The following is a 117,408-nucleotide window of genomic DNA, read 5'->3' on the forward strand; positions in this document are numbered from 1 at the left end:
CTTGGTTGACTCTCTATTTGAGATTGACAAACTTGCTGAGGAAGAAATTGAGGTACAACATACCCCTTCTCCCCACCTCCAGCCCCTTTAAAAAAACCCCAAAACTTACCTCCCCCTTCATAGTTGTTGTCAAACCTTTGATCAACCCCTACTGTCCCAATTCTTTCAAAAAGGTCTGAAGCACAATTTTACCTTTGAATCGAGGGAAAATGTAATCCTGGAAATAGACTTGGTTATTTTTAGCCCTAACACATAGAACTATTAAAATGCTATAGATTTGATTGTTAGCTTCACAGTGCAGAAGTCTTCCCTTGGACTAATGACATTGTGTATTTCCTAATATTTAAAAAAAAATATTTTTTTGTAAGTTATTTTCTCCCACTGTATATCAAAACCATTGGGGAAAAGTTGCATTCTTTAGTTCCCAGTCACAGAAGCCTTGCTACGTAGCCTTTACAAAAATGTTCCTTTAGATGCATTGGCTGAAGCGCTACTTGGATAGAAAGCATTTGATGCTGCTGGCCACTGGCTGCTCTATGGGAACGGGTATTGTTATCTTGTATTAAAACAGTAGCTCTCTGCACTCAAGCAGATTTATTTTGTTATCGTACTAGCCTTCCAAGTTCATTTCAGTCTGCAAACCCTAGAGTGGAAAGAGACATTTTTAAAGGACTACAAAGTTTTCATACCATTTAAATAGTTTCCAACTGATGTCCTCTCCTAGCTGCATGTTTTCTTTCACTAATCTTAATTCCAGTCCCTGCTGGGTTGCAGCCTTCTGTCCTTGGAAGGAAATAACTTTCAGAAAAATGCAAAGGATCGAGTCCTGAACACAACCCTGCATATATGCTCCACTCTCCTCAAAGTTGGTCACATGAGCCTGGGCCCTTCCAACTTGCACAGAGGCTACCGTGGTCCTCGGGAGCAGAGATACGTATGTTCAGTAAGACCAGCTCTGGCCAGGATGGACAGCTGCACTGTCTGTTCTCAGTTTTAAACAAACTGTATTTAAATTTGTTAAATAAAATTATGGTTTCTAAGAGCCCCGCAACTCCATTATCAGAGACAGTGCACATGTTTGGTGTTTCTTTCATAGCCTGAATCCTCTGGTTACTGGAACAGAAAGCAGGGGCTGAGCGACTTCTTGGAGATTATGAACAGATTTGCAGCTTGAATTTGATCTCTTCCTCTCCCTAAAGAGATGGCAGCTCCTCAGTGACTGCGGAGCTGGTGAGTTAAAAAAACATGTCATATTTTCCTAAATCCTGTGTTTCTGTTTTGAGAGACAAAAAGAAAACAGGACCCACGATCCCAAGATTTCACAGCAGGTTTAACTAGAAAGTACGGAAGTGCTCTCCCATTTGCAACTATGTATGCAGCCTCTTTACTTCTATCCCAACCAAAATCTCATCCCTGCTCATTTTACAAGGGGGAATTTCATCTTTAGGTGCTTCACAGTGAGAGCAGGGGTGGAGGGATGACTGGCAGACTAACTTGTCCTTTTCTCCTCCTGCACCTCCTCCTTGGAAGTTCTGATTCCTGCCTGGCCTGAAACATAATGATGTATTTGATAGAGGACAACACACATTTCACTTTTTAAAACTTTTTTTTCCTTTTTGAGAGAGAGACAACCTCCATAGTAAAACTTAGTGGGAAAAAAGCTCGAATTAAAGTCATTTGACAACCAACTTGGCTTCCAACAAGTGAACAAGTAATGGCCTCTTTGCAGAGTGAGTTGCTAAACTCTGCCTGGAAGCACAACAAAATGGTTTTCCACACCTGGTTACTCACATGTTCACCAACTATTTTCTCCCTATCTAATTATAAAAATGAGGAGGCCAGTAATAACACATTTTTAAAGTCACTGAAGAGCTGAGCTCAGCTTTCAGTTCAGATGGCTTCAGTTCTTTCTCTCTCTCTCTCTCCCTCTCTCTCTCCCCCCTGCCGCCAGCACCTTTTTACTCCCCCACATTCACCAGACGGTCCGTAACATCATGCGCAGCCATCCAAGCTGTGGGTCCTCAGTAGTGCAGGGAGACGAGCTTCCGCATCCATCTATGAAACAGTGGACTCTGGTTCCTTCGGGGCCCATTCTCTCTTCTGAACTTACTGCCAAAGAGCAAATCCTTTACCTGGGTCTAGTGGAAATTAACATGCCCAAGTGCCTGGGCCATCGCGTCCCCAGACATGCAACCAGGAATAGTCAAGATGAACCAAACATGGGAAAGAAGCTCTCATCAGTCCACGTACTGGGTCCTTCCTAAATAAGGTATGTCGACAGATTGTATTATCCGTCCTGCAGTGCGTTCTTCAAAAATGACAATCTGCAGAAGAGAGGGATATATAAAGCTCCTTCATACAAAGGCTGAGTTACTTTAAATATTTTTAGGAGGAAAAGGCATACGATCACAGCAGGGGAAGGAAGCGTCACTTAAAGAGATCAATCAATATGAGTCTGAACAGTAACTGTGATTCTTCTTCAGCACCACATGATGCAGAAAATGAACCAGCATCAAATCAGGTTTGTCTTGATTTTGAACTTGATGCAGTGCTTTGAAGTTTAACTGCCATCCTCGTCATGTCTTAATGGTTGTCAGAGCCACAGTCAGCTTTAGAGCAGCACCTTCCCTAATTTTCACAGATCTTAGGAGATAACAGTCTCCTTCCTCTCTATTGCACTGGTTTTCAGCTAGAGATAGGTAATTAATACACTGTATATGTCTAGCTCGTTGGGACATGACTTAGGGCAGGATCTTTAATAATACAAACAAGCAAAGAGAAATCCCACCAAAGCCTCTCACCTCATTGCTCCCTTTCCATAACCAGGGGCCAGGAAGGTAGAGTGTTTCCTGAGGTCCAATTTTCCAGTAGCGGCCCAGGTTCTGACCATTGACAAACACAACTCCTTTTTCCCAGCCCTAGAATCAAGACAGTACACAGAATTACTGATGCAGCTGTATTGCCTAGTTAGCATCCCCACAGGAAACGAAGTCTACTTTCACACTTGCATTCTCTCAGGCCACTTTCTGCAGGTTTTCTGCTTGCTTTCCCTGTGCAACTCCCTGAAGCCATGAACATTTCGGTAAGCCCTGTTGAACAGGCGTTATCCTTAATGTACTAATTAAAAGGATAAAGCTTTCAAAAATGTGCAATTCATGATTCATACTTGTACAGGGAACTTCATCCTTTTGAACAGACATATCTTTATTTCTTCCCAAGCACAGAGTGTCTCCCCTCACCTGTTTCCCAGGTGACGGAAATACTGTGTTGCTACTGACTAGCATCATTTACAACAAAGCGTAAATGGAAAAGTGAGCAGTACAATAATGATTGGCATGAACCTTGACTCTAAGGGAGTGAAATCGGAGGAGGAAGTTTAGTAATACTTAATATCTCATCTTAAGTTCTATGCAAGAGCAGCGATCTTCCACAGAAGGAAGATGTGAACGCTAACTCTCATGCCATGTCGACAAAGAAGTGACTCTTTCCATATCATATTGAGGAGGCAGGGATAAAACTAGTGCCTCCTCTATTTTTTGTGCCCATTACTCCTCTGCAACTAGAAAAGAAATAGCATTTGTATGTCACTAAAAAAAGACTAACTGTTCATTAGTGGCTTTGCAGGGTCAGTATTGCACATGTTTTCTCATCAGGACCACTACAGACTGAACAGAATTACCTGCCAGCTTGAGAAGACTTCTGTACTCTCAAAATAATTCTCTTTCTCCAAGAAAAAAAACAGGACTTGCCTGTAGCTTCAAGAAAGTGTCCTGTGGCTGATGCTCTATCCAAAGCCTTCCGCGAAAAAAAGCTGGACCAACAAAGTAATCTGGGACTGCACTCCATCCAGCAGTATGTCGTAAGCTGTAAGAGAATGACAAATGTAAGAGAACCAAACACAGCAGGGAAGCACCAGGCAGCACTGAGAGACACAACACTGCTCTCAAGATCATTCCAAACCGCTGCTTACAATGGCGAATGGATGTTGTTACAACAAGGTTGCTATTTCCTTGCATGCCTGAAATGTCAAGCAGTTGCTTTCTAGTGGTAAGGCCTAAAGGTAATATTCTTCATGCTGCAAAGGGATGAAGTGTTTATCTCCTGTAAACATTCAAGGCAAGCACCTAGCTGATCTCTCCCCTTCACTTAAGTGTACTGGTGGTACATGTCTCAGTCTTCATTATCCTATGCTTGCCGCATCACTCATAGGCCAATCTCTGGTACAAGAAAAGGATATAGGGGGCTATCACCATCTTTAATACTTTATAGCAACGTAAAAAACTCTGCTTCATGTTGGCTGCTGAAGTGCCCATCCTCCTTCAGATACGACAGTGCCACAGTGCAAGCTTTAAATGCATGTGGCTTGCACAGGCTGAAGGAAAACCTGCAGAATTGGTAGGATTCAAAACAGACATTCCTGCCCATGTTCCTATCGAGGAAGGATAGGAAAAACATCCTTGCAAGTTTGCAGTAATTAGGGGCAATCTGGCATTATTTCTTACCTGTGGCAACAATTTGGGAGCAGGGGACAAACAGAAGAGAAAATAAGGACTGTAGAAGTCCCACAGAAGCCTTGAGCTTCTGTCAGAACATGTTCCTTCTGACCCTTACGAACTGCATCTCTTGGATTCAGGGAAGTTATTGATCCAGTGCAGCTTGACTGCTACTGAATTATTCAACTAAAAGCCTACGACAATTCCTTTCGCAATACCATGCGCTCCATCCTCCTACGCAGTGACTGTAAGCTGATTGTGTTTCATTGCTACTGGTAAATTGCCAGTAACCGATGGTAGTGTTGACTAATCTTGCTTTTGTTTGGGCATGGCAGTTCACTTGTTTTAATGTTCCTCACTGGAAACATTCTTCTAAAACCCTGCAGTCAAAGGTTATGCAAGTTACCCCATCAATAAGAATCCTTCAAGTAGCCCCCCAGCACCTGTTAAGATTGTCCTTAGAAATTTCAAAATGTAGATTTTTTTTCTTTAAAAGCCATTTCAGTTTAACATGGCCTCTCTCTTCTTCCTACACAAAATGGGAGCTGTGACATCTTGGGGGATGCACACATGTTACCTCCTGGTATTAACAACATAACTGAAAACAGTCTCTCTGGATTGTGGCCAGAGTCCATAGGGCATCTGTTGCCTTAACGTTTGCTAAGGTTTTCTGTATCTACTAACAGAGGCTCCTTGACTTACCCCTGCTAGATTTCTTTTTCAGTCTCTCTTGAATTAAAGCAAAATAACTTGAAAGAGAGGAAGCCATCTGGACTTGTTAATGTACTATTAGTAGCTTCCTAGAATTAATCCGTCCCTTGCGAGTTTCAATTACTAAATATATCAGCCATATTGCTAATTTCAAGAAAGACACAAACTTCTCCAACATGTGGGTGTGTGGGGACCCACCCCTTTGGGTAAGCCATGCTTTTACCTACCCAATCTAAACCTGCTGTACAGGCTGGGAGAAAGTCTTTAAATCCTGCACAGTGGGAATACATTTCACCCCTAAATAATGGTATGGGTAAAGTGGCAGCATTTTCTGCGCTATTTTGGGCAAAGGTATCAGCAAGCAACTTATCAGCGCAAAAATCCACCTACCTACTTTTACCTTGTGTTGCCTTTCTGATACATTTAACTGCTACCTATTAGATTTTGTACTGCTGGTAAACAGTTGGTTTCAAATGAGGAAGAAAAAAATTTTAAATCCCACAAACCTTTTCATGAAGCCCGGTTTCATCTCCAAACTGTAAATCTTGAAGTTCCTCAAGGGGGTTTTATTCAAGAAGACATCACCAATTAAGCCTGCAAGAGCAATGGGGGTAATGAAGAGTTGAAAAACAGCTAAAGCTGATAGATTTTCCTATTTGAATGCGAGGAACAGCAGGAGATGGAAAGCAGCCACATTCTGCAATGGAATTAGAGTCCATATGGTCCCCATTGCTCATCCAGATTGAGTGGGGAACATTACTAGACTTTGGCCTCTCAACTCTCTCCTTTGCTTCAACTCACCAAGCCGTTAAACACCCTCCAAGCAGAAAACATTGTTGGCACATGCAGCAGCTGGGGTCTTGTTATTGTTGTTTTTTAGTTAGCGGTCCATGTATAGATTTTTTTAAAGCAGTAGATCAGTTACTTCTCTAATAGGCACAGCAAAATATAACATGGGCAAGCACTAACGTCCAGTGCTGATCCAGTGCTTTTCATCCAAGGATCTTAAGACACCTTAATAAGTAATTTAGCTTTAGCACTCTCTTGTTAGATAAAGTTATTCTCCATGTAGCAGGCAAAGCCTGGGTCCTAATCCAGCCTCCTAATTACAGGACTGCAGTTGAGACTGCCTAAGCAGCGCAGAGGCTTTATGCACCTCTTCTGCAGTAAAATAAAATTAGTGCAGTCACGTGCCTAACTCCATTAGTCTATTTTGTATAGTTTTTGCATACAGTTCCCCACTAAAATAGAATCCTGGGGTTTTGACCTCTCCCAGCTCCACAATTGTGTGTGATAGACTTGAACATTTTAGTAAATTCTGCTCAACAGGATGCAATTCATTCCTCCTGATATTGTATGAGTTTTTAAATGTTGTGATCCTCCAATATCAAACCCCCAGGGGAAAACACAGATTAAAAAAGCTATTTTCCTTCTCTCCCTGTGAAGTAACATGCTCACAGAGCAAGAGAAAGGGTACCCTAACATCACCTAGCAAATCTAGAGCAGAGTAAGATTCATTGATGGCCTTGGGTTTAGTGGTACCCCTATAAAATAAGAAGCCTTAACGCAAGCCATCAAGCAGCCAGAACTTTTCATCTACGATCACTGCAGACAGGGGGTGATGAACTGTGTTTTTTAACAAGTTCCCTCCGTCATACCATTTCCCACCGACTCCCAGATGGTAGTCTTGGCTAGCACTATGATAGCTGTATTGGGTCTTCAGTTTGGTTCTGTGTAAAGCACACAAGAAAGACAGTTCTACAGTGTTTAAACTCAGAGGACAGTTTGAGAACAAAGAACTCAACTTACCTTTCCTCTGTTCGTTCAATGCCAGGCCATAATTGACGCGACCGCGGTTCTCTACCAAGAGCCTTAGCTGCCTGAATCCCTGTAAAAAAAAAAAAACCACAGAAGGAAGAGCATCAGCTGGACCAGTGCGCAGCATGTGCTGTATCAGCCATAATGCTTGGTTAACAGAGGTCAGTAGAGCTGTTTAAGAGGGGAGGTGGCACCAATACATTTGGCAGTTGCAATTTATCTGTTTAAAGTTCTGGATTATGTGACAGAACAGTGTCCCCATATCTTTCAGCTACTGCAAATAGTTATGCCACTGAGGAACTCCTCAGCCTTTTCATAAAAGTTTTCTTTTTTTTTTCTGCTGAATTTTTAAGTACCATTTTGATATCGCCCACAGAGCCAGAAATGGAGTTTGACATAGTACAGGCTTATGTCATATAGCTCTCCCACAAGTCATAAGAACAACTAGTATATCCACCCACTCACCTACTCCTAGGAGCCATGCACAGCGCTGTTGACATGCATTCAATCAATATACTAGTCTTACTGCCAACTTCTGCCAGGGTAAGGCTACACTCAGAGCTAAAGAGAGACATTCCCCCTCATTTCATTTGAGACTCAAAAGGTGCAAAAGCTCCGAACCCCCCCTTAAAACCTGCTTTGTGCTAAGGAAGATGAAGCCTACACAGACTTAATCTGCACAAACAGGGTACCGGTACTCGATGTCTACAGTTGTGGCTGTGGCAGGAAGGCTGGCAAATTTTGTGCAGCAAGGACTACAATGACTTGAATTTTCTCCATGGAAAAGTGTTCAAAAAACTACTTCTCAATCACAAATAGTAACTTGGCAGTGAAATCACACTCTATTTCACTAGTGAAGTAGTATCTAATTAGGGTATAACAACTGTTCCCTGTGTCAGGCTACCGTGCCAGCTAGTTAAATGGATTAGGTGGGGGGTGCCTTCTTGAGAGCTATGCCTCTTTAGCGGTCTTGGTTCTGTTACCCACATACTATTGCTGTGAGCAATCTCCAAGTAGTTACCTGTCCTTCAGGAAGGGAGAGCTCCACTGTGTTGTAGTCCAGCTCACCAACATACATGGTGTTAACAAACACCTGCAGAACAGAGCACAAGAGAGGAGAGCAACTTCTCATCAATTATTCTATAATCATGTGTTGCATAGGGTACTGAAGTTGTATTTGGGGAGGAAATTGTCTCTACTTGAAACTAGAACTCAGCATCCCTAACTGTGTCACTGATTCAGTCTAGGTGGGGAAAAAAAAATCACAACATTTCTCAGAACATTCAATATTCTGATGTTTAAAGATATTATAAGTTTTAGTAGACTGGAACCTCAAGCTGATTTACAGATGATAAGGGTTGGGGCTTAGCTGAGAACGGAAAAGAGTGAATCACACTTCTAATCTAGAACTTCACATTTTCCTTCACTGTTGACGCATTTCCTGCCTAGCTGCCAACACCAAAGCATTTACATCTGACTGAAGTTAGTCACAGTTGCCCTCTGCTCCTTACCTGTGCTCGGTCACGGACATGATCCCTTGAATGCAGATGTCCACCACCAAATATGACAGTCTCGTACAGCACATATCCATACGACTGCCCACTGCTATCGTTTAGATGCAGATTCTCCATGTTAATAGGAAACTCTGACTTAATGGGCTGCAAAGGAGAAACAAATTTAATGGCAGAAGTGGCCTCTCAGCATCGACAGGCCACACAGAGGCAATTCATTTAAGATAGGTGTTCCACTCTGCCACAGGTTACATTTACCCTGTAAGCCTCCAGAGGTCTGTTCCAACCTGATTTACCTTATGACTATGAAAGCTACAGCAATGAAGACAAGGTACTAGAAAAGGGAGCCAAGGACTTGCAAAACTGGAACTCCAAGAGAACAGAAGCAGCAGTAAAAAAGGTGAGATCAAAGATTTGCCTCCTTTGCATATCCTTGACAAAACATTCCTCAACCTTATCCTCATGGGATAACAAGCCAGTGCACTAATCGCCTTTTCCACCTAAGAGGTGATGCCTTCTAGTACTGAGATGCATTAAAATTGGTAGTACTACCTGTAAAAGAGATGGTAACGCATCCCAGAGAGAGATATATTGATGCAACAGGATTGCACCATATGATGCCTTGCTTTCAATCATGGGAGGGAGAGGAAGAGGCTGGCCTGTGATGCAAAAAGAAAGAGAAAGATGGAACAACTATTTCAGATGCAAAAAGCCAACACAGATTTAAGGCTCCTCCAGACCTCCTTTGGTCCTCCCTCCCATCTTGTGGAAAAAGCACCCAGCCAGGCAACCAACCAGAGTCACAGGGCTCCAGCAGAAGGGCCAGGTTATACAAGTCTCTGATTTAACACTGTAGGTAGAACAGTATTTTGGTTCTTGGATTTATAATTACCAATGATCATGCTGAAGAGTTGTCGGAGCTTGAAAAATTTGGATGTATAGTCTCCAGCCTCTGTCAGCACAGCGTCGTAATCTGAAAAAGAAGCACATATGTTTTAAAAAACATACAGCAGCTCTGGGACAGCCTTCATCTACACTGTCATCAAAGAAGTAAAAGCCCAAGACACAATTTTCTTGGCAGTGTCTATATTATGGAAACCTGTACACTTTTATCTGTGTGAATGTAGCTAGACAACCATAGAGTTGCTTAATTTGGAGAAGAGCCACTCACCGAGGAGCAACATACTTTCAGAGATCTAATTTGCATGTATGCAGAATTTCACACAGGATAAAGTCAAGAATTAACAATTTTAACAAAGGGCTGTTGGGCTGAAAAGAGCTTTACGGTACAATTTGAGTTGGTAAAGTTAAAAAACAGAACTGTATCTTGGATCACCATCTTTCCCTAGAAAGAAGAGCCAGCATGGAGATAACATGAAGCAAAGTCATCATCTGTGACTTCTATTCCCAGTTCAGAATGAGGGGATCCTCCACATCCTGGAATGGGTCTGGAAATAGGAAACACTAATGTAAGCCCCCTTTTAGACAGGCATTTGCTTCTGAGCTATGTTCCAACTCATCTCTCCATGACAGAGTGGTCGTACTGATCATTTCTCAATGCTTCTGTCAACTGTAACTAGCCCAAAGGGTAGTCTGAGCTGCACTCTCCCAATAGGTGCACAGGCAAGGCAGTGAAAGAAAACTCACCATAACTGGTGACATCTGACTTGTATTCATCAGCCTCCAAAGCACCGTTCATGAAGCCAAAGTTGGTGCCTCCGTGAAACATGTAGAGATTGATGGATGCTCCTAATTTGAGGATGCTTGCTACAGTATTCACCATTTCTGTAAAGGAAGGGCAGTGCCAGGAAGGCCACAGACCAAGAAGCTAGGCTAACACTCTTCCAGTAATTCAAAGTAGACACAAACATTCTGGTCCTTGTCAGTCAGTCACGCCTGTGTAATTACAGTGATTTGTATTGTGATTTGTATTTTGCCCTCAGTAAGGGTAGCACGTCTACTGACATATCGGGACATATTAATACATTCAAATATACCTCTCCTATAGGTGAAAAAGGGTAAAGCTCCTGTACTTGAGCAGGAATTTTGCTTTTAAGCAGAAGAGTTGTAAGGACTACTCAATCAGACTCCTAAACTCAACACACTAATGACCCAGTTACAAAGACAACTGCAGGAGGATGAGAGAGTCATTAAAATAGCTCTTTTTTCACTGTACTTTAGATGCCCTGGAGGTTCTGGGGTTGTTGGGTTTTTTTTTAGTACTAGTGTTCCTTCCTAATGAGCTTTTAAATGAGAAAAAACCTGATACTTTTCAGAAGGTGCTATACTTGCAAGAGGCTGAAGTTCACCATATTCCCACAAAAGGTAAAATAATCCTTTCTTAATGAGGAGTGTTTATTCACTAGACAACTAATGCCATTATGATGGAGGTTTCACAAAACTTGTGACATTTTTACAAAATACAAATAAAGTCTTCACAGGATTTAGATTAGCTCAGGAGGTGGAACAGATGATTTAAATCACTGGGCTGCATTTTTAAAATCAACCTAGAGTAGCACGAGGCCTTAGGACACATTGACACTAATATCTTAAGATGTTTGGCTCTCTGCACACCCCATAGAGTCCCTCTTCGAGAAATAAAAAGAGATTATTTTTTTTTTTTAAAAAGAGCTGCTGTTTACTAACACTACTAAAGAAAATCCAAGGCACAGCAATGTGACCCACTCACTGAGAGATTATTCATTTACAAAGACTCACACTAAGCAAAGGTTACAGCAGGAAAGGAAATTTGAAAATGTTGTATGTCATTTTTCCGTGACTGTTTGCCGAGCAATAAACCCCCCTATCTAGAAGAACAGTATATGGTGCTCACCGTCTGCATCAAAGACATAGTGAGGGCCTCCCCAGTTATCAAACCATCCGGTCCAATACTCCATCACCATCTTTGGCTGATCTCTCTGTACCAAAACAAAACCAAAGAGTTCAAATGGAGACAGGGCAGTCTTGCACTCATCCCTGTCTTCTAGAGAAGTGTTGTTCAAATGCAGTTTGGTGACATGGTTTACAAGAGTGTTTGCCTCTCAAGTTGGCATAAAAAAAAGCAGCTAAGGAGCTCTGAACAAGTGAGGAACAAGATGCTGTGGGCCAGCAATGCCCAGAACTGGCAAGCAAAGCAGAGAAGTACTCTGCTAGGCACAAAGCAAAAACCACGGCACACAATCAGGCGATACCAAACAGTTCTGGATGTTGTTGTTTGGTAGAGCTGCAGCACTGTTTAGCTTCTGCTAGAAATACACATTTATAAATGTCTGCTTATCAGCTACGCCACTGCCAGCTGCGAGTTTGCAGGTGCACTGCAGCCCATGCTTGCCAAGGTAGGAACTGCAGACCTTAGCGGCTTAATGCCTTTTTAATGCCGCATATGGTGTTGGCAGGGAAGAATTAGCCTTTGCAGGAATTAGGTCTTCATTAAAAAGGCTCTGCACACAGAGCAATTGCTTCCCATTTGTCACCACTTGCCAGCGCCCTTAGCTCCCGTAGAATTCCACCCGGCCCCATCACACCGGACAGGACAACATGTGCTCAGCCTGGCTGGCACTCACTCCTCATGGTATTTATTTCAAGTCAAGGCAATTTTGCCCTTTATTTGATAGGGGCTTCATCTGATACCACATGAAATGGCCAAGGTAAGTGGCATTAAAGAAACTCGTGTTTCATTAGGAGAAAACAACTGCGGGTGCCTGTAATAATCTAATTGTTCCAGGTTCAGACCAGCTCTTGGAAATACATATAATCAATCCATCCCCAGTAAACTAGTCAAAGAAGGAGTTTTATCACCCTCTGGAATGAGAGATAATAACAAGGAAAAGATAACATAGCTTCATAATCCTTACAAATATGAATGACAGGCTTCCTATCTTGTAATTATTAAGTGTGGCAAAGGAGGAGCTGCTTTTTTTAAGCCATATTGCATTTGTGTATTCAGTTGGTGGGGAAGGTGCCGCCTTCTGTTCATTTGCAGGGTTTGGGGAATTTTGTAAGACCTAAAGAAGGTGAAAGCACATGCAGCAGAGCCTCTTTTGCCTGTACAAGACCAAAAACCAAATTAAAGTGGTAGGATTCAACTTTCAGCATGCCAGCAGCAAGGTTTCCTTTCACAGTCCAGGCAAAAGCCAAGGGAAGAGATCAGAAGAGAATTGATCAAGGCCTGGGGCACATGTCAGTTGTTCACATCTTTCCAGGCTGGCATTTTGAACAAGCAGATCAACAGGGAAAGAAGAGGACAGAGGATGCAAAGGGAGAGAGAACTTGTCACTAAAAACCAAAACCTGTTATTCCCTCACTATTCCCTCATCACATAATCAAGATGGTTTTTGCATCAAGTGTTCATTAGGCAATTCCCTACCCTTGATTCACATCTCTGACAGCACAGGGTGTTAAAGACGCTCAAGCGACACGCTAATTTGAATGCTTTTCTGCAGCGAGCACTGTTAAATGCCAGGTAGGCTGGGCTGCGGAGAAGGCAGGAAGAACCTGGGACTGCGCTGTGTGGAAGGTGTTTTGTGAAGTTACTGCGGAAGCGTATCTGAAATCAAAGTGTTCCTCTGATCGGTTCTGCTGCAGGTCCTAGCAGAAATAGGACTAAATGCCAATGGAGTGGAGCCAATACTCTCTTCTGCACAGCATGCCATTAATACAACTTCACATATCTACACTGAATATGAGGTATTGGAGATGACTGAAACACCCATCACAGTGTACCCTCAAAGAACTGCAGCAGATCAGCAGCCAGCATTTGAAGACTACAGTTTTCAAACATGCTCTTGACAGCATCCACAGCATCAGGGTAAAAGAGTTTGGGAAAAAGACGACTGAACTTCAAGAGCGAGGTCTGACAATTGCAAAGTAGGATGCTACTGGGTATCAACGCTTGAACGTGTGAAGAAATCTAACCCCTAACAGCTAAACACAGGCCACAGGGCACAGCTGAATGGAAAGCCTTTAAGAAGATGCTGGATAACAGCATACTTAAAACCTCCTTCACTTTCCAGAGAAATCATCTTATGATTACTTTGTATTTTCACTGATTCCAGAAGGATTTGGCCTAATGAGAAGGAAGCCCAAACATTTGTTCAAAAAAAGCCCCAAACGAACACACAAAACCAAAACAGACTATTGATGCTTCATTTCTAATGCTGTCCAGGAAAATCTAGATGAAAAAGTTTTTTTGCATCTTACCTGTACTGTGTCGAGATATTTCAGTAGCCCGGGTTCCAGTTTCTGAAAGTTAACAGTGGCCAGTGCTATTGGGAAAAGAAAAAGTTTTTATTAATTTAGACATGTACAAAATGCCTAGGGGACCACCTCCTTAGGCATCAGCCCAGCACAAGCTCAGGGGGAACTGGAACATCTTCTGAACCACCAATACAACCTCCTCGGAAATTTCCCATCAAAGTCTTCACTTAGTATGCAGAATCTAACTGGACCGCAGCACACAGTGGAATACTTGCAGGCCATCTTTTTAGCTCTAACGTTCAGAGATAGTAGAAAGAGAGAGCATCAGAGCAGCTCATGGGGTGTCACAAGCTTTAATTAGAGGCTGTAAAGCACTTGGAGATCCTCAGATAAAAGGCACCACATAAAGGCAAACTTATTATTAGACAGTCATATCTGGATGCCACACTGATCTCCCAGGCTTTAGCTGCAGGAATCGCTACCCAGGCAATATCTTACAGCTTGTCATGTCTGTGGGGGTGGGTGAGAGAAACCACAGCACAAGTGAACCAGATAGAAATTGTAATTGGAAGACTTATCTGTGCTTCTGCCCTGTGCAGCATGTGGGAACCGGCAACGAGTTTGTGTGTGCTGCATGTATAGCAAAAGTCGCTGCATGATCTTCAGGCACTGGAGTGGGAAGACCTGTCTGCAAGAGCTGATGCATTAGAAGACACTAATCTGGTATCAGTGTCCCAGCCCCTGGTACGTGTTTGAACCATTTTCATACTTTTCTAGCCTTCGGTCACACTGATGGTGTTTCTCCCAAGAAACTTTGAAAATGCAGGAGCAATGATATGATTCTGTATTAAAAATTGACTTCTTACAAGAGAGCTGGTATCAAATCCAGCCCCAGTTGTGTCAGACAGTAGCACTTCAAAGAGAATATTTACAGAAGCAAAAGCTCACTTTTCACTATTTATACCTTGATTTTAATAGGCTGACCTATGTAGTGCGCTGAGCTGAAGAATTTGGCACAGGCAAACATGGTGGGAGAATAAAATAAAACGTGGATTTAGCATTGATGTAATACATTAGTTGGCAATCCTGAAGGTGAACATGCCCAGTTCTGCTCTTCATGCAGATTAACAGCACACCATTGAAAATGGTGTAAAGGTGTGGAGAACCACTCCCCAAAGCCTTATTCATCCTTTCCACAGTAGGTGGTTTTCACATACACACAGCTTTCCACCATGGTGCTTCAGTCATGGTCTGGAGGGAATCCGGAGGTTTTATTTTGTCACCCATCAGCTCCCAGAAGGGCTGTACCAGGTCAGATTAGAGCCACCCGCCTTAGGATTCTTGCCACTGACTGTGCCCGTGAAGGGAGAAGGATTGCATGAGCTGCGCAGGTACTCTGAGACTGACCGAGATATTTTCCGTACAGCATGGGACATCCCACTATACCTATGAGCATGAAGGGACCCACAACAACAAAAGCTTTCCTCCTCATCCCCTGAAAATGTGCTGCAACCACTGAATAAGGGCTACGATGCTGTAGTCTCAGGTCCTTCTACAACAGTCTTCTCCACAGAGCACCACACTGACTGCTCCTGGCATTAACGGGAGCCTACAAATGCTCCTTGGAAAGAAAACGGTACACCACTGATGAACAGAATAAACAAAATCACAGAATCACTGCACTGATTTTCAACTCCAGTATGGAGTCTTGTCTCTATTTTCTTATGCATTTCTACAGTGGATTTTGTTCTCCCTCCTTTAGCACTTTCATAACCACCTTGCTGCTATACTGCTTTGAGCCCTAGTTATTCCACGCATCTGATTACTTGACATGTTGACTTTAATGAGCAGATTGTTATGACATCTAAGAGGCAAATTGGTATCAAAGAGCTCTCAGCATGCAACATGCTGGAAAAGATAACTCCAAACAAGGACGAGCTCTGAGGCAGTAAACACTCCCACAGAAGATGGTGAGGGCTAGACAGGCATTTCCACACCAGCCCTTCTGCATGTCAGCTTGCTGGCAGGGAGAGAGTGACTCTATGTGGTCAAGGCTGAAAACTGCTGCACACCAAAAAAATACAATTGAGAAGACCACCATACTGGTGAAGGCCCATAGACTTCAGAGTTACTGAATTCGTCCCTCTCATACTGTCATATAAAAACAAGAGGAGGAAAAAAGAGGAGGGAAAAGTCTTTCCCTTTAATCATCTCCATGCCTGAGATTAGAAAATTAACAGCATTTACGACTGAGTGATGACAGGAGCGCTCAAAGACTGCACCCTGCAAACACTTCATTCAGGGAAGCAATTACTACTCAGGCAGGCAACTGGCAGAAACACAGGACTGATCAGAGGCCAAGTACATAGTAAATCTCAGCTGAACTGGATCTGGAAATCTGAAAATCAGTATCACACTATGCCCCAAACAGTCAGATTTAGGGCACAGTGAAACTCAAACAGCTGTACCTCCATTTCTTCACAGTGAAAAGCAGGAGGGGTGCTAAGCAGCATTTTTAAACACTTAATAGAATAACATTTTTTAAAAGGGAAAGGGAATATGGACATCGTTTTGCATTATGCACATCTGATACCCTCCTTTACCTACCTACCAAAGGCTGCACACCCCAGATGAAGCTCGCTGAGAAGACAGGGCTGCCCTGCGAACCACTGCTAAACTTACAGAATGTTAGATTTCAGAATCAAGGTTTTGATGGACTTTCTTCTTCTCTTTTCAATTGCAAAACAGATATGTTAAGAATAAGTTATTACTATTAGTAATCGCCGAGGTACTTGTTTAATATATATACAAATGAAGCAATAAGAAGTAGTATTTTCAGCCTTTTAATCTGGTGGAAACAACATGAAGAAATCTCTTGACTAACCTCATTGGGAAGTACAGATGCCCAATACTAGACAGAAGGCAGCAAGGTATTTAGTCTGCACACACTTAATGTCCTTGAAAGCAGAGAGGCTGCCTCCCCTTGGAGCAATCCTGCTATGACTGTGTTACACCTTATGTTGAAAAAACCATGCTAAACCTTTCTAGGAAGGGACTGGGTTTATTCTGTGTTTATACCATCCAGCTAAGGGCGTCCCTCCTCTGTGGCTGAAGCTCCTACCACAAACAGAATACAGTTAATGGGTGCAGCTTAGTGAATGAAGCGTACTGCTCTCATTCAGAGGCTACGTTTTATCAGCTGCCCCAGACAAAGAACACAGTCTTACCTTGCTCTCATACAAGCACATACCTCCTTCCACTAAGCCAAATGACAACCCGTTCTTGTTGTCCGAGGTCATTAACAGTTCCACAATCCCTCTGTTTAACAGGGCCTAAATTAAAAAGAGGAAAAGCCATTGTGTTAACAGCCTGAGTTTAGTATTTGTCAGGATATTAAAGCATTAAAGGACATTATCACCTTCTCTGGGGATAGCTTGAAACTGGTAGTGGCTTGGCAAGAAATACTATTCCTGTGACATCTCCCATTCCTCCTGAAGCTTCCCTGCCTACTTTTTCCAGCTTAAAGACAACTGAAAAATCTTATTTTGTTTTAGAAAGCTGGGTTGGTTTCTCACTGATGCATCAAACTTCAGGATTTTATCTTCTTCTTCTGAGATCAGTTTAATAAATAGCTTCGCTGCTTTCCATCAAAAGAGGGCTTCAGGTGGAAGAAGAAAAAGAAAAGCAGCTCACCCTGTCTGACTGTCTAACAATGGAAGCTGAAAGGAAAAAATAGCTGGTTTGCCAGTGAATGCCATCACAGGACTACCTATGTTCTTGAATAGTCAAGTCTGAATGAATTTACTGGTTCTTCAATATCGCACCACTGTATGAAATGGCACTCTAAGGTTTTTAAAATGCATATGCACACACAAGGTTCTTCCCATTAGGATTGCTCTCTTACAGGTCTTTTTTTACAGAACAGTGGCTGATGTTTGCAGGAGAGATTAGGAAATCCTAGTTGCAAATTAACCCCTTTTCACTGTACCTGCATTGGAAGTCACTCCTTCAGCTTCAAGGAGCTTTGAAAACAAGCCTTCAGTCTCTTAATTCTAAATTACTAACTGTAAAATGGTGATAAAGACACATCAGCTCACACAGGAGTTACCTGTGTCACGTGCACCAACTAGTTAATGTCTGCTGTGTGTCTAAAGAAGCCTTTGTGTATTGCACGTGCCTGCACACCCTGTGCACAAAGAGTAGACTTGAGCATTACACACAGTCTACATTAGAGAAGCATTACAACGCAGAGTTTAAAGACAAACCCAATTCAGAGTTAAGACAACCTGGTTAGTTTATCAACCTATCATCACTAAATCGATACCTGAACAGATGCTGGTATCTGACAAAATTCAGCTACTGAGGGAACCGGAATTTCTAACAAATGTTATTGAGGTAATTCTTTGAGCACTGCATTAATGCTAAGTTTCTTCCCCTTGTTTTGAATATAAGTGCAAAATGGAGAAACGGCAGAGAGCTGCCACACATTGAAATGCATTAGAGGATTTCAGGGTGCGGCAGAGAAACCAGGAATAGAAACAGGGTCTGAGGCAGAGACAGGTGTGTGCTCAGCTAATCCCAGCTCACGGCCTGTGTGGGGAGGGAGGTGTCAATACACCCTTTCATGGCCTTCACGTTTTGGAAGGCAAAGGCACTGCACCCAAAAGAGTGAGCTAAGGACAGGGATTTCAGGTTTTGTGTGAGTTGTGGGGGTTTTCTTAATGGGTATATTAATTCCAGGAAGATTGCAACATTGGCATATATGCTAGATGGAGATGTGAATTAATCAACTTGCCACATTCAAAGCTCAAGCGCCAAACCAGAACAAAGACTAGGAGCTCCACCTCACATTAGAACACACTCCAAGCAAAAAAGAAGCCCTGCAAATCCTGCTTTCCCACATTTTCATCTTTAACCACTATAATATACTTCCTCAGATGTAAGTTGCACACAATACCAGAATATGACAAAACAGCACTGCAGAAATACACCCACAGGCCTGGCAAGGAAATCTGTTCTGACAAGTCTGTGAAACATCACAAGCTCTTTCGTCACTGAGATATGGAAAAGCAAGCACGCTGTTCAGACACAACAGAGTCTCTATGCCCCATTCGTTTAGGGCTCTGAAAGCCACTTGCTTATATGCATGCCACTGGTGGGACACAGGGAGGGAAACTATGTAGATATAACAGACAATTTTGACATTAGCAGTTCAGATTGGCCATTAACTCTTTAACTTGTTCATATGTACACTTCATATTTAACCTTCTAAGCAATGTTAAATCACTCCACGAGATGGAGTTAGTGCAGGAGCAGGCACCACTCTAAGCAGATTAGGACTCCTGCCACGTGATTTATTTTGTTGAAGAGCCTCTGTATACCTTGAGCAATAGGACAACCTGAGCCAGAGCTAACCTCAGGGTGCTCAGGGCAAAGCTGGGGCACCCAAAGGGTTTCAGAAGGATCTGATAATCCTGTAGCAGAAGAGCAGGGAACATACGATTTATAGCACACACACACCACTGGATGGGTGACCTCTCTCAGGTGCAGCAACACTTTTAAGCATTCAGTGAGAAGAAATTAAACAACGAACCTTGTAAGACATACTGCAGATCTTGTTAACTGTCTGCCTTGCAATTGTACTGGGGGCAAATGAACAGGTGTTAGATCCACCAGGATAACCTGGCCTCCTCGAGCACTGGGCAGCTCTTCATCATTCATGTCAGGGGCAGCAGCCGCGGCACAGTCTAGTCTCCGTTTGACAACGGTAAGGGAGGCATTAGGCAAATTAACCTGCCTGATGCTGAGCTCCAGATTACACAAGTTTAGGAGTGTCCTGGTGGCTTGTTCACATAAACCTTCCTCCCAGGCAAGTCAACAAAGAGAAACCTTTCTCTAATGTCGTCTAAGAGAAGCAAAACAGGACCAGCAGGAGACAGCTTCTTCAAGGCCAGCTATGTATTACAGATATTGCCCCATTTCCCTATCACCCTCTTCTCTGGAAGACATAAGAACACAGGCTTATCAGTATTGAGAGGGTCATACGCCATCTCTTCCACTCCAGGAAGAAACATCAAGGGAAATACAGCTGGATTATGCACTGACGCTTTCCAGGGTTTCTGAAGCCATGCTCAAAAGTTATTCAGAAGAAAGAAAATACTCTAAGGAAGGTGGTTTATGAGAGAGATTCACCATAGAAACAAGTAAATGTGCCAACATTACCATTTTAACATAGGTCATGTAGTTTGGGTCTTTGGCGTAGGAACCATATTCATTCTCCACTTGCACTGCAATGATGGGACCTCCTTTCTTGTACTGTTGGGAGAAAAAGGGAGAAGTTGTTCATCGTGATTTCTAATCAGAGGGACCGAAATCACAGTGGCACTGGCTTGCAGGAAAGATGCACGAGTCTCAGACGGACTCAAGTCCACCCTCTCATCCTCCCAAAGTCTATGCATAACCAAATGGCTAGATCCGGAGAGCTGACGCAGACAACTGCAGTCCATACTGGTTCCTAAAGCGAAGCTGGTAGATTTGTTGCTTCAACCTGCTGCCATTACACACAGCTCACACTCATCTGTGCAGACAGTCCCCACTTGTGGACAGAGAGGGTAATGGATTGTACTTGCCTGAAGAGGGACAACAATAGGCATTAGATGATCAAAATACGCATCCACAGCTTCTATGAAGCCCTTGTACGTTGTCCTCAGTTGCATCTCTGGGTCTTGCAGCAGCCAGCTGTGAGAAAAGCAGCACACAGAATCTATTAGAGTCTCCCGTCCAGTCACGGCTGCCAGAGGTAACACCACCCACCGACATGAAGTCACATCTTGGGCAGGAATCATTGATCTTTCTGTGTCACTTGGCTAAGCCTGCAGTGCAGCTACGGACAGCATCGTGAGTCAGTGAATGACACCATGTGAGGCTATCTACCACTCACGCTTTTAAATGAGTCCAGACTGCAATTGCCAAGCTGTTCCCCTTCTTTTTGTCCTGTATTTTGGGCCTCAGCTCATTTGATTAACTTTCCCAATAAGATTTCAAGGGCTAAACTTACCACTCTAAAGGTTACTCTGGAATTCCCTGCATCCCCAAGGGCACTCTACAACCAAGTGCTCCCTCATAAAACCCCAATCATCGCTCAAAACAAAGCTTCTGGTAATTGTTCCCATGGTTTCCACTGCTGGTTTACAAGACTTAGTTCGCTGGTTTGGGGTTAACGCAGAAAGGGGCAATTTGTTTAAGAGCAGAACAATGTAGTGCTATAACAATTTAAGCAGAGTGAGCTTGTACCTTCCTTGTCTCTGCAAAAGGAGGCATTAACTAATAGTGCTTCCAGAGGTCTGGAAGACTCAACTCCTGTATGCTATATGCAGCTCAGTGGGCTTACAAAATCATCGCCTCTTTATCTGTTAAATGAGAACAGTACTGTTGCTCTTTATCAGAATCTTCTATCTGTCTGATAAAAAAATACATGGGTGATGTGGCAACAACTGAAAATATATGCACGTCTCATAATCTGATGTAGAGCTAGGTACTGCCTCTGGTCACAAGTAGCCATGCTCTCGTGAGTAAGTCCCTGACACACCTTCGCAGTTCTGCACCTGAACTCTCTGATGCCAAAGGCAGGGCATTCTGAAAAATGAAAAGATTAAAAGAAATAATCCCCAAATTTTGTGTCTCCACTGAGGTTTATGCTCTGTGAAGGTAAGGAAAACAACTGGTATGTAACCTGGCACTGGTTCCACTGGGATCTAGTAACCAGGCAAGTCTCAATGCTGACGTACTCAACTCGGCTCTCAAAGCCTCTTACCAGCAAGCTGTGTGCTTTAGGAGAAAATACAACAGGAGGTTGGAAGAGTTATGGGTCTTTATTACTGCCAGCCATATAATACATATGTTCTAGTAGGACTTTTAAAATGGACCTGAGATGAAGCAAATCCTTACATCAAGCTGCAAATACTACTATTCATATTATACAGTCAAGTTGCAACAGCAATAGAAGATGGGTTTCCCCAATTCTATTTTGTTGCTGTAACCATTATGCCATAACACAGTTGTTATTATTTTAAAGAATAACCACTCAAAAAAAATTCTGGTTCCAGGCTTACTATCTGTACTGCTTAGGAGAGCTCAATAACATAACGAGTATTCACCTGCTTTGGGGACACAGAAAATAAATATTCCCATCTAACAGCCTGCCATTCTAAATCTTTGAAGGAGGCTCAACTCTTTGATCAGGGGCTTTGGGGTTTTTTTTCCACAGTCCCAAACACTTGCCTCAGCTGAGCTATTTACACACTTACCTGGGCAGACCACCAAGGTCCCATTCAGAGCAGATATAAGGCCCAGGACGCAGAATCACCCACAGTCCATTTTTAGCTGCCAGTGAAAGGAAGGCCCTAGAGATCCAGACAGCGTAATTATTGTCTGACTGCAGAATCCCTACTCCATGCACTCCTAATACACCAATCACCATGAAATTTAGGTACCAGAACCAGAAGAGAATTGCTTGATGAAGCAACTATACTGGATTGATACTAAACCTGTAAGTTCCCAGGACTCCAGAAAGCAGGGGAAGGAATGAGAGTCTCCATTGCCTGATCAAGGTACGGGCTTCGCTTCAGAAGCTGGAAATGACATCTTCATCCAGAACCGCCACGCACACCCTCCCCTCAAAACAGGAGTATTTAATAATAGAGCTGTCTGTACCACATACTCTAGATCCAGGTTTCGACTGAAGTCAAACTTCCCTCTTTCTTGTTCATGAAGGTTCCACGGCACATACCTGAAATGCAGAGTTAGGGTGGTGGAGGTGAAGAGCTGAAGAGGGCATTGCATTTGTGAATCACAGAAAAAAACTATGCACTCCCTTTGTTAGTCAGTAACAGATCCAGAGATTACTGCATGTACACAAGTGTCTGTTTACATGTTATTTGTGCCTTTCTTTCATTTTTCTGACAAGTCCTTACTTTATTGCACTCTTTCCCTGTACTCTGCAATAGCTGAGTTTCTCAAGACTGTCAAATGTGGTATCTCTCTAGGTATATCTTTCATTCTCCAAACTAGAGTGATTTCTAAATCACAGCTGTGATGAATGGCCATTTCAGAGCCTGACCCTGCCTCATCGGGTCAGCATTAAGAAGGCACTTTCCCAGTACGTCTGACAGACGTCTGTTCCAGTCGGTATTTGAGGATACTGCAGTGTGTGATGGTTAAAGAAAACCTGAGTCCCCATTACTCTTTTCTGTGTCTTTTCTCGTAATAACAAGTACAGAAAGACATTGTTATGGCCCACTGGAATTAACGACAAAGTCCCACCAACTACTATGGAAGAGGGGAGAGGCCGTGAGGTACACATGACAGAGCCTAGGGAGTGAGGACACTTACGTCGTGAGGGTGTTTAAGCCACATGCTTTCATCTTAAGCATGCGGTCTTCCCAGTATTCCCTGGGGACTCGGAAATAGTGCATTGAACCTCCAAATATGCGGAAAGGCATGCCTTCCAGGAGGAACTGAGAGTTTTCTGTCTGCAAGCCTAGGGTCCTCCCCCATAACCGCAGCGGGATCAGCTCACTCCAGTTAAACCTAGAAGAGGAAGAGAGACATATGAGCATCCAGTCTCTAGTAAAGAAATCTGTGCTCATTGTAAAGAAATCTGTCCCCCTAAGAGAAGCTGCTCATTTCACCCTACCTGGCAGGATGAGCTCTGACCTTCCTACTTCTTAAGTAAACCATGCTCTTTGTCATATAGAGCATATAGATTTTTCATAAGACTATAAAACAGATGGAAGATCTGCCCAAGATGTGTATTTGAATATTCATTTCGCTAGTAGCTTCCATCCTGAATGCCCCAAGCCACTCTGCCATACTCTACAACTGAAATGTAGCACTACGCAGGCAGAGATCATGAAACCACCTTGCTGAAAATACAAGATGGGCACATTTTCACTTGATACTAGCAAACACTTTCATAACTTATGGAATATAAGATCTCCCTGTTTTGCAGTAGGACGACATACGCTGGCTGATTTCCAGATCCTCGCTCCAGCAGCGGCTGCATTTCAGTATTGCTACCCCGAATGTCTTGTGGTCTCTGATACCTTCCAACTCCATGCATGGAAAAAATAAAGAACCTTCACCTGTTCACTGTGAACGGAGAACCTTTTCCTTAATTTAAAGAAATCCCCTGGATTATATTCATCACTCAGGAAAGACTAAGTCAGCTGTCATCACAAACTTACCTCTGCCCGGATCACTGCTTATATTAAGTCCTTAATACGTTATTTGCCAAAAGAACCAGAGCAAAGGAGATACCAGGTTCCACAGCACTTACCAGCCTGAGTACTCATGCTATCACAGCTCCATTCAGGTTGGTTCCTGCATGCAAGAAACTACTTCCTATTGCCTTACATGGCTCCCCAGTTCATTTTGGCTGAACCAAGAAAACATGTTATCAACTAGTCCAGATCCAAAGCGGTTACACTGCCTCCATCAGACCATCCCAGTTCCACAACTCTGAATACACAAGAGTTAGACAATAGCAGCTTGTTCCCCTGAGACATTATCACAGCCAGATGCGAGGGATGAATTCTTGTCTCAAGAAAGCAAGAGTGACCCACACATTTGAGAGAAATGTCACATTCGGAGAAGAAGGAAATACCTAAGCCTCCGGCTGTTTTCTAGACTACGTGTAGAGCGAGTATTAGCAGAGGGTGAGGACTCCTCAGAACTCGTGGCTTACAGGGATTGTTAACCAGGAGTCTGCAGCGATTACCTGTCCTCCGACACAAGACAAGGAGACTACAAAGGAACTAAATCTAAGACTTCCAGGATACTGCACGGGCTGGCTGACAAGCACAGAGGGTACCTGTGTAGCACAGCATTCTCACAGGGCTCTGAAACAACCGGCAGCAGGCATGGGTAATACCTGGAAAAGGAAGTCTAGATTAGACATTCACTGCCTTCAGTCAAGGAGCACTTGCGTGCATTTATTGTCAAACCATTTACAAAAAAATAGTGCTGAGCAAGGAGATAGTAACGTATCCCATTCAGAATGTGGTGCAGTAATAACAGAGCTTTTATGAAGGTAGCACAGCTCAAAGTAGGAGAAATAAGCACGGAATACCTAACTGCCATATTTAAAGGGTGACTGCCTGAATAGGAACAGGATCAAAACTGCTCATCTACACAAGAAACTAGGTACAGCCAGAGAATGATGACGTGAGGCTAGGAAACGGCAGCATTGCTCCCAAGGAATGACACTGAATTTTACCAGCAGGGGAGGTGGTTCTCAATCCACACACAGGATATCCTATGGCTACCTGCCCCTCTATTCTGCTAGAACTACGTCTTGCACAGATTGCAACTTCTGCAAATCAGATCCCAAAACAGCGTCTATATCTACTTCTATTGCTTGGTGGCAAACCTGAAGCGGAAAGCTCAAAGGACTCTGGAGATGCAAAGCTCCAATTTTTAAAGATTAAGTTGGAAAAAACTTAAGTTTCCAATCTGTTTCTGAGCTAGGTAAAGCCCCAAATTACCCCTGCACACAACACTACCGCTAACTGCCACTGGTGCCAGAATGAAGGCTGTACTCAGGAAGCATACATAGCCAGGTAAAAATAAACAAATCACTTAAGCTCATCTTCTTAATCCTGGGCATAACTTAGTTGGCAAGTTTCCATCAAGCTTCCTACCTTAAAACTCACTGGCTCCAGTGTTCTTTCTTACCAAGAAGGACTGGTAGGAAGCTTCCAGGCCCCCAATATTTTCAACATATTATCCTGGATATCCTGAAACCCACATCCCTCACTTGGATCTGTTCAAGTGACTTCTGAAAAAAACGTCTGTGACTCAGCAGAGCTTCATCCTGTTACCCTGAGCGGGATTTCCACAGCTCAAAGCCCACCTGGGCTCTGTGCTTCCTCTTGAGAGCAATGTATAGCTCCCAGTGGATTTTTTCCTCACTTCTATAATGGCAGCACAGGTTGCAAAGAATCTTTTTTTGTCTTTGCTAAGGGTTACTGGCCTACTTTGTCCCTCTGTAGCCGTTTCCTCCCTGCTTCAGGGAAGTCTTTTTTTGCCAAAAAAATAGCATTAGATTACCAAGTTCTCCTAGAACAGCAGCTTTGAAATTGGGTTGGACAAGTTAGTCCTTAACGAAACGATCTGTCTTTGTAAGACGTAAGTTGAAGTGCAAAACACTCCAAGCGGAACAGGAAAGGCAGTTAACTGCTAACCCAGGCAGCTATGCTAAGGCATTCATGCCTGTAAAACAAAAACCCAGCTGAAGTCCTCTCTGCATGAGATAAGAGATTTAGCTTTGGTATTGGTCTACTACATACCCAGAACAGTTGGGAGAAAAAGCTAACGGAAAAGAAAAAGAAAGTCAAAACAGGGGAAAAAGCATGGAGACCATGAGCTTGCTTTGCCAATACTAAAGGACGCGCTTCAGAGGACAAGGGACTTTACAGTTAATCCATAAACCCTACTCAGACCTGCCTCAGAGGGCTTTGCTGTTTATTCCGGGCTTCCTCTGGCCAGGGGAAAGTGAAAGCTTTGAGTTGCCTTCACTCACACCTCGCTGTCTTGCGGCAACTGAGGTCCTATGTCGGTCGAACAAGCCCCAGGTGCACACTGAACATGGCTGGGATAATGATCGCTGCGTTCTGTAGTGCAGTTTATTCTCAGGTGACCTGGGCCACGGAGAAAAACACTGGGTACCAATGGATACGGTGTTTTATAGATACACTCTTATGGGAGACAGACGTCGGTGCTTTTATCAGGTATCGGTTTGCAATAATCCTCTGCTAGGAACGCCTGTGGCACAAACCCAAGACCAGCTGTAAAAGAATTTTGCTTCTAATTATGCAAAGGTTTATCAAAGCTTTTCTATAGCTTTGAGGATCGGGTAACTTCCTATTATGAATTTAAGAGCCCATTATAAAATATCCAGGTTATAAAAAGGATCTGAGCGGTAATAAATAACCACATCTTCCCTCACGGGGACGCAGAGCAGAAAGAACCAGACCCAGAACAGGCTGGAGTGAGAGCGAAACAACGCTCTGGTGCGAGCACGTCGGAGACACCCGTGGCAGCTTCAGAGATGGGTTAGATCTGATGGAGCGATTGATTTGCAAGCGTGCATCATCCGTCAGAGTGGCGATGATGTAAAGCCTTACGAGAGCCAAGGTCGGCAGCATTAGCCTACTGTAGAACCTGATTTATGGCACTGGCAATCGGTCTTTCCTTATCCGTTACTTTTTATGAAAGACAAGAAGTTGTGTATATTACGTGTAACATTTATTTAAAGCTTTAAAATCACTTCTACATGGAGGTAGCATTACTCCCTCCGGTCCTTCCCACGCTCCCGTCCTGCGGGAGGAATACTCTCTGTCGGTGATGGATGGGGAGCAGCGCGCTGTCTTTCTCTATGTATTCTGGTAACACAAGATGTTTTGATTGCATCGAGCCTGGGTCTCCGTAAATTAATTTTCCAGGCAGCGAGAGGGAAGCACAAGGTTAATTACCGTCTTCCCCGGAAAAAGAGCCCCCGATTTCCATTCAAGCCCCGTTGCTCTCAACAGCGAACACAAGTCACGGCGGCAGGCCTGCGCTCAGAAGCGCAGCGGGGCACCGGCAGCCGTGCAAGCCCGCTGCCCGCCCTACCCCTGCCGCTCCGGGGAGCCCGCACGCCGCCCCGCTGTCCCCTTCCCCGCCACCGGGGCGCGACCCCCGCCACCCCCGCGGCGCGCCGGGGGCGTGCCGGCTCTCACCTGCGCAGCAGCAGCCACAGCACGAAGATGAGGAGCGCGACGCTCCCGAGCCGGCGCTGCCGCCGCCCGCCACACGGCCACATGGCGGCCCACCGCCGCCACCGCCGCGGCCCCGGCCCCGGCCCCGGCCCCGGCCCCGGCCCCGGCCCGCCGGCCCCGCCGCCGCGGCCCCCGCCGCCGCCGCCGCGCTCCGCCCCCTGGCCCCTCCGGCGCCACCGATTGGCCGTCGCCCGCCCGCCCGTAAGGTGGGGCGAGGGCGCGCGGCGCTGCGGGCTGGCGGCGCTGGTGCCAGTCATGAGGCGGCGGGGCCGGCCGGGCCTGCTCGGCAGCAGCGGGGCCGGGGGGGGGCGCGGACCCCGCGGACCCCCACACACACACCCCGGCGTCGGAGTGGCCCTGTGCTCGCCCCGGGCCAGCGCCGAGACCCCTTCCTCGCCGCCGGGTGGCCGTTACCGCCGTCTCGCTGAGGTAACGGCCTGGGGCGCGGCAGCAGTCGCCGCCGCCGCCCTGTCCCCTCAGGCCGCCTCCCGCCCTGCCCCTGCCCGCCGCCGCGGGCATCCCGGGGAGGCGGGAGGCGGCTCCGAGCCCCGCGGGCCGGGCCCCCGCCACGGGGGCGGCTCTCCTGCTCGGGGAGAGGGTCTCACCGGCCCCGCCGGGGACCTCGCCGCGGGCAGGCGGCTGTTTCTGTCTGAGGCGTGAGTGCTCATGCTTTAAACTGCCCTCGCCGCCCTGCCAGAGAAATTCCCTTTGCAGAGCGTGCAGGAGACCGAGGGAGGAGACGTAAGGGCCTGCTAGCAATAGCCTCTTGCCGTGTGGCAGAGTCCGAGATCGAAAAACACCTAGGTCTGCCGCTAACGCTCTGTCATCTCCCTTCCCTGCCATGTACTAGGCATGTGCTGAGAAAAAAGAGGAGCTGGTTCATTTGAAAAGGTTAACAGAGACACTGTAACAACAACAAAAAACCCCTCAGAAGCTGAACTTTTTTGCAACCCCCTACTTCAAAAAGCTCCTATGACCTCTGGTTAAATATCTGAACTACCACAGAAGAAAATTATCACAACTTCTGACACTCTCAGTAAAGTTGCCATCGTTGCTTTATTGATTCCAAATCTGAGGGGGAAAAATAGTTTAATTTACCAATTTAAATTACTCCCCCTACATTGTACACAGCAGGGAGTACTGATTTGAGGCAACAGAGTTAAATGTTTCTGTGCAGGACCTTAGATCTTGATCTGTACCTCTGTACTGCAAAGGCTTCTTTGAGATTAAGTACCAGTATGTGGTGGGAACAGGGAGGAGAACAAGCAGTCAGTACATTAGAAAAGGTGTGCTGGGAAAAGAGAGAGAGGAGTGCTTCTAGATAAACAAGAGGCATCCTGCTCCTCAGTTAAAAAGCCACTGCACTCTGCAAGTGGTTAGAGCTGCAGTATTTGTGGCTAATTTGTTCCCAGTGTTGCAATCAGCACCCAGGAGGACAGGTTTTTAAGCAGAGCAACTAGTTCCCTCGAACTAAAGATTTCACTGATAGAGTCCTATGGGATCAGGCTGCACCTCTGCCTGAAGTTCCCATTTCAGTCCTGACCAACAGGTCTAGTGTTTCTGAGAAGGGTGGGTGCCCAGCAGCCCATGATCAAGATTTGGAGACAGAGGCTCGTATTCACAACTATGATTTGTATCTTCAGGCTGCACAATACTAGCCTAGTAACAGCAGCTCTGCCAGGCACAGAGGGCAGCTGTGGCAGCATGTGGGTGGCATCCAGCTGTGATCCCGGTCAATGTAAGGCAGAAAGACTGTTTCCACTGGGGTATCCCCCTCTCCACTCCCGGGGGGGAGAGCTGGTGAACAGGGGAGGGAAAAAGACCAAGCTGTAACAGACGAAGTAATTTAAGGCTGGAGATTAGCTCCTGGCTTCAGCCCTGTAGCAGATTCCTGGCCACAATCATCCGCATAACCTCATTGGTACCTGCAGCAGGACAAGGGTGCAAAAGAAAGACAGTTAAGAGATGGTCCGATTTTTCCCCCAATAAAGGCAAAGAGAATTCTTCCCTGATTTGCAGTCTGCAGCACAGAAAAGCTCTTCCCACCAATTGAGGTGGCATTTAGGAGGTGTTGGGCCAAAATACAACTGCCAAGTGCCAGCACATTGCTTGGGAAAGGCTTCAGAGTGGTAGATGCTGGTGTTTCTTTTTATTTGGGCATTGAGAGGCCCTCACAGGGCTCCAGGCATCGAGCAGAACTGGATATACGCCAACATCCGAGTTCTCTGCTTTGCTATCTAACATATACACAACACACAGACAGAAAGACTGTAGACCCACTCGGAAAGAGTATGTCCCTCATCAGGTACCCTGGTTATAGGTGAAGGGATTTCAAAGGAGGGGAAACAAAATGGTTAGGAGGCCAAACTGAGATGAGAAAAGGCCAGACGCTGTTAGAGACACAATGTCAAAGAGTGAAGATAGACTGGAAACACAGGAAAGGAATTGTTAGGGAGCGTCAGCATGTGTCTGTAGGACTAACAGGATGAAACTGGACAGAGGCACTGCTAACATGACAACTAGGTATCTCCCCCTGCTGTAAGACTCTTAAAATACACAGGAACTGCTCCAATACACCAAGAGCTCTTGGCCAGGGAATTCATACACATAACATCCAGGAACACCTCGTGCTCAGAGCAAAACAGGATTCTGAAACCCAAGAATCAGAGAGTCATGTGGGAAGGTGGGGGCCTCCGGAGGGTCTGTTCTCTCCTGCCTTCACTGCCAAGTCACTGGTAGTAAGAGAGTCTTTTACCTTCCAGGATCTGGTGAACTCTGATGTCTCGCACAAACTGCTGCACAGCATAATCCTTCAGGTAGCCGTAGCCCCCATGCATCTGTAGAGCCTGGTTACAGATCTAAGAAGATAGCATCGCTGGTGAAGTAACTTGCGTGGTGTCGAGGACAAGTCAGTGACAGAAGCTCGGTAAGAACCCAGAAACTTGGGCTCATATTTTTTTTCTGATTGCCTCATCTCATCTCCTAACAAAGTGTGGTGTGATGGCAAGGTGCTCGCAGTCCCCATCAGTGCTGCTCTCAGTGCTATCATGTTACCTAAGTGCTGTTTCACATTAATGGTGCATTTATGTGAACATGATAGCATAGAAATACCCAGGAAACGCTTTATTAACTAAGGCAATTTTTGCTGCATTTCTATGGTGCTACTGATGCAAACACCATCTAGCGGTCAGTCAGGCGAGGAATCTCTCCAGGGCTCTGGTTTCTACTGAAACATGACTCCATGCATCATTATCTGTCAACTTGGGACATAAAACATAACAAATAGCAAAAATGCGGAGTGCTGAGAAAATACGGTAGCTTCTAAATGACACTGGTCTAGGAAGTGTCAAGGTGCAGATTTCCTTTTCCTTTCTTTTCCTCCCTTCTTACTTTCTCTTTTTAGGGACATTTTGTGATAACGTATATTTCAGTGGTCTAAGAAAGACCACTTGCTACCTAGAGGTGATCAGCCTGCAACATGCGTATTATCCTTTGAAAATAAAAATGCTCTACTCCCTGTCCTGTCTCCCTACTTGGTCCCCTAGAAAGTAGTGTAGAAAGCACTAGAGGCCAGGGGGCCTGAACTGTGGAGAGGCTAATACTGCAGCCTCCACAGAGTGCAGAATTCTGTCCCGTAAAACATCCTGGTCCTGAAATGAGGCTTCTGGCTCAATGAATGTGCTTGGGTCTGGGTCCCTACAGTGTCAAACTTCTTTCTGACATCCTGGGCACCAAGAGGGGTCTCCAAGCTTGCAGTTATGATGCCAGCTGAGGTTTGAGTAACTTACCGCAAAGCATTCATCAGTAGCAAAGAGCTTGGCCATGGAGCACAGCACAGCCGCGTCCTCCCGTCCCTCCTGCAGTGCCCGTGCTGCATTGCGAACCATGAGCCGTGCTGCCACCAGGCGCGTCGCCATCTCCGCCAGCCTGAACTGCAGGTACTGCCAGCAGACAGCATGAGAGGAAAAATCAGGTCAGCATCTTTGGAGGGGCCTGGGTCCTGAAGCACATCCCCACTACCTTCAGGCAGGTCTCAGGCCTGACACGCTTTCTTACTCAGGAAAAGCATGTTCCTGACTTCTCCAGGGAATACCCTGTGAAGTGAGTGATGGGACCTCTGGCTGCTTGTTCAGCCAGGATCAGAAAGAGCACAGCTCTGGGAGTGCAGATCTGGTGGAGAGGTTACCTGATTGTTTGCTAGGGGTTCTCCAAACTGTTTGCGGACAGTGAGATGTTCCTGAGCCAGAAGAACTGAGGCATGAGCAGCTCCTAACGAACAAGAAGCTAGTGGGAGAAGCCAAAGACACAGCATGAATATGAAGCTAACGCAGATGGGCAACAAGATGATCCTGCCCTCCTCCCCTGGCTCTCAGCTGTCTTTCTCACCAATGTTTATCCTGCCTCCATTCAGTCCCTTCATGGCAATGCTGAAGCCCTGCCCTTCGGCTCCCAGCCGGTTGCCAACAGGAACAACGCAGTCCTCGAAGATCACAGCCCGAGTTGGCTGGGAATTCCAGCCCACCTGGGAAAAAACAGAGCACGTTCCAGGCTGCCTGAGGAGCAGCACACCTCCAGCTCCCAGCAGAGAACTGCCCAGCCTGCTCTCAACCCCTCGGTCTCATTCCCAAGCTGCCACAGAGCGCCTGTGGGCTACGTGGTTTGGCCTCAGTGTGCTGAGTTGGAAACTGGAATGCATGTATTTGAGAAGAGGCACAGATCCAATGAACCCTGATGTTCCCGAGATGAAAGTCCTTCACTTACCAAATGGACGGGTATTGTGCAAACTTCACCAAAGCTGGACTTGGCTTGGAAAAAACACGCCAGGCTGAGACTCCGTTTCACATCCAAGAAGAGATCCCTAATGCTTTGCACAGACGAGCTCATCTCTGTCCTGCACTTCCCTCAAGCGCACAGGAAGTTAAAACCAAGCCTCTTACCTTCTTCTCTTTCTTGCCAAAGCTGAGCCCCGGTGTCCCCTTCTCCAGCACCAGGCAGGAGATGCCCTTGGGGCCCGGGCCTCCTGTGCGACACATGACCACGTACACATCGGTGTCACCTCCCCCACTGATGAAGGCCTGCAGAAGGGCACAAGAAGAAAGGGGTGGCTTCCGTATGCTAACTCTGAGCCTGCAGCAGCAGCTGGGGTACAAAGACAGAGGGGCAAAGACCCCACGGCCAGGAATTATTTAGGGACCCAACTGTACTAAGCTCTGGTGAATGCTCTGCAGAGCACATCCTACCTTGGGAGGATACACAGAGATGAGGAGACAGTAGGAAATGGAAAGGATGGTGAGACCCAGGCCCCCTTGTGCATGCAGTGCCATCCAGCGGGTTTAGGAGGAGCAAAGAGGTACCTTGGAGCCGTTCAGGACGTAGGTGTCCCCTTTCCTCTGAGCTGAGGTCAGCAGGGAAGCTGCATCACTTCCACTTCCTGTTCGAGAGGTAAGGAAGCAGCCAGTGAAGCGGCAGGTCCAGAGCCTACAAAATCTCCCAGGGATCGTACCCAGCGACACTCGGGTTTGTACCACGAGCATCTTGGCAATCATCATCTGCCCCTTCCCAACCTCCTGGTGATTGCCCATGAAAAGAAACTTTTCACCTCCAGCTCTGTGCAATGTTCATGTCCAGTTAAACTATGTTAGGAGTATGGGAAGGGAGAAGATTTCTTGGTTGAGGATGCTCACCTGGCTCAGTCAGGCAGTAAGAAGCAAATTTTTCCATGCTACAGAGCGATGGGCAGAACCTGCGCCTCTGTTCCTCATTGCCAAAGGTGTCGATCATCCAAACACACATGCTGGAGCAGGAGAGAAGGAGCAGCATTACAGTATGTGAACACAGCCCTCGGAGGAAGGCGGGTCATGCAAGAACATCCCTGGCTGAACAGAAGAACAAAGCTCCAAGGGGTTCAGTCAAAAGCACCGTGGCTTGAAAGCGTATTGCTCCACCTCAAAACAGAAGCCGGGAGGAAGATCATCGCCTTCCATTCACCACAGACTCGCTGCCTTGTGGAACAGCAGGTTCCTATTTAATAGCCTCGGCGTTCCCCTCAGCACTAAGCCCTACTGTCTCTTCAGAAAACTGCACCTGGAAGAAGGAGGCATCATCGCTCCGTCTTTCTGTGCAAAGTGAGCTCGTCACTGAACATGTCTGTACAAGCAGGATAGGGTCCTGGTATCAGCTGGCGCCTCTGGGCTCTGTCACAGTATGACCAAAGCACAAAGGATTTTTCCAGGCAGGTTACTATCTATAGACAGCTTAAGTGGAAGAGCAGTGAACAAAATCCAGAACTTAATCCCATCTTGCATGCCACAAAGCTAAAGTTACTTCTTGGTGGCATCTCAGTTTTTGTAGCCTATTTGTTTACTGCCATCAAGAGATCCTCACAGGGACGTGTCTACTTGGGGTCCCAACTTTAAATAATAAGCAGCACCAAGAGAGCTGTCTCCAGCTGGATTTAGAGCCCACAGAAAAAATGTGTTTTTCAGCCAGGCTGACACCATCCACCGCTCCGCAGACACACTCACTTGTGGATGCTCATATAAGCAGTGGTGCTGGTACATCCTGTTGATAAAGCTTCAAAGATTATGGAGGTATCAAGTCGTGACAATCCAGAGCCACCGACGTCTGGTTTCACATAGATCCCACCAAATCCTAGCTGGGCTGCCTTCCGCATTGTTTCCACAGGGAATATTTCCTATTGGGACAGGCAGAGACATCACAAGTGAATATTCATGCTCAATTCAATCTCAATATTCAATCTCTGCTTTCTGGTACACCTGGGCTACCAAGTCCAGTCCCAAACTCCTGCAGAGTTTAAGTTAATTGGATGGGTTAAAGAAGAGGCGGCTACCCAGACAGATACATACCATCTTCAGGAGTAAATTGAGGTTTTCAAATGACTGAACAGCCTGGCTAGGAAAGCTTCAAGGAATTTCCAATGACTTCCCACCCCAGCTACAGCAGCAGCTTCAAAGAAAAATCTCTACAGATGGCATTACAGCAGAGAGGAGCTATTGCAGGAACCCCTCTGATGAGACCCAAGGATCATAACATCCTAAGGGAGGAAAAAGTGAGCAGTATAACCCTTCTGAGGCTGTCATACCTTTTCATCCCACTCAGCCATGTGAGGAGCCATCTCCTTGGCAGCAAAATCAAGGGCAACTTTTTGGAATTCCTTCTGCTCCTCAGTCAGGCCGGTGGATGCTAAAAAAGCAGGAAGAGATCAGAATACATGTCTGTTGTGGGAAAGCAAGCACTACCACTTCTTCTGTACCCCAAACAATTTCAAAGTGTCCCTTAACTCACACGAACAGTTCAGGGTCTCTGCTGCAGAGACCATTTCTCTCTTCCTCGGGGCCATCATGAACTGTGCGGATACAGGGCAGTGGGCTTTGGGAGGGGGCTTTCTTAGGACAAAACAAACCCAAACTCCCAGCTATCTCTGTCCACTCAACGCTAACTACGTTGCAAGACCGGGACAGGGGCAGCACAGTCCACGGCAGCTGTCACTCCATCTCACTAGGTCTGTGCTGCAGAAATACGAGGACAGTCCTGGGACCTCAAAGAAGTGACACTCGGAAGCAAGCAAAGAATAAAGTAGCCCTTCGGAAACAGCATCTAAAGTTGTACTTAGATCCTGCATTTGGAACCTCCTGCTTCATTTGCACATAGATCCAACATTGTTTTGTTAGTTCCTCTCCTAGAATTCACAGGGATGCTGCTGCTTCAATCCTAAACGTTGTTACATTTAAACATCGAAGCAATTCATCTGGGAAGTGTTCGGGAATCCTGTCGGAGGAGTCCGGCTCAGACACAGCTGTTATCCTGGTAACCAGAGACCATGCTCAGCGATCAGAAGATGACTTCAATCACAGGATAACCCAGACCTACAAATGGGCACGGACAGCCTAGCCTGCCTCCCCAATGAACCTTTCGCAATGTTTTACCGAGTCTTTTTGAGATACTGATTCACAGTCAAGCTTGAAAAACCCTGAAGATCTAGCAAAGGTACAGGGAAGGGGGAAGGAGCTTTTCGTTGCAGGTGGGCACCGTCCCGCTCTGCTGGGCATCGGGTCGGCCGGGGCCCGCGTCGCCCTGCGCGCAGCTGGTGCGGGAGCAGGGACATCTCCCTCCCGGCGGGGACAGGAGGCCCCAGGTCACCGACCTGCTTTCAAGCTTCACCCGAGACCGCCTCCCTCCCTCAGGCAGCGATTGCGGGGGCCGCGGGGTTGAGGGGGGGGGGGGGGAGGATCCCTGCGGCCGGCTCGGCCCCGACTCGTCCCACGGGCAGGCGAGGGCCGGGGCTCCCCCGCCCCGCTCGCCTGGCGCCGCGGAGCCTTACGATCAATGCAGGAGGCGATCCCCCGCCGCCCCGCCGCCGCCGCCGGGCGCCGCGGCAGCAGCAGCAGCAGCAGCCGGGCCGCGACGCGGGGGGCTCGTCGGCAAGCCATGGCGGGGCCGGCCGGGAGCCGTCGGTCCGCGGGCGGCAGCCCGGCTGCCGGTCGGCGGGGCAGGCTGGGAGCTGTAGTCCTGCCCTGGGCGCCTCCCGCTCGCGCGGTGGCTGCGGGGAAGGAGGCAAGCCTACAGGCCATGCCTTATTTTTTGCATAACGGTCACCCACTTCCGACTCCCGTCGGGCGGGGGGCGGCGTGTTTCCTCCTCCTGCGCCGAGGCTCGGGCAAGGCGAGAGCATCCTTCACCCCAGTCCGAGGCCTAGGGGGCTGCTGCGGCCAGAGCCGGTGAGGGGGAGCCTGGGGTGGGTGGGAGGCTGGGAGGGAGGGAGGGGAGAAGCTTGGCATAGAAGGTGGAAAAGTTGATGCCACCCGCTCTGGCAGAAGGAGGCCAGCTCAGAGCCAAATAACTTCTAACGGGCTGCTGGCAGAAGGGGGCAGGGGTTGGACCAGCCAGCTTGCTCCCTTTCACGAAGGGACTTCGCATGCATAATGTCTGTGAGCAACAAGCTGTGCCAGACAGCCCTGGTGCGAGGCTGGACTGAGCACTGGAGGCAAGCTGTTCTCCCTTTTCCAAAAGCGCAGCTCCTCTTGCACGGCAGAGAGGGGCCGCACTTAGGCCAAGCACCTTCGGGACTTTTCTCCAACAGCTGTGCCACTGTGGGGAAAAGCTGCTCATGTCCATCAGAGCACTGCTGTGGAGGGCCTGCCGGCCTGCCTGCCTGCCTGCCTGCCTGCCTCCAACACGCCAAGGGTGTGGTCCTCAACCAGGGCCAGCATTTGCACTGATAGAGGAAATGGCTGAGCTCAAGGAAGGAAATTTATTTACTCTCCAATTACTGTACAGCTTTTATGGTTCTCTGTCTCAGATATCTCTACTTTTTTCAGCTTGCCTGAATAAGCAGTAATTCTTCCTTCTCTCATTCAGCAGGTGCTTCTCAGTGAAGAGAAGATAATTCAAAGAGACCAGAGATGCCTTGGCCAAGCAGAAAGAGAGACAAAGGAGCAGTAGCAGGTCTGTGCTGACATCCTAACTAATTTAGCATCTCTCACTTGAGGTTCCAAGCTATAGTGAAAGTACAGTCATCTTAACTGTCTGTCTTTCAAAGCTGCATGTCTTATAGACAGTATTTCCTCTGTAAAAATGGGCTGAGCATCCATGTGTGACTGAGACAAGTCTGCTAGATATACAATAGGGACAATGAAGTATTCTCAGCACAAGGTGGTTAAGAAATGTAACTCATGCCCATTTATGAAGAGCTTTCAGGTCCTACATGTTAGAGATGGCCAGTCAAAGTATACCCAGTGTAGTGGCAGGAAGCTGATGTGGTACCATCTGCAAAAAAAACCAAGCAAAAAGCAAAAACCTTGCACTTGAGGCAACATTATGGGGTGTTTAAGGAGTGAGATGAAAAAATTACACAGTTAGCCTCATCTGTGCCACTCATCTGCTTAATTGACTCCAGCAAATAACCACCTTCTTACCCTTTAATCACTTCTTATTAACTGTTTTTTGCTGTCTGGGTGCTGGACAAACAGGGATAGAGACCCCCTCTGATCAGGTAGCACAGTGGAGGCTTAATCTAAGGTTTCCAGCTACTGCAGTAATTGAAATAGCTTGCTTTGCTGCTGAATTTTCCTGTTATTCTCTAGACTCACCTAAATCAACTTTGTTGCCTGCAGTTGATTTTTCAGCAATTAATTTAAAAAAATTCAACTACACTTCATGTGGGCAACATGGTCTGTCTTGGCTTCTTTTATGATTGACTATTAAACTACATCTGTGCACACCACACACACACAAAAAAATCCTTATTTCAGATGCAAACTAGAAATACTCAGAAACACTGGTGTGTAATGCTACTACCTTACCTATAGCATCTGGGGTGTACCAAACTTCTGCTGCAGTCAAATACCAGTATGTGAAACCAGCTTGGGTGCCTGAAAATGTTTCAGCACCAGTCCTTATCAGAAACAAAACGTGTTGTATCTGAATGGTTTTTTTATTGTTTCTTTTAAGATAAAAAAGAGCCTGATGCTAAAATTGCCAAAACAGAGGAGGAGACTCCGGATAAGGAGGAAGAAGAGAAGTCCACAAAACCTCCAGCTGGGAGTTCCAAGTCAGGATGGAAGAACTGGAAGAAGACAAAAGAATCTGACTCCAGTGGGGAGGAAAGCAAGTTAACGTATTGTCACTGGCTTCTGAAATCAGAACCAGAGAGCAGGTTGGAGAAGGGAGTGGATGTGAAAGTAAGCACCGACACCCGTCCTTACTCAGCAAAGTACAGAAGCAGTTTCACTACTATCCAGAGCATTAGTGCCCGAATGCTGAGTTATAGGATCAGACAATTCAGATTGTTTGCAATATTAACACTATTGTGTCTTTACTTCTGAAAAACCATTTGTCTTCCTGGAAATGGAAAGACATAATGTTCTCTTCCAGGGTGACAACCTTGGGGTTTGATACTTGTCATAAAAGAGGAAATCAGGTCCTCGGGATGCTTAGCTGTTGATAGCAGGGGCAGCCTCTATTTCAGACTCTGCCTTTACACTGCTGCGGTGTTCCTCCTTTGTGAAGACTTTTCTTTAGGCCCTGTGGGAACCAAAAAAATTGTGTCAAGTTTGTACGATAATTGAAGGAGCTACTAGGAACAAATGTTTAGGCACAGCGTAGACAATGACACAATAAAGATCAGCCTACCTCTTGAACTTAACCTGTATTTTCATTCCATTTGGCAGTTCAGCATTGATGACTTGAAAGCTCAGCCCAATCAGACAACATTTTGGGATGGAGTAAGAAACTACCAGGTGAGGAGCACATGTCAAAGATGGAGTCACTGAAATAGCACTAGAAAAAAGGTGGCTCTCCCCACAGATAACTTGTTCTCTTTGCCTGAAGGATTTCCTTTTGAGGGACTCTGCCTGTTTTTGCAGGTGCATTTTTGTCAGGAGTCAAAACTCCTGCTTAATTGCCTCTAGGTCAAAGGTGGATCCAGGCTGGGTAATATTCTGTCAAATCATCCAGTTTTTCTTTAGCTTAGACCAGCCTTTATTTCCCTTGACACCTTTTAGCAAGTCTGTACTTACCCAAATACTATGCCTTGTCAGCATACAGCTTTCTGTTCCAGGCCTCTCTGCAAAGGAATCCATGTGTGCTTCCCCTATTATATATGCTTCCCCCCTATATATGATCTGCTCTGCTGCTTGTTTGCTGACAGCTAACTTAAGTCTTCTGCTATCTCTGAATGAGGGTGGCTGAGCTGATGAATTCCCGCATACTTTCTAACCAGTAGGATCTTGCTCTTTAGCCTTTTTTTTACTTCATTTCATTGCAGCACAAAACATCTGTACGACAACTGTAGGAAGCCTTATCTGAGTAGCTCTGAAGCACATATACCTCTCTTATTGTTATTTCTTGTTCCTAGCTGCTTATAAGGAAACCCTGAGAGCTTGATACAAAGAGCTCAAAGTCTCTTGTTTACACCTGACAGGCAAGGAATTTCCTGAGAGCCATGAAACTTGGGCAGCAGGCCTTCTTCTACCACAGTAACTGTAAAGAGCCTGGCATTGTTGGCATTGTCAAGGTGAGCGCCTCTTTCTCGTTCTGTGTTTCGGGGGGGAGGGAGGACGAGGGGGAAGTAATAATCGATGGGTTATCAAATACCTCATTATCCCTACTTCTGTCTCACACCAAAGGAGTGCAGAAGTTGTCCAGTCAGAGCAGCGAATGAGCCTAGGGCATCTAGGCTCGACACACGGCTGACTATCACAGCACGGCTGACTCAGGCATCTTTCCCCAGAGAAATGGAAGCAAACTGCTGTTTTCCTGCTGACATTTCAGAGCTCTTCCAGCCAAGTGTTGCTCCACACTCTGATTAAAATCTGATTCACTACAGTCTAGTCAGCTAAGCCTGCAAGGCAGTAGTATAAAACCTAGGGCACAGAAAAGCTTTTTCTTGAAGAGGAGAACTGGTCACAAAGACTACCATCATCTACCCAGTTCTCCTCTGTTGCGTGTGCTCCTTCCACATTGCTCTCTGAAGAGGTGATGATGCTTCTGTGACAGCCATACTGTTCTGCAGTGCTTCGACCCAAGAAATGTAAAGGAAGGAAATATATCTCACCATTAGAATGGAGTTCAGGGAAAGCAAGGCTGATTTTTGCACCAGGATTAATTCCTTATGTCTAGCCACAGTTTGCTCAAGGGCATTTCATACCCTTTGGTGACAATAGTTTTTAACTGATGGGAACTTGTCTCATATTCTTCTCCCCTTCTGCTTCAGATCGTAAAGGAGGCATACCCTGATCACACACAGTTTGATCAGAAGGATCCTCATTATGATTCCTCCAGCAGAAAAGAGAACCCCAAATGGTCCATGGTAATGTAGTAAACTAAATACAGCTGTTTCAAGCTCTGTGTGCAAGCTGAGTGAAGATAGAAGCATCATACTGCATATCTTTGCATCATATTGCATATCTTCTTAAGCTTCTGTCCTGGCCTAGCTACCTTTTTCTCTCTCAAGAGAAAATCCAATCCTGATTGTTTTCTCTGCCTTTTCCCCTATCTCTTCCAGAAGGCTGCCAAAATGTATCTCCCTAAATTTTCAAATCTTACTTGGATGCAGAGCTGACCTCCACGCATGGCAGAATTCTGGGTCAGGAAAGAGAACAAACATCTTTAAGTACCACTCTCAGTCAACAGCAAACAACGCTGTAGTTTTGAGGCACACTAAATTATAGGGAAGTGACTGTTCACAGGCTGGCGACATCCCGCATCTTAATTTTGTGTTGTCTGTGACAACGTGAATGTGTGTTGCTAGCATACAGTGCTAAGATTCCTGTAAACAAATCACCTGCCAGAAGTATCTGAAAGTTCTTTTAGCCTTCAGCAAGAAAAAGCTTCCGTACCATTGTAAAGTAGTACAAATCAGTCATTTGCTTCAGTTTAAAATCTTTATCCCCCCAAAGATCTTATGTCACATTTGGAGGCTATATCTTTCTCCAACCATGCTCCTTTGCTGCCCGTCACTTCCCAGGTGGATGTCCAGTTTGTGCGGATGACAAAACGTTTCATCCCCCTTTCTGAAATCAAGGCTCACCACCTGGCACATAAAGCAGATGGAGGCCCCCTAAAGAACATGATGCTCTTCACAAGACAACGTCTTTCCATCCAACCACTGACACAAGGTAAGAACCTTCCTCTCCGGACTCTTGGTGCCATTCCCTCTGAGAGGCAGCCCTCACTCAGAGAACTTGGAAGTTCCACTTATGGCTTTTTCTTCCTTACCTTTTCAACACAGAGGAATTTGATTTTGTCTTGAGCCTGGAAGAGGAAAAGCCACATTAAGAAACTGACAGCAGCACAGCTTCTGCCCAGCCCGCTGATGCCTCCTCCTAAACCAGCGTAATTCTCAAGTTTACTTGCTCAATCGCAGCAACAAGAACATGCCCGCACATGATTCGCAGCTACACGTCCCTTATTCTGACACACTGTTATTTTTGCTTATTTTTAAATAAAGCCTTTTAGAATCAATTGCAGCTACTCAATTTTTAATAGTGGAAAAATCTGCAATTTATCTCTTGCAGGACGAAACAGGTACATCCTCCTTGAGGATGTTTACTACAAGATCCAGTGCTGTTCCATGCACTGCAGAGGGACACTTTTCTGCAGAAAGGTATCACTAAGCTGCTGTCTAGAACAAGAAAATTTAGATGTATATACACACCCAGCCTGATTGCTGCAAAGCAGGTCACAGTTAACTTCCTGCAGGTACAAAACTTCCCATGTCATTTTAGTACTGACATCAGGGAAACAGAAGAAAATAAGCTCTATATATATATATATAAGAAAATAAAGCTACCTTGCTAATTTTTAAGCTACATGGATCCTCCAGCAGCACAGCTTCTAAGCAGTGACATAGCTTAAAGAAAGACCAAGAATTTATAACGATTAAAGCACAAATTCATCAAGCATGTTTGGAGGGCTGCACAGTATGGCACTAAAGAAAAATGTCTTAATACCGTAAAAAAAAAAACAAAACCAGACCTGGGCCAGGCAATATAAACCATATCAGACAAACTCACGCACAGCATTTGACAGCCAGGGCTGGCTCTTTTTAATTGGAGAGACAAAAAACCCAAGTTTTCAAATACAGCCATTGAAAAGACGACGAATTAAGAAACATGTAAACACAGCAGAGGCTTAATTGCAGGTTGCACTGCTTGGTTTAGTACTTGCACACTCCCCCCTGCCTGATTCTGCCTGGGAGAGAGGGAATGACCCAAGTACTGAACAGAACCATCCAGCTCAGGGGGACACGACTGCTCAAGTAGTGTCTGCCCCTTACCGTGCTAATGAAACGCTCTTCTATAGTACCTTGTCCTGGAGTGACCTTATGCTTCAAGTTCTCTCTAAAGATGCTCAGCCCATCTGCTCCACCCCAGACAAACAGAGGGCCTAGTGGGTAACAGGTTGAATGGTCCATTTAGATTAAGCAAAAATGGGGATCATTTCTAAATTCTGGTTCCACAAGTAGGGACAGAGGGGAGAGGGGCACAAAGTAGGAAAAAAAAAACCCAACCAACCCAACGTATAGGCTCATGCACCTTTTCCAAGTAAACCCTCCAGAAGTGATGAACAGATGTTTAATGGAAATCTCCTTACAGTGCATTGTCTTGTCAGACGATTATCTTACATCCAGTACTGATGCTGTTGGCCAGTAAACAGAACACTCCTGGAATGCAGAGACATCTTCATCCGTGGGGTTTCTTTAATACCACATGGCCTACAATCAAGAGGAATAGGCAAGGCAAAAAAATTCTAGGCGGGATGGGAGTTGAGGGAAAGCTAGAGGGCGGTTAGGGTGCTGCTGTGCTCAGCTTAGCCATGGAAAGATAGTCTGCTATCCCCAGGGGCTCCCAACGGGAGCTTCACTTGTCTCTACAAGATTGTGTATTGCCACAGCACAGGTGGTTCCCCCTACACAGAGGGGGGAGTAGAATGAGTGTCAAAAGTAACATCCAGATTCCTTTGCCATGTGAGACCTGCAGCAGGTTACCACCCCTTGCCCTGGCACAACAAGGTAGTTGTCTAAAGTAAGCTTTTGCTTCAGTCTTAGGAAGACACGGCTCCAGCCCATGGCACAGACTTCTCATGTAAAGAAAAGCAAGCCACGTCTTCACTATTACAGAGCAGAAACATGGTGTGACACATGCGTTCAGCAGAGATGAGATCATTAGTGTCCTCTACAACAGAGCAAGACTGTCCAGCTCTACTAAAAACCACAACCTTAACACGTGGTGAGTAAAAGATAACTTACTTTGGCAAGCAGAAACACACATTTATCACTGAAATACAGTAGCTGTCTTATTACATAAAAAGCTCCCCTTCCCACCCAGGCCCCACTCCCTCCACCAGCACTGTTCCACTAAACAAAGCAGAAGATACTTCCATTTCCCAGCTGCAAGACAACTGTTCTACATTCAGCTGTAGGACAGAGGCAGAGGACGTTCATTCCAGAGTCAAAAGGAAGCTGGACAAAACCCTAGCGAGCCACAAACTCGCAGGGAAATCCAGACAAATCCCACTTGATAGAGCTCATATCCCAGCATTTAGGGCAGGCTTGTCTCTCCATCTGGTAGGAGGTCTAACCACCTGCTTCCTTGAAGGGCATCTAAACAGGATGGATATTCTCCAGACTCAGTCAATCAAGTCTACAAAGCCACATCTAATTTTTAAATGGAGGAGTTACTCCCTTCTGGGAATGTTCTCATGATTAGCTGAAGACTAAAAGCAGCTTATTTTAGAAAAGAAAAAACCCACATTCAGGTTCTCAGTTCATGGCATACCCTCAGACCTCACTGGTGATTTCAGCTCAGGCCTCAGGAATGCGTCTCTGGAATCAGAGAGCTCTACCATCCTCCCAGCTGCTGCTTGGCTTCATCTAGCAGCACACATGGGCCATGAGCTTCTTAAAACAATTGCATCCACTTTCTGCCCTTCCTAATCCTCATCCCGCAGGCACGAGGGAGCAAACAAAACAATACACCCGTGTTTCTATACTGCTGTCTGTCCCTACTACAAAGCCTGCTCTGTCACAAGGACACAGACGTGAGCAGGGAAGCACGTGCAGCATAAGCCCACTCCCAAGAGAGCCCCCATTTATTTCTCATGTTCCAAAACTATTCTCCAGACCTCTCAAGGCCGCTCTGCCCCTGCTCTGCAGCAGCAACTGGGACCTGGATGAGTGCAGCAACCAGAGAGACTGAATCTCAGGGGCACTTGGGCAGCTGCCGGGACAAGACTAGGAAGGCACTGCTCTTGGCCAGGAGCCTTCCTGCTCCCACTTCTTGCCCACCCAGCAGCACTGGGACCTTCACCGCTCTGCCCAACCTGTGGCACCTACTGCATCGCATGCCTCACTCCCTCCTACTAGCCTCAGCTCCCCCTTGATGCAACTCGCAGTCAGGAGCTCCACAGCAAGGACACAACAGCACGCCTGCTGCCCGTGCTCCGCGCAGCTGTGTGGCAGTCCCAGGGCTGAGTCAACTACATTACATAACTGTTTGTGACAAGGAATCCAACGGCAGCATGAAGAGGAAGGGGAGGCAGCGAGGGGATAACACTAAGCAATTTCAAGTAGGCCGCACCTCAGTCTCTGACTGCCTCTTCTACCTTCCAGCTAATCACTGTGTCATTCTCCCTCGTGAAGACTTCAGAAAGGCAAGAAAAATATCCATCCTACACAGCCCCAAAGCAACCTCCACACTGCTGGGAAGCAGCAGCAGATTTGGCCTTCACTTGCTCTCTCCCGCCCCGCTGCCACACTGAAAGGGTCTCGGGGCAAAGAGGAGATCAGGCAGCTCTGCAGCCTCCAGACACACGCCTCAAAGCAGCCGACCCCAGAGGAATGTAGTTGATTGGGAAGCACTGAGGTACCTTCAACTCCGCACCACCAGTGCTCCAGCTTGCCTTGCCCTCCCATCCCCTTCCCACCCTACAAGTCCTTTGAAGAAAGGAATTAAGTCAAAAACGGATATTTATTTTCCATGAAGTCTCTGAAGTGTTTTTTCTTCCTCCTTGCTGCTGTCCCCACTGGCTCCACAGCAGCCTTCCTCTGCGGCTTGGCCTCTCACTGCCGGCCGTTGTTCTCTGCAGGCTGGCTGGGGGTCTTGGCCTCGGTGTGTGAGGATGTCCCCTCAAACCGCTGGGAGGCGATGGCTGCTTGGTGGGACATGCTCTTCCTCACTATGTCTCCTTTCCGCCAAAGCACCACCTCCTGTAGTAACACAGCCAGCAGGGCTTGTCAGGGCTTGTGAGACCTCCTCCCAGCCCCACCCAGACCCAAAGGCCGAACCAAGCTGCCAGGCAAGCAGCTTGCACCCAGTGAGAACTCAGCCCATGCTGGCATGTTCCACCTGCAGCCGTGCACATGAGGCCACTTGCAGTGGCAAGCAGAGGCCTCGCAATGCAGCCTTCCTGAAAATTTGGGTAGAACGCTCCTCCCCAGGGTCTGAGCACACAGAGGCAAGCCATTGGACGCCCAGGGCAGCTCTGTCCTATGACCGTTAGCTACCACGTTGGAATTGATAAGGTGAAGCACAGAAGCTCCACCACAGGGCAACAGAGCGGAAAAGAAGTCCCAGGTAGGCACCCTCTACATGCATCCCCACCGCCATGCACATCTGACCTGCGTGGGCCGTTCCTTCTGGACCGTCGTTGCACACTCTAATTTGTCTAGTCCTTACAGATACTCAGTGAAGAACACGATTGTCCCCCATGGGAATCCCAAATTCCCAGAAGGTCCTTATAACACAGTATCCCAAGCGACAGTCTACAGGTCCAAGAAGAACTAACAGCTCTGTTTCTCACCTGCTGTTTAAAGTAGCGTCTCTCTTCCTCATCGATCAGCACCAGATTGAGGTAATAACGCACCGAGAACTTCTTATTGATGTCCCTCATCGTTGGAGTCAGCTCGTAGCCAGCCAAAAAGAGTCTGATGGGAATGGACTCCCCTACAAAGTGCACAGAAGCATCAGCACAGACAGAATGCACAGATACAAACTAGGAGAGCACCAGCAAAACAAAATCTCACTAGGCGACAAACTTTGTGACCATTTCCACAAGTGGAGTAAGATGAGCTAAAACACCTCAGCTCCCTTCAAAAATCAGCTTGCGTGGTCAATAGCCAGATCCTGCCCTTGCTGACAGCTATTCCATCTCCACTTTAACAGCATAGGACTCATTTGTGACCTGTGTCAAGACAGCACTGCAGGAAAAAATGAGTAAGGTGACATTTTCTCTGGCAGGTGACTCTGCTGGGCAATGGAACTGGAAAACAAGTGGCACAGGAGATTGGCACAGAGCTAGAACACCATCTTTCTGCTCCAATTTGCAGCAATGCCAGCTGGTGGCCCATGCCAACAGTGAATTTACATCTATTCCTGGTTCTGCCACTGCTTCTTCAAAAGAAGTAAGTCATTGCAACTCATTATGCCTCAGTTCCCCCTCATCATACCAGAGAAGGAAGGGGATCATATTTAATCACCTATGTAAACTGCCGTGAGTCCACCAGTAAAATAGGATGCATACTACTACTGAGCACACGGATTCAGCTGAAGATACTGCAGGACTCGTATTCCCACCCCAAAAGACTTCAGAAGAGGAATTCTGAAGGGTTCATCTGCCTTCTCACCTCTCACAGGTGCCCCATCCATGATCTCATATTTAGCTATTGTGTCATTCTCATGATATACGTTGGGTCCAGTCCCTGTTGTTTCTCTCTTGATGATATCTATCTCCATGTGTTTGATCTTGATTCGCACCAGCAGGAAGTAGATCTTTCCGACAATCACATCTTTTAAATGATACCTAGCACATGAGGGAAGAAAGCACCACAATCAAACACTGCACAGCAGACCAGGACTCAGACCGAAGAGCGGGAACTTGCTTGTCAGGCACTTCGCTCTTATCCACGGCCCCAGCTGTAAATTTCAGATAGCATATCCACCACCACCTCCACTAGGCTGCTGTAAACAGCACTTCATCTTTCACCCTCCGGTCTTTTGGAATTCGACAAGAACATTTAGCACGATCAGATAAATTAAAACAGAATTTCAGGCTGGATATCTGCAAGAAAGCCCTGCGACAGCAAAGCCTCCAAACCCAATTTTTTAGGTCAAGTAAAACTAACCCAAATGTTACACTGCAGGGAGATTTGCTAGCATCAGCTGGGAAAGATGCATTAAAAGTAGTTTAAAAGAGTTGCTTCCAACTTCTGTGCCTGAATTAAGGTCCCCCTTCAGCTGTATTGTCTGGTAAAGAGCAGACGTTATACTTTGAAGACACTTGGAAATACTGATCTTGCCGAGGATGCAGGGAAGTGAAGTTACTGCAACAGCCTCACGCTGCACTCCAAGCTCAGTAAGCCACAGCCATTGCTTCCCACTCCTTGGTCCAGAGAGCACATCTACGGGGGAAGGAGAGGAACCCACAGATCCTCAACCAGGATCCGAACTGTCTGCCAGCCTCGCTGGAGCGCATGAACAAAGAATCCCTTTGAGGATCACATGCAAGACAGGTGCCTCGGGCTTCCAAACCAAGCTGTCCCCTGTAGCAGATGGTTCCCCACAGCCACTGGCTGCTCTTGAGACACTTACTTGGACTTGTTATACTCGAACTCAATGTGCAGGCAATCCTCAATCCCCACCTCCATCTTAATAGAGGAGTTGAGCTCTGGGTAGGTGCTCAGAGTGTGCACAACTATGTCCATCTCCTTCACCACATCGTTCAGTCTGCGGCTGACAGTCGCTCGGAGGAAATACCTGCAAGGAGAGTCCCCCTCCTATTAGGGTTGTACAGGTAGCAACAGAGACGAAGCAGGGACGGACGTGGGGCTGAATGGATTGCACGGGGCTATCCAAGCAGTCTTACTGGTACCCTGGCTTCCGGAGCTGCCAATACCCCATGTTGGAAAAGACAGAAGAGAATTTTCAAATGGAAAAGCAGAGTCTTCTAAGACTTCTCTGAGCTTTCATGCATTTGTGAGCCTGAGTTACCTAAGCACCGTTTTTGGGATTTGAGTAACAGCTTGCACATGTTAAAACTACTGCCCTTTTGCAAGAGATTAGATCACACCGGTCTCCACAGACACACCTCTTTCTGCAGATCTCAGAATTTTCCAACCCCCCTTTGAAGCCAGTGACTGGATTTCAAGTCAACTGGAGTGCCTAGATGTGAAATACCGTTTGCAACATATGAGCAAGATACAAGCCAGGCATCTGTTTGCATATAGAGCACAATTAAAGTCAACAAGACTGATTACAAGACAGCGAAAATGTCCCCATTGGAGACTAAAACAAACAATTTCTTTTGGTTTTTGGATTACCAAATAACTTGGAAAGTATTTGGTTGATTCAGAAGGGGCTGACTTCTCTTGTCACTTAAATGGGGCAAAACAAGTTCCATAAAGCCTGATGCATGCTAATAAAAGTAGAGCCCTCAAAGACAGCCTTTTACAACTCAGCCCACCAAAATTCATCTGAAGTTACATGATAAGCTTGCCAGGGTGTCTGGGAAGGGATGCTGCACTCCAGTATCATCACGGTAAATATCAGTACTTGCACACTGCACAGAACCAAGAACTGGGGTCAGCAAGGGGAGGAGACTCACCGTAACTTCACATTCTGCCCCGTGTAGGACTCGTAAGGTTTTTCCACATGTGTGAATTCGAAGTCAAATGTCTGCGATTGAGTGAATTCACCAGGACGGGCCAGGTCTTTCACCAGAGACACGAACTCATGGTGGTTTCCTCGGTCATAGTAGAGTTCTAGGAAGACATAAGTCCAGGTTAAGCAGCGATGCTTAATCCCACATGACACAGTGAGGAAAGGCAGGAGATTTCACAGCTACGAGCAACTCTCTTGTCCAGATCACTACTTCCTTCAGCACTGTTCAGAGAACCTACCAGGGGAGCCTGTGCTGCAATGTGCTGCACTTGTTCACTGCTCTCCATCGGAGCCAGGTGCAGGCCAGAACTTTCCTCCCTGAAACAGAAAGGAAGAGGTCCACACAGCCTCACCTACTACAACGAATCAGGAACTCGGTTTGCCTTACAGTGACATGGGTCACCTATTATCAATATTAATTACGTTCAGACTGTTTGAGAAGAGGAACCAGCAGCTCACGCCACCCCTTCCAATAATTTTCTACACAATATTCCAGGCCAAAGGCATTGCCACTGTAAAGAGACGAAAAAGCACCACTGCTTCTCTGAACAGCAAACGGTGACAGAGCAAAAACGAAGGGCTAGGAGGCTTCCAACTGTTCCTGCTTATCCTTTGACAACAAAGAGTTTGAGTGGTCTTGATTCACACCAGGGAATAAGTAATGGTGGAGATCCTCACCGATTCTGCACAAAGCCAGTGTTTAGTGCGTGACCACCAAGCATGTGGGGAGGCAGTTGAATCAACTGTTCCACCAGCCCCTGGATAACACATTAATGGCCACGTGAACACCGATGAGGGAAGAGCATTCACCTTTGGAAGCACCGTTCAAACCAGCTCAAGTAACCAACATGGTCACATTGCTTCAGTTTTCCCCACAACCTTCGTGCGTCAGCAGGAAACAACTACAGGTGTCCTCATTTAATGAAAGCAATCCTCTCTACGCTTCCACAAAGTTCTCTCCCTTAAGTCAAAGCAACAGAAACTTAAAACTCTGCAATTTGCATTAACAGCTCTGTATTACACATCACCATCAATGAAATCTGCCCTTCCCAACCCTGCGTGTGAGCTGTGTGACTACAAGACACCCACACAGTCCTTCTAAAAGGTAAAGCCTTAGCCAATCTGATACGGTTAGATGAGGAAACAAAACCCTAAGTCATCCAACAACCATATACACACAAGTTCACTGTCAGCACTAAACGGTGCAGAGGAGGCTTCTGAGACGCATTAGTAGCATTCAGGAACTGCAGCAAGGCTCAGTTCTCTGCTCCTTGAGATGCACGATGAGATTTCAGCTTTTAAGTAATGTCTGTTTCTTACACCCCTTTGCTCACCTTATCTCTGTAATGGAAATATTGGCACTGGAACACCCCTCACTTACGCAGAACAGCGAGCGCCATCAAGCCCTTTAGGCTGGGCAGGCAGGTGACATAAATAAACCAACTCTCTCTGCATTGAATACACGTCCATTGAGAGGAAAGTGCTTGTTGATGTGACAGGGAGAAGCCACATGCCACATAAAAAGAGGAATATATCATCTGCCCACACGATGCAGAAGGCAACGATCAAATTTAAAGCAAAGGGAGGCAAGTGTCAGTGTACTAAGTTCTCTGCTACCTCGGAAGGGCACGGATTGGCACTCTGCAGGCTTAAGAAGAGGAAGGATTGATGTTTCCCACACTTCAGAAGACGTTAGCACGTCAAACAGGTATAAGCTGTAATTTCAGGTTTTCAGAGCTATAAGGTTTCCAGATGAAAAAAATAACCTGCCAACGTTTTGGTGGCATGCTCAGGACACAGTAACCGCAGGCGAACCGAAATCTTAAACGGGTTCTGGGCTTACCGGAGACCGCGCAGGACACAGTGTTCACAGTCCGTACTCTGGTACCCGGTCTGGAACAGCCATCTTCCCTGTGACACATCACTCCTTTACATCTCAGTCTCCCTACCTATTAAGTTGTCTCATATAGATACTGACCTCATGGCAGTGAGAAGTCAGAATATAAGGCAAGCTGTTTTGAGATGGAAAGCATTACGGAAGTGCCATCAGTAGTACAAACTTCAGCGCTTTATTAAAGCGGCCTGATGGGCAAAAAGAAAGGACTAACGTGCAGCCACAGCAGCTCCTAACACACCCTGCTTGGGCAATAATGTGAATTCAAAGCAGTTATTCTAAATAGGGATGGCTCAAAAGTCTGCCAAAATGGGGAATGAGAAGCAGGCGAGGCGGCACAGAGGACACACAGCGGAGCAGGAAGCGAAGTTCATGCTTCATTTCCACTGACGATCATAATCAAATAGCAGGAGGTCATAAGCTAGCTCCTGATGAACAGGCTTACTTACACTCCATCGTTGACAGGCTCTCTCTGCTTGTCCTCCCCTTTCTTTCCAAAAGGCAGTGTTATGCACAAGCGAGGGCAGCAAAAATATTAAACAGCAGTATCGGGGCTGGGTGGGAAAACCTCTAGTTCACTTTCCTACACCGCATGATTTGCAATGCAGAGGTTGCAGGCCCACAGCTCGCGCAGTGATTCCGAGGGTTAAACCCGAGTACGGAGGGCCACAGACGCGAGGCATCGCACACGCCGAGCACAGTCGCATCACTGGGAACATCTCAAACTTATTTTGGCTTGTGGGACCCGGGCACATCCATGAAACACAGACATCTCCGCTCCGATCGAAGAGTGGGTGTGGCAGCTACCTCTCCTCTAAGAAAGCAGGAAATATTAAATCTAAATTGGTTACACGCGCAGATAACCGCAAGTTTTGAACAACTTGAAGTCACCCAACTAACCGTGCAGGGATACGTGGCCGCTCACTCAAAGAATAAGAGAATAAAAGATGGAATCGGCCGAGCTGAGCCCGTAGGCCTCAAGAAAGCTGATCTGCCCTAGCAAAACGCGTTGTGGGGTAAGGGCTGGGAAGGTGCAGTTGGCGATTCGAGACGTACGGGCAAAACCCACCCGATTCACCGTCCTCGGCAGAGCCACTGCTTCCGTAACCGGATCAACAGGCACACAAGAAATGCAAACAGACAGCTCGTAGAGCTGCAAATAAAGACAGCCTGGAGAATACCGCCCGAGAGCTGGCGCTGCTAGGATGTCCGAGCTCAGACCTGCATCTGCAGGACGGAAACCGAATTTTACCCTACCTCCGAGCGTGTGCACTTTGGGGCTGAAATCGAGCAGAAGCGAGAAAATAGGACGAGAGAACAATGACCTGGAAAAGGACTGGAGTTCCCTCTCTTCCGCTGGGGCTCGAGCCCAGAGAACAGACCGGGTTGCCCAGCTCGAACGGCGGGTGGAATAATTTCAGGCGGCCGTGGGAATTCTCCGTGCAGCAAAGCGCTGCTCGGGAGCGAGCGTAACCCACTTCGCGCCAGCCAGGATTGCTGTACCGTAGGGCGCAGCGATGTTCCCAGGACTCGCGCTAACGTGCCTGCAAACCAGCAACGCGACCGAGAGGGGAGGCACCCCGGCGGGGATGTCGGGGGACCGGCAGGCCACCCCCGGGGACGAGCCGCCCGGCAGCAGGCCTGCGCCCCCTGCGCCCCTCTCACCGATCTGCCCGATGAACTCCACTTTGATGCCCTGGTGCTCCAGCCGCTTGTTGGGGTTCTTGAGGGTGAGGACCACCCGCCCGGAGACGGTCTCCCCGTCGTAGAAGAGGAAGTATTTCTCCTTCTTGCCTTCCTCCGTCTTGTGCTCCACCCGCCGCCGGCTCTCGGCGTCGCTCAGCACCAGCTCCAGCTCCGCGCTCTGCCCGAACCCGAAGAAGCTCATGGCACCGGCAGGAGGGGGCGGCCGCGGACTCCGCGGACCCGCCGGGAGATCGCGGCCGGCGGCTCCCGGCCTGCCCGCAGGCACCACGGACAGAGCCCTGCGGGGACAAGCGGCGGCGGCGGCGGATCGGCCCCGGCCCCCGCGGAGAGGGGGCTGCCGCGCAAGGCGGGGAGCGGCACGGCGGTGACAGCGGCCCCGCGGCGGGCACTTAGCGCCGGGGCAGGGGCAGGGGCGGGGGGCCGCAATGCGGCAGGGATGCCGGGGCCGGGGCGGCGGCGGCGGGGCCCTGCGGCCCGGCGCCTCCCCGGCTGCCGCTGGAGGGAGCGCGGGGCGGGGGCGCGCGCGGCCCCGCAGCCCCCCCCACCCCCTCCTCCACGCGCGAGCGCTGCCCCTGCCTCGCTGCCCGAGCGCTGGCGCCGTCCCGGACCGGGCCGCGCACCGCGCATGCGCCGCCCGGCCGGAGCCGGGGGCCGGGGCCGCGGCGCGCTCCTACGCCCGCCCGCCTTCGCCGCGCCGCGCAGGCGCCGCCCGCCCCCTGCCCGCCCCGCGTTCCGGTCGGCGACCCGCGCAGGCGCGCTAAGGGAGGCGGCCCGGCTGCTTCCGGGAGGCCGGCGGGCGCCGCGTGGGGATTGGCTGCGGCCCGCGGGAGCGCGCGATTGGCGGGTTCGAAGGGTCCGGTGGCGGCGGGATGGCGGCGGCGGCGGCCGAGCTGTTGCGCGCCCTGGCGGGGTGGCGGTTGCGTGACGTCAGCGCAGGTGCGGGGCGGGGGTCGCGCGACGGTCCGGGGCGGGAGGGGGGGGGCGAGGAGCGCCCGCGGGTGCACCCCGAAGCGTGGGTAGCTCCCCTTCCCTTGGACGCGGGGGTGAGGGCGGTTGGGGCACACGCGCGTCCTCTCCGCTGCCCCCCGCGCAGGCACGGTATACAACGACAGCCGGCGGGGGGGCACTCACCTCCGGCGCTGCCAGCCATTGTCCTTGGGGACCGGATGTTTCTGCTTTAATCGCTTTGTTCCGTGTTTATTTTGAAGTATTATTTGGGGCGAAACGTGTGTGTGTCGTGGTTTAACCCCAGCCGGCAGCTAAGCACCACGCAGCCGCTCGCTCACTGCCCCCCCACCTCTGGGATGGGGGAGAGAATCAGGAAAAAAACCTCGTGAGTTGAGATAAAGATAGTTTAATAGGACAGAAAGGAATGAAAAGCAATGATAATAATAATATGACAACAGTAATACTAAAAGAATTAAACTATACAAAGCAAGCGGTGCACAATGCAATTGCTCACCACTCGTTGACCGATGCCCAGTTAGTTCCCGAGCCGCGATCCCCCCTCGCAGCCAGCTCCCCCAGTTTATATACTGAGCATGATGTCATATGGTATGGAATATCCCTTTGGCCAGTTTGGGTCAGCTCTCCTGGCTGTGTCCCCTCCCAGCTTCTTGTGCCCCTCCAGCCTTCTTGCTGGCAGGGCATGAGAAGCTGAAAAATCCTTGACTTAGTATAAACACTACTTAGCAACAACTAAAAACATCAGTGTGTTATCAACGTTATTTTCCTACTAAATCCAAAACACAGCACTGTACCAGCTACTAGGAAGAAAATTAACTCTGTCCTAGCCGAAACCAGGACAGTGTGTTTGAAGAAACTTCGCACCTGATGCTTCTCAACTTGTTTTTCTCTCAGCCTGGGTGAACACGGTCTGGGATCTGGATTTCACAGAGGCCGAACCTCTGGATCCCAGGATAGCAGAGGAGATCGCGGCAGACGGACTTGACGCTTTCACCTGGCTTCACCAGTCTCTCTCGCCGTTTGCTGCGGAGGACTGTGAGAATAGAGAGGTAAGGCCAACTGCTTAACCGAGGTACCGGTCCTGTGCTTTTCTGTTATTCACGTCTATCCTGCCTTGAAATTTAAAAAATATTCTGAGACTGCCCAAAACAGTTCTTGTCATATGTGCCGGAATGCTTCAGAGGGAAGCTATTCCCAAGTTTAAAAAATATATTTATAAATTAATATAATACAAATTATAGGCAGTATTATATATTATAATTATTAAGACATATTTTTTAAAATACATAATATATATAGGGGGTTGGTTGCAGTGGCAACTGTTAAAATGAGAATAGTAGCTACTTGTAGAGAGCTGTGTTGTTATGGGATTTCTCACTATTACTCGCGTATTTTGCCTCAGAATATCTGGACCTTGTTTGCTGAAAACAACTTCTCTCATAATGCTCTCGTGGCTGTGTTGCACCACTTTGTCCAAGCGGGCCAGCGTAAAAGAGCTAACGCACAGCAGAGGGTTTACGCTCTTCATGCGGCTGGGTTGTACTTCTTACTGCTGGAAATCCCAGGTGAGCGAAGGGATGTGCCTCTTTATTGTTGGATAAAACATCGTTCAGGCAAAATCAGCTTTCTCTCATTTACAAGAATTCCAGGTGGAACAAGTGATGGCTTTTGAACTGTTCGCTTGATCTCCCTGAAATCCTTGGGGATGAAACTCAGCCATGGCGCTGAGTGCTGAACAGCTGTCACGGTCTGATAGCGGCTTGGTCTCCTGTCATGCAGTGGCTCGATGGTCTCAGTCCGGGTCTGCATTGCCACACATCTTCTTAGTAGTTCTGTGACAAGGTCGACAGAGGAGTCTGCACAGTACACAGAGCTGGAACCACACATAGCCCTCTGGTTTGACAACAACAGGCAGTGAAGGCAGAAGCTTATTCCTGTTCCTGCTCTGTAACTAGAGAGGATTTCACTGTGCAGTGCTTTTGGACAGGTTCATTTGTGAAAATAAAAGTATTTGTTTGAATAACCAGCAGTTGGAGTTTTCTAGCAGGTTGATTCACAGCAGTATGCTTCTGTATTCAAGGCTAACGCGTGCTCTAAAGTTTTGCTGATCTTCGTTGTGCAGCACGTTAGCAGCTAGAAGGGGTCAGTCAGCTGCTGATCCTACTGGAGAATGTCATCACTGATGACATGTCATCCTGATGCAGTTTGGCTTTGTTCAAACAATTCTTTTTTCTTCTCCTGAACTCTCTTAGGCTCCCAGGACAATGCCTTTGTCCTGGCCATCTCCTTGGCTGTCAAAGCAAATGGAGAGATGGCCGGATGGTTTGATGCTCTCTCTGTGTTTTGTCTGGAAGATGGCTGATGTTGTCTTTTCTGGGCAGGCAGCATAGCTAACCAGCTGTTCCATCAAGTGATGTTTGATAAATGTCTTCACACCCTGACAAAAAGTTGGCCTCAAGAACCAGATCTGATGAGGAAAAGAAAGAAGATGCACACTCAAAGCTCTCAGACCAATGCAAGAAGAAATAGAAAGAAAGGAAAACCATGCAGGAATGGCAAAGTAAGGTGTTTCTGTAATCTCTTCAGATATAAATCTCTATTAATAAGCCAATTGTTGGCAAGCTATTTCACTTCTAGGTCAGTGTGATACTCTTCCTCTTTTTCACCCCTCTTTTAATTCTTAACCTTCTATTCAGCAGTTCAGCTGTGCTCTTGATCCTCTACCTATTATTAGGAATTTCAGAGGTCTGATGATTCAACATTAGCTGCGGTTTCCTGGCTGCTGACTAATAGAAAAAATACGGCTTATTTGTCTGTGGCATATTGTTAGAAAGCTCAGTAGCAGAGGGAGAAACTAATTTATATCAGCTTCTTCAAGAGACCTTCAAGTTAGTATGTGACCAGCTTGCAAATGGCATTTGCGTTTCCTTGCCAACTTACTGATGGGAAGTTAAGGGCTAAATGCTTTGGTTAGCTGTACTCAGCTGCTCGTTCTAACATTTAGATGATTTTTTTTTTTAATAGAACTGAGGATTATGCATCAGAAATCCTGAGAGACCATCGGTGCCGCAGGGTCATGACAAGCAAGGGAAGAAGGTCATAGGCACAATGGGAATTACTTGAGATGAATCTCCAAGTGTCAGATTAGAATTCAGATAATTGTCTTCAGTTCTGATGGACTTTCTCCTTCAAAACGAGAATAGGCTGTGTTGGAGCTTTCTTTTTTTGTATCCAACTTTCATCTTTCTGTCTGGGTTTTTTTTTTTCCTCCACTGTTAAGTGCGTTAACTAATCTGAAAGAAAAGATTTAGAATTTTGGATGTGAAATCATGTAGGACCTAGCCTGAGAACTCTGTGAAGCACAGAAATGTGCAAAAGAGATCAGCCAGTGCCGTGGGACAGGAGGGTGCTGTTTCTCTTTTCTACCAATATAGGTGGAAGAGATATTGGAAGAGGAGGAGGAGGAGGAAGAGGATTGTGAAAATGTTTACTTTTCAACGGACGATCTTCTTCAAGTTCGCAACTCAATCTTCCTTCTTTTGAAAAACTTCTTAAGACTTCTACCTAAGTTCTCCCTAAAAGAAAAACCTCAATGTGTGCAGAACTGCCTGCAGGTAATAAGATTCAACTCAAGAAACCTTATGTCCCCTAACACAAACTGCTGGTGGATGCAGAGCACTCCATAGCCACGGGAGTGATGGCAGCCCTGCCTTTCGTAAACTCGTCCCCCGATTAGACTGTCCTCAGTGTAAATCCTGGAGCGGGGTGCCTGCTCCATGTCTGTCTCTTGTGCTTAGCGCTTGCTGGCTAGTGCTGGCTAGTGCTGAGCCCCTGGGCTTTGGGCTCTGCTTATGTTCTGCTTCAAGGGAGGTACTGTGGTTTGAAAGTTAGACTCACGTTCTCCATGGTCTGACCCCCAAGCATCCAAGCAGACCTGCACGTCTTGCCCTCATGTGGATTAGCTAAGCTTGGCTTTCTTTCCTTGCAGATCTTTGTTGAAATGACAAGCTTTGAGCCAGCGGTACACGAGTTCGAGTTTTCAGCAGCAATGTGAGCAAATAATTGTTACTTGTTCAAAGCACCATATAAACATTAAAGCACTCAATGCTTGTGTTGTTATTATCCTGTTTATATGAAAATGAACGCAGTGATTTCTTTCGCTAAAGATAATTAGAATGTGTTCCACCTAGCTAACAGTAAACAACATTTAGTGAATATTGAATGTTTTCCAGTCAATGAGCACGTTTAGTTGTAATAGTTGTAGTAAATGTTTCTCTGATGAGAGATGAAGACGTCTCTTTGCCTTCTTTTGCTTAGGAATGTTAATGAAGCCAAGTACGTTCCCGAGCTGGCCTATCATGGGCTGCGATTACTGTGTTCCCCTCTACATGGTACAGAAGATAAGGTAAAATTAAAATCCTCACTGCAGTATTGAAAAGGAGTAGTTGTTTCTTTCCTTCTCTGCACGTCATTCTTGCTTGCACGTATTTTAATTTTTGTGCGTGTGCACGTGTTTGCCGGGTCAGAGGCAAGATGCTTTTTTCCACCTCAGTCCTTATTTCCTGTGACTTGTATGATGATGCATTTCATGTGCGTTGAATTCTGTGCTCTAGTGACTCTTGTGGCAAATGTATCGAAAACAGAGGATAGCTACAGTGGCATTAGATCTCTGTATCTTAAGAGAATTCCAGGTTACTGCGTTTGCCTGGAATTTTCTTGTTTCCTGCTAGGTGGAGCTCCAGCACTGCTTGGTAGCGTGCTGTGGCATCGGGCTGTGCAGCAGTGAAGCATGATGGGGAAGTGTTATGCGCAGATGATGGTAAGCAGGGTTGATTCTCATTCAGAGAATATCCTGTCATCATGGAACATCCAGTTCTACCAGAAACGTGTCTGCAGCTTCACATTTTTTATTTTGTTAAATTGTCAAGCACACCGTGTCTCTTCCCACTTATCTCTGTGCTGCTCCTGTGGATGGGGCTTTTGAACTTCGGGTGTGACTGTCCTGCTGTGTTTGCGAGTCTCTGTAAACCCATTCTGAGCGAGCAAGCCAGGGTATTAGCGGCTGTCTAGTCAGGAAAGCCTGGAGCTTAGTGCATGCTAACCTGACATACACCTGAGCGTCTGCCCAGCTTTAGCAGCCTGAGACCTGTGTGTTTCAGCCTCCTTGGTTTCTCAGTGCAGCACAAGCTTTTCAGAATTGTTGACATTTGTGGTATCAGTAAGACGTAGTAGCTCCCCTTCTCAGAGCTGCCTCCTCTTCCCTGCCTCTACTGTTTGACTGCTCAGTGAATGTCAGGATAATGAGGCATGCTGTGGTCCCAAAAGTGTGGCAGGGAGGAAGCTCCAAAAGTTCAAGGGCACGTGGTGGTAAAAACATGCATTTAGTTGAAGATGTCTTCTGTGCAAAAACCAATGAATTTCCTCAAACTCCAATTTGTGGCAAATTGAAGTCCACTGCTTTGGAGGGGATCTGTTGATGTTTTCAGGAAGCCCTTCTTAGGCCTTCCTGAACTTGTACGAGAACATCACAGCTAGGAAAGATGTTGCGTGTATTAAAGAATGGGTCCTCTTTGAATTAGTCTGCTAGGAGTCCTATCTTGACAGGTACTATTATTTGGATCGAAGTTTGTTTGGTTCAGAACTTTATTTGTTTATAAACCTGGTCAGAATGCTTATCCATGGGCTCCGGTTCCTACTGAAATGAACCTGAAAATAACCTTTTCTTTCCAGATTCTTCGTTGTGTCTTCCAGCGAATCCTCAATGTTATTCTTATGCTGGAAAGTGGTGCGGGTTCCAGACGCGCAGTCCTTGCAATCACATCAGCTGTGATCAGTGCCAGGAATCAGGCTATAAAATTCATCAGGTGAAGTACAGGGCTCTGGCACTACCCTTCCTGGGTATGTCTGCTCTTTCTTCTGGCATGCCTTCGCTTTACTGTTTAGTTGACAAAGGGATGAGACAAACTGGCATTGACTTTGAAGTTGTTTGTGTAAATGAGATTTAATTAAAATGCCTGTAATGGGAATTTACTGAACTTGCTGGTGGAGGGGAAAGAAGGTGCTGTTTGACAGAAAAGTGGCAGTGAGTGGAAGGGGCATATCTTCTGTATTTTGCTTTGTGTCGGTTTTTCAGGTGTTGTGGTTTACTACAAAGTATTGTAAAGGAAATGAAAGATGAATATGGAGCTCATTTCTCCTTAGTTCTTTGCTTTCTCCTGCTTAAAGATACGTTTTGCCTATGTTTATTATTCCGCCTGTGTGGGGATCCATATTGTTGGAAAGTGTAGTTTGTGCAGAGATCCCCAGACAACATATAGTAAGTAGATTGAGAATAAAGAAGCTTCTCCTTGTAGAAAGGTATTGGAAGAAAAGTTTTCTACCTGCAAAGCCAGGTTAATGTAGAAAGTAGGTCTGCTCTCTGACCATATCCTGTTGCGCTAGCGCTCATGATTCCAGAACACGCACTTTTCTTGACTTTTGAAATGCATTCCAAAAGGAATGTCCTTGACTTGATTTTTCGCTCTGTTATAAAACCAGCCTTATTAAAATTTGCTTCTTTTTCTTCTGTGCAGTTCTGTAGTAGATGAGCTGAAAGAAGTTGTTTTTCCTGTTCTTCGAGTATTACTGCAACATATCTGTACCAAGGTATGCTAAGCTTTGTGGCATCTTAAGCTGAAGAACTCATGTGGATGCTTTGCAGTACCTGCTATAGTTAGGAAATCCATTTTCACAATGTTTTGTAAGGAATGAAAAGATTGTAATCATTTGCAAATTTCTTGACAGCCTGATTGCATTTTGTGTTGATCTTTATCAGAGTTTTCAGACATCTTAAAAATAGTGTCACACGCTAGGAAAATACTGAGGGTGAAGGCTTCCCCTGTTATTCACAATTGATTGTACCCTACTTGTGACCTTTCCAAAATTTGCAGTTGCTTTTACCACTGTTTTGGTAGAGGAAAATGAGGATTATGAGAGCTCTTTGCCTAGGTAACTGTCTGAAGACTGCCATGTAGAAATACTGCCTCTGGATTTAATCTAAGCTCCACCTTTGCCTTGGGGGATTTGCTGTGTGACTGTGTGTGAGTGCTGAAGTAGCGACCAAGGAAGCTGTGATTGTTCTCCCAGTCATTGCTGAATGTGACCATATCACCTCATTAAATAAAAAAATACTTATCTTAAGCCCTGAAATGCCATTCTGGCTTGTACAGCAGAGCATCGAAATATCATACCATGCAATTGCCCTTGTTTTTTAGGTCCCCGATAAGGCTGATTATCGCACATATGCTGCACAGGCCTTGGTGAATTTGCTGAATAAACTCCCTTGTATAGAGTTTGCTGACTTCATCGCTTGGCTTTATAAATACTCACGCAACACTAAAGTAAGTACATCTCCTTGATGTGCCAGGCTTCAGATACAGCAGTATTTTGAGGATGAAGGGTTCAATATCAGTACCGAATAGCATTGTTGTTACTGCTGGTACCTAAAAACAGGTAAACGGAGTAGGCAACGCCTGTGCCTTTGCTTACATTAACAGAGCACATTGTGTGCTTTTTTCTTCCGAACAGGTTGCCTACAGAGTGTTTGCTCTTGATGTAGCGTTAGCTTTGTTGGATGTGCCCGAGAGGAACTTGGACAGCTCCTTGCCCCTGGATCATCAGAAGTTTCTAAAGCATAAGTTTTTAGTACAGGTCATGGTGTTTGGCCGGTGTTCTGACAAAGCACCCGTGGTCCGTAGCAAAGCTTTAAGCAGCTTTGCCCACTGTCTCGAAATGAAAGCTGCTGCTACTTTGGAGAGTATACAGGACTTATTACAAAGCTGTAAGTATTATGGATAAATGAGATAGTGAAAATATTTCTTGAATGTTCTGGGGAATAATTACTGGGAGATAGGAGAACTAGTTGTCAGGAACTTAAAAATCTGCACATAGTGTCCTTGTGTATTGTGTCATAATGAGAAGTAATAGATGAGTCTTGTTACTCATGAAGCCTTATATTTGGAAGGGATTTATTCTCGTATTTCAGTTCTAAATAGATTCTTCCATGAGATACCTTTGAAGGACATTTACAGACGACTGAAATTGCTCATTAAAAAAAAAAATAAAAGTTCATTCTTGCCTGACAGTTGATTAAATCTTGAGTTGCCTTTTGCTTCTGCTAAGTTGTTTTGTTCGTGATTGGCATTCTGAACTCCCTCAGGTGCGGTAAAGGCCAGATGGCACAATTCAGAAGTATGCACATAGCATCCTACAGTTAGATTACTTGCCTGAAAAAATTTGGAATGACAGAATATCCAGAATTAAAATACTTCATTTAATTTCTTTTTTTATTTCTTTTTGGCAGCCTCTGACCATACAGTCTTGGAAGCAAACACAAACACTGCGAGTTCGATAGTCACTGCAGAAGGTATAGAGTCATTCTCTTATAGTAAGTCTCAGGCTTTTCTTGGCATGCCATTTTCTAAAAATATACATATCTGTAAAACCTAGGGCATGTATGAGGCTCTCTGTTTAACAGTGAACTATCTTGCTGGGTGAACATATGCCTTTTTTATTCTTAAACTTTTAACTTGTCTTTCAGCTGTGTCCAACCATGCACTGAAGACCTTACCAACTTTCAGAACTATTGAGTTGACAGACAGCAGCGATACTGCTGTGCTTGATGGTACGTCAAAATTATACTAGCCTTTTCAGATAACTTTTCAAAACCGTAATTGAAATTAGACTTTCTGAAGTGTATTCATTGTCCATTTTTCAAAGAAGGTGGAGAGCGCTTTCTGTAGAGCTGTTAAAAAACACTTATGGGTGATGAAGGGGGTGGAAGTGCCAGCCGTAAAGAAATACTATTTCCACTCAAGTCTGAAAAATACATTTAATCTTGAAATACTGATGTTCGTTTGTACTAATGTGGTGGCAACACTTGTTGAAAAGCAGGTAATTTATTCTTTCCAAAAAAGGTGGTAATTGATGTGGGATATAATACTTGTAACTCCATAAATTTAAGGGTAATTAAATCTCTTGCTCCAGTGCACAAAGAACTAATATATTTTTGCTACATAAAACACAGCACCTTTGTCTAGCACTGTTATGTAGGGAAGAATTCACTTCTCTGCAGCATCAGGTATTGGCTGGAGTTGAAAGCAAAGTGTGAGGTTAAGTGGACTGATAGAGAATGGCAAGCAGCTAGTTCTAATTTGTTGATAGCATGAAATCAGCATGTAAGTTGGCTTTTGTGGCCACGATGTTCCTTCTTTGAATCTCTTGCTTTCTTTTCCTCTTCGGTGTAAAAGCTTTTCTTCCTAACCTTTAGGCCTCTGCCAGTGTGTCTGCTCTCAGTTCTTGCTGTTCACCTCTCTTGAACTGCTGACAATTCAATTCGCTGCTTGGTTCACATCCTGCATTTGTGTCTTTGTTACATGTCTCATGCTGCTCTTCACATGGGATCTCTCTCCCTATCTCCATGAGGCAGGCTCCAATCTTCTCCATTGAAAGCTTTCTTTTAAAACATTTCGCTGATAAATTTCGTTAATCTGCTCTCTCAGATAGAAAAGTCCTCCAGGCCACGTAAGGTATTGTGTATTCCCTGTTTAGTTGCAGACTCCTTGTGGCAGAGGATGCCTGGTTTTGTATCTGATACCCAGCTGAGCATACACTTGGCACTTGGCAAAACAAATTAAGAAAAGGATTGGATGAAAAAGGACTGTCTGGAGCTTAAGAGGATAGCTGAAATACAGGGCTCTCCGAGTCAGTCAAGGTGCATTAGCAAAGCTGTCTGGCACATGCTTGTGTTTGGCTTATGCCTGTGCTAATTTTCCACTTCTATGAAGACCAAACCGCTCATATTTTCGAAGCAGAATAAATCTTAGCTGAGGATAGTCAGAACATGCTAAATGCACAAGGGCAAAGATGAGGGTGGGGGTGATCTGCAGGGTGAGGTGTGCACTGCTGAATTACCACTGCCCAACCGTATACAAACATTATGTTCCCTTGATAGTTCTGAGCCATTTAGAACTCGAGTTTTTTGTTTGGTTGGTGGTTTTTTGGTGTGTGTCCCCCCCGTCTTGTCACTGTGTGAGTAAAATCAATGTCAATTGGCAAAGTGTGATTATTTTAGCAGATTTGGTCACCTTCACGAGAGCTGGACTATTTTCATGGCAAAATCTTGCAATAAAAAGGTTCTGTGCTTTTTCTGTCAAGCTGTTCTCAGGAGGAAGATGTGATTGCAGTTAGCTCCCCATTAAGAAAGCACAGATCAAAGTCCCATTGCTTCCTTTGGTAAAAATTTATTTTCAAACTACTTTTGATTAGTTCCCTGTGACTACTCCTATTTCTTAATGGCAACAGAGTGGATCTCCACATGAATCTCTTTAAGTAACAGATCTCCGGATTTGGCATATATTTAGGAAATCTTACTTAATGCTGTAAGAAATCTAACAAACAGCAATAAACAGAAACCTTAAAAGCAATGGTAAAATGCTTGAAGTCAGTATTGCCAGCTTGTCAATAGTCCATTTGAATGATTCAAAAGGTGAGAAATAATCGATTGTGGCTGTGTGTATTCAGTTGTGTGTCATTTAATAAACTATCATCTTGATCATGTATTTTTCCTGAGAACGTGCAGAAATAAGCATGAATGGCTATGGAAAGTAAAATCTGAGGCCTAACTTGATGTTCAGGGAGGGGAGCTGTGTTGTGGTTTCCTTGTAGACTCTTGGATTCTTCTTTGCAGCTGCCATTCTGCAGCCTCAAGGAATTCAGTCAGTTCACAAATGGAGTAATTTCCCCTCTGTAAAACACAGCAGTTCATATATTAACACTTTATACTGTGTGGAGGTCGCAGGCATAACTCACAAAAGGTTGTAGGCATTCTAAGCTCTCGGCATACAAGTCTGTTAACCTACCTTGGGTCTGCGTTGGATCCATTTGTCTGTGGTCTGCCCTCGACACGCTTTTCCCACAGGTGGCAGGGTTACCTGTGCTACAGACTTTTGTTAGAACTGTGCATGGTTCATCTGATGAGCTTTCAAACTGTGAAGGTAGCCTGACATCTTTATGTAGACAAATAAATAGGTCAGAAATTACAGATTTTTTTTTTCTTTTTTTTGCGTGTATCAAATGATTTGGTGTCTCACTTTCTTTTGTGATATGTCCTAAGACATATTTTCAAATGAAAGAACTTGGAAAAAAAAAAAAATTTTTTCCCCCCTCTGGCTTATACCTCATTCTGAATTATTTTGGGTGTTTTTTTGTTGTGCTTTGTTCAGTCCTCCTCTCTTGCCCTCTGAAAGTCTTGGGCAACAAATTGTTGTTCAGTTGAGTTCAGAGCTGTATTCCTCCTTGCTGCTGCACAGCGTTCAGTGTGTTAGTGCTGCTAAATGGTGGTGTGGGTAATTTCTTTTTATCACGGTTTTGGATAGGAAAAGAAGTCATGGCCATGCTGAGACTGAGAGCTGGGGATGAGAAAACCAATGTGAGGAAATCTGCTCTCCAGGTACGGTGTTTTTTGCATGCTTCCCTGTTCTCAGTGATTACCCAGAATGCTGTTAAAGTAAATAATTAGGCCATAGTATTGTAGCGAAGTGTATGTAACTTTGCCCACCTGTAGCTTCCTGCTATTCCTGCGGAGTGCCTACAGGGTAAATAATGCAAGCATGATGATGGAAAATTTTTCTAGTACTCTTGTTGGCATTCTCTTATTCCGTCATTTAGAAAGAGAGGCTCTTTTCAAATGTCAATAGGCATTTCAATTAAGCGACTTCCTTATAAACTGAAGCATATTAGCTGCTTAGTTTCTTTTGACCTTGTAACAAAGAGATTAGGTTATATCCAGCCTCTTTTTGAGGTATGCCTTGCTTTGCCTGTTGCTCAATTTTTTTAATGAAGTCATTAGCTTTTAAAGAGGTATGCTTCAATGAAAATTTCATCGTTTAAAAAAATATGCGTCTGCTGTTGACTGCCTTCCTCTGTTAGTCCTCTTCACCCCAACTCTTCCCCCTCAGTTCACGCACTGATTTGAGCTTCCCAGTTAAGGCTTTACAATTGCTTTGTTTTAATACTTTTTGATTAAAAAAAAAAAAAAGAATAAATCCCGTCTTCCTTATTACCAGGTAAAAGACATAGTTCATACAAGAGACACGTTATTTTCAAGGGGAAATTGTGACGTTCACTCTATCCAAATTAGGTTATAAAATCGGAATGACTGAAAAGGTGCTTTCTGTTTCATTCTACATCTCTGGTTGCGCCCAGTACTCATAAATTGTTAATGTGATGTTTCACTCTCGGTGAGATAAATTAATCTCTAGTTAAACTTGGTAGGGGGTAGATTGTATTTTTGATTTGCTACTCAATGCGCATGGCCTGTATTCCCAACAAAGTTGTGCTGGTATTTGACTTCCAGGTTTTTATGAACATCCTGAAGCACAAAGTGATCCCTTGTACTGCAGAAGATTTGTCCACTCTTCAAGATCGTTGCCGGGACCCTGCTGTTTCTGTGCGGAAGCAGGCCTTGCAGTCTATAACAGATCTCCTTGTGGTGAGAAAAAAATATCATGAATTCTTATGCAGACCTGAGTTTTAACTGTGGGTTAAAAGAAGGAGGAAACAGACAAACCTGGTACACGTCAGTTGTCATTCAGTCAACTTCATTTTATGACTGTGTTTTAATTTTTTTGATTACCTTTTGACTTGGGAGTCATGACTCATTACATACTTGTGATATATGTAGTATGCTTCCAACTGTTGGAAACATTTATTTTCCTGGCTGTTGATTTATGTGTCATGGAGAAAATGTTTACTTTGCTGGCCTTCTCAAGTTAAAAAAAAAATGTGAATCACTTTACAAAGATGTAATGTGTAGATGATAGCACTGCAATATTTTTCTTTCTTTTCTATTTATTCATAAAGGGTTAGTAACTTAGGCTTGGAGTACAAGGTTTATATTAAGCAAAGCTCTTTTTTTTTTTTTTTTTTGGTGTTAAATCATCTGCTGTACAACTTTGTTGCAATACTGTTATAATTATTTATAGGGTTTCAAAACAAAGTATTACTGTACTTCAGCAGAAGCACCAGGTAGCTTGATCATAGATATGATCAAATACCTTGTGGTGTCAAGGAGATACAAGTTCCCTTGTCCCATATGCTGCCACATTGCAGTGCTAGTTGAGCAGTATGCTGGGGTTTATTAAAATTTATTTGCAAAGTTAGTAGCTGAACTGGAGGTTTCTAGGCCTTTGCTGATCTTACCCATGCATATGGGATCCTCTAATGATTTAAGAATGTTTCTAATACAACGTGTGTTTCTCTCAGTCTCAGCACAATAATGTTCTAGTGCAGAAGGCCTGGTTAAACGGAGTGGTGCCTGTTGTGATGGACACTGAAAGTTCTGTCCAAGAAAAGGCCTTGGATTGCCTTGATCAGCTCTTGTTGCAACATATAAAATATTATAATAAATTCAGGAGTGAAGATGGAAAGCAGGCTCTAGCGTGGGATCTCCTTACCCTCTTGACTTCAGAAAGCCAGGAGCTGAAGTAAGTGCATTTTTCCCTTCATTGCGGGCTCTGATGGCTTTTCCGTAATAGCCCTTTGTCTGACGCGTTGGATGTTTTTATTGCCTTTACTATGTTAGCATTCAGGGACAAAATCCAGAAAGTTTTTTTACTTTTAATCCTGTTAGAGTACGCAATTTTTCATTTACAGAAGGAAATTGCTTATTAACTGGAGGACTAAGATAAGAGTAAGAGTTTATACTCTCAGTGCTCTCATTCACTGTGTGGCCACAGACCATTAGGTATCATAGTTTACATATTGTTTAAATGCACGTGCCATCTGTTGTGCAAGGACGAGTAACTAAATTTATTGGGGTTTTTTTTTTTTAAGCTATTTGAATTCCCTGCCTGAAACATTCAGTATAAGTGCATATTACTGCTAGAGATGGAAACTATCATGTTGTGAGGTGCTTGTCTTGCTCTGCCAGTTCCTGGGACAGAAGAGCTGTCGAGCATGGACAAGCTGGCAGTTGGTGAGAAGAGTGCAGTTTTCCTTTGTGTCAAGTATTTTCACTTGCTGCTCTTGTTACCTGTGCTCTCTCCCTGAACTCGAGTGTTCATATAGAGGGGTGTTGCATGCTGTTCTTGATGTGTTGATAGCAGCATGAATATTTAAGTCAAATGGAGGTGTTCTGATGACAGAAGTAAGAGAGGATATATAAAGAAAGGAGAACGTCGCCTTTTATTAATTCTGATGTACAATATGTTACTTGTCTTATGACAAATAGAATTGTTCTGCCATTTGCAAAATGCTGTGGGAAGAAGCAGAAGAAATGGGATGACACACAGTATGACAAGGACACAACATTGATTAAAGACAGCTGTATGTTTATTAGTCAACAGGGCATAATAGCTCAGAAATAGAAAATGAGATACTGGTTGTGCTGCCTTGCCAATCTGTGAAACTGTCAGTGCTCTAATATGGGCTATTTTATAACATGGTTTGCAGATTCATGGCACCTTCTTCTTCATGACCTTAGAGTACCTTGCAGCTTGATAAATCTCAGAACTCTTTCAACATGAAGTAGGTAACTAGGGTTAAATAGAAAAATGAGCAAGTTATGGTTCCTTAACATTACTGTATCCTGTCCCATTATGGGTATTAAATAACAACTACTAGAAAGTCTTTGTTACAGATTGCTGAAATTATATTTTCTTGATGTGTCATGGTATCAGTTGGACCTTCTATCTTACTGACACAGAGCACTACATCCATGCTTGTATGCCAGGTTTGTAGTGCGTCAGGATTGTGACCTGAAAGACTGAAAATATTGGTAGTAAAATACGTAGTAGAAATCCCTACGTATTCCGAGTAGTGGGAATGCCAAGCAATAGCAGCTTTGTTGTGTTGCCCAGCATATCCTGGACAGGGATGTTGGATTTTACTGCCAGTGTCTAAGACCAAGTGTTTTGTTTACTCCTCCTTTAACTTACTTCTCTTCTCTTTCTTCCTTGTAGCCGTTACTTGAACAAAGCTTTTCATATGTGGTCCAGACAGAATAAGTTCACCTCCACTTTCATTAATAACGTCATGTCTCATGTGGAAACGGAACATGCTGTACCGGCTTGGATGTTGCTTGCTAAGGTGGCAGGTTCTTCACCCAAACTGGATTATTCCAAGATCATTGAATCCTGGGACAATGTCAGCAGGTATATGTGCACTTTGAACTCCATCTGCCATTCTGCAGGAAAGAGATGGGGGTGAAGAGGAGGAACAAAGCAAGCGAGCACTTTCTGTCCTTCCACAGGCAGATGGCTGTTTAGCTGCTTAGATCACAGTTCTTTATTCAGGCAATTGGTTCTGCAGCTAGAAGGCAAGCAATGGCCCACAGATTTGTGCAGTAACCAGCTCTTACCTTAAGCTTTTTGAGTTTTCATTTGGTTTGACAGGTCTGCCTTAATAATGCATATCCCAGATGAAAGGATTTTTCTACTGTGATTTGGTGTTCTTCCTTAGCGTTAATGTTAGTTTGTCTGCTCTACTATTTTTCAGGCAGCAGAACATGAGCACTGATACTACGGGACATATACTGTGTGTCATCGGTCACGTTGCAAAACACATCCCTAAAAGCACCTGTGAGAGGCTGATTGGTGAGTGGCCCTGAGAAACTGCAGAGGGGAAGGCAGGGTTCGTGCCTCCCATCTTAACAGTTATTTCTTCTCCATAAGCAGTTGATAAGCTTAGAAAATGCTCATTTTATGTGTGTGATCTCATTTTCAGATAATATCAAGTGCTGGCTGAGGGACTCTCAGTGTCCCTTGGAGGTGATTAGCCCAGCTGTAGAAACTCTGCAGAAGCTCTGCCATGCGTATGCAGATGTGCCGGAGGAGGCACAGGTGTGACTTAAAATACATCTTTTAAAATAGCTTGTTTCACACTTAGGAGGGCTGTCTCTTGAAGGCAGCTTCTGTCTCCAGTCTGTAGGTTGATTAGCTCTCTAAACAAAGAGGATCTGACTCCAGCAACTTGAGTCTGTTCTGCTCAGCTCTCTTCCTTGCTTTACCGCAGTTGTGCTGGAGAGCATCCTGTAGCTAAGGATGGACTTGTAAGAAATCTTCTTTCTTCAGATGGACTTCCCCCCCACACACACCCCCCGAAATACCTTGCATTTGCCTTCTGGCAAAGTTTACAGAATTCCTAAAGGAGACAAATTGCTGTGCCTTTATGTTAGCAGCTATTTCTCAGGCTTGGTTCAGTTTGAAGCTATAGGTTTATACTATAAACTCTGATTATTCTATATCAGAGCTGCTGTAGATACACGTATTTTCTAGACCTCTTTCATGGGACCAAACAGGGAGTTCATAACACATCGTATGCACATTTCTCTTTTCTGCCCTTGTTTGTTTTATGCCATAGCTTTGTTCCGCTCCTGTAGTGAGAAGGTGGGCTATCTTTTGCTGGTAAAATAGAGATCTCAGCCAGAGCACAGACACAAAGAAGCTAAAACTGATGCAGGTCTCTCTTGCTAATGATTTCTCTTTGTGTATGTGTTATATTTCTCTTTCAATATTGATGACAGCTATTTTATAATAGGCATCCCAATAAAGTTTAGTAAATAGTATGCAAAACTGCACACTCTGTGCTTCAGAAGCCAGGGTGGATTGATGGTTTCTGGTTTTTTAAATTGACAGTCAGAAAATCATCCCTTGTACATATAGTCATCACAGTATGTTGGCTTACAATGAAATGCAGATGTTCCTGTACGTTGGTCACTTTAGCAGTTCTAACAGCCTAGCTGCCATACATATATGTATTTGGTTTCTTATGTTACCAGTTTAGATGGTAGAAAAAGAGAAATGATGCTTTATTTTCATCACAATCTGGTAGACGATTAGCTTTTTTTGTTTCTCCTCCACCCCTTGGAATTTGCATCATGTTTTCATTTGAATGGAACTGCATTTTCCAAACAACATTTAAAAATTCACACAGACAACCTCAAATGTGTTGGATATACATGAAACAGTTGCCTAAATCCTTTTTGTTTAAATCTGTGTGATTTCTATAATGAAGTAAACTTAGGCCTGTGGATCATTGAAAGTCAGATTCTCCAAGGTGTTTTGACACTTGCACACATCCTTTGATGTGCAGGAAGAATTTTAAAGCTCTAAGGCACTGTCTGATTAATTTCAATAGGACCTAGATTATTAAAAGCATATAAGGACTTTCAGATTAGGGATTCATGTGTGGACAGATATTACAGCTACATTTTGTTTAATTAATAAAGTGCTGAATTAATTTTGTTTAATTATGGAACAGGAGCTGCTCAACCAGGTGTGTGGAGTTTTAGTATCCACCTGTGAAAGCTATATTTCAAATATAGTCCTCAAAAAGGATGGAGCAGAGCAGCTGCAAGAAGATCTCTTGGTAAGTTTGGTTCCCCTTCACAGATCGGTGAAAGGATGTAGGTGTACTTCAAATTGGTGTTCCTTAAAGTTCACGCCAATAACTGTTACATAGCAAAATACTGATGTGCATGCCTTGTGTGTAAGCTCGTAATGAAATCTGGTATTTATGGGCCCGGGAGCATACAGCAGTTTTATACATCAGCAGTTGCTTTAAGGATATGATACCCCATGTATTTTTAATAAAATGACATGTTTCTTCTTTGCTTTTGCACTCATACTTCTTAGATGAGCTGTTTGGGAAATAAGTCTGTAAAACGTGTAGAATGCTTTGAGGAGTATTTCAATATTATTAGTAGATGTGTGAGGGTTATAGCATATTAAACACCCCCCCCCCATTTCTCCTTCAAAGCTTCACCTTCTGTTCTCTAGCCACTGTCTTCTTGAAAGGACTGAGGAAATTTTAAGTTGTTTTTGGAGAAGTGCCATGCCGACTCCTGCTGACTTAATTTGCAGCTCAGCCATTGCCTTTTGACTGCAGTGTTGCTTTTTCTCTGTAGGTGAGACACCTCTTCATCTTGGGTGAGGCTGCGCAGCTGTGTCCAGCCAAAGTGGAGAAACGCATCTTTCTTTTGATTCAGTCCATTCTGGCTGCTTCTGTCAACGAGGACCAATGTGAGGCACTCTCCTTACTGCCTTTAATTTTGCATTTACAGACAACGCTGTTTACCAGAAAAGCATGTTTTCATTCCTGACCTGTTCCTTCCTAGTGTCTAGCTCTCCAGATGGTGAGGAAATTCCAGCTTCTCAGCCACTGTCCCAATTCAGAGGATCAGCCATGCCTCCAGTGGTCAGAGCTCATGCATTCATTACTCTAGGTAAATGCCATCCTACAGTAGAAGTGTGCGCTCGTGTATCCAATTCCTACCCTTTCTGGTTAAAGTTCTGCTCAAAAGCTGTCAGTTGTAACGGATAGCCACAGTGCTCAATGTTTGCATTGCCTCAGCTCATGGCTTTTAGCAATGCAGATATCCATGGTAACAAGTTGCACAAACCATAAAAATACTGCCATCTATGTGACTGCTTCTCAAGGTGGTTAATGCATTAATAGTGATCAATAATTAGCAACATCCTTCGGAATTGTGCTGTCCTTGTACTCGGAGTTGGTTGCTGTCTGGCTGAAGGATCATCTTACATGTAGTAAGGTGCTCAAGAGAGGATGAAGAAAACTTGGTGGTTTTGATGCAGTTTAGAGCAGAATGACTGCACGTAGTTACTTGTTCTCCTCAGCATGAATGAAGAGCTTCTTTGAGAGAAGCCTGGTCAATCTGCGTCTCCAGTATTATGGAGAGTACTAAGTGAAAGTTCTGGTTTTGTAGTACCTCTGTGGTTAGGAACAATTCTCTTCTCTTGCAGATAGACAGAGTTACTCTTTCCTTAACTGCTTTGGGAAGCTTAATACTTTTGTACAGACCTTAGAAACAGTTAGGGAGAAGTAATGTTAGAATGCAGGCTATTTTAGGTTGGTTTAGTGATGCTCTTAGAGGTGGGTGTCTCCCTGCTATGCCTATGACAGCTGGGGCTGTTCTTTTTAGCTGCTTTGAATAATACCCTATACACAGAAATAGTTTGCTGTGAAGGAGGGAATTTGGCACAGGGACCCACACTATAGGTCTAAGAGGAGTTTGGAAGAACTCCTTGAAGTATCATTTCTTTGAGCGATCGTGCTGATTGCTCATCAAGTGTTTCTTGTTTATTCCCCTGTTTACTTGCTGATTCCTTTCTTGGCTCATATTGGACTCAAAGGAGGCAGTAAGCTGGCCTGTGGTGGTTAGGAAGAAGAATATATTCACAGCACTGACAGTCTCCTCTCTGTTTCACAGGTAAGTTGTGTTTACAGCATGAAGATCTGGCAAAGAAATGCATTGCAGCTCTAGCTCGAGAACTGGAGGTGACACATGATGTGGCTGTTCGCAATAACGTTGTCATCGTTATGTGTGATCTTTGTATCCGCTACACATCCATGGTGGACAGATACGTTCCCAACATTTCATTGTGTCTCAAGGACCCAAATCCCTTCATCCGTAAGCAGACGCTGATCCTGCTTACCAACCTTCTGCAGGTAAATAGAGGTCCTAAGCATGTATCTGACAGCCTGCCTCAAGTACCTCTGTTGTGCTGAATACTGGCAACCTGTCCAGTGGGTGTATTGCTTATACCTTGCTTAATCTACACTTAATCAAGAAGACTTTAAACTATGTGTTTTGTTACTCCTTTTTTTTTTTGCTAGCTAGGCAGAAATCATATCGAGGACACTTAAGACAGTTGGATAATGAGATTATTTTTAGACAATGGTTACCTCTTTTCTTGTCTTCTCTTTGTTTCTTTGAATTCCCTTCAATTTCACTCCTATATGAATGAATATAACAAGCATCACAGCACCTTTTTCTCCTACTGTCTCTGCTTATTGTTCTAAAGATGGAAATGTTGAGAGGCTCAAGATGTTTTTACCCTCCCAATGTTCATATGAAGCCAGCCAAGGCAGATTTGGAGTGCATTTGGCTCTGAGAACAGTGTTGAAGAGCATGTGTGCCTTGAGATGGGAGAACAGATTTTTCATGTTTCTGCTTTTTTTATTGATACCTGTGGTAAACCTAGATGCTTGCTGCTGTGGCATTTCTGCTGTTTAAAGCATCCTCCAAAACATTGTCGTCTTGGGGTTTATTTTGTGTACCTCCAGCTGAAGTTGTATAGCTTGCTCATTTGCCTGATGTACATTCTGCTGGGCTCCATCAGATATTGTCCTGACTACAGTCTGAAGGTTCGCACTAGGTTTTTCCTGATTCAGGTTGAGAATTTATTGTCTGCCAATTTCTTACAGGAGGAGTTTGTGAAATGGAAAGACTGTCTCTTCTTCCGTTTCGTCAGTGTCTTGGTGGATCCAAATCCAGATATTGCCAGGTAAAATACTCATCTGTAAAATAATGAAGGAGTTGAAGATCAGAGATGTACTCGAAACCAGTCTCAGTCTTGCACCTTCAGCATGCGGAGAAAAATTTCAGTGAGAGAGTAGATGATTCTCCCATTAACCTCTTCACTCCTACAGTTGTTCACGCTTTAGGGTCTGCAATGGTAGCAAAGGAGTGGTGAACCTCTTCCCAAGTCATTTGAAGGTCCCAGAGTAGCAAGCTGTGTGTTCTTGGCTGTCTTCAAAACATGCAGCTCTGCTCTACTTTTGACTCTAAGCTATCCAGGAAAAAAAAGAATTTTTGAAACAAGCCTGCATGAAATCTTCCTTATGGTTTTCTAATAGGCTCTGTCTTGAGTCCTGGTTTTGTTTTAGGAGTAGGATGAAATATTCTCTTTTTTCTCATATGGCATGCGTTGTCTTTTTAAACCTTCTACCACATTTTATAATACTTTGACATGTAAGAGGAATTATGCATACTGGCTTTAAGTGCACGTTTATGAAGTTTTTATAGGTTTCAAAGTCTCAAGCTGCTCTGTTACGTGAGAAATGAGTGGGGCAGGTTTCTCTAAGGATGGTAGATCGTGTGGGGATGCTGGATGCAGAGGAGGCTTGGACACCTTGCTACTTGTTTCTACCTGGAACAATCAATCTGAAGATTGGTGTTTCCAGAGTAATCAACCTATCGTTGCTTACTAGTGCACATTCACGCTTTTTTTCTTTTCAGTGAGTTTTTGATATGTAAAAATGTCTTTCCAGTAGATGGTGACATTGCAACATCATGTTCCTAGAGCTTTAGCTAAGGAACATGGTGCTGTTTCTTTGGGAGCCTTTTTCTTTGCATCTGCGTTCAGTGACTGCATCCAGACAAAAACAAAAACACATTCTTCAGGTCTGGGATTGACTTGCACCTCTTGCAGGACTTCTGGTGATTAAGTTTTTGCAAAGTACTGTGAGTGTCTCAGCCACAATGGAACTTAAGTTATTTAAATAATGAAACGTTGTGCCTGGATTCAAGTTCAAATTTATTTCTGTCTCTATTTACTTTAATGGCAAAACAATGTAGTAGTGTTGCGGATGCTGAAAATGTCTGTCTCTGGATGAAAAAAGGCTTAAAGTCAATGAGCTGATATCCTTGTTCAAGCCCAGATAGACCTGGGCAAGGATTAAATGTGGTATTGAGGGAGACTTGGCAGAGGAAGACCATCCTCCTGCTTTACAGCTTGTGAACCCCACACTGTGCTTCAGGGACGGCTTTTAGAAGCTACCCGATGATAAGTTCTTTCTTTTCCTCCTTTCCAGGTTTGGAGAGTTCTGCCTGGTGCATCTCTTACTGAAGAGGAATCCAGTAATGTTCTCCCAACACTTTATTGAGTGCATCTTCCATTTCAATAGCTATGAGAAGCATGAGAAGTACAACAGGTTCCCCCAGAGTGTGCGGTCAGTTGAGCACATTTGTATCTCCTTATTGCTAAATGATGGGCTGTCTGGCCATGCAGCAAAGCGCTCATGGCGCTTATAATTATGTATGCAGTAGCGGGGAAACAGTGTTAAATTAAGAGTGTCCTGCCTTCCCTGTGACACTTCTGGGAGGACTTCTGCATGTAATTTGTGGGAGTGTGTGGTATCTTAACAGGTTTATGGGTTTTGAAAGTGACATTCAAATATTCCTTGCTGATTTAAAGTCTTATTATTTCTGTGAGTTCGCATAATGTGACTTGGCCCTTGTAAAATGTCTTGCTCTGCCACAGGGCAAAGAATCTCTTCTCTCTGAAGGGAAAAGATAACAAAGAAAAAAGGATGCGTATCTACAAGTTCCTGCTAGACCACTTTACAGATGAGCAGAGGTTCAGCATTACAACAAAGATCAGCCACAGCATCCTAGGTAAGGGTCTGTCTTTAAAAATCTGGCAAACAAAGAACTGGTGTCTATATAAAACCATTAGGCTCTCAATCCAGCCGGGTTATCTTCCTGTCTTTACTGGCACTGCTGTTTCCAGTAAAATACTTCTTATTTCTGCCCTGTGTGTTCCAGCATGCTTTGTGGATAAGGTCCTTCCATTGGACCTGGAGGCCAGTGAGCTGCTCTCGGATACGTTTGCAGTCCTTAGCTGCAAAGAAATCAAGCTATCCACCATGAGATCGAAACCCGATGAAGACATTCAGCCTGATGAAGATGAAATGGCAATGGCCAATGCTGTCATGCAGGCGGCACAAAAAAAGCTCATCTCGCAGGTGAATGGCACTTGATCTGGTGTGGGAAGAGGGCTGGCCACCATACTGGGAGAAGTTTTACCTTTCTGTGACGGAGAAACTTGTGCAAAAATTATCCAAGTAACATAGCGATGCCAATGACATACTGTGCCCGTAGGCTGTGACTCAGGCTCTGTCTGTAGGTCCACTCTGATCTGAGGGCACCTGTGGAAGCACCCTGTGTTGTAAATGAAAACATTACGGCTAGATTTGTGAAGTATACTTGTACTTGAGGGGTTAGTTGGAGTGATCAGTAATGCATTTCCTCTGAAGTCAGTGAAGCTACGCTCGGCTAAATTTGTTCCACAGATCTCTTATTGGTAAAGCATTTGAGCGTAACGATGTTTTTTGGTGCACCTTTTGGCAATTTGTCTTCAGTGTGAGAACTGATGGACTTAGCGATGTATCTTAAAAGACTCCACTTAGGTTAAAAGCCTATGTACATGCATGCGGCGTAAGAGCAGGCTTAATTGCGGTAATTCCCTTGCTGTGGAGCAATAACTCCTCTCACTTAGGCTATTCATGTAACCACAGAGTGGCTTCTCCTTTATTGCATAGTGTAACTGTTCATGCCTTGTTCAAACAAAGGTTCAAAAGAAGAACTTCATAGAAAACATCATCCCAATAATCACGTCACTGAAGTCTTTGATGGAGCAGAAGAGGATCCCAGCTCTTAGGGACCTTATGAACTACCTAAGGGTAAGGGGAAGTGTTTTCTTGTTGGTTTTTTTTTCCTCTCTTGAGTTAATGTGTTAGATGTGCAACCAGTAATGGAACGAACAGCCTTCTTAGAAGGAAATTTAGAAGGCATATGATGTGACATGCCACTGTCTTAAATAATGTAGGAGGTGGAGGGATTTTAGATAAGGATCTCACAGTGTGTTACGTGTGAGCCTCCTCAGTGGAACGTGGGCAGAAAGCTTGAATGCTGGAAAGCTTTTTCATGTTCTGAAGTACAAATTGGAATCAAAACTCTTAGTCTGTTAAAAACACCTCTGCTCTACCAACTGGTACTTCCTTTTGCACTTAAGCAGCTGTGATCTGAATGGAGACATGAATCAGTAGTCAGGAGAGGTTTCTGAAAGAGTTTAAACATTCCTTATTGCTCCAGGAAATGATGCAAGATTACCGAAATGAAATCAAAGACTTCTTTGCTGTGGACAAGCAGCTGGCAGCCGAGCTGGAGTACGATATGAAGAAATACGAAGAGCAGCTGGCCAAGGAGAAGGAGTCAGACGAAGAGCAGGTCTCGGCAGCGCAGGCAGAGGTTGTTGGTGCCATTAACTCTGCACACGTACTGTCTCCTCTGCTAAAGTTTGTGTACGCATAACACCCAGACTCTGTATGTCTGTGGACCTTGTTACAGCACTTTTAACAGAATGGTTATGTAATGTTCTCATACCTCTTCGCATTTGCTGACAGAAGTTTTGGTTTCAGAGTCATTTAATACGCTTAGAACGACAACAAACAACACATGTTAGGCAAAAAGGAGCAGCAAACAAGTAACGTAAAAAGAATTCAATTTAAAGGCAAAACTAAGTCTAATTTGCCACTGGCTGTGCTTACATGTTGTTGGCTGTGCTTACATGTTGTATTGTTCTCTGTTCCCAGAGTGATAAAGAAGATAAACAGGTCAAAAAGAAAAGGGTTCATTTTGTCTGACTTTAGGTGTATAGAGAGTGGAAACTTACATCTGTCCTAGTCATGCAGATGCTCTTTCAAAAGTCAGAAAGTAAAGAAATAAGTATGTGCTTGGGTCAATTGTCCTCAACTATTTTAGATACCTACCTTAAGATGAGATGACTTCTACCCTGGAAGTACCTTTCTCTCTCTGCTGACTTCACAAGAGCACCTATTCATAGACCTCTAAACTAGGACATAGGTATCCCATCAAAACTTCTTGTTTGCTTCTTGTTAAAATTTTGGCCAATAAATTCTTTCTCCCTAGCACCCCTTTACATCCATCACACAAAGGGTGGTTCTTAATCACGCAGCATGTAGTTCTAAGCGTCTTATATCTAGGGTTTTCTACACTTGTATCCATTGTTAGACATATGATCTTTTCTCCCGTTTTCTGTAGCAACCTCCATCTTTGGAGACAGCTGTACCTTCTGGTGGCTGGAATAAAAAAGCTCAGTCTCCTGTAAGTGGGAGACAGTCCTCGCCACCTGGATCAAGTCCTTCCTCTGTGCCTTCTGAGTTTACATCACCTAGTGCTGATGTTCTGAAACAGCCGTTACTCGGTCGCAGGTATGGGTTTCTGTTTATATTACCAGTTATGATATTCTGCAGGGCTATTGCTTTGCTTATCGACTCCTTACTTAGTGGTATGAAAGTCACCAGTGTTGCAGCACAATCTTCTCCATTACATGTGGTGTTTAAGATCGTAAGGGATTGGGAGGGGACAGGTCTCTCTCCTCATTACATGCATCTCATCTGGGCTTGCAGAAGGAAATCACTTCACTGTTTCTGTCATGTTTTTTGCCCAGTAGGCCAGCATCCTTGAACACACTTGCCATCCTGAACTCTGCCAGGAAAGCAATGGAAGCCAGAAGCAAGCAACGCAGCAAGAGCGTTGGAGGAATTTTATCGGCTGTATCACTTCCATCAAGCACAGCTGGCAGCAAGCAAGGTAGGAAGCATGTTGCAAACTGATCTGGCATTGGACTAGATCTAGTTGACACAGCCTGATTGTTAGACCCTTGAGGTCTCTGAGTGAATACTTTTCTATTCTTAATTATTTCCTTGTTATTTCTAGTATCCTTTCAAAGCCTGAATCAACAGTCTACCGGAGAAAATGTTTCTGTGGTGGGCCGTGCAATCAGCACACCAGAACGTAAGTATAACCCAAAGGAATCCTTTCCAAATTGGGCTGAGCACTCATTCTCTGAGAGAGGTAGCAATGCATGGCTCCCCTAAAGAGCAGAGAAAATTAATCATTGATAGCTGTAGATTATTTATTTATCTAAATGGTTGTAGTAAATAAGAACTGTTCTGAAACTGAAGGTCTCAGATGAATGATGTACCTGGAGAGGACAGTCCAATATGGTCTCCATTTACGTGTTACAGGGTATTGTAGTATTGAGTCAGTGCAGGAGAGCATTTATTTTGGGCTGCTGAAGTAAGAGAGCTACTGCCCTTTCTTCCTTCATCAACTCTGAGGTGCCAAGGAGGCGTGTTGTCGTGGTTCCTTAATAGCTTGCATTGCCCAAAGTGTGCAAGATTCTGTTGCATTGAGACACTTGCTCTCCTTAACTCTGGAAGCATAGCGTAGCATTTTTAGACTGAATTACAGAACCCTGCTGCAGAGGAAAATACTCAAGGTCTGGTCCTTTTCAGCTCTAAGATAGGGGGTTCCTGTTGTCCAAACAAAGGATCTCAGGTGAGCTACGACCTGCTTCTAGAGCAGGCAGTGAGCTGTGACAATTGCAAGAGAACATAGAGATCTGCTCAAGTGGGATTAATAACCTGCACAGTCATTTCTGAGTGTGTGTGTTCTACCCTAAGAAAGAACTGAACTGAGCACTGGAGAAGGAATGATTTGGGTTTTTTACTCTGCTGTGGAAATTAAAGTAAAAATACACAGAGAGGAATCTCTAATACACAAATTGTGAGAGTCTGCTGTGTTTGCTTATGTCCATTGCAGCTGAATTGCCATCTCACAAAACCTGACCTTCAAAAGTCAGATTTTATTGGAATGCTTTCTGACAGCCCCACAGCATTCTGCAGCGTCACTTTCTGCAAGCGCAGGAGGCAGTTCTAGTAAAACACAAATGGAGCTGAGTTCCAGCAGTAGATTCCCTTCCTTTATGTCAACTCGCTGCTGAACTCCTTTAGGGCATCTCTGTTGTAGTGCAAATTGTGAGTGTGATGAACACCCTCACGCACTCAGGAGAGAGCTCCAATTAAGCTGGGAGTGTAGGTGAGTGTCTGACAGGTCAGCTCTCATTAGGCAGTTGTGAATTGTTGCGGGGAGGGGTCGGTGTTCCAGAAGCATAGCTATCTGACTGCACTCTTTGCCTGTATCTGTGCAAACACCTGACCTGCACGCACACAGGACAGCAAACGACATATAGCCAGTAAGGCAGTCAGCTGTGCGGCAGTCTGCAAATACCTGACATCCGTGAGCAGGCAGGAGCAAACCAGCGGCAGTGATGGGCACCCACTGGAAAATCTGACCCTTCTCTTCCCTGTATGCGCCACTGTTTGGCTAGATCTGTCTGCCTCAATGTTTCTCTTTGCTGCCTGAGCAACAAGCAATGATCTTTGTGCAAAAAAATTGGGAGCATGTTTTTAGAGAGCGGAAATCTTTAAGCACCATATCTCTGTCTGGAAGCTTGCACGGCTGTTTCCCTTAAGTGCCATATGGTGAAAAAGGAGGAAGAACGTTAATCTGCAGTGGTACTAGGGCTGAACTCCTACTTTGCTTCGAGGCAGCATGTGTCCTTCAGCAGGGAGACAAACTGTACAGAGCAGTATCATCACTTCAGTTAGCATGTGTTGAGCCATCTGCATGGTGGTGCTGGGTCTTGCAGGCTGATAGACAATCAAAATAAAACATTTTTCTTTCTCTGGTATATCATTCTAAAACTATTGGAGATGCAGTTCTTTGTAAACCATTTTGTACTTGAGAAGTTAAGAACAGCTGTCTTTTCTCTTTCCCTTATTCGGCTGTTCTGGCTGTCACACTCTCCCCTGCTGTCTTTGGGTCTCCTACTCAACTCCTGCTCATTACTTTGAGAATGGCTGAGCAGGTCTGGGCAAGTGTAGATGGCTTCACTATAATACATAAACACATGTTGTGAAGATACCACCTTTGATCGCATGGGAAGCCCTACTTGATGACAGTTCCCTACCATTTCCTTCCTTCCTTCCTGTCACATAAACTTCTCATTAACCAAGATAACTTGCGAAGGCACACACTGCACAAAGTCAGGACACTTGCAGGTCAGTCTTGAGAGATGCAGAGGCCAGCTAAGGCAGATAGATCTAGTTGCATTTCCACTACAAGCTTCAGTGATTCCCTTCCAGGACAGGGAAGAAGTTAAAGAGCAAACCCAGTTAGTCTGTAGAGAGAAGTCCTTTTAGCAGAGTTTCCAACTCCTGCCCTATAAAGCGCTTTCTACCTTAATTCCTTGTGAAAGGTTCTGGGAAACATGAGTGTAAAACAGAGCGTTGAGTAAAGTAAAATCTGAATATTGTGACATCTCTCCTGAGACAAATGACAGGAAAGAGACAGCTGACAACTACGGCCTATTCAGGCAAGCTAAATTCTACCTAGCTTCCTTGTCAAGTGATTTCTCTTGTCTGGCTGCAGGCAGTTCCTTGCAGAAGGGCTGTTCAGGTCCTTTCTCAGTCTTCAGGGGCCCCATATTCTGCCTTGAGTAGGCAAAGCCAACTGGCCTGAATCTAACATGTTGTTGTGAAAGATGGCAAAGCTTCAGTGGAAGGTGTGGCTCTCCCACCTAGGTAGGACAAGGAGGTGCGTGACTGAGGTTCCATATTTAAATTAATTTCCTCCACATACAGGGAAGGCTGTAAGTCTGGAGTATGAAGCTGATGTGCACAGATGGCCCATCAGATTCAGCACATAGTTTTGAGGCTGGATGGGAGACACCGAGATCTGCTGGGCTGGAAAAGAGAGATCTATATGTGCTTGTAATTAACTGGATATACTTACTCTATGACACTTAAGTGTTCTACTACAGCATGCCTTGCCCTCTGGCTGTGTCACAAGCTGACTGCTAATATGTGCTTTTTCTTTCAGAGACCATTAACGACTTGACTTTTGGTGCTGGGGTCAGTTACATCAGCTTGACGCACACACCCGGTTCAGCTCCAGGCAAGTTATCTTTGATTCTAACTTGAGGGGGGAAAAAACCCCAAATGATCAAATCTGTGGCATTTTTTAAAATATGAAAATATATGCATTATTTGCAGAGAATAAAGAGGCTGAGGACGAGCCAAGAGATATTATCTGTTTGGTATCACCAGAGAAACCGTAAGTTCAATGCAGGTCTGAAACGGCAATCACAGTGAGAACGACTGGTAAAGTGCTTTAAAATAAATGGTCATTCTGCTTCCTTCTTCTAGCCCGTCCCTGCTACGGGAGTGGAAAGTAGAATCCCCAGCAAGGAAAAAAAGCAGCCAACGTGTCCCTCTGAGACGGTCCCAGCGCAGAACTCCACTGAAACCAGACAACTGATCCTTTCATTGAACTTTTGTACAGAATCATCATGTTGCCTGAAATCTGTCCCTTTCCTCTGTAATTATAAGTCATTGTGGGCACATGTCCTTCCTTCCTTATCTATTCTTATCTGGTTTTTACATGAAACTGTCTAGAATATGGGCATACAAAGCCTGCATTAACACATGTATGTATTATAAGCTGCTGCTGTTGACAAAGCTCACTGGAGTGCTAGAAAGCTGCAGTATAAAGGGAGGCTTGCTCTTCACTCACAGGATGTATAATTTGTCCATTTGGAAAAGTAAGAGCATAATGTTGCCACAAGCTTAGCAATAAATGCATTTATCACAGCTTGCAGGGAAGTGAGTGGCTCAGCTTATTCACTCGATCCCTCATTGTCCCTCTTGGTTATATACTGGAGTTGCTTTAATTTGAACAAAGGTAAAACAGCTTGTCACTGCCACACCCCTAAATCTGGTAATTGCACGCTACATCACCTCTTATTTGTTGTGCAAACTCCTGTGTGTATGAACAGCCTTAATGTTCTTTTATATGGAATATTTCCATTCTTGAACTATGTTATTTCCAACTATTAACATTTTATGAAAATAAATGGTTACAGAATTAATTCCACCCACAGCTTCTCCCCTCTTCTTGAGCTGACAGAGAAATTATTTTTTTCTATAGATTTCTACAGCCTCTAAGTCTCTTCTACTACGTCGCTGCTATCTTAGGCACTCAGTTCAATTAATGTTGGACCCAGCAGCTTTTAAGTATAGACTGCAAGCAGGATATGAGTAACTCACTAAAATCAAGGTTCGTAAGTCATACGCATAGCTTTGTGCTCTGCGCAGATAACTTATCATAAATGTGCTGTGTAAATGGTGGAATCTGACCATTCCTGCGTGTCTCTGATGCCATGCGAACCTAACCTTTTCCGTTGTTAACTTCTATTACAGAGCTCTTGCCCTAGATTTCACTGAAACTTGAAAATGGAATCTGTTTTATTCATGCTCATTTGTCTTATTCAGGCATGAACAACAGAAACAGAGTAGGCTTTTCCGCACAAGTGCAAACAAAGAGGCTGAGCGTGCTTTTGCCACAGCCCTTCCAGAGGCACTTACCTCCTGCACTGGAATCTCATAATTTGCCCTCACTTTCCCTATTCTGTTTTGAAGATCAGAGAAACCTTCAAGTGCGATTAAACTTTATTCTCAAAATCAAAGTCAAAACCTGGGAACAGGGGACATATGGAGTGGCTTTGGCTTAAGCAATGGTCAATTATGGCCACATCCATTTATTTTGTACCTTCTCTCCTGCCTTAAAATATTGTTTAACCACTTCGAATGGTAAATTGGAATAATTTATTTCCTAATTTGTGCTTTTCTAGTTCTTCTGTCCTCGAGCAGCACTGAGATGAGCCCTGTGAGCATTAATCTGTCTTCTCTGGAGAAGAACCAGGGATAGACAAATGTCCAAGAATAAACTGATAAACAGCAACATACCTTGGACTTTCTGTAACCTTCAGCCCAATAGAAGTAAATGAGTGCTCTGACAGAAGAGACTTTCTCTTATTTCACTGAATTGAAAACAGAAGCCTCCAATAATATGGCTGTTTAAAAACCAAAACCAAACAAAAAACCCTACTAGAATGCTTTATAGCTTGGTATTTATGTAAAACATTCTTGGCAAAGTTAAACATAATACATTAGTACAAACCTGAATATTATTCACAAAGATACAATGAATTCCATCAATCAGATCTCATGAGCTGTTTCAGGGGGATCATCTCCCCTTCTCTCGCTAGAGATGCCACTGTCACATTTTAGAACTGAAAAATAAGTCCTGATTCTTAGCTTGCTGGCTTTTCATATGAAGGCTGCCTTTGGCTCATGGTGAGACTGTAGATTGTGCTCCCATAGTGCCCAGAGCTACCCTGATTCAAACCTTTTCTTTCTCTCCCTTATTATAGGTATCCTAAAAGCAGCATAGAAAAGGAGTAGTGGATATACAGAAGGTGCAAAGGAATGTTACACTCACTACTGTCAATGATTAGAGGCAGCATGCAGCCAGTGAACAGTACTGTGTGGCTTTGTTGAAGAGCATGTCTTAAGAAGGTAACCATAATGTAGTTGCAAGGTAGCAGTGGTAATGTCCAAGTTACACAGAGAACATATGGTTATTGCTGCCCCATCCTTATTTTTACTTTCATTAGCAAAAGAAGTGGTAACACTTTGTTTAGGCAAAACAAATGCAGCAATGGCATGTCCAGCGAGGCCCCTAGGAAACAAAGCAGATTAATGCAGAATGCTAAAAAATAACACTGACAGTCCAAATCATCAAGTATCCAAAATACTGTATACAGGAAAAGTTAAGACAACTCAATTCATATTGGAAATACAAGAACACTAAATTATGCTACATTAAAAAAAAAATCTTAAACCACAGCACAGTTCTAGTGTTGCATCCACATCTTGCAGTCTTATATTACCCAACGCTGTTCAACACTATCAACATGTATGTTTCTGGGAAACACGTGTTTCCAATTATTCTCTCTAAAGCCAAGAGAACTAGATTTGTTTTCTTTTTTTTTCTTCTTTTTTCTTTTACCATCTAGAGAAAAGTTGCAACTGACGCTACAAAAGTGCTTTTGTATTGAGCTTTTGCTTTCCCAACTCCAGAAACAGTTGCCTTGGCTATGCAGTTTAAACCTGTAAAGTTGCCATAGCTGTCGCACTGTGTTAGTGCTTTAGGGAACTTGCAGAGGGGTAGCAAACATTGAAGTCACTCTGTCACCTTGTTGGAACTGAATCCAAAAGCCATCCCTGGATATTTCTTGCAACAACAAAAACAAAGTGTTGGTCACTGGCAAGAAAACTAAGTTTTATGTATAAAAAAGTTGATAGCTTCTGCCATAAATTTACAAAAACTATCCCTGAGTGACTCTGTTCTGTGTCTGGTAAGACCTCTTGTGACAAGGAAATTGCTGAAGCTAGCTTAGGAGGAAAGAGATGCTGTTCCACCTGCAGTTTTTTATTACACTTTGCAATAATACTGATATGCTCTGACAGTGCCATACTATAGCAACATGTGAGCTCCTCTCTGTAGCTTAAAAAGTAAAAAAATAGCTACATTACTTAAACACTGCTGGCATCACGTATTTACACTTTAAATAGAAATGTTACCGTTTCTGAAGTAATCAAAATATATCTTTGCAAAAAATTTAGAATGTGGGATTTTACAAAATAAATGGAGAAGGTAAAAAAGCTTGAAGATATCTCAGTACCTTTTATGGCAACCTTAGCCCATGAAAGTATTTGGCTTTAATTTTCCTGAAAGGGATGTCTTAGCACTAGGTTCTCTGCCTCCACTATAAGCCTCTTTAAAATACCAAAAGACGCAAGAGGCAAGCCTGCTTTGTGCAGATTAGAATGAGGGGTTACCTGCGTGCAATGAGTTTTCTATAAAGCAGTGAACAGAAGCAATCCTTCTGGCCTGATGCTGCCCGTGTTTAATGTTAAATGGAGTAATGAGAATTCGGTAAGTTTACAAAAGGGCTGAGAACATTAGTTGCATTTACTGTATCGGTATCTGTCACTGTAGGCTATTCAGATATCCCGTTCTGCACCTGAGCAGTCAGAGTCAAAAGCGCAAGACAATCACAAATGTGTAAAAGTCACCAGCCAGGCCTGGGCAACAAGCTGCTGAGAGGAAGACTCCCCCTTGCATGGATTAATCTTACTCTTTGAAGTCCATCTTTTGCCATATCAGCACCTTTTTTTGTCTACTAGTAATACGTACTAGTAATGTCTACTACACGTTTACCTAATGCTGTTCCCCTGGTTGGTTTGCACATTGTGGCCGTGTCCCTGCAGCACAAATAGAAGGCAATTCCACAAGCTTCCACAGCCCAGTCTCTTGGGAAGTATTAAAACGCTTCCTTAGTCCAAGGACAGGTTTAGGTGATCCTGTTGGTATCTCCGGAGGCAGGGGAGACTCAAGTTGGGCAGTGAGGAGTTACTTTAAACTTTGGCAAAGAAAAAAAGGATATACAGATAGCTAGCTATCAAGTTCTTGTGTGTTCCAAACTCTTCCAAGCGCACTTAATTCATCTTTTGCTCTCGCTTTGAGTTCCTGGAGGAGGTATTTTCACACTTGCTTTTGCTGGTTTGCAATATTCTTTTGGCATCTTATATGACAAATGAAGACTTGTGTCTGAAGTCACCCTGCAACAAAACAGTTCAGGATGTAGGAAGGGTCTAGTGGCTTTCCAGGCAACTCTTTGTTCCTGCTGTCCCCAACTGCAACACGCCCGTGAAAGGTAGATCCAATCTGTACAACTTCTAGCATTCTGTCTAGGTAGCACCCCCTTCCAGCTAGTAAGGAGAGGGAGACACCAGTCATACTGGCCAGGTGCTCCTTTTCCTACTGTCCCCTCACTTACCAAGGCATGGCAGGGGACTTTCTCATTCCCTCTTCAGTATCTCTGCTAACAGGGAGAGCCTTTGTCTGATCTTAAGCTTAGTGATCTATTCAAATCCCAAAATGCAAATTCTCTTGTAAAAGCATCATGGCCTGCCCACTGAATCCAATGAAACTCATCCTAAGGGGGTCAAGCCATAAGATAACTGAGACAGAGCAGAGCTGCATTTGATAGCTCTTGGCATCAGTCACTTAAGGCAACTTAAACTGTTCATCATTTCTAAGGAAATGACTCAGCCTTCACCCTTCTGTTTTCTCTCTGTTCTACATCCTTGCTTCTGAGTGGTGCCCACTCTAAGAAAGTCTGTAGGCTCTAAAAAAGCTAGTAGTCCTCTGCCCACCCTCTTCCTCTCCTAAACAGAGAGATGTTAAATGCCAATCATTTGTTACCTCATCGTCTGTCCGGATATAGTTAACGCCATCAGGTTTTGCTGGAGTCTTGTAGCTGAAATAAAGGAAAAGAGCTCATTTCTGGGACAAGACGACTGCAGGATTTTGGAGGGGAGGTGCTGAGAAAGACGAAAATGAGGAAGAGCAGCCGAATGAAAAGAAAAGCAGAGAGAAACCCAGCTCATTGCTCAAATGATAGATCTGTGTGCCTCCTGCATTGTATCCTGTGGCAATTATAAAGTTCATTTTAAACCTTCACTGCCAGATGCCTTCAGCATTTTCCTTAGTTATAAGGAAGTGCCCCTTGTTTGCAATCCCATAGGAATTCAGGATTTATATATGACTGTCAAGTCCAGTGTATGCCAACCCTCAGCTGCATTTAAATAGGATATTTGGAGCTTTTTCTGAAAAACAAACCAAACCAAACAAAAAAAGACAGGACTTCTGCTGAAAAGCAATGTTTAACGGGGAACAAATCTATCTGGTGAGAATCTTGGTTTTACATATATTATCTCTTCTACAGACTCTGTAAGGACATCAAGGCTTGTTTCTGATGCTAATGCTGTTGTTTTTAACGTTTTAACGTGCATGCTAAAATGGCTGTTTTTAATCCCAAATTTAGGTTCTCACAACTAGTGAGATTTCCTGTAGAGAGCCTACTCTTCTGCATATATTTTCTATGCATGTCCTGATGCTTTAAACTAATGGTGCAGTGAGCTCTGTTCATTAAATTGTAGACCTCATTATGCCAACAGCACATAACCTATTGGACAAACACCTGTAGGCATTTAATTGTGCTGGTCCCCACTTCCCATGCAAAGTATGAGGGTATTACACCACAGCTATCACTCCTCTGTCTGGTCTTGGTAGCGAGCACAAGAGGAGCTATACCAAAATTCTCCCTTAGGCAAATGAACCTTCGGCATGGTGCAGGGCTTACAGCGGGGAATTGGATACTTCAAGAACTGGGTTGGCCTGTAGTCTTTGGTAGGGAACTAGGAAGAAATACGTCCAAGTCAGGCATTGAAATGCCTTTTAGCCACCAATTTCTGGCACCCTTCAGACTACTTCATGCTAGCTGTGGACACGGGGACTTGTATAAGAACGCTTTGAATCCCAGCTTACCTTTCCCCACTCTCTTTGCTGTTTGCAAAGTAACCCCTTCTGTAGGCGCAGCAGATACCAAGAGTGATGAGCACCAAAACTGCTATGACCACCAGGACTCCGCCAATTATCCCACCAATATTGAGGTCATCTGGCAAAGAGAGAAGCCATCATCCAGTATTTCTTTAAGGCAGTAGCAATATTCTAGCTTTACATACACTAAAATGACATATCTTGAATATTCTAAGCAAACCCCAAGAATTCATAGGGAACCAGTGAGTCCCTGATTCCAAGAATAAAACTGTGTATGAATCTGAACAGTGGTTTAAAGTTTCCCTGAATTTTTAGATTTTTTTTGTCTTCTGTGTTTGGGGCTATGAGAAAGGAGGATGACTTAATGCTCTAGGATGTTTCCCTTCTTTCCCTATGGTGATGACAATTTATTTATGGCGATATATTAATAAGCATTGACAAAAAGTATGTAGAGCCACTCACAGACTTCCATCTCCTGCTCCTCGCACTTGGCAAAGCCAGCATCGTTTGTTGCTATGCAGGAGTAACGGCCTGTGTCGCCTTTGTGCACGGCATGGAAAACCTGGTGAGAAGAAAAGGGTGGGGGGGAGCAGGATGTGAGAGACAGAAGGCACTGTGAGGGTATAAGCATGTATAAGCAACTCTCCGTTGCCCAGGCTTCACGGCGGGCTGTGAGACATCTTCCTTCCCTCTTTCTAAAAAGGCATGTGGTGTTGGCAGCGATCAAAACCAAACAGCTAGGGGAATATCTTCTTCCATCATTAATCTTCCCTTTCCCAAGTCGTCCAGATCCTAGAACACCTAACCTTCATACCTTCCTTGAAAGCCATGCAATGACTTTTTTCTTTTACAAGCGACTTTAAAAATAACCTGTGTAGCAAAACAAATCTTGATTATGTCTGTAAGGGCATTACCAGAGTGCCTGTGGTGGGGTTCAGGGTGTAGGAGGAATTCTGGAATTTGGCATTCGATTTCGTATCTGGTGATAAAGGTTCACTGTTGCGGTACCAGCTGTAAGTGGACTTCGGGTAACCTTCATTCTCGTGGCAGTGAAGAGAGGCTGTCTTGCCAACAGGTACAGCTTTAGGCACAGTACATCTAGGAGTCATAGGTTTCACTGTGGGAAAGACACAAACCATGTGAATGGCGCTGCTGAGTAGAACTAAAAAATTTCTGACATACTTTCTAAGATGGCTGTGCTACAAAGGCATCAAAACTTTCCGCTATTTCCAGCTCGTTTTAAATGACAAATGCCAGAGTCTGTTGAGTGCCACTGTTTCAACTCTGGAGAGACTCACAGCCTGTTCTGTTAGCTAGCAGTGCTTGCAGAGGTATCTGGGTTTAAAGTAATACCTTGGACTGTAAGCTGGATATTAATCTCATCTATGGTTTTAGTATCAGAAGGTGCTGCCACTTCGCAGCGGTATGTGGCAGTGTCCATCCGGGTGGTGTTTTTAATCACCAGCGATGTCCGGCTCAGAATTTCTGCACGAGTCGCAAAGTCTCCTGATACAGAGGAAAGAGAGAGAAAAATTTCAGGGTGGCCACACAGACTAACTTTAGGCATCTGAATTAAGTGGTTGATCTTGCACTCTTTCTGGAGTCAAGAGAACCACCTAAAAGGAACTTGATGCTTGAAAGTTGAGAGCCTTCCTTTCGCCACTGACCACAGAGGAAACCCACACTGCTAACCGTGTAAGAGGATGAACTGGAAAGCACCACCCCAAATCTCAAAAATTGTGGCAAAATTGGACTTCCAAGATAGCCTCAGGTCTTGTCTCCTTTGGAAGATTCATTTGGTTGTGGCTGTTGATCCCATGTAAAGTGTTTGAGTAATTCCAGATGGAGTTAAGCCCTACTGGCAGTCCTGTGTTGGAGATTCATTGTCAAGCCAAAGAGTCTGCTTCTAATCATGTGCTCCCAGGATGCTGCCAGGCACTGTGCTACCTCAGCAGTAAGCACTGACAGCTCGAGACAGAGATCCCTTCTGAAGTGCAGGTGGAGCCCTCAGATGTCATACGGAAAGACAGGAGGGGTCAGTGTCTGGTCCTGAGAGCTCAGACACCCAGTGACCATGCAAGGACTACCAGGTGCTGGAGAAGGGAAGCTGTAGCATTTGCTTTCTTACCCAAGAAGTATCTCCTACCTAGGATCTCACTCCAGTTCTTTGTGGCTCCCTACTGTGAACTGTCAATAATGAGGGCAGAGAGCAAAGAAGATCCTGCTCTCTCCATCTTGCACTTCGACTGCTGAACTCTAGTTCCAGAAGAAAGCAGCAAGACAGCCAGAGGTCCTGCCTTTTACAGACTTGTTTGTTCTCAGTTGTATTGTTTCTGAGGCTGTTTTGGAGGTCTAAGAACAATGAATCTTCATACCCTGCATTTTATTGTCAAAAAATACGTAAGAGGTTTCGCCATCTCGGATTTTCTTCCACTCGATTCTGGGATCTGGTGTTACGGTGGATTTAATGATGCAGGACAGCTCAACACCTAGCAGGAGAAATAAAAGAAATACAGATTAATAGGAAGCAGCTGTATTTTTGCTCTGCTTTAAGCAGTCTTGCGCCGTGTTTTATTAGGAGATGCTGCCCACAAAGCAAAGCCTTATCTTTCATCTCCCTCACAAACAGAAACACTGCTGGATTCCAGGAGCTATTGGGGAAGATGGATTTTGGCCAGCAAAAATAATAGTCGAACAGATATCAACTCTGGAGAGAAATGAACACACTGTTCTCTACAGGCTCTAACTTATGGCAAACAAGACCTTATGACAGGGTGAGTCCACAGCACTGTCTTGCTGCTAATCAGAGCCTACGTCGTGAGTCAGGGATGCAGAATCTCCCTGGGCGATGTCTGGTAATGTACTGAGGACCATGATGCCTGGGGATAAATTCAGCAAACCCACTCCCCTTTGAAGTAGGCATTGTCATCTCCATCTCCTCCACAGAAGAGGGCATCGCAGCAGGGTTGAGAGGTGGCTTACCCAGTATCGCATTGCACGTCTGTAGCAGGGCCAAGATAAAATATAAATTTCCCGACCCCCTTTTCAGTATATTAATTGCAAGGTGACCGCCTTTCCTCCTTTTGGGATCCAGTTCAAAAAAGCACTTAGGCAGACACTTCGCAATGCCAATGGCTTGCAGGGGACTTCAATAAACCATTTCAATCAAGTGCTTTGCTAAACAGGGAGAGATACAGACATATTCTTAAGCGCTTTTCTGAATCTCAGGCGCTCGGTAGTCCTGCCTCCCCCAAGAAACCAGATACCACGAGCAACAAGCAAAATTTTTCTCAATTGTTTGGACTGATGCAAATCCCCAGGCAGAGGGCAGTGCAGCAATCGCGTCAGGCAGCCAGCGGGCCCCCGCAGCACTCACTCTGGAATTCCTGCACCACGGGCTTGGTGTTGCTGGATGTCAGTTCCACAGCCAAGAGTCTGCAGCCTGGAAAAACAAACAGAAGGTACTAAGAAATAGCACAGCTCATAAGTCACCCAGCTAGAAACACACTGCCTGCTGAGAAATCTTCTCAGCCAGCTACAAGGACTAACTTCCCTAGATAAAACCTATTCCTGGCTCCTAATGCCGGTCCAGCAGGCCTAAGTTTATTTAGGAGTTATGGTGTAAATACAGGAAAATATAATTGTTAGAAGTAGCAATTAAAGAGGAGGATTAACATAATGGTACAAAAACAGTGCCAGCACAAGCCATTTCCTTGCGCTTTATGCTTATTTAGATGGTAAAGGAAGTCTTACTCTGATAATGCAAGAGTGAAAGTATTCTTTTGCAAATTAATTCGATGATCAGGAAAAGACAGGAAGCAGACCAACCTCAAGAGTTCCGGTCAGTTCCTAGAAGATGAAATGTGCCAGGCCTCTAATATACGCTGACTACATCTTCAAGTACTTTAAGGCTCAGCGTGGTAATGTAAAATGTGAGGTAGTAAATCATGAAAGGACTGTGATTCAGGAGAAAACAGAAGTTCAGCTCTTTGGGTAGACTCCCAGCCAGACTGACGCTGGGACAAAAGCTCAATCATGCAATGCCGCAAGGCATCCTTATACCACAAGCTATTTCCCTTTACTGTCCTTCTTGCTCTGAGCACCAAAATGTTTCCAATTAATAGTCTCATTTTCCCTCTGTCGCGTATTATTTTATTTTGAAAAATCTGCCTTCCGTGTCTTTTCTGATGTGCATTTCACCGGAGCACATTCACACACTGCTGGATACCCACATTCACCAACAACTCTCTTGAGGGAGAAGGAAACAGGCGGTTTCCGGCACGGCACGGTAGGAAGAAAGCAAACCAGACAGCAGAGGCAAGCCATGCCTTCATCATAGAGGATATTTTGGAACTGGGTGTTCTGGTTGTTGCACAGCCCATCACCTCTCAGTCAGACTATGGTATTCACAAAACACAGGCTGCTCCAAAGCCCTGTCTTACAGGAGGAGGATGCATACTATAATCGGTGCCAAATAATCAGCTACAGGGGTACGCCATGGCCCCATATGCTACTTTGCTGTTACAAATCCAATCAGAAGTTTGTTGAAATCTAAGGGAGGATGCCCACTGACTTCACTGGGCATTCGATCAAACAGCAAGTTAAAGATGCTGTGCCTCAGTGACATGAGAAGAGATGTATGTATCTAAAGGTTAAGACTGTCTTGGAGTAAAAAAGTCATAACAAACCTGAACAGAAAGCAGAAAAGGCAGCGGAAGAGAGATGTGGAGAAAGAAAGGATCTTCAGCATCATGACAGACAGTTGGAAATTCCTGTGTGCTGGCCTTCAGGGCGGAAAGCTTTTGGACAAAGAGAATCTGACAATGCAGGGGCAAAATTCCTCTGGTGGAGTGGATCAGATGGTGTAACAGAGCAAGGCAGCAGTCTGAGAAACACCCAAGAGCTGCGAAGTCACTCCCACTGAAAGTTCAAGGGCCTTGAACACCTAAAATCCTTTCAGCATTTTTGAAATGTTCCCTGCCAATTCTTATCCCTCATTGTTTGTGAAATGCTGACGCTTTCCTCGGTGCCTTGGCTCTCAGTGCTCACACCCCAAAGACCACTGGGGAGAGCTGAAGTTTGGCAAGGTTGAGAAGCTGCCTTTGTGTACAAAATAATTGTTACTCACATAAAAGCCACCGGCTGATGCAAACTGATAGTTGGCCCAGCCAAAACTGCTCTTAGCAGGACCTTTCCACCCTTCCCCCTTCTGCACTGGAGACATTCATGCAGCGTTTGGGAGAAATCCAATATTGAACTAAGATGACAGTGCTCTGGACTATAATGTAGCTATTTGGGAGAAGTCTTGTGTATCAGAGCTGAAATGAGTAACAGGACAGTGCAGTGAGCACTCTGCTTTCAGTCTGCTTATGCTTTACTTCGGAGAGCCAGGAGAATGCCATTTTCAGAGCTGGTTCTCAGCAGGTCAAAGCAGGTGCTCTGGTCTTGGTTTGTTTCAGTCAGGAGGTGGTCTAAGCAACCACGAGTAATTTGTTCAAGCCTGCTATGAAGCAGCAGAGTCCATTTTCATCAGGCCTGGTGCTTCCAGACCTACCCCTTGAAAGAAGGTAATTATGCCACAAGACGCTGACACGTTCCTTTCCCTCTGTTCATCCTTTGATCCTCTCAGGTGTTCTGTCTGGGGTTGTGATCCTTGCTCTGCTCCCTTGTGAGCATAAACAGATTTCACTGATCCCAGCAAAACCCCAGAGCATTAGAAGTAGCTAGTCACCAGAAGACAAGAAACAATCTTGGGGAAATCCTTTAGAAATCTTTGGACATGTTTTCAACAATAGCGTAGGGCACTTCATACAAACAAGGCTTTTGATTGCTTCTGCTGTGAGGTTCCTGCTTCTGGAACCAAGAAAGCTTTTCTTGAGGGTCCAGGCCTGAGCACTTAGCTTAACTGTGGAGATCTTGGTTGGCTTCCAGCTTGGGACAGGTGGCTCTGATAATGCGTTTGGCTCAGTTTTCAAAAAGGGGGAAGTTGTAGGTTCTGCCTTCTTCAGAGGTAGCACCCTCCTTCATCAGGGAGCTGCGTTACAAAGACGCTTCTACACGTTAGCTTTCTTCCGAGACCTGAAGCAGCAGATGACTATAGAGAGTTGCACTGCACCTGAAGAGCCGCAGAAGGCAGCTTGCACAGTGTCTATCTGGTCTGTACTATCCTATGAATCTTCCTTTTGGAAAACCTAGAGAAAGATGGGGAGGGAAAGGGTTCCTCATTCCTTAAAGGAAACTTGATGTACCAGTTTGGTTTTTGCTATACGTTCTTGCTCACACAAGATCTTTTTTCAGAAAAATTGTGTCCCATCAAGTAGATAGCATGGTAACAATCCTACTGAAGTACATCTACTGTAGCTACAATATAAGTTCAGTTGAAGGTAGAGATAGTAATACCACAATGTTGTGTTACTCTGAAGGAGTTATGACTCTAGAAGTATTCACTCCAAGACAGTGGGACTCCATCAAACTCCGGCCCCATCTCATTTCTCGGAAATTGTTCACAGCAGGCTTTTTCCCACCCGCGAAACACAAGAGATTTAGGTCTATCCCTCAGGCACAAAGCAGGATGTCAACAAATTTTAGACAGAAGCTGAGTCCTTGGAGACTCTGTGAGAGGTTCTGACATTATTACATGTATCGACTGTGGGCAGAGATCAATGTGGCTGCTTAAATTGCTGCTAAGACAGATTTATTCTGTGCGTGGCAGAAGAATACTGCAAGTAGCATGTTCTAAATTACAAGAAGGCTACAGCTATGCAAGGAGCAAACTAAAACAAAAACCTCAAGTGATCGTACAAATTGTAGCGCAGGAGCAGAACACCGTTCTAGCTCTTCTTAGCATTACTTTGGGGGATCCCTTATTCACCAGTCTCCCTGGGGCTGGAGGAATCTGCAGCAAGCCAGTGCTTCCCAGCTGTTAGCACTCTCCTGTTCAAGGAGCCAGGGCATCTGTGCTGTGTCACATTTCCCTGCTGTTGGCAAGTGTTGTCTCTTTGTTGACCACACTTATGGCGTGTTAAATCATCATTAGTGGCGACTGCCACCTTTTAAAAAGAGTGTTCCAAAGATGTTCCTTTAGGCCTCTTTCAGCCCAGTGCAAATAAGCAGCAAAGGTTTTGTGTTATGTCACTTCAAAGGCCTCAGCACGTGGGATGTGGAGAACAGCCGGGCATAGACGTGCATTCCTTTCCAGAGCAGCATGCATGCCACAACAGACGCACCTACCAGATCTGTATGTGCTACATCTCCGAATACCTACCAGATCTGTATGTGCTACAGACTCAGCCAGACATATGGTTGAATCCCAAATGCCATCAGTTCTCCAAAATAGAATCCAGGACAAGGCAGTGAAGTCTATAGCATATTCTTATGGCGCTTCTTTCAGCTAAAGAGATCCAGCCCATGCTTGTTACTGTGACTCATGTTATCTGAATCATTTTAAAATGCTACACTGAAACTATAGTTTCAGAAAAAAACTAGCAGGTTTATAGACAACTATACTGTGTTAAATCTCCTCTCTCTGTACCAGGTTTAAAGTAAAGCCTGACCTTCCATCCCAATCTCTTCTCTGTTTAAAAACTCTAGGCAGAAATTTGAAGAGGAGGTGAAGTATTCCTAAAGGCAAGGTAAAAAGGATGACCAGGAAACAGTTCAAATAAGTTGCTGCCAGCAGTCTATGCTGCAGTATTGTTCAGTGCTTCTTTGCCGATATTGCAGTTATCTGATACGGTAATTTTAGTTAATGCACTGTCAGGCACAAGCAGTACAAAAACATGCAGCTGTATTTAAACACCTGCCCACTAAAGCAACAAAAATATGCCTTGCTTGAGGTGTCCATCATCACTAAGCCGTTGCTTGATTTGCAATTCAAAATGCATCTAAGCCATGTGGGAATGCTGCTATAAACCACATGCCTTGTTAAGCATCTTTGCTTTCTGGATGGTTACTCTGTGTAGCAGAAGTGCTACCGAGTGAGAGTGAGTGATATATCGTTAGGTGTTAGAAACATGTTAACCGAACCCTCTGTATGTCAGCACATTTATGACTGCCAGTTTGGAGATGCCCCCTAGAGCACCCATCCTCAATACTGTGAGCCGCAGTGAAAGAAATGGTGACAAGGACAGTACAGCAGCGATGATCAGAGCAGCAGGCAGGAGACAAGCACTGTTGTTAAGGGCAGCCCAGCTGACCCCAGGACTGTCCCTGCCTTAGAAGTGTTGTGTGTATGCGGTAGGGAGGAAGCTAACGGTTAAATGTGTGAGAAACCTCCAGAGGAAGCCACACAGTGCTGGACTGGATAATACAAGGAAGAGGGAGGCCAGGTTTCTGCCCTCAGCTTATTTTGAGGAAATCACCATAAGCCCTAACTTTCAGAAACATCTGACCGTCTGCACCTCCAAATATCCATCCTTTTGTCTCTCAGTGCTTCAGGCTCTTTATACTCCCTCCTCTCTATCCCCAGTGCATCTCATTGCAATTCCACAATGCAGCTTGTGCCAGTGTAGACAAGGTGGTGTAGGACAGGCAACATGGCATGGCGTAAGAATGAGATACCAAAAAATGCCTAACCCGCTCTGGTAAGCTTTTGGGGTTTTTTGTCCAACTGTCCTTTGGCTGGGGTTCTGGGAATAGCTTAAGGGACTTAAATGTACTTGTGATATATAAAGACTGGATTTATAAAGGGTGCATAAATGTTTAGTAGTACTCGGTCTTGACTTTCAGCCATTGCCTCCAGTCCAAGGAGCTGGCTGTATGTTTGCTCTGACATCCAAGTTGCAGGTTAAAAGCCCCTTCAAGCTGATACAAGGGAGCAGGCAGGTGGACCATGCTGGTCAAGTGACCAGAGCGAGCTGCGTGCCTTTCTTTTATTCCAGTTTTCCATGGCGCCTCCCCGAGATCAGTAAGCCAAGCCTGACTCACGGGTGGGCTGCCCTGCTAGAGAACAATGTAGATGTGCAGCGAGAGATTAGCGAACAAAAGCTTAGGAGTGTCTCTGTTCAAATTAAGTAACAGATGGACCTGGTCTGTGTGGGAGCTGATAACGGTTATAAAAAGGCCATCACCAGACTGTGGCCAGCCCACCCTGGAAAAAACCCACTCAGTCGTAAATCCTCTGTGCTGTTATAGCTGCTTGTGCTAGTAAGGCTTTATTTTTACCAGCTATCATAAAACAGCATGACTTATTTTAGATGCATGGCTTGTACCGCTCAGTTAAAAGGGTGCCAACTCTCTGATAGACACCTACAAACAGAGGAGATGTGCCCGCCTGGGCAGGGAACATGAAGCATAATTAACCTAGAGAAGGCAAATGCAACATTACAGAGCAGTGTTTGGCATTCCACACGGTTCTGGCTTTTGCTTTTCTTCTCTCTTAGGTAGCTAGCTGACGGCACTCGTTTCTTCTGAAATGCTGATAATAAGGGAGTCTCTGATGGTCTCAGCAGGACCAGGATGCCACAGGACAAAGTTGTATGGAAGACCATTGAGTATTTGTGTTCATCTGAAGATGTGAGAATTTCAGATTTTGCTCTTAATTCACTCTCTTCCTGCTCACCACTAGAGAAGGCAAGGAGATGCCTGTCTGGGAACAGAGTACGTACAGTTCTGGAACGAATCTTAACCTGTTTAAATCTCTTGATTTAAACTGGCACCTTAAAGACCTGACTGTATTTGCTGCAGAGAAGGCCCATTAGCATCCAGACCATGCACACAGTCTTTTTTCCTTCTTTTTTTTTTCTTTTTTCCCCCCTGTTTTGGGCAGGAGGATTTACTGTTCTACCTCCTAATCAGACAGCAAAGCCATTGGTATACACACAGCCTATACACCCACACTCAGTAGTGAAACGGGTTGCTATCAAGGAGATACAGAGCCCTCATAAGACAAAAGCCTCTCTGCAGAGCGGCCTCCTCTTGCAGACAAACATTGTTCCTCTCTCCCATGCAGGGAGGGAAGTGTAGGTGTTGCCTGGTGAAGACCGCACAGTGCTTTCTGATGGTTTCCCAAAGTTTGGTTTCGTCACGTTGGGATGCAGCTGCAGACACGCTGCCTCAAATATCCATCTGACAAGGGCTTCTGGAGGTAAGAATTTCACAATCTTTGGTTGCTGTTTTGCTCATGGCATTGCAGTGTGTTTAGAGATGAGATATTAAGGCCCTGCATATGTGCACCTTCACAAAATGAGACAGCCTATTCTCAAGATCAGATCTGCACGCCACCCACTTTGTAAATCCTTAGGCCCATGCTAGGAGGAGGCATCATGAGCCATGCTCGAGAGCTGTCTGAACAGGAAGAGTTCAAGCTTACTCACGGTCTTAGCATAAGTCTGAGCTCTTGGCTGGACATGTTGAGCTTGGACCTAGTCCACTAGCAGGTTCTCATGCTCTGCTCTCCCTAAGGGAGCACAGATGGTTTAGGAGAGAGCCAGAGCTGAGCCGATGGCTGGCAACCTGGGGAGAAAGCTCCCAGGTTGAAGGGCCTAACACACTTAGCCCATTTTATTGAAACAGCTTTTCACCCGTCAGAACAGACGTGGCTTGAGAGACCAAGAGCCAGCTCCGCAAAGGTATCTAAATGCTATTGACATCAAGGGGAAGATGGGCATTTAATACTTTGCAGATGTGGCTGTACGTGCCTTGCCCAACATCTTAATCTGTGCATGATCTGGTTCTAGCTCTCCTGTTTTCCCAAGCTCATACCCTGGTTTCTGGCTCTTCTCCTGGAAAGGACTGAATGTACGTGCAAGATGGGAAGGAAGCAATACTTGGGTGGATGACTAATACCTAATACTTAAAAGAGACTAAGATGGAAGCAGCAAGGGCTAGAGAGTTTCCAGCATGTCAGACTGCATCTCCTTCTGTAAGATATTTCGGGCCATCTTCAGCTCAAAGAAAAGATGGAAAGAGTTAGAATTTGCCCCTCAAAATCTGGGATGAAGGGTAATGCAGAGGGAACAGAAAGGAAACATGAATAGGAAAGCTGTGCATAGAAGAGGCTGTTATTACCAGCCCTTGCATTCCTGAATTGCTTCTCCCTTCCCAAGAAAGGAACGTGAGGCTGAACTGAAAGTCTTGTTTTCCTTGGGTAAGCAACAGGGAATCGGGCACGAAGGTTCTGCGTTGCATTAGATACTGCTAACCAGGGGATTAGGTCCTGCCCAGATCATTTATTTTGCCTTGCTACTGGCCTCTGAGGTCAAGCCCCTTACACAGATGCTTTGGGCTGGCAATGTTACGCTGACTCTCCAGGAGGAAAAAACAGGGGCAGGTGGCCTTACTGTGTGGCTCTGAGGGAAGGCCATTAGGCAGGAGAGCTTCTAATTACGTCTGCACCAAGTCTTTGGCAAAAGCCAGAAGAGAAATAAGGCAACAAGGAAACAATTACAGATCACTTGGCTAGGAATGTATCAAAACAGTCACATTGTACTGAGTGCTGTTCTTGTCATTTTCATTAACGAATGGACAGCGTAATTACATCTTCAAACTGGTCTGGCTCACAGCCAATACGGACCATGAAAATTACTGCATTCACAGAAAATGGGACATGAGGGGATCTCAGGAGGTCAGCTCATCCCCACCTCTGCTTTAGGGCATGAAAAGCCAAGGAATACAACTGGCTGGGCCCCTGGATGTCTGCTGAGGTTCTCACGTGCAGTGTTTCGCCATGATCATTTTCATCTCTTAAAGTGCTGTACCTTTATCAGTTAAGCCTCAGTCCCTTCACATTCAGCATCCCCTGCAATTCAGTAAGGATGTACAGTTCCAGTTCACTGGAGGAAAAAACTGAGGAGTGGGAAGTCACAGGAAGAGTAAGGAACACACAATCTCAGCCGGCAGTGGATATACCATTCTGTGATCTGTTTACTGGATGAGAGTGCCTTACAACAGCAAAAGCAAAGGCCAGGAACAAAAATGGTGAGCACTGAAGAGAAGTGGGAATATTTGCACAGGGCAGATTTGAAACCAACCCTTCCTGCCTATTCCCACTTGCCTTCCATTGTTTCCCTAGCCAGCCCCAAGAATTGCCATACAGGCACATCCTACGTTACTTCTCACTTCAGCAAGTCCCTTTCCTCCCAAAAGTGGCAGATGCTGATACCAAATTAGTGCAAAGTGGGAGGGAAGCAGCAGATAACTGTGATAAGAGCCAGGGGCAATGGTCTTCCTCCTGTCCTCTCCCTTCCTCCCGGCAGGGCTCTCGTTGCAGCAGACAGATGCTAAGGGAAGTCTCCAGGGCACAGTCAGGTCAGTGAGACATGACAGGGATCTATGGCCAGGATCAGGGAGAGAGAATGAACTGTAACGGGAAAAGGGGCAAGTTCCTTTATTTTTGTCTTGTGTGGGAATTTGACTCAAGGATTGCTGAGAATCTCATAAGCCAAAGTGACATTTTCCAGGCTGAGTGCCAGCCAATGCACAGACTTGATCTCAGCAGGTATTTGACTTCGACAGGAGCTAGGATGCTCGGTACCTGCCTGACCCTGGCTTTTGATGAGGACACATATATCAAAAGCTGCCTGAAATGCAAAGACAAGAAATAAGCGGATATGCTATCAGCACCAGGCTTTGCAATACTCTTTAGTGTCTGGCTGTGTCCCAACCATCAATACAGAGACTCGCAGGGTTTTAGCCTATAATCCTCTATTCCTCTGTCTGTGACTCTAATCTCTTGATCCTCCGTTCTCCTCCAGCCTATAGCTCGACCAACAAAACACAGATCTGAAGTTCTGCTTATCAGAGACCAACCATGTCATCTTCCTGTGGAAAACGGGAGTTGGGAAGAGAGCAGTAGTCATCAGAGCCAAGAGCTGAGAGTAGGCTAGAGAAGGGAACAGGAGAGGGCATGAGCAAGCACACAGAGAAATCATTTATGACAAGACTGAAAACAGCTCTCTTTTTAAGAACATTTTTTCCGATTTTACAGTATCATTTTTGTCTTTTTTGCGTGTATAATTCTAGCCTTGGGTATAAAACACAATTGTCTAGCTAATGCATTGCACAAAACATGTACAAATGAACGTTGCAAGAGACTGACTGCAGGCACCAAGGGAACATTCACATCTGCCTATAAGCGTGCTACCAAGAGCTTGTGAAACTACTGCCGTCATTGCACGCTGGAGAGGTGGGGCCGTCTTCTGTAAGGCAGCTTTGAAGCTTTGCAGTGAATCTGTCAGAACAAAGGATGCAGATCTACAAGGGAAAAAGGCATTCAGTAGAAAGCTGCGCGAGCCATGTGCAGGCCTGAAGACGTGTGAGTTGGGGGAATATTGTTCTAGGGGCAGCCCTGAATCACGCGAACAGATCTGAAAAGACTTACCTTGTTAACATCAGCCTCAGCATAGGCTGCAAACCTGCAGAGGGAGTTGTGCTGCAGGGTTCGATAGAGATTATTGTCTTAGGAAGTACGTCGGGAATTAAAGGGATCCCAAATGAAGTCACAGACAGATAAAGATGAAAACCTTGACATAGAGCACTATTAGGAAGATGCTGGCATAAATGAGCAGGGGAAGAGGGAGGAAAGTAATGCCATGTCAGAGCAATGAGTGAGGACGAAAGCCATTCTGGCTTGTCCCAACCTGGATTCCTGACCAAGGCAAGCTTGTTTAATACAGCAGAAACGAGCCTTGGCATGGAGAGGTTAAAAGATTACTTGTCCTGGGAGAGCTGAATTAGCCACATATCTGGGAACTAACTTCTCCCAGACCCTGACTTGTTTTTCTCCTTAAACATCTCCTGCTGCTATTTTTAGCAGAGAATTTTCTCAGCTGAATGCTCCCAGTTGAGTCCTGGTCAGAGGCCCTTTTCCCAGAGAGACACGGGCCCAGCAGCATGTGCTGGTCCCCAGTTCAGCTTAGCTCTGTTTCATTGTGCTGCTGGCTTTGGGGTTTACACGTTGCACTGCCAGCTCTCTCCTGAGGCATGAGGGACAATCCCCCCACCACCCTAGTGCAGGCGCATGAAATCCTCTCACAGATCCTAAAAGCCAGGGGAGGCTGCAATCTGGTCTGCAACTTCAGAAGCAGCTAAAGAAGAGGGTGGACTGGACTTGATAACCGCCTGCAGGCTTTTTACGAGTATGAATGGCAAAAAAAGGTGGGAAGGAGATAGAAAGAAATGATTAGGCTGACATTAATAACAGGATCTGCTTCTCAGCACTAAAATCTATTTGGATTCATTCCAGTTCCTCCAAGGGAAACCGTGGAAGCCTTTATTGTTCGTAAAAGTTGCAACTAAAATCAGACTGGATAAAGCTTAAGGAAATACCTCTCAGAGGACAACCCTGCCTTGGCTGCTGGAAACAAATGAGGTAACTCCCTTCCTCTTCTCTGGTTTTCTTGGAGCCCTTATTCCTCCTTAGCCAAAATGCTAACCTGTCCATCAGTCCATCACTCCCTTCCCCTGGCTCCTCGCTGCTCAGCCTCCAGCACAGAGCAAGCTATCTGCCTGCTCGGGCTGTCTGCCTATGTGCAATTAGCAATGTGTCATTGAATGTCTGGGGCGGTTCACAGGGAAGCGATGCTTGTAACTGCCTTTATCTACAGCTTGATTTAACACCTGCCTGCCAGAGATGGGCACGTAAATCAAAAGGCCAGATCAGGACACATGGATGGACAAGCTGAGTAAAACAGGAATGAACCCCTGGCTTGTCTGTGCTAATGTGCAGTTAAAGCTGGGGGGCCCGGGAAGATCAAGCGCTCTGGATCCTGTGAATGAAGCACGGGTAAGGCTGCAGTCCAGCGCTGGAGAGCAGCAGCGGTCGGTTGGTTACAGCAGAGCCACAGTCAAGAAGGTCCCTCTAACAATGGCCCCTTCTTGGTCCGTGTATCTGTTGCCTGTGTGTCTTGGAGTCACGTCAGTGAAGCAAACAGATTGGGAACATATTTGTACTCCCCATAGCAGTACAGAAGCCAACCCAGACACAGAAGAGCAAGCTGGGCTCTTTTCTGCTCCTTGCCTCGGTGCCAAGTTTCCAGCTCTGCTTGAAACCTGTGGCCGAGCCCTACTTTGGCAGGGGTGAAGGGAGAGGACAGGCAGGGTCAGGAAATACTCTGCTTTCAGCTCATGCTTGCAGAAGTTGGCAGCTGGCTACAGGAGAGGGGAGCCAGACTGAACTCAATTGCGCACCTCTGAAGGCCCCCACGAGAGATGAAATCTGGCACTGTGTGGCTTTGCCCTTCTCCCCAGCTATGCTTAAACAAATGGGGCCAAGAACAGCAGTCACCTGGACAACCCACAGATGCTGCACAAGGGCTTGTCCCAGTGGCAAGAGCTACCTTCAAAAAGCTTCCCCAAGCCCAGCAGGAATCCCAGGAGCCCAGGATTTCTCTCTTGACCTTCATGTACACATTCCAACACATGGGCACTTAACCTTTGAGGCTCCTTTGAAAATCCCAGCGACAGCATTTTACGGATGAGTATGTTTCCCCTAACATCTGCCCCCTGTATCAGATGCTGCCAGAGCCTCTCTCTCTTCTGGCTCTGCTCCCAGCTGAAGGACAGACAATAGGCATTTGAATGCAGTCTCCACTTCCCCTCCCAAACAGCCTGGGGGAGATGGCGTATCAGAGCCAAGACAGGGCTGAGAGCACAGCTTGCCAGCCAGCGACAAGTCTCTCTAGATCATGGCCTGCCTTTTCTTTCCCTCTCAGTGTAGCTGAACCACTGGCTACAGTTGTTACTGGGCACGCAGGCCAGCTCTGCTGGGCAAGTCCTGGCAGCATCCAGCTAGCCAAACTGAGGAAGTCTTTTCTCAGCACACTACTGCTGGAGCCAGCCTGATCCCTCTCCAAATGCTGCCAAAAGTGACTGACATCCTGGATTCCCAACCCTGCCGGCCACAGCACTGGTTAATGGACCTCTCCTGTACCTCTCTGCCATGCCAGCTCACCTGGAAACACACTGGCCACCTCTTGGACTTCCCCTTGCTCACTCTTAATAGCATCTAGCTGCAATTAACTGATCCAGGCAGTGCATGGGGCACAGAGAGGAGCAGTTCCACCTGCAGGAGGTTCAACAAGGGTTCAGCGAGAGCTGGCTTGGATTCTCCTGAAGAACCATTGTTCCATCTTTCTAGAAATAGCTCTGCTTCTCGCATCCTGGAGCCATTTAGCCTGTTTGGCACCGTTTCTGCTGTTTCAGAGACAACAACAGAGAGTGAGAAAAACCTGTCTAGACACCGTTTACCTTCCATGGACTCCCACAGCCACATCAAAGCACCACTTCAAACAAACCTGCAAACTGGCCAAGTAATAATCCCCAGCTCTCCTGTGCCTGCTCCAGCCAGAGGCAGTCAGCACCCATCCCGTCATGGTTCAGAGTTCATCTTTAATCCAAGCCCTTCCGACAACAGGAAGAGAGGTAGGATGGAAAAATCTCATTACAGGAACATCAACAGAAGTTACCTGACCTCAGACTACTCAAGTGGGGGCTATGTCCTTTCTGCTCAGCATCCAGGTAACCTGGATGCTCTGCAAACCTCTAGCTCCTTTCAAAAGCAGCTGTACAAGGCAGTCCTCTCGGCAGTCCCACTTGTCCCACCTGCTCAGATGCTGGATCCCTTACTTTTCCAAAGCCATGCACATGAATGCTGAGCAAGCTTTGCTACAAGCCAGAGATCAAAAGATATCTTCCTATGGCACCCAAGGAAATGGAGGTCACCAAGAGCTACAAGCAGCTTGTCCACCATAAGGCAGCAAGTCACTATCGGAGCAGGACAAAGTCACAGGAGCTCAGGTAAATGCGCAAGATACCTTGAAACCAAGGGAGCTGGAGAGGTTTTTAGGTCACTTGAGCACAAGTTACTTGAAGCCACTGCTTTGGGGAAGCACCTGGCACTAGCATCAAGCACTGACCCTATGCAGCCACCACAAGAGCAACATCTAGCTCATTATTTTAATAATGGTCCTTTGAAATACCTTCTGTGTGAGAGACACCTAAGAAAATCCAGTCTGGCTTTATTCTGTCTCAGGCAGAAACAGCCTTTATTTAGCAAAGTGCTGCTAACAGCTCTGTCTCATTAGTCAGTGTTTAGGGAACCAGGCTGCAATTGTTCTGAAGTCTGGCACTGCAGAAAGAGCCTTGATAATGAGGTCTACAGGAGACGATTCCTCCCGACAGGCCCACAATGACCTAGAAATCCTACTTAATTCCCTGTCAGTGAAAAGTGCTGAGTAACAGCGAGGTGCAGAGGCACTGGGGGCTGATTTGAGAGGGAGACTGCAGCCTCTGTTCACGCTTTGGGCTGTGATGCAAGAGCTCTAGGGTGGAAAAGCCAGCACCGCTCAGCTATGCAGCAGCTCCCCAGATAAAGCAGAGGGGAGACTTGCTAGGCAGATAGATAGGGGTTTGCTATGGGAAGGTTTGTAGCCTCATCAGTAAAAAGACTTGCCACCATGTAGAGCATGCAGAGTGCTGGGAGCAGAAGTCTCTGTTTAACACAACAGTAGAGACAGGGGTAGGCACTTGGAAACAGCCTGGCGCTAGCGAGGGCTCCTTTAAAGCCCCCTCAACAGCAGCACCTAGATGCGTTCTTCTCAATGCAGTAGGCATTGTCTCCTCTGGATCATGCTTGCTCGCAAACTGTGCCAAAACCCTGCCAAAGGCTTTAACTCCCTGACTCAAATAGTTCAACTTTTACCTATGTTCCTAGGCCTAGCGTGCCCAGCAGCTCACCAACTTCATCTGCACAGCTACCATTGCTACCAACAGAGACCGTGGTACGTACTACTGTGGAGACAGCCCCTCCTGCCGCATCCTGGAGTTGCGCAGGTGCTGTCTCCTCTCACGTGGACGTGGGATGAGCAGCGGCTCTCTGCTGCACCAGGCAGTCTGCACGCCTCGGAGGCGTTGTTGAGCTTTTGACACGTTCTGCCCCAACCACTTTTCCCCGTTTCCTTGGAGGAAAGTGCAGCAGGCTGGCACAGGCTTGGGCCACAGACACACTGCTTTCAAGTGGTTTGTTTTCGACAAGCAGCGTGTGTACCATGGTTAGGAACCTCTGGGCTGGATGGCCGAGAGCCAGCTAGGCCAGAAGATGAGGTAGAGGGACTCAGCTGGCATGTGGGCTGGATACAGCTGACCTTGAAGACCACCCCCAATAAAGACCCTTACAGGCATGTGCTTGGCACCTGTTTCAGCCAGCAGACGAGGGACTAAACCAGGAATTCTGGAACTGAATGCACAGTCTGTTAAAGAGTGGTCTGAAGACTCCCACCCACGTGAAGCTGTCGCTGATGTGTGCTCTCTTACAGATCCTTGCAGAGGAATGCATCTTTGCCCATCGTGTGCAAGACTGCTACTCCCATACTGCAAATGCAGCCCTGTTTAAAGTACAGCTCAAATCCACAAAGGACTGCTGTAAAAAAAGAAATGTGGAAATGAAATCACCAGCCGAAACAGCGTCTAGAGACAACTCAAGCCAAGTCCCTTGAATGTTAGCACCAGAAGGAGGACTCCGAAATGGAGAACCTAGCTCATTCTGCACCAGCTCTGCTGGCACAGACAGAGGATCTGCCTCAGAGACATGAGGAAAAGACATATGCTGAGAAAGGAAGGACCAGCTTTATTTTACCAGCCGGTGTTCCCACCAGAGATGTGCTTTAATGACTGCCTTGCAAAGTAGGAATTAAATCCAAAGGTGCCTATGCATCTTCCTTGCTGTCATCCCCTTATCAGTTATCTCCAGCCTGCTCTGAGCCAGAAGATGAAAGGATCGTAACACCACTTATCTTCCCACTTAAGAACATGCTTAACAGCTTGCTGTTAAAGAGGAGGACACTCAAGCCTTGGGAAGCAGCTGTAAATTCTGCAAATGGGTTCCCTCGCATTTCTTTGAAGGAGCTACTGCTTCTTAATGAGGGACACAGATAGGAAAAGGAAACCAGGGAGGGAGGAGAAGAGGGAAACCTTTGTAGCAAAGACAAAATTTGCATCATGTCTAGAACATGAAGCTGAGTGACAGATGTGAGACGTATGGCATGTGTGTCTCAGAAGTGACCGAGGATGAGCCAGGAATTGAAAAGCTCTTGGGAAATACTTAAGCAGCCAGAATTATGACATGTTTGTCAGTAGACCGCAAGAAGCTCCAAAACCACGCTCTCCTCGAGACTGTGCTGTGTTACAGCCAAGGTTAGGGATCCCCTTACGTGCTGCAGGCAGAACTGCTGCGTGCAACCCCGCTCCGGCTCTAACAGTTGAGGCCAGGTCACGGTGCATCCTCTGCACCTCTCCCACGGAGCCTGATGCCTCGTCTCTGAATTTGACCCTCATCTCCCCTCTTTGCAGAGCTGCTTGTTATCACGGTGAACCTGGGTCCAGCTTGCCTTTGTCATTTAATAGCTGAGTCAAACTGTCAAAACAGCCAAACAGGATCTGTTCCAAATGTTTGCAGAAAGAGGAGGATCGAGGAGCCTGCAGCAGAACACCAGGAGCCTCCCCGGGCAAGGAGAACAATCACTATTGTTGACCAACAGCGGGCTGCTGGCGGGCGACGAGCATGCCTCGGCACAACATCGGGGAAAAAGCCCCCGAGTCCTCCCATGCTCACAGAGCACCGCGAATGAACTGGGATCTGGAGTCCCCTCTGTCCCCTGGCAAAGCCCCAGCGATCCAGCACTGCAGACTTACCAGCCCTGATCGTAGCTCAGCTGTTGACTCGGAGAACTCAAGGCGCAGTTGGCAGCTGGGAGAGGGGGGCACTGGAGTGCCTTAGAAGCTGCTGCCAGCCCAAACGCAGACTTCAAAGGGCTTATCTTGCCCTGTTATGTGGGAGAGCATGCAGTGCCTGTGGGTGAGGACAGCTGTGTGTTGGCCAGGCCCACCAGAGGATTTTTGATGGAAGAAGAGAGAAGTTAGTACCTGGTTTAACCTCCCCTCCAGCACGCGCAAGGCAGCTTTGGCAGGCAGAGCTCCGCACTGCCCTGTTATTTATGGGATGTTGAAAACTGGCCAAAATGAAGGGAAAACACCAGATACATAAGGATGCTTACCAACTCAAATAGCCAGTTCTGCTTGAGGGAGAACCCATGAGACTCAGGAGGCGATTACAAGGCTCTCTGCCTTTCATCTCCAGATCGCCAGTTCAAAGGCAACTCCATCAGCACTGAGCAAGCTGTAGCCAACTAATAGCTATTTGCTCGTGCACAAGAAATGAGATAAGCTATTGCCTCCTTGCCTCCTGAGAAATCAGACCAGCCCCACTGATGTACACTACGTGCAATCTCAGCAGAGTAGCTAAGACCAAAGAGGGAAACAAACCAGCACCTCCTCTGCTGTAGGGGCTCCTAGATCAACAAGGAGATCCACGGTGGTTGAAGCTAACCTGTTTCACGGCATGTGTATCCAGTCCTGTCAGCAAAGCACGGATCATTCACGCTAATAGGGGGTTGTGTATTACTCCTTCCACCTTGGTCGTTGGTATCTAAACATCTCAACAAAAACAACCTGCTCTTCCAAGAACGGGGGACTCCGCTGGCCAGGGGAGTCAGGGCTGGTCCAGAGGTACAAGTCGCTGTTGTGCACAGAGCTGGGACTTCCCTTTCTAAGGTATGTTACTGATGCACAGGACCTCGCTACTACAGAGCGGATGTTTTCCAGGCTCTAAAAATAACTAACTCCAAACAACATGGTGGGTATAAAGAAATATTTATCTTTGGGCTTTTGCAGAGATCAATGCAGAAGAAAAAGATTAAAGCAAAGATTTAAGTGTGTATTAAAAATAGCTGTTGTTAAGATCCTTTGAGGAGATAAAAGCTATTTTACAGAAGCAGCAAGAACTGCAGGACTTTGCAACACCTTCCCTGCCATTAACTGTGTAAGCTCCCGGAAATCATTCAAGAGAGTGTTAGCAGCCAGAGGCCTCAGGAGGAAGTCCATTAGCAGGCAGCGATCTCCTTAATGGACCCTCGGGGTACGTGGTAGACGCTGCCTTGCCTATGGATACTCGGTTCTTTCCACTGCTGTGATTCAAGGGCTGCTCACGCAGCCATTATCATCCAATACTCTAAGGAATGCTCCTCATCTTTATGGCAGCCCAATAGCGCGATGAATTAGTCTTTTGGGTAGCTTTCATTGAGTGAGGACACAAATTGGTATAGTGAGTTTTTTCTTTTTCTTTTTTTTTTTTTTTTGACAGCACCTAGCAAAGACAGACACCGATCCATGACCAGAAGCCGTACATGCTACTGTAATGCAGGTAAAAGCAGTAACATCTATCAAGGCCTTTGTTTTCCAAGGATAACATCCTAGCAAAGCACAAATATTGTCTCAATGGCCGATCTTGGCCTAAAAGATCAAGCAGAGCCTTGTACATTTATGTGCAGACAAAATCGTTAAGTCCTCAGCTGTGCAACTGACTCCACTCGAGCAGGTCTGAGAGAGCACTCAGCCACCCCGGAGAGATGTGAAGTGGCAGGAACCTTTCTACTGGGAATGAAAAGCAGGACTGCTGTGCAGAGCACTGCTCGCTCTGTTAAAAGGTAAGCTTGGTTTCTCAAAACAGCTCTCTTTCATGACATTGTTTGCCAGTCTTATTCCTTATTGCTAATGAAATAAAAATTCCGACTTACTTTGGATATGTAGAATATTATGGGCTCCTTCAGCAACCATTGAAGGACTTCACGGTTATACACCCTGAGACATACTGGACAAGGCTGTCAAAAATGGCAAGTGAATTAGGTGTCTCAGGTGGGGGAGTGAGCAGGCAAGTCGGATGCTTTCAATGGACCTGAATTTTTAGAAGTATTATACTTCCACCCTCCAAAACAGAGTCTAAAACGAAGTGCCCTAATTTATATCCTACCTGTAAAATGCTGCCCACTTATATAAGGAATTGCCCCAGAGTTTATTAAGGCGGGGATTTTCAGAAGAGGCCATGGGCGTTAGAAACACAGCCTAGTAATGGGAACAAATCCCCTTAAGATTTCAGTGGATTTCTCCAGCTCAGCAGAAAATCTTACCTAGGCCACCAAAATATATTTTTAATAATGCGATTAAAAATCTTGAAATACTGCTGAACATTGTCAACGGCTACCTTTTAGCCGCGTGCCAAAAATATAGTAAGTCCCTGGCACATTGCAGTTTTAAAGCTCAGTGTCTTCAAATGAGCCAGCTGTGCCCAAATGAATTAAGAGGACTCTTAAAAACCCGCTGATCTTACATTTGTGTTGTAATAATCAGGTACATTGATGGGAGTAGGTTAGAGTGTGTTCTGGCTTTAACTCTGAAATCCCTGGGATTTATGACTTTAAAAAAAAAAAAGAAAACCTTGAGCATTATCTGAACACAATTTAATTTCATCTGCTTCATCTATTGCTGCGCTGAAACCTTCATTTCCCCTTGTAACTGACTGTGTTAAGCCCTGTGCTCCATCCCACAAGGGGCACTACATAACCCAATACATTATATTATTTATACTGACAAGTGATTCTTGCATGACAGAGCAATTCCCATTAATTTTTCGAGCTTATCTCAAATACCTGTGGGCTGTCAGGTTACAGCATGTATGTGGCTGGTTTTCTTTTTTAATTAGTTAATGCCAGACCAGTGTTGACTGGACTCCCATTTGACAGCTCTCAGTGGTTTGCAGGTGAGTTCGTGGGAATCCTACCCAACTGTGCTCTCAGCAGCAGGGGAAATTGCAGAGATGATTTTTTTTTTTAATTTTTTTTTTTTTTGCCAACTCCCATTTATAAGTTTTGCTTCTGCATCTGCTGCTCTCTTCTCTGCCAGTTGTCTGGTTTGGAACATGCACCAAAAGCAATTTCCTTCAATACCCAACACAGCAGAGAAGGAGCTCTGACAAGACATTGAAGAACTGCAGAGGAGCACCCTCTCTAGACCTCGCTTCTTGCATATTAGTGTTTTTTCTAAGAAATTTGAAGGCCTGGCTTAGGATGCTGCTCTAATAAGAACTGGGCACCAGCTCAATTATGCAGCTGTCTTGGTTTTGCACTTCCAAGCTGTGTGTGAGACAGCTGAACTTCTGCACAGGAGTCACACAAAGCTTTCTTACAGTATGAAATGCAGCAAGGCAATCAAAGTTAGCGACTGCTGAGGAAGAAGTGATAACAGAACCTCGGCTGGCCATTCTTGTGCAGGAAACATCTTTAACATACACCTCCCTCAACATTTATCCCCAGAGGAAGCCTGCTTGACCTCCACTTATCTAAAATGAGAAGCAGAAGCTTGTGACGAGTTGGGTATCCTTGAGACCAATGTTCTGGTGAAGTCCATGGAGTGCTTTGCTGTCCTGTTCCCCACAGATGTACTCTTTTGCTGGTAAGCCTCTAGGAAAAGAATTAAACTCTCCAAACAATACCTCTAATCTCAAGTTAATACTGAGGGTGTTAGCACTCCAAAGGGTCATAAGTAAACAGAGACCTAAGCTTTCCAGCCAAAAAAAAGTCCAGTTTTTATGTTACTGTTTATTTTTCTGAAACTGAAAACACTCGTTTCCAGCATGGGAGTTTGAGAACTGCAACCCAGCAGGTATTTCCTCTGCTCCAAGCACAGCTATTGACAGAACTGCACCCAAACAGCAATCCAGCCCCTTTGGGTGAAAATTAAGACTGTCCCCAGAACATTTGTTAGTGCAATTAAAGCCATTAACTGGTTCTTAGGCCATGTCCTGACTCAGCAAAGGAACGGGTTTTATTGCATGGCACACACCCTTACTCCTCCACTACATGGAACTGACATTTAGTGGTTGAATTTGGTTTTGATCCTGTGTCTCATAAAAACATGATGCTCCCTAGGGGTTCAGAGGGAAGGCAAACAGCTCTTATCAATTGGAAAAAGATGGTGCAGTTCATATTCCAGTTGATAGAGAAGCCAGATTGAGAATGTAATTATCCTAATTAATTTTATATCTCGAATTAATCTCTTTTTATATAAACAGCAGTTTCAAAGCAGGCCACCAGCTTTTACGCATAGAGCAGTTGTTTTATCTTGTTGAGGGGCACGTTAGCAAGACACGCTCTTGTTTTGCAGAAAAGGACTCTTGAGGACTCGGGATCCTGTTGGTCTGTGGAAATCCTTCTCGTTGCTAACTCCCTCCCACCACTTCAGGCCTGCTCTCTAAGGAGTTCACGAACCTTCTCCAGATCATCAGCACTTGATGCAATCAACTGTGAAGCATTAGCTCTAAATATACAACTGGGAGGCCAGTTCTGGTTCAACACACAAACACTCATCGCAAAGGATGATAAAGCAGTGAGCACAATTTGCAAGAGAAACTTAAATAATAATCCAAGTAAGCTGCAAGGAAAGCAGGAGCAAGTCAGGGCTAACCAATGTTTTACCCTTTGGAGATGGCTAAAGTTAGGGGCAGACTGGCAGGAGGCTCAGAAACCGGGCCCACCCACGGCCGTTACGTAGAGCAGCTTTTGTCCTTACTTGTGAAGCTAAATGCAGAAGCTCATTCTGCTTTATTTACTTGTTTAGGTGATTTTTGGTAACTCAACGTGTGTTCCTGGTGCAGATCCTCAGTGGGTGGACAGATAACTGAAAAACAGCTGCAGCGGGCCAAGAGACCCAGAACTCAACTTGTACAAGGAAAATAAAACAGGTCAGTAAAAGAACCTAAGTTCACGATCAGAGCAACATCTCAGTCCACAGCTCTTTCTCTGCCCTAAAGAAAACACATTTTACTCTTTGAATCTACTTGTGCTTCAGTAACCAAGTAATTCTCAGAAGTATTCAGAGCAAGAGGGAATGTGCTGGTGTCACGTTCTTTGTCAACAGCTGTAAAGTAGATGTGCATCCAACCACTCTTTGGTGGTGATGCCAGATATTGCTTACCCAAATAGGAACACCAAGCCCTTCCTAAGAATTTTTTTGAAGATGTTATTAAGTGTCTGATTTTGGCATGGCTCTCAAAGCTGTTTGTCCCGATTTTTTACTGCCTGTTGAAAAGAAAGCAATACTGCAAATTCTTCCCATCAGAAAATACCAACAAGCAACTTATCATAACTGCAATAGAGCTAACAACATTTCCACCGAGTGATTTTTGGCACTGACAGCTGACTCGGAACAGTTGTTGGTGGCTGGGACAGATGGACTTCATATATTAAAAAAAAAAAAAAAAAAAAGGAAATGAGAACGTATACTCTGTAGATTTTGAAAAGCCTTTTGCAAAATCCAACATATTACCAAAACCTCAGAATTAAATCAAAGGGAGATTTGAATATATTGAGCTTTAAAACGGAAATGTGCCAGGGACTTGCCGTATCTCCCCATCAAGGACTATAGGGTATCAACGTGTTTTATTTTCAACAGGAAATACTTGAGAGTTTTGGAAGGTCTCCACAGCTCTGCCCTCAGTCCAGCATGTGAAATCCTCCAAATCCAAACGTCTGTTTCCACGGGGAAGCTTGCAACAGAGACCTCAAGGTAGGACGTAACACTGATGTCAATTCTAAGCCCCACTTTCCATCACTGATGCCAATAACTTCCGCTAGTATAATTATGACCATGGCATTTCCCCGATGTGCAGAATCTTTAGATGCTTTTAGTGCCTAGAGCTGGGTATGCACTGAATACTCCATGCTTCACTGGCTCCTGTTTCGTGGCAATGTTTTAAGGCCGTGATCAAGAGTAGGGTCCGTTCTGGCAATAACACTGCAGGAGGAGGCAATCCCTGCTCTGCAGCACCTTATAGTCTAAGCAGCACCTCATAGTCTAAAGCATACAGGTCAGAGTTTTGCAGCTTGGGATCTCAGCATCTTGTTAGCTTTGTCAGCTTCCTTTTGTGCCTTTTTTTTTTTTTTCCAAGCAGTCAGTTGGCATCAAACACATCCTTACGGTCTCACTCCTATCCCACTATCCAGCACCAACCCTGCAGCCTTCAGTACATGTTTAATTTTATGTACTGCTGACAGCGTAACCTTAACTTAGTGGGATGCCCCCCAGTACATAGAGTCAAGTGTAGTGGAACAAACTTTTTTATTCTCAACCTCACTTCTGCCCACTCTTCTGGGCTTGTGACCCCAAATTTGAAAACAGCTGAAGTCAGTACAGGATGAGGCACTTCGATTTGGCCATAACCCTTTGTATTTAAATGGAGAGCAAACCCTGTTACCACTTGGTTTACTCACCAGATAAATGCTTTCAGGCAGAGGTGTGAAACTAGTGGTGTTTGGCTGGTTTTAGCAACTTTTGTCTGTCTAAAGAAATGTAGAAGTATCTGTAGTTAATCTCCAGTCTTGCTATCTTTTAGGCCAGATTCAACAGGACACTTAGGCACTGCTCACAAAACAGCGGAAGGAAATGGGGTACCTTTCTACCTTGCAGCCCAACTGTAAGGAAAAGTAGTGTTAAGTCTGTCATTTTTTCTCATTCAAAGGGAGCATCCGAATCCAGAGTTAGCACCTGGAAGACTAGGCGATGCTCCAGGATCAGGCACTCCCAATTTCTCCTGCTGAAACTGTTTCTGCTACAAACCACAGTAAAGCAAGTGAACCACAGACCCTGAACAGAGCGCCTGACAACCATCTCCTCATCGCAAATGAGCGTCAGAGTCATCTTCTCACCCCTCTGCTCAGTTTTTCGGTAAACAGTGCCCAAATCTCACTTTATTTGAGGCCCAAGAAGCTCTGCAAGTTATTTGGAGTCATGGGAGAATTGTTTTGTCCTTAGATAAACTGTTTGAAAGATTGAAATATACTTCAGTCTTGAGTTGACCCAAAACAGTTATTTGTGTGTCTGTACATGCGCACACAGCCCCGTGTATTTCAGTAATCAGTTGCTGGTTGTCACCCTAACCCCGCTCCATCCCATTTTCTCCTTCTGCCGTCTGGGCAGACGGGGGGAGGGCAATGCAAGCCCACCGGCTGCTGTCCCCCTCCTCATCCCTCCACTATTAATAGCCAGACAACAAATGAGCCCAAATTCATTCCTGAGCGGAATTAGCAAATGTTTTTGCAATTAAAACTGCAAACATTCATGCGGGGCCCCCGGAACAATAGGCGCCTGTGCCTGGTCTTGAATAGGCACTAGTGTCCGCTCTGCCTGCCTGCCGAGGCTGCACATTCCTGGCACCCTCATCCCTGGATCCGCTCCTTGCTGAGCTGGGTTTTTGGGCTGGTTTCCCCCCTCTCTTGTCGTCCGTCCCCCCCCCCCACGCTCCCTGCAGCACCACGCTCCCGGCGGGGGAGCCGGCGAGTCCTTGCTGCGGGCTCCGGGGCTGTCCCCGGACCACCCCCGTCCCGTCCCGTCCCGTTTCCCCGGCACGGCGGCGCGCAGCCCGTCCCTGCATCCCCCGCTGCCCCGGGCTCGGGGCAGCGCATCCCTCTCCTCCCCGGGACAAGGGTCGGGGCAGCGCATCCTTCCCCGGGCTCATCCCGGTACGGAGCCGGGGCAGCGCATCCCCGCCGGGGCAGGAGCAGCGCATCTTCCCCCCGCGCCCTTCCCCGGGACCGCGATCGGGGCAGCGCATCTCCCCCCTTCCCCCCCCCCCCCCCCCCCCCCCCCCCCCCCCCCGCCCCGCCGCCCCTTCCCCGGCCCGCGATCGGGACGGGGGAGCAGCGCATCCCCTTTCCCCGGTGCGCGGCCGCGGCGGGTCCCGCCGCCCCGGGACGCGGGGGTCGGGGGCACCGCCGGGCGGGCGGGCGGGCGGGACGAGGCGGCCCCGCTGTCGCTTTGCCGCCGAGAAGGCTCCGGTGGCCGGGACTCACCGAGCAGGGGCAGGAGCAGGAGGAGCGCCGGCCGCCGCAGCGCCATGATGGGGTGTGCGGAGCCGAGCCCGCCGCGCCGAGCCTGCGCACTGCCCGGGCGGCGGCGGCGGCGGCGGCGGCGGCGGGGGCGGCCGGCGGCGCCCCGGGGGCGGGGGGTGCCGCGGTCCCGTTGCCGCGGAAACCGGGCGGGGAGGCGCGGATCCCGGCGCCTGGCACCGCGGGGGGCGGCGGAGGCTGGGAGCGGGAGTTGCCGGGGCGGGGGGGGGACGACGGACACACCGACCCGCACCCCGAAACCGGGCGCATCCCGCGGGTCCTGCGGCTGCTTCCCGTGAAAACTTCACCCTGCGGGTGGGAAGAGGCCCTCGTCCGAAACGCCCCGTCTGTGGGACCGTTTGTTAAGCGCCGTGGAGGGAAATGCACCGAGAGTAAGGAGCTGGGAAGACTTTAAATGTTTTTGAGCCAGCAGAAGCTGGAAATCAGCTTGAAGGCAACGTTTTGGTTATCGAAACCCAGCCAAGTTTTGCTCTAGGGTGGCTGTTTGCCCCCCGGTATTTAACGAGAACCCCCTAAAAAGAGGGATTTCTTTGTGAGAATTTTCCCTAAAAAGCTACCTCACACTGAACTGTGCATTTCACTATAAACTTCCGACCGACTTAAAGGAAGCAAGAAATGCAAACAAGCAGTTGGGGAGAGAGTGCTTCTCTTGAGGAGCTTCCCTGAGTCCTCGTGCTGTACCGAATTGTTTCGGACATGGCCACGGGCTTAATTTAGTGATTCTGCCCTGAAACGTGGCTTTGCACAGAGAGCATCCCGAGCTGCTGTGTGGTCCTCAAAAACGTCTCAGAACCTCTTTCTTTGATTAACAGAAAGAAACAAAAGTTATCAGCACTGGACACTCGCCCCGAATTCGGCGAGTCAGCCTGGGTTAATGCTGGTTCATGCGTCACGAACTGTCAGTAGCGTGTGATGGGGATGTAATTAAGATGCTGTTGAAGATCAAGCAGCTGGAATGAAAGCCAGGCTCTCCTCTGTAAACCAGCTCGGCAGAGCCGGTAGAAATTAAGGGATGTGAAAATGTATTTAACTTGATAACGTAGCAAATCTAACTCAAGATGCTAATGAGCAGATTTAAAGGGCTGATCTGAGCCTGGTGAAATTAATACAGAGATTCTCATCAATTCTAATGGCCAGATGGGACATTGCACTGAGGATGAAGTGGAAGGAATCGCCTAATAAGACTATATGGCTTAAAACCTGACTCCAGCAATCTTTGAGTTGGGTCCCTGTTGAGTAAGGATCATTATAACGCAGTCCATTCGGACTGAAATGACAGGAGATGTAAAACCTGATGACATAGAGCATAATCAGCGACCAAGTGTCATCACTGAGGTGTCAGGTTCCTCTTTAACTTCCAGCAGCAGCTTGATCAGGGAAGAGCGGAGCTGCGAAAGAGGAAACAAGAAAGGATGGGAGGGTTGCTAGCTCCTGCGCTCCTTCTGGCCTTCGAAGTTGTATTTACACGGCCGGGTGAAACGTGGACCCGCAAAGGGTCTGCAGCCCCCTGCACTGTGGGCTTTCCATCTACTGCTGGCCACGGACCCCGCTGGAAACCCGGCTCAGCCTGTCCACGCTGGACTGGGGAAG

The 117,408-nt window shown here is 45.7% G+C and overlaps 6 protein-coding genes across 11 annotated transcripts; 2 read left to right on the plus strand and 4 right to left on the minus strand.

Annotated features, from left to right (window-relative positions):
- Nucleotides 1-1,587: 1,587 nt before the first annotated feature.
- Nucleotides 1,588-27,590, minus strand: LOC127025818 (beta-galactosidase-1-like protein 2). Its single transcript, XM_050910942.1, has 20 exons — nt 27,508-27,590; nt 24,600-24,659; nt 23,120-23,317; nt 22,449-22,517; nt 22,036-22,131; nt 20,359-20,467; nt 19,952-20,044; nt 16,980-17,061; nt 13,733-13,797; nt 11,367-11,451; nt 10,181-10,318; nt 9,426-9,506; nt 9,086-9,192; nt 8,534-8,680; nt 8,044-8,115; nt 7,014-7,092; nt 5,711-5,798; nt 3,750-3,864; nt 2,802-2,918; nt 1,588-2,324 (listed from the first exon to the last, which is right to left on the minus strand). Exons 1-20 carry the CDS (start codon nt 27,588-27,590, stop codon nt 2,238-2,240), a joined length of 1,971 nt encoding a protein of 656 aa, XP_050766899.1. The 3' UTR covers nt 1,588-2,237.
- Nucleotides 27,591-28,583: 993 nt separating this feature from the next.
- ACAD8 (acyl-CoA dehydrogenase family member 8) lies at nt 28,584-35,927 on the minus strand (the record flags this gene model as incomplete). Its single annotated transcript, XM_050910852.1, has 11 exons — nt 28,584-29,471; nt 30,302-30,404; nt 31,335-31,487; nt 31,733-31,830; nt 31,933-32,068; nt 32,484-32,621; nt 32,901-32,977; nt 33,231-33,340; nt 34,071-34,240; nt 34,649-34,749; nt 35,888-35,927. Coding segments are annotated over 11 exons (1,179 nt in total), but the record flags the coding sequence as incomplete, so codon positions are not given.
- Nucleotides 30,456-41,529, plus strand: THYN1 (thymocyte nuclear protein 1). 3 transcript variants are annotated; one of them, XM_050911040.1, is made up of 8 exons: nt 30,456-30,472; nt 36,925-37,011; nt 38,017-38,246; nt 38,736-38,804; nt 39,488-39,580; nt 40,280-40,375; nt 41,033-41,183; nt 41,297-41,529. In XM_050911040.1, the coding sequence occupies exons 2-8, from the start codon at nt 36,969-36,971 to the stop codon at nt 41,341-41,343; spliced, it is 729 nt and encodes a 242-aa protein (XP_050766997.1). In that variant the 5' UTR covers nt 30,456-30,472; nt 36,925-36,968; the 3' UTR covers nt 41,344-41,529. The 3 variants fall into 3 exon arrangements, with proteins under 3 accessions (XP_050766997.1, XP_050766995.1, XP_050766996.1); XM_050911038.1 differs by lacking the exon at nt 30,456-30,472 and adding an exon at nt 36,168-36,284; XM_050911039.1 differs by lacking the exon at nt 30,456-30,472 and adding an exon at nt 36,168-36,284 and having other exon boundaries at nt 36,928-37,011.
- Nucleotides 41,530-44,998: 3,469 nt separating this feature from the next.
- Nucleotides 44,999-52,791, minus strand: VPS26B (VPS26 retromer complex component B). Its single transcript, XM_050911051.1, has 6 exons — nt 52,282-52,791; nt 48,667-48,823; nt 47,655-47,819; nt 46,691-46,866; nt 45,868-46,010; nt 44,999-45,274 (listed from the first exon to the last, which is right to left on the minus strand). The coding sequence occupies exons 1-6, from the start codon at nt 52,502-52,504 to the stop codon at nt 45,128-45,130; spliced, it is 1,011 nt and encodes a 336-aa protein (XP_050767008.1). The 5' UTR covers nt 52,505-52,791; the 3' UTR covers nt 44,999-45,127.
- A 1,405-nt stretch (nt 52,792-54,196) lies between these two features.
- On the plus strand, nt 54,197-82,775 carry NCAPD3 (non-SMC condensin II complex subunit D3). Of its 4 annotated transcripts, XM_050911049.1 has the most exons (34): nt 54,197-54,338; nt 54,692-54,854; nt 55,671-55,849; nt 56,724-56,903; nt 57,278-57,339; nt 57,607-57,694; nt 59,020-59,153; nt 59,862-59,934; nt 60,543-60,668; nt 60,856-61,108; nt 61,631-61,714; nt 61,868-61,951; nt 64,704-64,777; nt 65,684-65,818; nt 66,592-66,812; nt 68,289-68,480; nt 68,824-68,921; nt 69,052-69,167; nt 70,588-70,695; nt 71,234-71,348; nt 71,444-71,551; nt 72,557-72,795; nt 73,555-73,634; nt 74,944-75,081; nt 75,393-75,526; nt 75,677-75,876; nt 76,483-76,593; nt 77,006-77,161; nt 77,975-78,144; nt 78,384-78,526; nt 78,653-78,730; nt 81,662-81,736; nt 81,835-81,895; nt 81,988-82,775. In XM_050911049.1, exons 3-34 carry the CDS (start codon nt 55,703-55,705, stop codon nt 82,097-82,099), a joined length of 4,095 nt encoding a protein of 1,364 aa, XP_050767006.1. In that variant the 5' UTR covers nt 54,197-54,338; nt 54,692-54,854; nt 55,671-55,702; the 3' UTR covers nt 82,100-82,775. The 4 variants fall into 4 exon arrangements, with proteins under 4 accessions (XP_050767006.1, XP_050767003.1, XP_050767005.1 ...); XM_050911046.1 differs by lacking the exon at nt 54,197-54,338 and having other exon boundaries at nt 54,815-54,854; nt 78,387-78,526; XM_050911048.1 differs by lacking the exon at nt 54,197-54,338 and having other exon boundaries at nt 54,815-54,854; nt 77,006-77,140.
- A 954-nt stretch (nt 82,776-83,729) lies between these two features.
- JAM3 (junctional adhesion molecule 3) lies at nt 83,730-112,196 on the minus strand. Its single transcript, XM_050910936.1, is given in 13 exon segments — nt 83,730-86,307; nt 86,954-87,008; nt 88,079-88,208; nt 88,553-88,652; nt 89,005-89,207; nt 89,444-89,596; nt 90,466-90,579; nt 91,467-91,532; nt 103,314-103,425; nt 103,427-103,561; nt 103,563-103,656; nt 103,658-103,702; nt 112,183-112,196. Coding segments are annotated over 13 exon segments (1,257 nt in total). The 3' UTR covers nt 83,730-86,271.
- Nucleotides 112,197-117,408: the final 5,212 nt, after the last annotated feature.

Source organism: Gymnogyps californianus, chromosome 25, assembly GCF_018139145.2.
Source record: "Gymnogyps californianus isolate 813 chromosome 25, ASM1813914v2, whole genome shotgun sequence".
NCBI lineage: Eukaryota > Metazoa > Chordata > Aves > Accipitriformes > Cathartidae > Gymnogyps > Gymnogyps californianus.

Bases quoted from the DNA above. Each gene is read 5' to 3' on its own strand.
- LOC127025818 (XM_050910942.1), bottom strand. From the start codon at position 27,590: ATGTGGCCGTGTGGCGGGCGGCGGCAGCGCCGGCTCGGGAGCGTCGCG. The intron at 13,798-16,979 runs GTATGTGCTTGT...TTTTCCCAATAG, and splicing joins ATTTGGCTTAGTGGAAGGAG to CACTGGCCACTGTTAACTTT. The intron at 5,799-7,013 runs GTAAGTTGAGTT...TTGCTCTTGCAG, and splicing joins ATTGAACGAACAGAGGAAAG to GCTTAATTGGTGATGTCTTC.
- THYN1 (XM_050911040.1), top strand. From the start codon at position 36,969: ATGCCTTGGCCAAGCAGAAAGAGAGACAAAGGAGCAGTAGCAG. The intron at 40,376-41,032 runs GTAATGTAGTAA...GTCACTTCCCAG, and splicing joins AGAACCCCAAATGGTCCATG to GTGGATGTCCAGTTTGTGCG. The intron at 41,184-41,296 runs GTAAGAACCTTC...TTTTCAACACAG, and splicing joins CATCCAACCACTGACACAAG to AGGAATTTGATTTTGTCTTG.
- VPS26B (XM_050911051.1), bottom strand. From the start codon at position 52,504: ATGAGCTTCTTCGGGTTCGGGCAGAGCGCGGAGCTGGAGCTGGTGCTG. The intron at 47,820-48,666 runs GTGAGTCTCCTC...CTCTCCTTGCAG, and splicing joins GGGCAGAATGTGAAGTTACG to GTATTTCCTCCGAGCGACTG. The intron at 46,867-47,654 runs GTAAGTGTCTCA...CTCATGTGCTAG, and splicing joins TTCGAGTATAACAAGTCCAA to GTATCATTTAAAAGATGTGA.
- NCAPD3 (XM_050911049.1), top strand. From the start codon at position 55,703: ATGTTTGATAAATGTCTTCACACCCTGACAAAAAGTTGGCCTCAAGAA. The intron at 55,850-56,723 runs GTAAGGTGTTTC...CTACCAATATAG, and splicing joins AACCATGCAGGAATGGCAAA to GTGGAAGAGATATTGGAAGA. The intron at 73,635-74,943 runs GTAAAATACTCA...CCTCCTTTCCAG, and splicing joins CCAAATCCAGATATTGCCAG to GTTTGGAGAGTTCTGCCTGG.